The 132,803-nt window shown below is 49.5% G+C and overlaps 50 protein-coding genes across 50 annotated transcripts in view; 28 read left to right on the top strand and 22 right to left on the bottom strand.

Annotated features, from left to right (window-relative positions):
• TRIVIDRAFT_123918 (uncharacterized protein) overlaps positions 1-2,344 on the top strand; it is a gene marked incomplete at both ends in the record, with an annotated part of 2,385 nt that extends 41 nt beyond the window's left edge. The window contains 2 exons of the mRNA XM_014096924.1: positions 1-793; positions 878-2,344. The exon at positions 1-793 is cut by the window's left edge and continues 41 nt beyond it. Of these exons, the coding sequence (XP_013952399.1) occupies positions 1-793; positions 878-2,344 (2,260 nt within the window). The remainder of the gene's footprint in view (positions 794-877) is intronic.
• A 1,185-nt stretch (positions 2,345-3,529) lies between these two features.
• Positions 3,530-4,654, bottom strand: TRIVIDRAFT_187163 (uncharacterized protein; the record flags this gene model as incomplete). Its single annotated transcript, XM_014096923.1, has 1 exon — positions 3,530-4,654. One exon carries the CDS (start codon positions 4,423-4,425, stop codon positions 4,045-4,047), a length of 381 nt encoding a protein of 126 aa, XP_013952398.1.
• A 2,556-nt stretch (positions 4,655-7,210) lies between these two features.
• TRIVIDRAFT_76576 (uncharacterized protein) lies at positions 7,211-10,112 on the top strand (the record flags this gene model as incomplete). Its single annotated transcript, XM_014096922.1, has 8 exons — positions 7,211-7,652; positions 7,762-7,838; positions 7,900-7,982; positions 8,043-8,090; positions 8,155-8,520; positions 8,602-8,756; positions 8,814-9,399; positions 9,465-10,112. 8 exons carry the CDS (start codon positions 7,495-7,497, stop codon positions 9,648-9,650), a joined length of 1,659 nt encoding a protein of 552 aa, XP_013952397.1.
• Positions 10,113-12,162: 2,050 nt separating this feature from the next.
• TRIVIDRAFT_57921 (uncharacterized protein) lies at positions 12,163-18,068 on the top strand (the record flags this gene model as incomplete). Its single annotated transcript, XM_014096921.1, has 6 exons — positions 12,163-12,187; positions 12,215-12,219; positions 16,383-16,430; positions 16,503-16,547; positions 16,648-16,853; positions 16,937-18,068. 6 exons carry the CDS (start codon positions 12,163-12,165, stop codon positions 18,066-18,068), a joined length of 1,461 nt encoding a protein of 486 aa, XP_013952396.1.
• Positions 18,069-21,433: 3,365 nt separating this feature from the next.
• Positions 21,434-23,023, top strand: TRIVIDRAFT_67397 (putative G-protein coupled receptor protein; the record flags this gene model as incomplete). Its single annotated transcript, XM_014096920.1, has 4 exons — positions 21,434-21,720; positions 21,803-22,001; positions 22,063-22,251; positions 22,313-23,023. The coding sequence occupies 4 exons, from the start codon at positions 21,434-21,436 to the stop codon at positions 23,021-23,023; spliced, it is 1,386 nt and encodes a 461-aa protein (XP_013952395.1).
• Positions 23,024-24,139: 1,116 nt separating this feature from the next.
• Positions 24,140-26,019, bottom strand: TRIVIDRAFT_57920 (uncharacterized protein; the record flags this gene model as incomplete). The annotated part of the gene is made up of 3 exons (XM_014096919.1): positions 24,140-25,282; positions 25,347-25,730; positions 25,792-26,019. 3 exons carry the CDS (start codon positions 26,017-26,019, stop codon positions 24,140-24,142), a joined length of 1,755 nt encoding a protein of 584 aa, XP_013952394.1.
• A 3,714-nt stretch (positions 26,020-29,733) lies between these two features.
• TRIVIDRAFT_194594 (uncharacterized protein) lies at positions 29,734-30,812 on the bottom strand (the record flags this gene model as incomplete). The annotated part of the gene is made up of 3 exons (XM_014096918.1): positions 29,734-29,834; positions 29,914-30,532; positions 30,771-30,812. 3 exons carry the CDS (start codon positions 30,810-30,812, stop codon positions 29,734-29,736), a joined length of 762 nt encoding a protein of 253 aa, XP_013952393.1.
• Positions 30,813-32,519: 1,707 nt separating this feature from the next.
• TRIVIDRAFT_44787 (uncharacterized protein) lies at positions 32,520-33,273 on the top strand (the record flags this gene model as incomplete). Its single annotated transcript, XM_014096917.1, has 4 exons — positions 32,520-32,560; positions 32,635-32,894; positions 32,962-33,073; positions 33,129-33,273. 4 exons carry the CDS (start codon positions 32,520-32,522, stop codon positions 33,271-33,273), a joined length of 558 nt encoding a protein of 185 aa, XP_013952392.1.
• Positions 33,274-33,694: 421 nt separating this feature from the next.
• TRIVIDRAFT_226305 (uncharacterized protein) lies at positions 33,695-35,311 on the top strand (the record flags this gene model as incomplete). The annotated part of the gene is made up of 4 exons (XM_014096916.1): positions 33,695-34,449; positions 34,504-34,600; positions 34,660-34,913; positions 34,966-35,311. The coding sequence occupies 4 exons, from the start codon at positions 33,695-33,697 to the stop codon at positions 35,309-35,311; spliced, it is 1,452 nt and encodes a 483-aa protein (XP_013952391.1).
• Positions 35,312-35,391: 80 nt separating this feature from the next.
• On the bottom strand, positions 35,392-36,738 carry TRIVIDRAFT_67392 (uncharacterized protein; the record flags this gene model as incomplete). Its single annotated transcript, XM_014096915.1, has 1 exon — positions 35,392-36,738. The coding sequence occupies one exon, from the start codon at positions 36,736-36,738 to the stop codon at positions 35,392-35,394; it is 1,347 nt and encodes a 448-aa protein (XP_013952390.1).
• Positions 36,739-39,086: 2,348 nt separating this feature from the next.
• On the top strand, positions 39,087-39,521 carry TRIVIDRAFT_226303 (uncharacterized protein; the record flags this gene model as incomplete). The annotated part of the gene is made up of 2 exons (XM_014096914.1): positions 39,087-39,275; positions 39,369-39,521. 2 exons carry the CDS (start codon positions 39,087-39,089, stop codon positions 39,519-39,521), a joined length of 342 nt encoding a protein of 113 aa, XP_013952389.1.
• A 2,004-nt stretch (positions 39,522-41,525) lies between these two features.
• On the top strand, positions 41,526-42,926 carry TRIVIDRAFT_67390 (uncharacterized protein; the record flags this gene model as incomplete). Its single annotated transcript, XM_014096913.1, has 1 exon — positions 41,526-42,926. One exon carries the CDS (start codon positions 41,526-41,528, stop codon positions 42,924-42,926), a length of 1,401 nt encoding a protein of 466 aa, XP_013952388.1.
• Positions 42,927-43,216: 290 nt separating this feature from the next.
• TRIVIDRAFT_67389 (uncharacterized protein) lies at positions 43,217-44,944 on the bottom strand (the record flags this gene model as incomplete). Its single annotated transcript, XM_014096912.1, has 5 exons — positions 43,217-43,334; positions 43,655-43,742; positions 44,086-44,104; positions 44,174-44,589; positions 44,680-44,944. The coding sequence occupies 5 exons, from the start codon at positions 44,942-44,944 to the stop codon at positions 43,217-43,219; spliced, it is 906 nt and encodes a 301-aa protein (XP_013952387.1).
• A 1,147-nt stretch (positions 44,945-46,091) lies between these two features.
• TRIVIDRAFT_44674 (uncharacterized protein) lies at positions 46,092-47,204 on the bottom strand (the record flags this gene model as incomplete). Its single annotated transcript, XM_014096911.1, has 2 exons — positions 46,092-46,900; positions 46,958-47,204. 2 exons carry the CDS (start codon positions 47,202-47,204, stop codon positions 46,092-46,094), a joined length of 1,056 nt encoding a protein of 351 aa, XP_013952386.1.
• A 1,254-nt stretch (positions 47,205-48,458) lies between these two features.
• TRIVIDRAFT_57919 (uncharacterized protein) lies at positions 48,459-48,978 on the bottom strand (the record flags this gene model as incomplete). Its single annotated transcript, XM_014096910.1, has 2 exons — positions 48,459-48,831; positions 48,884-48,978. The coding sequence occupies 2 exons, from the start codon at positions 48,976-48,978 to the stop codon at positions 48,459-48,461; spliced, it is 468 nt and encodes a 155-aa protein (XP_013952385.1).
• A 328-nt stretch (positions 48,979-49,306) lies between these two features.
• Positions 49,307-50,227, bottom strand: TRIVIDRAFT_159155 (uncharacterized protein; the record flags this gene model as incomplete). Its single annotated transcript, XM_014096909.1, has 3 exons — positions 49,307-49,399; positions 49,490-49,950; positions 50,020-50,227. The coding sequence occupies 3 exons, from the start codon at positions 50,225-50,227 to the stop codon at positions 49,307-49,309; spliced, it is 762 nt and encodes a 253-aa protein (XP_013952384.1).
• Positions 50,228-51,199: 972 nt separating this feature from the next.
• On the top strand, positions 51,200-53,068 carry TRIVIDRAFT_45249 (uncharacterized protein; the record flags this gene model as incomplete). Its single annotated transcript, XM_014096908.1, has 2 exons — positions 51,200-51,923; positions 51,981-53,068. 2 exons carry the CDS (start codon positions 51,200-51,202, stop codon positions 53,066-53,068), a joined length of 1,812 nt encoding a protein of 603 aa, XP_013952383.1.
• Positions 53,069-53,514: 446 nt separating this feature from the next.
• Positions 53,515-53,932, bottom strand: TRIVIDRAFT_121953 (uncharacterized protein; the record flags this gene model as incomplete). The annotated part of the gene is made up of 4 exons (XM_014096907.1): positions 53,515-53,535; positions 53,603-53,630; positions 53,709-53,816; positions 53,880-53,932. Coding segments are annotated over 4 exons (210 nt in total), but the record flags the coding sequence as incomplete, so codon positions are not given.
• Positions 53,933-54,613: 681 nt separating this feature from the next.
• On the top strand, positions 54,614-55,539 carry TRIVIDRAFT_89233 (uncharacterized protein; the record flags this gene model as incomplete). Its single annotated transcript, XM_014096906.1, has 2 exons — positions 54,614-54,889; positions 55,008-55,539. The coding sequence occupies 2 exons, from the start codon at positions 54,691-54,693 to the stop codon at positions 55,061-55,063; spliced, it is 255 nt and encodes an 84-aa protein (XP_013952381.1).
• Positions 55,540-55,881: 342 nt separating this feature from the next.
• On the bottom strand, positions 55,882-57,928 carry TRIVIDRAFT_45119 (glycosyltransferase family 22 protein; the record flags this gene model as incomplete). The annotated part of the gene is made up of 4 exons (XM_014096905.1): positions 55,882-56,979; positions 57,035-57,454; positions 57,505-57,763; positions 57,828-57,928. The coding sequence occupies 4 exons, from the start codon at positions 57,926-57,928 to the stop codon at positions 55,882-55,884; spliced, it is 1,878 nt and encodes a 625-aa protein (XP_013952380.1).
• A 566-nt stretch (positions 57,929-58,494) lies between these two features.
• Positions 58,495-60,168, top strand: TRIVIDRAFT_67382 (uncharacterized protein; the record flags this gene model as incomplete). The annotated part of the gene is made up of 1 exon (XM_014096904.1): positions 58,495-60,168. One exon carries the CDS (start codon positions 58,495-58,497, stop codon positions 60,166-60,168), a length of 1,674 nt encoding a protein of 557 aa, XP_013952379.1.
• An 878-nt stretch (positions 60,169-61,046) lies between these two features.
• On the top strand, positions 61,047-62,574 carry TRIVIDRAFT_89230 (uncharacterized protein; the record flags this gene model as incomplete). Its single annotated transcript, XM_014096903.1, has 3 exons — positions 61,047-61,334; positions 61,402-62,142; positions 62,202-62,574. The coding sequence occupies 3 exons, from the start codon at positions 61,155-61,157 to the stop codon at positions 62,466-62,468; spliced, it is 1,188 nt and encodes a 395-aa protein (XP_013952378.1).
• Positions 62,575-63,359: 785 nt separating this feature from the next.
• Positions 63,360-63,755, top strand: TRIVIDRAFT_226291 (uncharacterized protein; the record flags this gene model as incomplete). Its single annotated transcript, XM_014096902.1, has 1 exon — positions 63,360-63,755. The coding sequence occupies one exon, from the start codon at positions 63,360-63,362 to the stop codon at positions 63,753-63,755; it is 396 nt and encodes a 131-aa protein (XP_013952377.1).
• Positions 63,756-64,330: 575 nt separating this feature from the next.
• Positions 64,331-65,141, bottom strand: TRIVIDRAFT_44614 (uncharacterized protein; the record flags this gene model as incomplete). Its single annotated transcript, XM_014096901.1, has 2 exons — positions 64,331-64,972; positions 65,028-65,141. 2 exons carry the CDS (start codon positions 65,139-65,141, stop codon positions 64,331-64,333), a joined length of 756 nt encoding a protein of 251 aa, XP_013952376.1.
• A 1,226-nt stretch (positions 65,142-66,367) lies between these two features.
• Positions 66,368-67,039, top strand: TRIVIDRAFT_216756 (uncharacterized protein; the record flags this gene model as incomplete). Its single annotated transcript, XM_014096900.1, has 1 exon — positions 66,368-67,039. The coding sequence occupies one exon, from the start codon at positions 66,411-66,413 to the stop codon at positions 66,744-66,746; it is 336 nt and encodes a 111-aa protein (XP_013952375.1).
• Positions 67,040-67,594: 555 nt separating this feature from the next.
• TRIVIDRAFT_118059 (uncharacterized protein) lies at positions 67,595-68,874 on the top strand (the record flags this gene model as incomplete). The annotated part of the gene is made up of 3 exons (XM_014096899.2): positions 67,595-67,982; positions 68,063-68,639; positions 68,706-68,874. 3 exons carry the CDS (start codon positions 67,595-67,597, stop codon positions 68,872-68,874), a joined length of 1,134 nt encoding a protein of 377 aa, XP_013952374.1.
• A 284-nt stretch (positions 68,875-69,158) lies between these two features.
• On the bottom strand, positions 69,159-71,864 carry TRIVIDRAFT_45092 (uncharacterized protein; the record flags this gene model as incomplete). The annotated part of the gene is made up of 2 exons (XM_014096898.1): positions 69,159-71,165; positions 71,223-71,864. The coding sequence occupies 2 exons, from the start codon at positions 71,862-71,864 to the stop codon at positions 69,159-69,161; spliced, it is 2,649 nt and encodes an 882-aa protein (XP_013952373.1).
• Positions 71,865-72,481: 617 nt separating this feature from the next.
• Positions 72,482-76,253, top strand: TRIVIDRAFT_80808 (uncharacterized protein; the record flags this gene model as incomplete). Its single annotated transcript, XM_014096897.1, has 3 exons — positions 72,482-72,640; positions 72,704-75,794; positions 75,857-76,253. 3 exons carry the CDS (start codon positions 72,546-72,548, stop codon positions 76,154-76,156), a joined length of 3,486 nt encoding a protein of 1,161 aa, XP_013952372.1.
• A 375-nt stretch (positions 76,254-76,628) lies between these two features.
• On the top strand, positions 76,629-77,948 carry TRIVIDRAFT_80807 (uncharacterized protein; the record flags this gene model as incomplete). The annotated part of the gene is made up of 3 exons (XM_014096896.1): positions 76,629-76,959; positions 77,141-77,229; positions 77,294-77,948. The coding sequence occupies 3 exons, from the start codon at positions 76,683-76,685 to the stop codon at positions 77,624-77,626; spliced, it is 699 nt and encodes a 232-aa protein (XP_013952371.1).
• Positions 77,949-78,045: 97 nt separating this feature from the next.
• Positions 78,046-80,120, bottom strand: TRIVIDRAFT_76557 (uncharacterized protein; the record flags this gene model as incomplete). The annotated part of the gene is made up of 3 exons (XM_014096895.1): positions 78,046-79,669; positions 79,795-79,880; positions 79,935-80,120. 3 exons carry the CDS (start codon positions 80,020-80,022, stop codon positions 78,143-78,145), a joined length of 1,701 nt encoding a protein of 566 aa, XP_013952370.1.
• An 895-nt stretch (positions 80,121-81,015) lies between these two features.
• TRIVIDRAFT_216753 (uncharacterized protein) lies at positions 81,016-82,565 on the top strand (the record flags this gene model as incomplete). The annotated part of the gene is made up of 2 exons (XM_014096894.1): positions 81,016-81,117; positions 81,181-82,565. The coding sequence occupies 2 exons, from the start codon at positions 81,035-81,037 to the stop codon at positions 82,421-82,423; spliced, it is 1,326 nt and encodes a 441-aa protein (XP_013952369.1).
• Positions 82,550-84,000, bottom strand: TRIVIDRAFT_216752 (uncharacterized protein; the record flags this gene model as incomplete). Its single annotated transcript, XM_014096893.1, has 1 exon — positions 82,550-84,000. One exon carries the CDS (start codon positions 83,791-83,793, stop codon positions 82,630-82,632), a length of 1,164 nt encoding a protein of 387 aa, XP_013952368.1.
• A 1,509-nt stretch (positions 84,001-85,509) lies between these two features.
• TRIVIDRAFT_205086 (uncharacterized protein) lies at positions 85,510-86,208 on the top strand (the record flags this gene model as incomplete). Its single annotated transcript, XM_014096892.1, has 1 exon — positions 85,510-86,208. One exon carries the CDS (start codon positions 85,510-85,512, stop codon positions 86,206-86,208), a length of 699 nt encoding a protein of 232 aa, XP_013952367.1.
• A 232-nt stretch (positions 86,209-86,440) lies between these two features.
• On the bottom strand, positions 86,441-87,532 carry TRIVIDRAFT_159901 (uncharacterized protein; the record flags this gene model as incomplete). Its single annotated transcript, XM_014096891.1, has 4 exons — positions 86,441-86,623; positions 86,705-86,882; positions 86,973-87,076; positions 87,158-87,532. The coding sequence occupies 4 exons, from the start codon at positions 87,530-87,532 to the stop codon at positions 86,441-86,443; spliced, it is 840 nt and encodes a 279-aa protein (XP_013952366.1).
• Positions 87,533-88,021: 489 nt separating this feature from the next.
• Positions 88,022-89,017, top strand: TRIVIDRAFT_226279 (uncharacterized protein; the record flags this gene model as incomplete). Its single annotated transcript, XM_014096890.1, has 1 exon — positions 88,022-89,017. The coding sequence occupies one exon, from the start codon at positions 88,022-88,024 to the stop codon at positions 89,015-89,017; it is 996 nt and encodes a 331-aa protein (XP_013952365.1).
• A 452-nt stretch (positions 89,018-89,469) lies between these two features.
• TRIVIDRAFT_226278 (uncharacterized protein) lies at positions 89,470-91,636 on the top strand (the record flags this gene model as incomplete). The annotated part of the gene is made up of 7 exons (XM_014096889.1): positions 89,470-89,492; positions 89,581-89,767; positions 89,856-90,143; positions 90,210-90,336; positions 90,395-90,903; positions 90,957-91,066; positions 91,120-91,636. 7 exons carry the CDS (start codon positions 89,470-89,472, stop codon positions 91,634-91,636), a joined length of 1,761 nt encoding a protein of 586 aa, XP_013952364.1.
• Positions 91,637-92,489: 853 nt separating this feature from the next.
• On the bottom strand, positions 92,490-93,632 carry TRIVIDRAFT_44976 (uncharacterized protein; the record flags this gene model as incomplete). Its single annotated transcript, XM_014096888.1, has 1 exon — positions 92,490-93,632. The coding sequence occupies one exon, from the start codon at positions 93,630-93,632 to the stop codon at positions 92,490-92,492; it is 1,143 nt and encodes a 380-aa protein (XP_013952363.1).
• A 1,700-nt stretch (positions 93,633-95,332) lies between these two features.
• Positions 95,333-96,349, top strand: TRIVIDRAFT_226276 (uncharacterized protein; the record flags this gene model as incomplete). The annotated part of the gene is made up of 1 exon (XM_014096887.1): positions 95,333-96,349. One exon carries the CDS (start codon positions 95,333-95,335, stop codon positions 96,347-96,349), a length of 1,017 nt encoding a protein of 338 aa, XP_013952362.1.
• Positions 96,350-98,248: 1,899 nt separating this feature from the next.
• On the bottom strand, positions 98,249-99,735 carry TRIVIDRAFT_45023 (uncharacterized protein; the record flags this gene model as incomplete). The annotated part of the gene is made up of 4 exons (XM_014096886.1): positions 98,249-98,581; positions 98,664-98,953; positions 99,033-99,078; positions 99,133-99,735. 4 exons carry the CDS (start codon positions 99,733-99,735, stop codon positions 98,249-98,251), a joined length of 1,272 nt encoding a protein of 423 aa, XP_013952361.1.
• Positions 99,736-100,091: 356 nt separating this feature from the next.
• On the top strand, positions 100,092-101,138 carry TRIVIDRAFT_76553 (uncharacterized protein; the record flags this gene model as incomplete). The annotated part of the gene is made up of 3 exons (XM_014096885.1): positions 100,092-100,567; positions 100,640-100,778; positions 100,840-101,138. 3 exons carry the CDS (start codon positions 100,430-100,432, stop codon positions 101,127-101,129), a joined length of 567 nt encoding a protein of 188 aa, XP_013952360.1.
• Positions 101,139-101,721: 583 nt separating this feature from the next.
• On the bottom strand, positions 101,722-104,278 carry TRIVIDRAFT_45054 (uncharacterized protein; the record flags this gene model as incomplete). The annotated part of the gene is made up of 2 exons (XM_014096884.1): positions 101,722-104,036; positions 104,062-104,278. Coding segments are annotated over 2 exons (2,532 nt in total), but the record flags the coding sequence as incomplete, so codon positions are not given.
• Positions 104,279-104,798: 520 nt separating this feature from the next.
• On the bottom strand, positions 104,799-105,269 carry TRIVIDRAFT_226272 (uncharacterized protein; the record flags this gene model as incomplete). Its single annotated transcript, XM_014096883.1, has 1 exon — positions 104,799-105,269. The coding sequence occupies one exon, from the start codon at positions 105,267-105,269 to the stop codon at positions 104,799-104,801; it is 471 nt and encodes a 156-aa protein (XP_013952358.1).
• Positions 105,270-106,134: 865 nt separating this feature from the next.
• Positions 106,135-111,458, bottom strand: TRIVIDRAFT_182770 (uncharacterized protein; the record flags this gene model as incomplete). Its single annotated transcript, XM_014096882.1, has 1 exon — positions 106,135-111,458. The coding sequence occupies one exon, from the start codon at positions 111,456-111,458 to the stop codon at positions 106,422-106,424; it is 5,037 nt and encodes a 1,678-aa protein (XP_013952357.1).
• A 752-nt stretch (positions 111,459-112,210) lies between these two features.
• TRIVIDRAFT_76548 (uncharacterized protein) lies at positions 112,211-113,302 on the top strand (the record flags this gene model as incomplete). Its single annotated transcript, XM_014096881.1, has 4 exons — positions 112,211-112,276; positions 112,361-112,537; positions 112,598-112,909; positions 112,975-113,302. The coding sequence occupies 3 exons, from the start codon at positions 112,361-112,363 to the stop codon at positions 113,002-113,004; spliced, it is 519 nt and encodes a 172-aa protein (XP_013952356.1).
• Positions 113,303-114,062: 760 nt separating this feature from the next.
• Positions 114,063-114,707, top strand: TRIVIDRAFT_159417 (uncharacterized protein; the record flags this gene model as incomplete). Its single annotated transcript, XM_014096880.1, has 2 exons — positions 114,063-114,159; positions 114,250-114,707. 2 exons carry the CDS (start codon positions 114,063-114,065, stop codon positions 114,705-114,707), a joined length of 555 nt encoding a protein of 184 aa, XP_013952355.1.
• Positions 114,708-117,520: 2,813 nt separating this feature from the next.
• Positions 117,521-119,253, top strand: TRIVIDRAFT_45185 (uncharacterized protein; the record flags this gene model as incomplete). Its single annotated transcript, XM_014096879.1, has 3 exons — positions 117,521-118,165; positions 118,228-118,409; positions 118,461-119,253. The coding sequence occupies 3 exons, from the start codon at positions 117,521-117,523 to the stop codon at positions 119,251-119,253; spliced, it is 1,620 nt and encodes a 539-aa protein (XP_013952354.1).
• A 603-nt stretch (positions 119,254-119,856) lies between these two features.
• On the top strand, positions 119,857-121,174 carry TRIVIDRAFT_67361 (uncharacterized protein; the record flags this gene model as incomplete). Its single annotated transcript, XM_014096878.1, has 2 exons — positions 119,857-120,928; positions 120,987-121,174. 2 exons carry the CDS (start codon positions 119,857-119,859, stop codon positions 121,172-121,174), a joined length of 1,260 nt encoding a protein of 419 aa, XP_013952353.1.
• Positions 121,173-122,516, bottom strand: TRIVIDRAFT_80802 (uncharacterized protein; the record flags this gene model as incomplete). Its single annotated transcript, XM_014096877.1, has 1 exon — positions 121,173-122,516. The coding sequence occupies one exon, from the start codon at positions 122,495-122,497 to the stop codon at positions 121,337-121,339; it is 1,161 nt and encodes a 386-aa protein (XP_013952352.1).
• A 550-nt stretch (positions 122,517-123,066) lies between these two features.
• Positions 123,067-127,820, top strand: TRIVIDRAFT_67359 (uncharacterized protein; the record flags this gene model as incomplete). The annotated part of the gene is made up of 3 exons (XM_014096876.1): positions 123,067-123,100; positions 123,173-126,012; positions 126,081-127,820. The coding sequence occupies 3 exons, from the start codon at positions 123,067-123,069 to the stop codon at positions 127,818-127,820; spliced, it is 4,614 nt and encodes a 1,537-aa protein (XP_013952351.1).
• Positions 127,821-131,490: 3,670 nt separating this feature from the next.
• On the bottom strand, positions 131,491-132,044 carry TRIVIDRAFT_44768 (uncharacterized protein; the record flags this gene model as incomplete). The annotated part of the gene is made up of 2 exons (XM_014096875.1): positions 131,491-131,659; positions 131,737-132,044. The coding sequence occupies 2 exons, from the start codon at positions 132,042-132,044 to the stop codon at positions 131,491-131,493; spliced, it is 477 nt and encodes a 158-aa protein (XP_013952350.1).
• Between the last annotated feature and the right edge of the window lie 759 nt (positions 132,045-132,803).

Genomic DNA, 132,803 nt, shown 5'->3' with positions numbered 1-132,803 from the left:
CGAAGCCCTCATGAGCACCCCTAAAGGTCGCCAGCGCTACCGAGAAATGATGAATCAGACCTCGCCCTCGCCTTCTCCATCCAAAAGCGGCAGGGCTCTGGCCTCGGTCATGGCGCGGTCCGGGGCGCTCCAGGAACAGATGGATGACGACGACGACGATGACGAGGAGACGCTCCAGCTGAAGCTGCAAGAGATTCAGGCTCGCCTCAAGTTGAAGAGGCTGCAAAAGGCCAAGGAGTCTGCCGCCCAGGGCAGAGCCACAAGGCATTCCCGCTCAAACTCCGCTGCGTCAATAATGCAACCCCAACGCGCAATTCGCGCAACAACACCAATGTCGGACAATACCAAGCCCTCATCGCAGAGCATGGTGCAAGTGCCTGCATCCCCGGTCAGAAAAGTACAGCCTCCGTCGGATCCCAAATCACCGAGTAGAGTCTTGTTAGGGATTGACAAGGGCTTGCGGGCAAAGGATATATCGCTGAAACGTGCCCCGAGCTTTCGGAAATCAGCGAGTGGCGATGGAGCGGCGGCCCAGAGAGGCTATCTTCAGAGATCCAAGGCCACCAGCCCATCAGGAACGAGGTCACCCGAGGGATTCCGGCCGCTCAGTTTTAATGAGCGGCTGGCGGCGGCGAGGTTGGAGGAGGAATCTCGCGCTGAGAGGCAAGAGAGGATATCAAAATTGAGATCCAGTGCATTTGACATTGGCAAGGAGGAAATGGAAGAGTACAAGAAGAACGCCGTCGACATCCCTGACGAGCCTTTGCAGGCCCCATCTTTTAGCAGAGACGAGGTCTTGGGCAAGCAGAAACCTGCCGCCGCAGCGTTACAGCGGACCAGCACAGTGCCTGATCTGCGTAATGCCGGGGAAGGGGAGGCATTTCCCACATTTACATCGTCGTTTCCACCGTCAATTCGCGAACGCCAAAACAGCGTGGCCACGAGTGACGTTTCCACCGAGGAACAGGGCGCCTTTGAGCCTTACTCTAGCATGCATCTGTCCAAACGGATACTACCTCATCGAGTGGTTGCTAGGCATGTATCTGGCAAGAAGGTCTTCAACGTCAAGGATCTTTTGCGAGAAGTCAAAGCTCCAGACTTTGCCCTGCCAGAGGTTGAGGAAGACATTGTCGTCTTTGCGATTGTGGCCAAGAAGTCGGAGCCTCGAGCACACAAGCCTGCCGCGGGAAAGAATGGGCAGAAGGCGGAGGACCGTGGCAAGTACATGGTACTGACTCTGGTTGATTTGGAATACGAACTAGATCTATTTCTATTCAACTCTGGGTTTACCAGGTACTGGAAGCTTACCGAAGGCACTGTTGTTGCCATCCTCAACCCCAACGTGATGCCGCCGCCACCCGGAAGACAAGACACGGGACGCTTCAGCTTGGTCATAAACTCCGACGAAGATACAATCCTTGAAATTGGATCGGCCCGCGACTTGGGTTTCTGCCAGTCAATCAAGAAGGATGGAGACATGTGTAGGTCTTGGGTGAATAAGAAGCGGACTCAATACTGCGAGTTCCACTCTAACGAAGCCATTCGAAAACAACGAGGAACCCGCATGGAAGTCAATTCTAGCGGATTCGGCGGTGGTATTCGTTTCAAGGGGAAAAACTCGGCAGAGGGATTTGTGCCGGACAAGAAGAAGCCCAACAACTATGACTGGGAAACAAAAACGCACTGGTATGTGGCAAAAGGACATACAGCCGCAGATCTGATTGACGGCAAAGACCGAGATCCTTCGGATCGAAAGGACAAGGCTGACTTTCTACGACGAACCATGGAAGCCAAAGAAAAGGAGCGCGAGATGATGAAGAAGCTTGGCCAAGTCGGTAATGCCGCTGGGAAAGAGTACATGCAACGTTCAGGATCCCGAATCGACGCAGGCGGTCCAACCCCCCCTAGCAGCATGAGCTCGAGCCAACAAATATTCAACACAGCCGATCCCTTTGCTGAGTCTGCAAGGCCAGACCCGGTCACTCTCGGCCTCCTGGACAGGGCCCGAGACATTCACCTCAGTCCAGTAAAGAGGAAACGGACCGGGAGCGCTCAGCCTGGATCCCTTACGCGGAGCAACAGCGTCAATAGCAGTAGCACGACTTACAGCAGGCCGTCTGGCCTTGGATGGGGCGGCGCGTTAAAGGACAAGCTGTCGAGCATGAAGGATGGAGAGAAGCTCAAGCCAGAACAGCCACCACTCAGGAAGAAGACACGGTTCGTGACGGAAAAGGGCATCCGGGAGGCTGGTCGAGAGAGCTTTGGCAACCTGGCCGAGAAGAATCTAGCCGACCGGCAAGTTCTTCTTCAAGACGACGACGACGATGACGAGCTGGTCATTGTGAGGTAGCTCGGAAACGGTTTATTTGAATCAACCCGCGGAATCAGTCACCATTGGGAGCATTGGGGCGGCATCAACGACGTTATGACTACTATATACAATAAAGGCATGGACAAGGGTTTTGTTTTTGTGGCATCAATAGCATTGTGTAGTTTTAGGCACATATTTCTACCGGGCACTACAGCTGCCCTGAGGTATTTTCCCTTTGTTTTACTTGTTTGTTTTTGAATGGACAGCTGGAAATGGAAGAGGGGCTTTGGGGGCGAAGATCTGGGTGAGCTGAACCTCACACGGGCTGTACAAGATATGGGGAGTATGGACAGGTCTGTACTTTTTTTTAGGCTTTAGGATGGTCATGTATTTTCCAGAATACGACCTGTTGTGCATATTCGACGCTGTGTTTTTGTCACTGGGCCGGCCAAGTGGTCACGATGGTATCACGGGCGTACTTGGCGCTTGCTCGTGTTGTTGTGTGACTGTGAGAGGAGTGGGTTAAGGTTAAGAGGGAGAAACTTGGCATTCCTTCCAGCACGACGTGCGTGTTTCTCTCCGACAGGCCAAGTTGATCCCCAAGAGTGGACAGGAGGGCAGCAATTGGGCAGCGGCTCTTGGTCCGACCTGTGCCGTGCCCCCAACTAAGGCAGTGTATCTTTGGCTAACGAGCCTTTGTTGACATCACCACGTGCGGCACATGGCTATTGTTAGATCCGTCACACCGAAACTTGCCGCTCTTTTAATACGAGTCTGCTAGCAAGCCACCTCGAAGGGCGAAGGGATAGAGTCTCTTGGTGGTTTTTCTTTCTCCCTGCCGTACGGTTTTTTTTAGCGCACGGGTTGTGTATGACGGACGATCATATCCCGATGGAAACAAGTTCCGCTAGAGTTGAATCAAAGTCTTTGACGTCAACTCTAAAAACTAGCAAGGTTGGGATTGGGGAAAAAGCATATTGGCTGTGGCATGATCGTGTCAGGCTAGTTCACGTGGAGTTGCCAGCTCAGCCGGTCCAAACAATGGGCTTTGGTATGTATTAGAGCACCAGTGTGTCTTGCTTGTAGACGCCACAAGAACGGTGAGGCACCAGAGAAAAAGAGAAGCAGGGCGAACTACCGGCGCCACGAAGCGGAGGGGATGGAGGTAATACGATGTAAGCTTAAAGGGATTGAGTATGGCCTGAGCTGAGGAAGGGAAAAAAACAGGTGCCGCGGGAGGAGGCTTTGCCACCGTGAGGGGTAGCGAGCGGAAGGGAGCTGCAGTTGTGAATTTTTTTGGGCCATTGATGTAGTTGTGCATAAGGTCAGATTTAGATTTGGGGATAGTTGGACCTGGGCGAAGCTACAATTGGGATGGGTTGTATGCATGTGTTCAGCTGAAAGGTGTTTGGATCATGGTGATAGAGTTTTTCAGCTGTGAGGATTATCGGTGGTGTCATGCGATGATTGATGCCAGATTCGGAACTGCCCGCCCAATACAATACGAAGGGGGGAAAACAGCAGCGAGATGACTGAAAGAAGGATGTGCGAATTGGTAATGGAATGAGTTTCCCCCGATGAAGCTGGGATTTCGGATTCTCATTGCCGTTGGAGCTAGCTTGGCAACTTGGGGGGGAACATCTGTTACACGCAATTTCGTCAGTTCGTATTTGTGCCCAAGCGGGTGGGGGAGAGGCATTGAGAGAGCCGTTTCGTTTATGCAGTGGTGCTGATTACCTGCTATACATGGATTGGGCTCGTGATGGGTGCTGGTATTTGGCCTTGAGCTGCTTCTTGATGATGAATCGTCTAGACCGGTGCTCACTTCGTAGGCAGCGCGCTCTCTCATGTGTATGTGTCACCACTACCTTGGGCACTTTAGGCGCTTTATTGGATTTGTATGGGGTAAAAGTGGTAATGGCCAAGAGTAAGCGAAGAGGCCCAGGAGATTTTTCCAGCGGGCTTCTAGATGATTGCGATTGACGGGCCTCTTCATGGGCAGCTGACAGGGCCCCCCGATCTGGAATATTACTCGTACGAGCAATGCCTGCTTCGTATATACTCGTACGGGTGCATGTGCTTGTACATGCTGTCTGGCCAGATTCCCGTTTCATGCCATGGGCGAAATTGCAGCCAATTGGCAGCCATTCATGCAGGCGGTGGTTGGAAGCAGCCAATCAATGGCGCTGCAGAGCTGCACTGTTCCCCTGAGAGGCGACGACCCATAGCCTAGGCTGATTTATACTGAACTGACTAGCTGTGCTGTTCATGAGTCTGCTACGGTTCAGCAGAAGAAGATGTAGTTAGAGTTAGTAAACAAGAGACATGGAAGCATTCCAACTGACATAATCTGTCCAAGAGCTACCTAAGCCGTTGAGTCTCAGATGAGCACAGGCTGCTCCAAGTTCCCGCTCACCTGACCGTCTTGCCGTCCATGAAAGAAAGACTTGCCACAAAACACTGTGGGCTTCCCGATGACAGCTTGGGTTCAGATCGTTCAGCCACTGGACCCATTGGTGTTCAGTTGATGTGGGTTCGTGTCTCAGACAAGGGCGGCAGGGGGTAAACTACACTCGATGGAGGTTGGCTGTAAGATAAAAAAGAAGAAAGTGTTTTGAATTGCTAGCGTGGCGGTGACGGATCTCAGTTGATGCGAACTGTGATGTTGACGGTAACAATGCATGATTCAGTTGAAGGTTTGGCCCCTTTGAAAAGACGAGTCTAGTGCTAGTGCTGCTACTACAGTATATTCTCGGGCGAGAACTCCTAAGTAAGTGAGTAAGGTACTCTGCCAGTGCTCGTGTAAGATAATTTACACTTACACTTAGATTCGATAAATGTTGCATTCCTCTTCCTTCGTATTGCTTTTAGCCAGGCGAGGCTTAATAAATTAAAATCGGCCTCTAGTGTCTTCCATTGGAGCTTCGATTCCGTGACTATTGCTTGATAGTCTGTGCAAAACCGGTCCCTCCGAGGGTGCCGGTTCCGAGACCAGACCAGGCACGTAGCGCCACCACCGCTGGCCCGTCTGCGTAATTTTAACTCTCAACTGTGCTTCTAAAATTATCACGCGCACGGCCAATATGCAGTGCAATCGAATTGACGATGTGCGAGTTGAAGCACTACTGTAGTACGCTATAACTACTGCTGGTGTACTATGTACAGTACTCGTCCATGCTGCAATCGCACTAATTGCAACTATCGGAGCTTCAGCCCAGAGGCCAATGCGTGCGCGGGTGCGGAAAGACGAGGGCCGAGGAGCTGGAGCTGGAGCTACAACTGGAGCTGGGCTTTCCCTGCGCTCGCCCTACCGCTTGACATCTAATATCACATGTTTGCATAGCGACAAAGCATAGCGACACAAAACAAACATATCGGATCGACAGACGGTGAGGCGGAGACGGAGACGTTGCTACTGTATCGCTTGCATTGCCGTGGCCAAGGTTCAAGGGCAGGCCTGGTTCCATCCTGCTGTCCGACACGCGGTGGCTGCTACTCTGCTGTACCGCTAGTTGGATGGCGCGCATCGAGTACGGGTACAGCACAGTACCGTTACAGTTTCGAGGGATCCATTGATCCATTGATGTGTTGTGTGTTGGTGTTGAGGGAAGAGCTCGTGAACAAGGCCTCGAGATGCTTCTGCTGCTGCTGCTGCTGCTGCTGACTTGGCACGGTGCTGCACACACACGCTCACTCGCGCTGAAGCCAAGCATAATTCAAGCTTTGGCTCCGAGATAGACTAAAAAAAAAACTTAACAGCACAGCAATTGTTCTCCCTGGGAGGCTTCTTGGCTTTTGCATCCCTGGCCTGTCATCAACTCTCGGCTCTCGGCGCTATGCCCAAGGGAGCACCCAAAACCCCCTTCGTCGACGTGAGCCGTATTCCCGAACGAGGACACCAAGAGCTGAAAAGGGAGCATCATCATCGTACTATGTAATATGTACGGCTCTCTGGCGCCTATGGATGTATGGAGGTATGGACGGGTACGAGGACTCTTTCATCTGCACAAAAGTACATACGCCGTAAGCCGCAGCAGAAAAGCTGGTCGGCGCTTCGCCGGCGACCGTGTCTCAGGCCAGCGCATCGCCCATCGCGCCCATCCCCCTCCATCCGTCACGACCGTCCGATCTTCGCGCGAAACGAACGAATCCCGACTTGGGCCCTGAGGAAACAAACAATGGAGCCTCCCCGCACACCACCTGTGCCCTGAAATCTCCTCGAGGCCTGCCAATTCCCACTTCTGGACTGGCACGTTTCGACGGCGCCTGTCCCGGACCCTGGCACTAAGCCCGAATCCAGGCTGGAGCCGACTGGCCTCGCCGCACAGCTGCGGGATTGGATCATGGGCCTCGTATCGTGTCCAGCCCTGGCCTGATGCTACCGTTCGAGGACTTTGCATTGGATTGGTTTGCATTGGGTCCCCAAGCCCGGCGTGGCGCTGCTCCCAGAGTGTCTCCACGAAGGAGGCCCCATCCCTTTCGCTTTCCCTCCCTTGACAAGGTACGTCGGACTGGCCTGGTACTTTGCCGCGTGGGAAGCGGACACGACGAGAGGGAAAAAGGACCAAAAAAAGAAAGACTATTCAAGGATGGAGGCCGGCCAGCCTCAACAACAGGGAGCCAAGGCAGAGAGATCCATGGATGGCTTGGCCAACGGCGTGGAGCACGAGGACAAGCCATCGACCTCCCTCACACACTCTCTCTCCGTTTGCCTGCTTGCTACCGAGTTCCCGGCGCCTTGTATGCTGTACCAGTCATGTAGCTGTAGTAGGATTCGACCCTGTGTGCTCGTGTGAGTGGGGTGGACGATCCGGCAACTAATCCCAAGAAGCCCAAAGCAAATAAAATAATACAAAAATGTCAAGCCTGCTGCTTTTCCCACCCCTGACCATCCTGACCATCCTGGCGAATCCCTCCCGCTCTATCCCTATTACATGGTATAACTCGCTCCGTTGGTTAGTTATATATATCAACCTCCGGTCGTTTGCACTCCTCCGTAACAGGAAGAACCGACCTGCTTTAGGGAAGGGAACTCGCTTTCATTCCGTTCAAGGGGCGCGCCTCTTTTTCTTGTCTCTCGCTTCAGATTTTCCCACCTTCTTTCCTCGCGGATTCTCCCCCTTTCACTCGTTTTACGCTCCCTAAGCCTCACGCTCGTTTTTTTCTAATTCCCAAACGCAATCATGTTATTGCAAGTTTCCGTTTCGGCGCTGGCCTTTGCCGCCGTTTCACTCGCACAGGGCACAACACACATCCCCGTCACTGGTGTTCCCGTTGCTTCTGGTGCTGCCGTACCGCTGAGACAAAATATTAATGACCTCGTCAAATCGGGACCGCAATGGTAAGAGAGCCCCTCTGCCGAAAAAAAAAAAAAAGAGCCATTGGATGTTCCAGTCGCATAGAGACGTGGGAAATGACGAATCCCGGGGGCTCACATGTGCGTGTAATAGGGATCTCTACGTTCAGGCCATGTATAACATGTCCAAGCTGGATTCCCACGACCCATACAGCTTCTTCCAGATTGCCGGTAAGTCGTCTTCCTCCTGCGAGGTGACATGACTCTCGGAGCTTTTAGTGACACGAGTTAGGCATCCACGGCGCACCGTACATTGAGTACAACAAGGCCGGAGGCAAGACTGGCGATGGCTGGTTGGGATACTGCCCTCACGGTGTATGTTCTTTTGCCTGTTGACTATACATGGCCATTGTTGTCTTCTAACACATCCTTTAGGAGGACATCTTCATCAGCTGGCACCGCCCCTACGTCCTGCTCTTCGAGGTATGGTGATCCTGTGCTTTGTACATGTGGTCGCAAAGGGTAAAAGGCTGACCTCTTCCTACAGCAAGCTTTGGTCTCCATCGCCAAGGGCATCGCCAATGGATATCCCGCTGCAGTTCGCGCCCAGTACCAGGCGGCTGCGGCCAGCCTGCGAGCCCCCTACTGGGATTGGGCTGCCGACAGCACCGTCCCTGCGTGCACCGTCCCCAACACGCTCAAGATCAACGTTCCCAACGGCAGCGGCCTCAAGTCCGTCGACTACACCAACCCTCTTCGCACTTTCTACTACCCTCACATTGCCATGAGCGGCTCTTACGGCGAGTTCAATGGCGGTGGCCAAGACCACACCATTCGCTGCCCTTCGCCCCAGCAGAACTACCCCAACACCGCCAACGCCAACCTGGCTGCTCGTCCTTACAAGTCCTGGATTGTATGTGTCTTTGATCGGATTCCATTCAGCCCATCTCTGTCTCTCTCTCTCTCTGCGAGCACTTTCTAACACGATGCGTAGTACGACGTTCTGACCAACTCTCAAAACTTTGCCGATTTCGCTTCCACCAGCGGCCCCGGCATCAACGTTGAGCAGATCCACAACGCCATCCACTGGGACGGTGCTTGCGGCAACCAGTTCCTTGCTCCTGACTACTCTGGTTTCGACCCTCTGTTGTAAGTTGGAAAGCACTCAAATCGAGGATAGTTTAAAAAGCTGACAATGCAATAAAGCTTCATGCACCACTCCAACGTTGACCGCATGTGGGCTTTCTGGGAGGCCATCATGCCCAACTCGCCCATCTTCACTGCCTCCTACAAGGGTCAATCTCGATTCAACAGCAAGACCGGTGCCACCATCACCCCCAACTCTCCTCTGCAGCCTTTCTACCAAGCCAACGGCCAGTTCCACACCTCCAACACCGTCAAGAGCATCCAGGGCATGGGTTACTCTTACAAGGGCATCGAGTACTGGTCCAAGACTCAGGCTCAGATCAAGTCCGGCGTCACCACCATCATCAACCAGCTGTACGGACCCAACTCCTCCGGAAAGCGCGAGATCCGCGCCTCGGATCTCGTCAAGACTCGTTACTTCGCCAAGATCTCCGTCAACGTCACCGAGATCCCGACTCGCCCCGCCGAAATCAACGTCTATGTTGCTGGCCAGAAGGCTGGTAGCTTGATCGTCATGATGCTCCCTGCTGAGGGCTTGGTCAACGGTGGTTTCACTGTCGACACCCCCATGGAGAGCCTCCTGCACGGTGGCGGCCGCAACGCCGTCCAGGCCTTTTCCAGCGATATCGAAGTTGAGATTCTCACTGTAAGCTCCCCCCAATTGCTTAATCTGGCTCTAGATATAGGAGTATATACTGACCCGATGTTTAGCGCTCTGGACAATCCATCCCCATCGAGAGCGTTCCCAGCCTTTCCATCGACCTCGAGACCGCCAACGTCACCCTGCCCAGCGCCGTCGACCAGCTCCCCAAGTACGGCCAGCGCTCAAGGCACCGTGCCCAGGCCGCCCAGCGCGGACGCCGCTTCCCTATCCCCCACGGCCTCCCCGGCCAGTAAATGAATAGGCGTGGCGATCACGCTCCCTGGATTTATACTGCAACGAATATTTTTTGGCTATTTAAGTGTTTTGGCGTGTGTGTGTGTGGAGGAAGTTAAAGAACAAATGGAAGCTTGAATATATACATACGACATTTTTGCCCCGAGAACTTTATTTATTTTTATTTACCAGCTGCATTCTTCCCATTTTCGCATCTGTGGACGTGGCACACCGTTTTTATACTCGATCCAGAGAGGGCTGTTAATTTTGGCTGATATGAGGTTTCTGTATATAATGCTTCCCTCTCTTCCTCTCTCTCTCTCTCTCTCATTACAGTTGTCGCGCGCATATACGCATATACGGCATGGCTTGCGCGCGCCGCTTGGTTCTGTCTGGCATGCCCTGGCCCTGCGGGGGAAATCTAGTGGCGGTTTGGATAAGGATTAGGATAACGATAATTGAGTATTGATAATTATTTCTATACATAACGGGGCATTTAGTCTAAGCTTTTGTGAGTGAGGTGAATTGATGTTGAGTTAAGATTGAGACGTGAGAACGCCACCACGTGTTGACTTGGTAAGAATGCGTGGCGCCTTTGAAGGTTTGTCGTTGTGGAAATAAACTTGAATACATGCATGATTGTGAAGATCTAAATGAGTCATAATGAGATGTAATTCGAAGAGCGATGGTTGATGTAAAAAGGCACAAAAAAGGATGATAATCGAACTCGTCAACAGAAAAAAGAAACGAGCAAAAAAAAAAGACAAAAAAAACCATGCGACCTGTGTGGATCGAACACACGACCTTCAGATATCAATTGAATGACTGAGTTGGAAACTTCAGTCTGACGCTCTCCCAGCTGAGCTAAGGTCGCAAGTTGAAATGTGCGTTCTTTTTAGTGCCTATACGTGGCGGTTGTGCGCTGAACGAGTGTGGAATTGGGGGGTGTTTAATTTGATGGATTGGCTTGGTTTACGGAATTGGATGTACTTATTGAGTGGTGAGATGGAAGACTTTTTATTTTTTTAGAACGAATTTTTTTCTTTGAGTGGATACGGTGTGTGATGGTGTTGGGATTGGATTGTTTGAGTATTTTGTGAGTTTGGAGGGTTCATAGATAAGATGCTTTGGATGGTCGATGTTGTGACCGATGTGTATTTAGATGTAACAATTATTTGGCCTCTAGATCTTGGGGCTGAGATCACTGAGAGATTATAAATGAACTTGTATTATGTGAATAAATATGAATATTGAATCACTGTTTCTATAATGCGAGTGTCTACGATGGCTAGGGGATGATTGAGCATATGCTTCGATGAAGCAATCCAGTACGCTCTCTTCTAAAGAGAATTCTTGTGCCTACAGGTTCCTCTCGTCCACATCACTCTCTCTATGCTTCATGTATGTTCTAGCTATTTAGTGGCTCTCTTCACGAGGATTGTCCCTACCCATGCTTTCAAAGTGTTGTTATTATTGAGATTGATTTCTATGCGGAGGGGCATAGATAGACCAAATCAAGTAGAGCTAATAAATCAGAAAATGAGAACTTGAACAGTATTGGCTTTATGAATGTGCGAACGAATAGGTGGCAGTTCCTCTGACGTGCCGTCGGTTCTAGACGGCTGCGTCAATACGCCAGTCGATCATGCTACATACGTATAGTAAGTCCTTTCTTGGCATGGTAGTTTACACTGTCTCTTAGACGAAGACTTACTGCATACTGTCATGATGGTTCGGCTAAGACGGAATCTTGGTACTCATCTAAGAAAGCACGAACTTGTTCCGACATCCCCCGTCATCATCACAACAGATTGCCGAAAAGGCTGCGTTTCTTACCGATCTACATACATCTTCGCGCGGGATGAAATCGAATGTATCAGGAGCCCCAGAGATTGTATCTCCATCTCGTAAGATGTTGATTAGATATTACATAATTCACCACGCACTGCGCATGTGGCCAGCCGTGATGATGCTCAACCCCCCTGAACATGGACACCAGCCAACAAGGCGCGCCCTTCAAGGTGTTTTGATGCGTTTTTAAAATACTCAACTAGTCAGACTACAATGCTGGACGCATTATGCTAGGATTTCTAGTGTCAGTGAATGCCTAGTGAGATAGATTGTTGAGTAATTTAATTATCTCTCTGCCTTGTATCCTCGCGAGATATTCTCACTGGCAACAAGGTGGCACTTCTGCCAAGAACAACCGTACTGTCCTGCTGTACCCACGTGAAGTAATCATCTTAAACCCTTGCAATTATCACAAGGAAGCGTCTTATTTTCTTCTTCTTATTGGCCTGGCTGTGTTGTGAAATGTCCACAGCATTGGCCATAACAGAAATCTCCGCTGATGGAGCGTCTATGCGTTTAATGTTGTGTAATATGAGACGCTTACATGCTTGATGTATGGATTGAGACACCGCCGCAAAATAGGTTATAAGGATTCTGGCTTTGTGCTCTGTTCTCCCTCTATTGTAATCACGCGCAGGCCCCAAAACGCGACCGACCGAAGCTCAACTCGGGATAGACGGCATGTTGAGTTACGACATTGTATTGAGTGGCTTTCAGCTTTCAGGGATGTCGTATACAGCTATTGTCTCTAAGGGTGTCTATTGGTGGACTGACCAAGTCATGCTGGAATTTGCATGTTGCTGTACTACGCTGGGTAAAAAGGGGCGAAGAACAAACTAACTCTTTCACAGCAAAAGAAGATGGACCTAGCCCCCCTCGGCTATTCTACAAACAGCTGGATAGAATTACTAAAATGTTCAGCTCGAGTCCGCGGATGAAGTGAAATGTCTAGCAGTTGATAGCAGAGCAAAAAAGATCCGTGCAACCGGAGAAGCAGCCTTGGACAAGACGGTGCGACGGTCACGGCTCTGGCGGGCCTACACGCTTGTACTCCGGGCACCACTAGTTTAGCATCATATATCATGTTGTCTTGGCACAATTAGTATCCAATCTGTGGAACAGGTATGATGTAGATTCTGTTGTCGAGCCCACTGGATTCTTGTTGGGAGCCAATGGAAGATTTGGGGAGAAGGAGAGGTAGCGTCAGCATCTCTCTGCACATGGTTAATCACGACGAGGCCTGACTCTTTGAGGTAGACGGCACACTGATACTTGCGTGATGGGGTGTTGCAGGACAAGGAAAAGGATTCAATAGTCGATGGGTTCCACGTGGCTGTATTGGATTTTTAGCGACTGCCTTTCCCAATGCCAGGAGACGCCTCGAGCAAACCTGCCAGATCCGTCCACTCGGCAAACATAGCAGGGATGGTGTATTGTTTGTCAAGGCGATATCCTGCAAGGAGGACGTGTACAGTCTTTGCGAATTTGGCCGAATTTAGACGAACAGCCGTCGATATGCGGCATCGCCGAGATGGCAGGGGAGACGAGATGGCGCTGTGTCCGCTGTGTCCGCTGTGGTTTTTGTTCTATTTTGGCGCCTTTTTTGCTTGCATGTGCGCTCCCGTAGTGGTGGCTGAACTAAAGGCCAAACGCCGTCTGATTTATCCGGATGGCGTTGCTGCTGAACTACGTGGTTACGATTAATATGGCAATATATGTCACTTTTGTCCATTCATTGGTATTTTTTAGTTGTTTTTGGTGTTGATGCTGAAAAGAGCGTAGAGACGGGCTCCAGATTTGATCCGCGTACTGGCTGCTTGGCTGCTTGGCATGAGTTGAACCGGAGAGGGCGGGCTGATTATTGCTGCGATTTGGCGACTCGGGCGAGCAGAGGCCGAGGCGTTCGAAGGGAACTTGGCGCCGGCAGATGAAGATCTCCCCCGCTTCTTGGCTGGGTGGCTAGCGGAGGAATGGATGGGAATAATGGCGACAGACATGTGGCGGGTGGAAATTCGAGAAACAAGCTTGAAGTCAGCCACCACGCGCTACTATCGATTTGCAGTTCGGAGTAAGCAAGTATCGCCGCTGGTGGGAAACTTTCTTCCGTATCTTGAACATTAGTAATCTCCGTTACTGACTGACGCACGGGCTTAGCGACCAACAGCGGAGCTTCTGTTTTGCTTCTTTTCTTTGCTTTTTTCTTCTCTCTAACTGCTTTGCTGCACCAGCCAATCATGCCCCTCCTCAGTCAGATCAAATCAAATTGAATCAGAACGCCCAACTGCTGTCAATCTCTCGAGCAGATTACAGTAGGGCATAACCAGACAATGACAGTGCTCCAACTTGCCCAACCGGCGTTCGGACATATTCCATCCTTGTGCTCCCCGGCTTCCGTCCCATGAGATTTAGCTGCAGCCATCCAACAGACAGAACGTGGCATTGAAATGGTTGCACACAAACCACAGGCCCAGCCAAGAACTCTGACGCCAGCTTCAAGAGCTGGAAGCATGGCCTCGACTTACTCGCAAGCGCAAATTAGCAATGCGCTTAAAGCCATCGCTTATCTTAGTGGCGACAGCCGCGGGCGTGGGGTAGCTCCAGCTGCTCCAGCTGCTCCAGCTCTGCCTCGAAGTCGTTGCGTGTTGCATACATATGTAGGTACTGTAGATTGTCTGTCGGTCTTGGATGCGGACAGGACAAGCATCGGCATGCATCTTCCGCGGCTCTTCTCATCTTGGTGCAACTGTGACATCAGCCAGATTCCCGTTCCCGATCGCCATTCGGGTGCTTCGGAAACGGCCTGCTGAAAGGAGCAAAGGATGAGCGTTCCATCGAGACAGCAGCAGCATGAATCGCGCAGAGGTGCCTTGCAATGGTCCAACAAACGTTGTTCGCACGCTCGCTTCGCTGATTGGGCTTGGTAGTGATCCAAGTGACTCTAGTCTGGGCTGCCTAGAGGGCCAGGGCCGAGGCTTGTCTAGAGCAGATGGAACGAAGATTCTACGGCTTCTGAACTACGGCACATTGGGCCAAACCGCGGATAACCCCTGCCTGGCTTCTCATCACAGGCCACTCTGCCTGGCGCTAGTCGAGCACTGCTGGACGATGCTATGTTGTGTGCGTGCATCAGCAATAGTACAGTGCGGTGAAAAGCACACGGGTTACATCGCGGCCTATGCTTGGGCCCATGAGCATTCCAGGTCGACACGGTTGGATGCTGGCAGCCAGGGAGCTCGGGGCCTCACACAGGACGCGACAAGAGATGGGCCCTGTTGGCTCCCTGCCAACGAAATATCGTCCCTACTCTTCGCCTCCCGTATGAGTGTGTATATACAGTGTTGGGACAGCCCAATTTCAACGCGACTCGAAGCAACTCCCCTTCCTCTCGTCCGTCGCCATCGGGGCTTTTTTGGGGGAAGAGAGTGGAGAGTTGACATCGGTTATAAGCCCCACAGACAAACTTCTCCAAGGTCACTAAAGCATTAGTCGCAAAACAAGGATGCACATCAGTTTGGGGTCAAGGCGGAGCTGATGGAGAACAGCCGGCATCAACAGCCACTTATGACGGAGGGCCATGCCTGGGTGAGGGGCGGCCGTACTCCAATCCTCCATTGCCGTCGATTGATTCGGTTGTCAGCAGCATAGGCACGCAAAGGGAGACGAATTGGGAAAGACTCATTACTCGGACTCGCTCAATCACAGAGTGTCACTATCCAGGTGGCGTTCTTACCGCCGCCCATCCTCCCGCGTGGTCAAGCTTTGTCCACTTGAGAAGCACCAACGCCAACACGATATCCCAGACGTTCGGTGACAAACCGAAGTTTGTAATTACAGCCAAGAGACCGTACCTGTACAGTGATTGTTGCTTACGCTTGGCTGCAGATACAGTACGTATGAAGCAGCGAAATGTGTACCGAATACCGTTGACCCTTATCAACCACAAGCCAGGCGAGAGTAAAAACTCCAACCGCCGGCTCTGCGTATTTCGTATCAGTTCCCTATCCTCAAGTCCACCACTGGCACAGTAGAAAGCGACGGCCTTCCGTGACGAGCCAAGCTCCCTTATCATGGCCACGACGGACCCAACTTCTCCGCATGGCCTATCATCCTGGCATTCTTCTTACTCGTACATCCTTGAGCTAAACTTCTGGGCCTCTCCCCGCATGCGATCCCTGCCTAGCTCTTCATTTTTGGATTCAATCGTCGTCGTGACACCCACCCCCCAGCCTTCCATTGCACCTCTGATCACACAGCCTTGCCTCAATTGGCTTACATACTGCATCTCATATTCATTTCGACCCTTGATTCAGGCTTTGGCTCCTGAAATTGCGGATCCCCCGTCGTGTACATCCAAGTATACGCATACCAATGCTACGAAGACGGAGTATATATGGACACATGCGACGCCATGCTAGCATATAGTACAGTAGCATACATTAACTCCCGCCCCATCCTCCGAAATTCTCCTCGTCCCTCCTCCCTTTCCCCGGGATCGGTTTACGGTATCCGCGAGGGCGCCCAGTTCCTGTCTGCCTCCCATTTTGTATAAATCGCTTAACACGCCCAGAGACCCGGTGGTTGCCGCCCGTCTGTCTAAGACTCGGATCAGCAGCACAGGACCAGAGTGTTTTCCCTCCTCCAAGGCCACCACCCCTCCCCCAATTCTACTCTTCCTTTTATTTTTTTTCTCGCTTAAAGCCTGTGAGAGGTTGCGGCTCCTTATTGTTTGTCTTTTTTGTAAATCATAATTTATTTTTCTTTTTTTTATTTCTTTCTTATTGTGGAGGCTTTCTGTTTTGTTCAAAAAAGATCTGCCCATCATGAGCGACACGGAAAAGGTGCCGGTCGCAGACACCATCTCCAATTCGGAGGGCGACCAGGTTGTAATTGACCAGGGCCAGATTGTAGACCCGGATGCGGGCTTGTCTGATGAAGAGAGGGCGGCGAATGTGAGTTGTTTTTGCTATTGAGCTTTATGACTGGCACTGTAAGGGGGACATCAACTGACTGATGCTTTACAGGAACGGCGATTACTACGGAAGCTGGACTTGACTCTCATCCCATGGGTACGTCTTTTGTGCTGTGCCCTGAAACGCAACCGATTCCCGAGATGCTAGCAATCGCTGCTACTCGATACAAGGCCAGACTGCTAACAATTGGTCCCAGCTCACGCTTCTGTATCTCATGTGCTTCCTCGATCGCACAAACATCGGCAACGCCAAGGTGGCCAACCTCACCAAGGACATTCCCATGACGACATCTCAATACAATGCGTCCCTCACAATCTTCTTCATCTCCTATGCCATCTTTGAAGCTCTGGCCAATTTCTTGCTCAAGAGATCCCGCCCCTCCATCTTCATTCCCGTCATCATGTAAGTCACTACCCCGTCGGTCACGTATCCGCCAAGTACCGTGTTCCCTTGTATTTATTCGGTATTCTAACAAAGACAAATAGCATTCTTTGGGGCGCATGCATGCTTGGAATGGGCTTTATCAAGAACTGGTCTGGCCTCATGGCTGCACGATGGTTCCTCGGTGCTGCCGAGGCCGGTCTGTTTCCCGGTGTCAACTACTACCTCTCGTGCTGGTACAAGCGTAACGAATTCGGTGTCCGGGCGTCCATCTTCTTCTCCGCCGCCGCCCTGGCCGGCTCCTTTGGAGGTCTCCTTGCGGCTGCCATTGAGAAGCTGGACGGCAAGAGAGGCATCGCTGGATGGGCCTGGATCTTCATCATCGAGGGTGCATTGACCATTCTCGTTGGCGTCATCTCCTTCTTCATGGTGCACGACTTCCCCGATGAGGCCAAATTCCTGTCCAAGGACGACCGCATGCGTGTGCTGTACCGTCTCAAGCAGGACAAGCAGAGCTCCGCTGAGCACGAATCCTTCAAGATGGAATACTTCTGGGCGGCCATCAAGGACTGGAAGACGTACGTTGGCATGCTCATCTACATGGGTCCTCTGATGCCTCTGTACTCATTCAGTCTGTTTTTGCCTTCCATCATCCAGAACATGAAGTTCACCACCAAGACTGCAGTCATCAGGAATCAGCTGCTCAGTGTGCCGCCCTATGCCGTGGCCGCCGTTGCTACCGTCGCAGCAGGACTCTGGTCCGACAAGATCCAAAGAAGAGCCATCTTCAACATTACCATCCCGCTCGTTGGCATTGCGGGCTTCATCATGCTGATGGCGTCGACCAACCCAGCCGTGCAGTATGCTGGCACATTCCTGGGAGCTGTGGGCATCTACCCATGCATCCCCATCACCATTGCCTGGGTCGCCAACAACGTCGAGGGCGTCTACAAGCGCGGTATCGTGCTGGGCTTTGTCATTGGATGGGGCAACATTAATGGTGTTGTGAGCAGCAATATCTATTTCAACGCACCGCGCTACCTGGAGGGCCACGGCACCATTATTGGCTACCTGTTTATTGGTGTGGTTGGCGGCAGCATCTTGATGGCCACGCTGCTCAGCCGAGAGAACAAGAGACGACTGAACGGAGAGCGAAACCACTGGACCGAGGGCAAAACGCAGAAGGAGATTGAGGCTATGGGCGACATGCGCCCCGACTTTATGTACACCATCTGAGAAAGTGTTGAGCAAACGAGATGCACGACTTGCTTGCACGACTTGCTTGTTGTCCTTCCATTTTAGGGAGCTTGGACATTTGGACGAGTTCGTCGCCACGCGTTGGCACGGACATTGGTTTGGTTAGGGCATTGGGACTTGGGAAATCACGTCTTTGGATACCACTACATTTTTTGGACTTGCTGTCGGATTGAATGTACGGAGTAGGCCCTAGAGCCCTGTTTTTGTCCTTTGACGACGATGTGTATACTGTATATTGCGGATGAAAGAAGGGGGGCATCATGCGTCAAAAGCTTTCTACGCGGTTGGCGGCGGCAATGACAAGCACTTTATGACAGAATGATAATATCGCTAACTACCCTGATGAACTCATATTGTGACAAGGTTCTCCCATGTTCGGGATAGATGGTAATGAGAAGAAGAAATAAAGCATGACTTGCATTACGCAAATTGAGCTGGGTCACGAGAGCAAAGGTGGATGTCCTTGGGGTATCCGTGCTCTAGTTCGGAACGTGTATGGAATGTTGGTGCCTGCAGGATTTGTTGCCAAGCAGAGCTGCGATTGGATATGCTTGAGGCTTTGAAGAGGAAGGGAATGGGATGGGATGCGTGTTGTTTAATATAATAAAATTTGCTGTTGGTTATACCGAGTATATTGTCGTGCGAGGGCAGAAGCACCGTTTTATCCAGGTGGCGTACGTCCCCTTGCATATGTAGATATTTGGGTAACCTGAGGTGAGAGGGATCAAGATTTGCAATCGAAATTCTCACGCTTTTCGGTTTGTTATTTTTGGATATTGCTTTTTCCTGTAGCCCGAAATGTCGGATCAAGATACGGGGGAGGGTGGGGTTGGCTCTGGTGTGAGCCTTGTGGAAGGTTGAGGCTGTTGTTGATGTTAGTTGAGCTAGATCCTGTGAGTCGAGAAAGCGGTGTTTTAAGCCGGAAATTTGGTAACCCAGCAGAACACAAGACCGTTGGTTCAAGGAAAAATGAACAAAGGATACCAGCAGCATGCAGTAGCTTTGTGCGTTCTTGGCAAGCAGCGAGAACCTACAGGGCAATTCTTCTTGTTCGCTTTTACGAGTTACGGAGTAGCATATATCCGGCAATTGGAGGTTTAAAGTCTCACATCTCCGAAGACTGCCACGAGCTTGCACGAGTAAGTGGTTTTCGGGAAGTTTAAATCGATTCTAGACTCCATCATAACTCCACTGAAAAAGAGTGGCGGTGGCAAAAAAGAGCGGACTCGCGTTTCTTTTATTGTAACGGCGCATCCCCACTTGCCGCATCTCTGGGGGTTTTTGGGAGGAGTGGGCGGGCGTGGCATTGAAGAATCCCGATCGATGCTTTGGGATATTTCTCGTCTTGGCTTTCGTCTTGGCTTTTGTCTTGGCTTTTGCTGTGCGATAGGGGTCTTTTTGTTCTTGGCAATGGATGAGAAATGGATGAGAAGAGAAATATGAAAAACTCAAGAAAGGATGGGGGACTCTCGTCTGCACCCGACTGGAGGACAAGGTGCGACGCTGAAAGCCGCTTCGTGGGAGAAAAAAAGGCCCTTGTACGTTGTCTTGCCTCGGCATGCAGGCTGCCTCGACCTTTGGCCCGTGTCTCTCGCTCTGGCTGTCGAGTTATCATCTCGAGAGTTACTGTTTGGAGACGAGGCTGTGTTGTGTTGTGCTGTGCTGTGTTATTTCATTGAATGGATGCCCATTGTCAGTTCGCTCTTTGTTTATGCACGTCGTCTATGGCCGCCTTGATGTTTGCGGTATCAATCAATGGCTGGTGTGAGCATCTGAATGCGGCTGATGGATAGTCACGAGAATCACCGTGGATGCATGATTCGATGCAAGATAGGTCGCTCTGTGCTTCTGATAGGTACGAAGATCAAAAATAGACCCGGGCGAAGGTTGGGCAGAAATAATAATCGAATGCGCGTTGGCGGGTTGAGGCAGGCGGCGTGGCGCTAAGAACATGGACGAGTCTGTGCTGCTATCGCGAGATGCGGAGAGGGCGGTTCTTTGAGTTGGAGATGCGTCGCTTCCTTTGTGTGTGTGTATGTGTGTGTGGCGATTTTAGTCTAGTTGGTTCGTCTGCTCGATGTTTGGGCATCAATGTGTTGGTTCTCGTGGTACCTGCGTCTGTTCTGTCTTGTAAGTGCGATGGAGGACATCGTGCCACCTTGATAGGTATCTCGATATCAGCAGCAAGGGAGAGGAAGAAAGACAGAGAGAGAGAGAGAGAAGAGAGCTAGAAAGAGAGTGGAAAAGGGTTGGTTCGTGATGTGTGTTTGCCCTCTTTGTCTCGCTTCTGTGCGATGACGCAGCCGCTTCTGGGTGAGGGGCTTCCGGCTTCTAAGCGTCTGCACACAATCAATCTCGCGCCCTCCATCCAATCCAGAGCTGACCGGCTATCTGGAGTTTAACTAACGGGCGACCTTAGTCTGACATGATGACAACCGTATTTACTAATGGACTAATTAAGTTCGTCTTGTATCCGGACATTCAGCCGTACACTGTGTTATGCTTTTACCTCGGGCGTTAAGCAATCTATTGGATGCAGGTCCGGCCGGTGATGCCATCGTCAAACTCGCATCGTCGTGGTCGAGAAGCAGAGAAAATCCCGCCACGATTCCATCTCCATTCCACCAGCACCAGCAGCGCCCAGACGAGAGAATCGCCGAGCTTCTCCAACCGCCTCGGCCGCGTGCGTCTACCGTGACACAACGCAGGTTCTCGGGCGGCCACCTGCGGCTGCTGGGCTGCTCTTCAACTCATCTGGCCCTCGAGTTAATGCCTTTTTGAACGACGAGCGCCAGCAGAGCCTGCGTCTAACTTTCGGTCTCGGGTTCGGTCTTGGGCTCAGCCTCAGGCGCTGCGAGAGACGAGATCTTCGGTGTCTCTTGTTTTGCGCCTCTCTCTTAAATTAATCTCAATTCGATTCCCCCAAATCCTTTTATTTTTAGGGCAGAATGTGACGAAACCTCCCCTTCCAAAAGCAGCCCTTTCGCCTCGTTTTCCTTCTTCTTTGTGTCTGTCTCACCGCATAGCTCTGGCCGCTGTCTGGCAGCCACCACCAGCTGGCGGCATCCGTTGATTCTCTCTGCACAGCCGTTTTCCCTCTTGGCTGGGGAACTTGGCTTCTGTTTTCCTCTTTTCTGTTCTTCTTTCAGAATCTCGTTGCATCCTTCACCTTCTTCCGTCTCTTTGCCTTTTATTTCTCTCCTCCCCCTCTTCTTCTCTTCCTCTGCAACCTCTCCCAACTTCTCTGGTGTGGTGCAACAAATCTTCCTCTTCCCTTTCAGCCACTTTTTTTACATATGCCACCGTTCCTCTCAGATCCTTTGGCATATTCAGCTTGAGTCACCATGGATTCCAATACATTCGTGGTGGATGATGAGCAGTTGAGCCGCCACCAAATCCACACGATCGCTCTCGTCGAGCGAATCGGCGGCATCATCAGCCTGGTTTCAGTCATGCTCATATTCCTCGCCTACTGGCTGGTGCGGCGAGTGCGCAACGTGCAGAACACCTTTATCGTCTTTGCCAGCGTATCAAACATCGGAGCCAGCATCGCAAGTATCATTGCCTACGATGGCATGAATGCTGGCCAAAAGTCTGCCCTGTGTCAGGCCCAGGCTTTCATGTTTCAAATGTAAGCAAACCAAGTTGAGCATGGGATAAGAAATTGCATCGAATGATGGGACTATCGACTAACCACGGCATTTCTGGAACAGGTTCATGCAGTCTGATCCCTGGTGGTCTTTGGCCATGGCTGTCAACGTCTTTCTCGTCTTCTACTTCCACACAAATCCCGACTCGTTCCGCAAGCGCTGGTGGATTTACTGCTTGATCTGTTACGGAGGGCCGTTCACCATCGCCCTGACTCTCCTCCTCCTTAGGAGCCCGCGTGGCCTTGTGTACGGCGGAGCCACAGTGAGCAGCCACGCTTTTAGTTGTACTGGGCATTCTTTGACTAATCATCGCCATTGCATAGATCTGGTGTTGGGTCGACAGGGAGTGGGACTTTATTCGAATTTATACATACTACATGCTAATTTGGATATGTATCGTTGGCTCCATTCTCTGTTACTTCTTGGTTGGATGGCATGTTTTCCGCATGAGAAATCGTCTTCGCAGCTTTTCCACATCAAAGAACAGAGAAAAAGAAAAGGATATGGATCCAGTACGTTTGTTTCATTTCTTCTCTAGGACTATTTCAAGTTGATGCTGACTGTGAATCGTAGGGAAGAGCAGAGACGGGACAGAATGGCTGCTATGGCACCGTCACCACCGAAGTTCAAGTCACGCATACTCCTGCCAACGCTCTTCCCAACCCCAACGAGCCCCAGCCCGCTTACATCCAACAAAACCCCAGGCATGTTTCTTTCGATAACTCGACTCCCGAAATCCAACCCTCTGGCGACAACCAGTATTACTCCTCTGTCACAACCTCCCCACCCCAAGAGGCTCCTCCTCGGCCTCCCCTACTACAGCGCTTCATGACCTCCATCAGAACCATTAGTGGCAAATTCCACATCAGCGATCCTATCAAGAGAGCGTATTTGAGAACGAGCTTCTTATTTGCACTAAGTGTGTTGGTTACCTGGATTCCCAGCAGCCTAAATCGCATTCACGGCTGGCTTGACGGAGGATCACCCTACGATTTCCACGTCGCAACAGCCGCAGTCTTGCCCTTGCAAGGATTGTGGAACGCAATCATCTTCTTTGTGACGAGCTGGCGGCCCATAAAGGCATGGGCTCACGAGACGCTCAAGAGCGGCGCTCCCAAAGTCGAGCGCCGCAAGACGGACGACCTTGCCATGAATGAGCGGATTACTGCTCCGTTAGGACGATGCGAATCCTTTATAGATGACGGAGATTCGGCAACCATCGGAAGCGACGTGGAACTGAGACGTGTGCCCAACTCTGGAATCAAGCCGTCGAATACCATATAAGGCGATTTTGAGATGATGCAAAACGCTGAAGTTGGCAGCGCCTTGAAACTCCCCGTCTTTTCGTTCCAACTTCTTTTTCTTTTCCCTTTCATTGCAGATAAGGTAAAAACTTGATTTAAGCGATAATGAGCAGGCAAGGCGACTAAGAGTTATTTTTTTATCACATCCATGTTTGCCATTTACACCGGAGATACAACTATCCTAGAGAGTATCGACTGGGAAGATGGTGTGGATATGTAGGTTATGTGTTCAGGAATGATGGCGGAGGTTATATCTCCATGATGCAGGCACATGGAACTGCAAGGCTTTACACGTATATACTATATATACATTATACGTACGACATTGTTATATAGCTAGTAACGCCATGTCGGCGGACTGAGTTATGATTGACTAATTGACGATGATGCTGTTCAATTCTACTTGTCTCTCATGCAGTGATATTTCACGTCAAAATGATGCATATTACAGGGCACATGGTCATCTAAGCACCGACATGGCTAAGCCAGTAATTGGAATTTGAAGACAAACATCTAGCAGCCGTCTATACACCTTATATAGCAAGAAGATCGTGAAGACATTTATAGCTTCATCAGTCAAGTCAGCCGTGATTCATTTCTTCATTCCCGTTCCCATTCCCAGCCAGGTGTCCCATATCGTATATCATATCTCCGGATATCATAATGATCCATAAAACAAAAGAGAAGAAAGACCCCATAAGAGAAGACCATAGAAAATGGCCCAAGAATGAAAAAGGAGCGTCGTAGCTCGTGCCTGTGTTAGCGTAGGTACTCTGCAATGAGCCTGCCTTTGATATTTATGGAGGCGAAGATGAATAATGGTTGAAATTATTGTTTCTTTGAACCCAATGATGTGAGTTCCTAGTTTGTATCTGAAGTTTGCGTGTTATCTGTCTCGTTCACCCTTTTTTTGTTGGCAGGAGCTGCCAGTGTCTGTTGTACATATTTCTCATATTATAATGGTTTTTTTGTAGGTTTTTGCCTTTTATTCGTGTGTGCGTTCAGCGTACCGGTCGGATATGTATTGGTCAAGAGGATCAACGTGAGTGGCGGCATTCCTACCTTGCACCAACTCTTTGAGCATCTTCAAATACCATCAATCGGTATCGAAAAAGCTCTCCTCGGGATGCGGCATTCGCAAGTTGACAAGCCCCATGACTTTGCCATCCATCCTCCAGACACTCTTTTCCCAGAAGTGCCATAATAAGAGGACAAATATTGTAATTCCAACCTGTACTGTTCCCAGGCCTATGACGAGAGCCTTGAGCCCTCCAGCTTTGGGAATAACATGAGGCACGGTGAGGACGAATGCACCGGCCAAAAGGTTTCGCAAGATGACCACCCATGAGTGCATATCGCCGATACTCCGCTGCGCTGTGGCCATACTAGACGCAGTGAAGGACGCTGATCGAGCGAGAAGGGGACGTGCAGTAGCCTCTAGTGTAGAAGCACCAGCTGCGAGCAGCCCAAGCTGCAATGACAAAAGGGGAAGATTAAGCTCTCGAGATGCTTCGGGTGTCAAAAGGGGTGCTTGGCTCTCGTTGGACGATGAAGAAGGCCAAGACATGAAACTGCCGACATTCAATCCAAAAGAAATGAGCCCCATAAGAGCCAGGAGCGCACCGGCGGCTATCATGAGGCTACTGACGCATCGGGTGAAACTCTGGCGTGCTGAGCGATAGTAGCAGATACCAGCAACAAGCAGAATTGCGAGTATCCAAGGGCCTGTCAGGAGGGTTCCGATAATGCTAGGTTGGAGGCTAAAGGGCGGTGGTGAGAGCAAAAGAGACAGAGAAGCAACTAAGCCCCATAGGAAACAATGAGGTAGTGCCGTGACAATGAAGACAAGTGTGGTGGTGGGAGCCGCAAGAGCTCGTGGCGCTTGGATCGAGGTTGAAAACGTATTCTCTCCAGTGAACGACCAAGGCTTCATCTCCTTGACGTAGTCGATAGCAGAGTCTCTGCTAAGCTCGATATGAGCCTGCTGTGGCTCCCAGGGAAATGCGAAACTGAGTACCGGAGTGGTTGCAATGGCAGCTTTAGAGCGATTAAATGCAGTTTCGGGCGCTGTCAGGGCCAGCATAGGAAGGGCAACAGCGAAAAGTGCGCTGAGTATGCGGTACTGGGCAACAAACGATCCAACGCGATAGGATATGACGCCTCCAAGAAGCGGCGATGCCCAGGTGGTTGTAATGGTAAGGATTGTGTACAGAGACACTCGAATGTTCCTTTCGTGTTCCTATCCCACGCCAGGGTCAGTATGTATCCTCACCGAACAAGGACAAGGGCGTGATGTTGCTAACATAGAATGTATCCTGAATAGTCTCCATGAGCAAGGTGTCAAAAGCACCCCAGCCAAGTCCCTGCATTACTCGAGCACCCATACATGACCCGTAGCTAGAATCTGCAGTCATGTTCCATATGCAGCCGGCGAAGATGAAGGCCGACGAGACTAGATACACTGGTCGTTTTCCTACCAATTTCGCTGCTACCGAACTGAGAAAGCCAGTAATGGCCGACACCATCAATGGCGCAGCGGTCAAGGCGGCAACCCAAGTATAGGAAACGTTATACCGAGTGGCAATAACCTGATTGACAGAAACAAGCGCCGTCTTCATTGCTCCAATCAAGCTTGCCATGAACAGTAAGGAGGCCAGATTAAATTCCTTCTTCCACTGAGGCCAGTTCTAGCATTCAGTGTGCCGTCAGCCTCTGACTCTTACTATAAGCTGAGGCGTCATAACTTACCAGAGGATCCTGTGGATCATCGCTTGGTTGCGGTACCAATTCCACATGAGAAAACTTCCCAGTCCCGTATTTGATCGGCTTATGTGGACGGAATGACATCGAGGTAAATGACGCCTTTTTGGTCGAACCTGTGGTGAGTCTGGGAGATCCTCCTGTAAATGTTGCCGTCCGTGATTTAATAGATGAAGGAGATGTCGGAAGAGGCGGTAAGGGCACAGTAGGAGGCATGGAAGGCAGCTCGAGCGTTTTGAGAGCGGATCTGAGAGAGTGGACAGATGGTGGGCGTGTTGAACTGCTCACGATCCTGATGCTGGTGGGATCCATGTCGAACGATTTCCTTTGCTTGGCGGTGTCGCTGTGATTTGTTGGTATACTGATATATATGCCTCGTCGGTTACTTTATTTGTAAGTGAGCGTGGGTGTTGAACGAGAGGCCAGCTCAGTCATTCAATGACGAATCAATGTGAGCGTAGAGGGATTGATCCCATTGGGTAATGAGCGAGCGTATATCTATTTGTGTGTGTACGACGAAGGGACTTGACGCGACGACGAGTCTTCTGACAGCTCCGAGAAGGTGGCTCGGGTGTTATACAAGATGTACATTTGAGCCAAGAGCCAGCACGACGCGGGTGGCCAGTCGGAAGCGTAGGCAGGGGGGGCAGGGCAAGAGGGGAGAGGATTGTACCAAGCCACCACCCGGTGAGGCTGCCTTGCATGGGTAGATTTTGATGGTCTGTGGACCTGGGCTTACACACATAAACAGGCGCGGCGTGGAGTTGGAAGGGCGGTATAAGACAAGAGGAGAAAACACAAGGAGAGACGAGACAGACGGTTGAAAGTGGGAGAAATTCAGACAAGGGATGGAACCCTTGAGATGCTCAGAGACAGAGCAAAGATTGGAAGCAGGAGGCTACAGAGCCATCTCGAGCAAGAAGATGGCTCAGCACCGCCAGAAACTCCGTGGATGACGGTATCTGAAAAGCTGAATATGCACCAAGACGGGGCACGGCCAAAGACCCTGGTCAGAACGGCCGCAGGAGAGGTCCGTGGACTTGTGGCCGGCCATTGAGAGGGCGCAGACGCAGATCTCATTGTGCGAGCTTTGGCTACGATTGCGACGCTCCAAGACGAGTATTTCGACGCCGATCCGAGAGAAATTGACGGCTGGAGTTGGACTGCAGTAGTAGAATCTATCACGAGCAGCGGGACAAGATTGAGTCAAGAGATGCCGTGTTTCTGCTCGTCTTCTCCTCGTGTCTCAGAGGCTATATGACGAGATGAGGACAAGACAGTCCCCCTTTTTTTCCCATACTAAGCAGTCTGCGAAGAAGATGACAGCTAGTTGGTCGTCAACAAGGCTAGCACTTGTACACGTACTTTCACAGATTGAGGGATATAGATTCGGGTACTTGCTGGAGGGATGAGAGAGGCTGAACGATGGCCAGGATTGAGCTCAAGCTTTGAGTTTAAGGCCCCTGTCGATTCCACTCATGTCCCCCTGGCTAGGGCAACCCAAGTACCGCTACCTAGACGGCTAGTGCCTGACACTACTGCCAATGCGTATTAGCTACCTGCTCTTGCTGCGTGCTCGGACGCGGGCTGAACAGTGGAGTCTCGAGTGCCGGCAGCGTCTTCCGGAGGATCTTGTAGGGGGTTTGTCATGTTTTTAGGGGAGCAATTGTTCCTGAGAGGCTGGCAGGTACTGTAGAGGGACGTAGCAGTGACTTGCTTCATGTTGGCAGATTATCTTGTTCTTGTTGTACTACCAAGTCACTGTCCGTCTTACAGCAGGTTCATATCTCCTCGTCCTTGCAGACAGTCTACAGGTACATGTTAGATATAGGTACAAACGGGCATAGCAGCATGTACAGTATTGATTGACATGGATAGCTGCATCATTTGTTTCTGATCCTTCAGCTACAACTGCAAATTCATCAAGAGAGCTGAATTGAACAGCCAGTCAACATCCACCTCAAGCCGTGATAAGCCTTAGCATGCAATACTAATCTATCCTAAACCATCACAATCCTTTAAACAAACAAACTGATGCAAGCCCTGCCTAAAAGTCGGGTACCTTCGGAGCTGCATCTCCTTTCTCTCCCCTGTGGCTCCTCCTCCGACTCGTCATGATGCATACAGGTATATGCGTGGACATGAGCTAAGCAGCGCTGCCGAAAATCCGGTTCGCTCTTCGCAGATACTGTCCTTCTCTCTCACCGGTTGCATGGTTGCGTTTGCTCTCGTTTTGTGGCTTGCATATGGTCCTGGGCTGGTGGGCAGACCCTGTTTGGACACCAATCACTTTTTCAGTCTTATTGCTGCAAGCCGATGAGTTTTGACAGCGAGAACCTTTTCCTAGGATTCTAAATATGTCATATATTTGCTGCCATTTGTTGCATTATATATGCATAGGTGCGTATGCAGTATTGTAGTTTGTCTGTATCTGAGAGACACTTTATGTTGTGAATAGCCTCAGATTGGCCTTGTGACCCTCTTGGTGACATTACCCTACAGTAGTTCTCAGCCCTGTCAAGCGGTGGCGATGATGCATGCACTTGCTTGTGAGATGTGATATCACATAACACCATTCAGGTATGCACTACGGAGTACACATTGGGAAATTTGGAATTCGCCGGCGCCTAATATTGTTACACCAGGAAAATTTGCAACCTGTGACATCACAATACAACTGTAAGCTTGCACGGATTGCTATAGTAACAGCGTAGAGAGATACTCTCAACACGCAGAACCCACCGTCTCTAATCTACAGCACGAAATTAACAAGGGAAATGTAATTATGAGCCCACACAATTCCAAGACATGGAAGAAAGCAGAGAAGCGAAAAGAACCAACAGGTACACGTCCTTCGCCTGCAGCCCGTGTCTCATGCTAATGCATCCCGACTTACACTATCACCAGGTCATCTCCAATATCACATCTCGGTCAATATGCAGTGTCACCTACAGGGGAGCAATTCCAAAAAAGAAAAGAAAGAAAATTTTCATCCATTTGCAGCCAGTTAATGACAGCCTTCAGCATCTGCTCCACTCCATCCTGCTTCCAATACCTCTCATTTGTCAAGTGGTCGCCGTATTAGAGGCTCAGCTCCGTCACCGCCAGAACGGATTTCCGTCACCCAGGATCCTACTCGTATGCGTCTATCCGTCTATCTGTCTGCTGATCATCTTTCCCTCCCCCTCTCTATTGTGGCTTTTTTTTTTATCTTGTCAGAGGCCTATTGCAGGGTAAGGATGTGTATTTCGTTTCACCTTGTGCCCAGTACCTTGCAGATAGCAGAGACAGAAATCACCCTTCCCGCTCATGTCTGGTTTCTGCTTGCCCTACCGCTGATCAATAGTCCCATGCTATGTCCAGTTTTTATTTTGTTATTGTCTTAGCTAAGAGGCGTATTCTTCAGCAATCTAGGCCTAAGATACTGCCTCGTTATTGCTTCGCGTTTTGTGAATAGCTGCTAAGCGTTCTGCAAACACAGGTGCTCATGCGTGGTTTCCTGGATGATAATGCAGTGTCAGCTCCGGTGACATATAAATGAATTGTCATTTCGTAAAGGTAATCAAGGTAGCATTGGAAATGCGCATCATCATTGTAACGATTGTATAAACGGCTAGAGTAGCGCGACGATGTCTAGGATCTGAGACTGCGAACCCCCCTTAGACACTCAGCTGTATACATCTGAGACGTCTAATAAGAAACACCCTGACGCTACTACCGTTCGAGGTTTGTTTACTTTGGTCACTATGTACCCTTTATCTTTCTTTCACCGTGTTATTTTGTCTCGCCAACAGCCTGTTGGTAAACATGCACGCGTTGGCCACCCTGAACAGGACATAATCCAGCCACACAAGTTCAAACAATTCCAACCAACACTATAACGACGCAGCATCATACACTCACCTGCTCTCAGAGTTTCAGAAGACGCGTTCAGATACTCGCGATAATGATGTCTTTTCCTGAGTGTGACACATGCTTGACAGCGGCTTCTTCAACAGCCAACAACAGTGTGCTGGTGCGTATAATCAGCTCTATTACACTCTTCAAGTTAGCACAGAGTACACGTAGCTATGGCAGAGGGTGGGAAGAGGTTGGCAAGGCGACACCGACCTTCATAAATTAGATTGTAAAACACGGGAGGCTCATCTTCAAAGATGGTCCCCCTTGTCTCTTGCCCGGGAGTCACCTTGAAACGCAAGCCAATGTCCTTTGTTCTATCTACCCACAAGATGCGGTTATCGTCTGATGAAAATGTGGTGGAGCCTGCGATTGTGGCTCCTGTCGTAGAAGAATGTGGTGATGAGGAAGCCTCAGACTGAAGAGTTGATTGCCTGGACAGCATGCTGGCTAGCCAGTCTCTAAACACACGAATGACGCCTTCGCTGATATTGACATGCCGGGTAAAAAGGCCTGGCCGAGAGCCATGGGTAACGACATTTGTCACCGTGCAAAGCTGAGAGAAGCGCTCCCCTTCATCCAGGTATACTTCTTGATGTGCCGTCTCATCAATAATATCCTCGGCTGTTATCTGGAGCTGCGTGCTGCCAGCCAAGGTTTGTACAGACCACCCATAGCGGAACCTTCTGCGTCTGTTCTCTTCCATTATCACTGGTCGGAAGCATGAATACATCTTGCGTAAATGTACAAAGCTTGGGTTCTGCTCATTGATCGAAGGCCCGTCGCATGATGCCGTGCCGAGATATCGACAAGCCAGATACGGCGTGGATATCTTTGCGCTTGGATGGTAGCATTCGAGAATGACTTCGTTGCCTGGCCTTGAGGCTGTAGAAACGAGGCGGCGATGTAGGATACGGGTTGCTAAAGAGCAGAAGCGGTGACTGACGGTGACGACTGGGAGGAGCTCTTTCGTAGTCAGTTCCGCCAGCACGCTAGAGAGAAGCTGTGGATTTGATGTAATTGTTAGAGATTGTAGAATAAACATGTCAGACGATTCATCATTTACTTACCTCGTTGGGAAGATTCTTGATGGGGGAATTTGTGGTCTCCATGCTGCTCGTTGCGTTGATAATAAGGGCACTTGGCCAATTGCATGTAATACTACCAAGCTAATACAGGTATCACAGCTTCCAATAGATGCCTGCTTGGTGATAGTAGACCAAGATATGCCGGTAATCACGAGTCAGTGTAGCTCTCGACGTAGACAGCGTACGATGCTGGCACATTGACAGTTTGACGTTATCGGCAGCTCGAGGTCCGGATAGACCGACATATCGATGGCGATATCGCTATAGCTATCTGATCGCATCATTGGTGAGATATGGGCTCTCCATAGTATGTAATCGGCGACCCGCTTCCCCAGGATGGCGCTTTTAGCCAGGCGGATCTCATTCGTTGGCATCAGTGAAGTGATCCGGTTTAGCCAATCAAGTGCAACGCCGTCTGGAGATAAGGTGATTCCTCAATCTGGGTGTCTTCTGGGCAGCGAAAGAGCAGATCAAATTAAACAGTTGAAACGATCAGTTGAAGAAACGCTCAGACAAGCAATCTACATGAGCTTAAGTACCACTCTTTTAGCGTGCGGGGAAGCAGTCCAGAAGCATGAGGCTATTCCGCGTCTCTCATCCCCCCCCACCGAATTCACTCTGCATGTTGATGCCTCAGAGGGTTAGTGACGCCAGTCGTGATTGAGTGCTTGCTTTTGGAAATATTGCAGAGACTCTAGAAGAATCTCTAAAAGATAAGCTCTGGCAAATGGGCTGTACATGCCGACATTGAGCTTGGGCAAAAACCTGATACATAATGTACCTACATATCCGCTGAGTCACCAAATCTTGTCAGTCGGGTTTATGACGTAACAAATCGGGATACTCAGCAGTTGATGTTGAGGTGCCCAGTTAAGCTTATTACATGTAATTTTCTGGACCTAGAGCGCTAATACTTGATCATTGATCCTGCCATTTACTATTGCCCCTCCCATTAGGAACCCTGTTTACTACATGTAGCTCAACCTTGACCAATTGATTGTCGAACTTGTTGTATGACATCTGCTGCTGCTGTCTTTACTGCTTTATCTGTTCCATCACCGTCTTCTCTGTATCAATGGTATGCTCTCTGGCAGTGCGAATACATGTATTGATATATAATCCCTACTGTTATGTATGAGTATGTATATGGATATGTGAGCAGAATAGAAGTAACCAGGGTACGTGTAACCAAATAGAGCTAGCTATTGCCACTCCTATCAATCCGGGCACACAATCTTTTCTTCAATATCCCAAATTTGAAATACGCTAACATACAAAAGTTACTGATGGATTTTAGTCCGCTTTGGTCCGGCCTTGCCCTCAAGCTAGTCCGCACATGCATCCACCATATTCAGTATGAACAAGTCATGCTCGATGCATATTTGTAAATGATAATGCAACCGATTAATTCGATTAGTCTTGATTCGAGCCTTGATTCGAGAAAGTGATGTCACAAACCCAAAATCACTATATCAGTCAAGTGTATAATGCTTCTGAGTTATTATTAAGCTGGGGAATCGGACGGTGCAAGTTCAGTAATCATGAAATCCTACGCGACGCCATTCACGCCACGCCTCGGACATGTTCTGCATATAAAGAGCTGTGCTTGTTACGTTCAACTCAATCGCTTTGGCATTAAAGAAAAACAAACAAATAAACAATCACCACAACTACAGCTTAAGAATAACAATTTTCTCTTTCTTTCCAACACATCAGCAAAATAATACCACAATGGCTTCAAAAGTTCTCAAGGAGCTACTCAATCGCAATGCGTAAGTATTCCCGTCGAGAGGCAAAAAATGATCACTTCTCTACACCCTCAAGAGTCATTACTCACCAATCAAAGTAAAATTGTCGAAAATTACAAGGCGCCACCTTCCCTGGTGCCAATGGTCCAGGCGACTCGCGAAAGCGGAGCAGGCACAATCATCTTGAGCTGCTCTGATCCGCGTCTCAACCCCTATCAGATATTCGGTGTCGATTCCACTATCAAAGGCGTCACCATGGTACGAAATGCTGGAGGTCGTGCCATGGATGCCATCAGGTCAATCTCTATTCTTCAAACCATCGGCAACGCGAAAACAGTTGTTGTCCTCCATCACACAGGTTAGTGGAACAAGCAGTCGGAGCACCACTGAATGACAAATTGCAATTAACACATAATTTAATCTAGACTGTGGAATGACCCATTACCATGACGCAACAATCAAGGAGGCTCTGATCGAAATTGCACCTCAGGAGAAAGACACTATCAATGCTTCCAAATACGGCGAAATCGCAGGACTGTAAGAATAGAAATCTCGCTCCTTTATCGAACATGTGACTAACCTAACTTTACAGAATCGAGGATAGTGTGAAAGAAGACGTGGATCTTCTAAGCTCTTCACCCTTCATCCTGCCTGGAACCTCAATTGTGGGACTGAAGTTGGATATTTTCACTGGCGCTATTACGAAGGTTACTGAGGCCAAGACTGAAGAGCATTGACTTGGATTTAAACTATGAGATAATACTTATATGATTGGGCAATACAATAGACATCTAATTGATTTTCTGAGATTTTTCGAGTGCTTCATTCCTCGAGTTGGAGGTTCAATAAGGGGTGGCAAACATAATCCGGAGATCCGTTGCCCCCGCCCGGCATGAAAACAGGGCTAAAATGAGCTTAATGAGAACGCACATGAATGACTAATTACATATCCGACGTTACTTATATCTGACACTTTTTTGTTCGTATTTTGATGCCACGTGTGTCCCTTCCCATGATATTCAAGATAGGAAGCCATGCAGGCCGTCAATTCTTGCGGACCATGCGGAAGGGGTAAACGGCGTTGTGACCGTGGATGGCCAAGCTGCTCTACCTGCTCTCGGTAAGTTTGCGATTTCATTGGCTGAACACCAAGGTTTCATGCTGAAAGCATATAATTCTAGGCTTGGACGGCCGTGTGTGTATGATAAAGATACCTTACGGCCGTTGGAGAGCGAAGCCGGACACAAAGTACTAGATGTTCCGACGAGGACAGACGCCAGTTCGTCGTATTCGCCACAATCATCCCGGTCTGTCACAGATATCTGGGCCAGTCCGAGCTTTACCGATGTCACGGCTGGTGTCGAGCCCTTCCTCCACGACTCTCTACGACGGCCTACAGTCGATGTCATTGTCCAGAAACAACTCTTCAAGATTATCGGGTCTCGCAGCGAGATGCACCGGATAGCAGACTCGTACTTTGCCACCATCGCCAGAAGAATATCGATTGTGTCGGCGCAGAGATTCTACGCAAGACTACCCAAGATTGAGTCTCCCAGCTGCCCTGCCGATTTTGCCGCCCTCTGTCTATCCTTGCATCTGGTATTGCAACTCCCACAGCCTCATGATAGTAGCATGCAGTCATCGCTCTATGTGACACTAAAGGGCATCATCAGTCTGCTAGAAGCCACGTCTTATCACTCCCTCGAAGTCATACAATGCCGTATCATCATGACTTTCTATGAAATGGGCCACGGCATCTATCCCGCAGCAGCCACGTCCATGGGCGGTTGTGCCAAGATGGCTCGCTTCGCCGGGTTCCATCGACATTCTATTCTGTCGAGTTATGACGATGAAAGGGAAATTGTAGCAGAAGAAAAGAAGCGAACATTCTGGATGCTGCATAATCTAGACCGGTACAGTCAACTGAATCTATTATTTTGGTGCTATCTGACACAGTGAATTTTAAGCTATTTGAATCTCTCCATGGGAGAAAGCATCTTTACCACGCCATTCGCTCAGGAAACTGATCCGCTTCCAATTGAAGAAGACCTATGGTCCAAAAATGTAAGTCTGTGTCCGTTTACATCTCAAACTGTGAATAGCGCTCTAAGCATAACCAAAAGATTGCCCCAAGCTTGGTAACGCACAATCTCAATACACCAGCTGATGTCAGCATCGGTTCATTTGCCCGTGAGTGCCAAATTTCTCACCTGGTAGGGCGAGTATTGCGAAACGTATACGAGCCCGTTTCAGACGCAGCTTTCCAGGCCAAAGAAGCCGCCCAGCTCGAGACGACCATGGCAACGTTTATCCCATTGCTGCAGAACGACGAGGAAGACTTTGGGAAATATTGCATCTCTTTTGCCATCTGCAGCAGGTACTGCAATAAACAGATGTATCTTGTGTGTCCAGTTGCTAATCGCTGGCAGCGCTTTATTTACTCTTTATGGCTGCACTATTGACAAGGGAAGATATGGTGCAAAGATCGATAACTGTCCTGCTGCGCTAGCGGAACATACAGCACTCGAAATCACCCGTTACTGTCGCAAGCTATTTGGAGATGAGGAAGCCATAAATTACGGCAGCCTCTCTCCGTTTGTGCCATATGCGCTCTATCAGTCTATTGTCATTCAGCTCCAATTACATGAACGCAATCCGCAAGCCAAATACGAAGAAAACATTGAGTTTCTAAAGCAGGTCCTGAGGAATTTCAGTAAAAGATGGTTGCTGGCAGGTAATGTTCTACCAAGGATGCGCAGGCAAAGAGAATACTAACGATTCAAAGGCAAATATTTGATCAAATTAAACGACAACTCTCCACCACTGCTATATAGCGTGGATTAAGTATTGTAACTTCAGGGGTTGCTTGCTGCATTCAACTCCGGTGAGTACTTGGCGAACATGCCTTCAACAACTCGAATGTTTTCCCGCCAATAGCCATCTCTCTCCTCATCGGGCAAGTGTTTTGGTCGCCATTCCGCTTTCATGAACATGCCAAACTTGAACCATTCTAAGAATATTTGCGTAGCCTCACTCTCATTCCACCGTTTCCACTTGGGAATGGCGTTCCAAAAGGCCTCGCGGAGTTCATCGGCGCGGTCATACTCGGGGCCAAACTGGTTGGATGCCGGCTTACGGAAAAGCATCTCAATGATCCGATATAGTGAAGCGTATGGGGCGCTTGATAGAAATTCCCAGTCGATAATCGCTTGGATGTCTGCGGGTGTCTCGTTTGACACAATGACGTTATGAGGGCCCATGTCTGCATGAATGGCGACAATGGGGATCTCTTCGACGATGGCTGGTATATCATTCAAACGAGTATCGACAAAGTCTTTTATGCGATGAAGATACTGATCCTTATACTCATCGATGCCCTGTTGTTTTTCGAGGGCGACGAGAGAGGATTTGATATACGCACGGAGATACTCGCGAACTGAACGAAATGGGCCACCAAGGCCATAGTGTCGATCAGGTCCAATTTCCAACATAATTTCACCATTGGCTTCAGATGCGATTAACTCGCCAATCGAGTGTTTCTCTGGGAGTCGGATTTCCCAACAAGCTGAGAATGCGTGGGCCATCTTTCGTACGAAAACGAGTCTTTCTTCATGCGATAGCTTAGAGTAAATTGATGAAGCCATGACGCCTGGCATAAATTGAGCTATTTGCCTGCCCACCCCAGTTGTATTCTGATGAATCATTTCTCCCGGGATTGGATATACTGGCGGTATGGGTAAGACACTCGAATCAATCGTTCTTGAAATCAGCGTCATGAATGAGTCCATAGATGCAACAGAACCGTGGTGGCGAAGCTGAACCACGTATGCTAGGTTGTCGTCTTCTTTGACTGTGATCTTGTAAGAGACACTCAGCGAGCCATCGGTGAATCTGGCCCAAGAAGACAGATGCTGGCCTGTCGCAGAAAGCACTGCATCCGCAAGCTCCTGTTCGGAGAGCACGATGGGTTTTGGAGTGCTGAATTCTTTGGTTTGCCTATCAATTTTGATCAAGTAGCGGTCCACAGGCGCGTCAGATTCATCCATATCATCTAATGCCGCCGACCAGGAGAATGAGGATGGTGTTGTTTCGAGGAGCGCGTAGCAAACGCCTTTGCCATCCGATGGCCCAATTGCGCCGGAAAACACATGGGCCACAAGGGCCGTTACGGCGTCATCTTCTGTGAGGAGATTTTCAGGCATTTTGGAAAATGGTGACAAGAGAAATTGAAATCAAGGCAGCGTAAACAACGGTTAAGGAAGAATATTGGTGCAGCCAGTTTAGGTTTGGGCGGAAAATGGAAAAAGAAAGTATGTGTACATATGTTGGTAGGTGTGAGGTAAGACCCTAATATGTATATCATCACATGTCTGTTAGAATAAGAGCAAGTATTATAAGTCAGTTAGGTATTGACTGCATGTGTTTTCTTAACTAGCGGAGACTGTGGATGGCAAACAAAGATCCGTGCATAATATCCCCTCAGTATCAAGGGTCGCCCTCGTGCCTTTATGACATTTGTGTTACTACTAGCAAAGGATTTCAATGGCTCGTTTTCTTCCTTCATTTAGTTTCTCTTATTAAACTTACACTTGGCTGTAACGACAATCATTATATTTGAGCTACTGTGCGTTTGTATGTTCACGGAAGCTAGGAACATAGCGAGGCTGTTGGGCTTTTTAGCCACAAGTGGTGGTCCGCGTCTAAATACTGTACGATGTCCACAGCAGCATTCATAGGAGCAAACAAAGTTGCTGCGCTCATTAACCTGTGATGGGATTCACCTAGGTGCCATATGTACATGCACTTGGTCAAACCTACTGAGAGCCCTGCCAGGAGCTTGCTGCGGCACAGAACTATATGTAGCTTTCTTCGCTTCCAACAACGCACAATCCACCTATCGTAGCCTGCTTAGGTCAAAATTTTTAGAAACTGGGTATGGTCCTCTTCCACCGGGATTTTCTCAACCATTATTACTGATATCGAGAGAGAATGGGTGTAACACAAAGCTGAAGTTGAACCATTTCCATGTGGGTTTTAGTAAAACTGCCACATAATTAGGCGATACTAGTGGGTTGTTGGAATATGGTAATTGAGAAGCCTAGATATCCCTTCAATTTGTGCTATCACGGATCAAATGTCAAATTGTTTTGGGCTGAGTGAAATATAGCAATTAATAACATGAAATAAATCCATGTAAACGCCTCTTGTACTCGTCCCAATTCATCAAAATGCGATTGTGGATATTATGCGAGAGAGTAGACAACCCCCCCCCCCCCCCCCCCCCTTTCCCCCGAACCTTGCTCTTTCGGAGGTCATCAATCCCTTCATTTAATGCTTCTAAGCCGCCTGTCCGTAGCTCTCTTAGATGCGGCTTTAGCATGCCCTGAGCGATAAGTTGCTCCGATAAAGCAGAGAAAACCTCAGTAAATTCACGATCTTGAGGCCTGGCCGGTCGACCATAGGCCTCATCCAGGCGTACGGGTAACCCCGAGAGTGTGCGGCCAATAACCCAGTCTGCACGAACTATTCGACGAGTGTATTGGATGTTTGTTGCCAGCGGCTTAAGACCGACATATCGACCACCCGCAGAACCGATGGCGTCGTAACGCATCTTCACGGTTCCTGCTTTGTAAATTCTGGTGCACTTGAGGATTCCACTTGCGCTTTGGCGAGTTGACCAGTTGCAGTCGCCCCGCCTGTTATCAACACATATACTAGCTTCTTCTGTTCCTTGGTTGTCATTTTGCTCTCGCTGTCCGCTGCTTGGGGCGGTAAAGCGAGTGTTTGGTATAGGGCCAATGTTGCTGTTCCAATTCCGACACCAGATGTAGCTGCTTCATGGTACTCGCAGTCGCATTTGGGTCTATGATGCCAACACTTTGCTGGCTAAGTTCATTGCAGACGCGGCTGCTGCTCAAGAAACTGATGTATTTTTCAGCACATCTTCGGAAGAAGACAGCAAGTTTGAGCCCTCTCAGGTCTTCATTCACCCATATGCCAATGAGAGAGATGTTCTTTCTCTCATTCCTGAAAATATTGAGGCCTTCGTGAACCTAGGGAAGGAAACCGGCGTTCTTAAGCATATTGTTGAGGGCTTTGAGGACCATAACACGCACTTAATAGAGTGTGCGAAGCCAATACCATACTGCTAAGTTATGGTCAGGATGATCTGCTGAAGATCGTAGCTCGCTATGCTTCGACTCGACCACCAAGGGACAACATCGATCAAGTATCTACCTCTGAGGCCGAGATCAAGAAGCTGGACGACCAAACTTCTTCAACAGTCATACTAAACTAGAAGGATGCTGAATCAGTAGATTGTAAAATTAGCCGCCTTGAACCGTCCGATCTTTTTGCGGCAGATAAGACACATCTTCTCGTTTGCTTAGCTTCTCAGCTTGGCATGTCAATCCGCGATTGGATGGTCAAGCATGGAGCGCGGAATTTGGCAGTCACCAGCCGAAACCCAGGTAGAGTTGATGCAGTGGTACTCGAAGATCTGAAGAGCCGAGGCGCCAATGTCAAGGTTCTTCACAAACTTTTTACCAACATGTCTTTGGAAGACTTCAAGGTAGCACCTAGGCCCAAAGTCCAGGGAACACAAAAGCTGGATGAGCTGTTCCACTCCACACCTTTGGATTCCTTTGGATTCCTTTATCTGCTTCTCATTGCTGACCTACGTAATGGGCAATCCGGGCCAACCCAACTTGCCGCAGCGAACATGTACATGCACTCTCATGTGCGCCAGCGAAAGTAGAGGGGTGTCGCAGCGTCAATCAGCGATATCGCTTTCCTCATCGGCGTAGGCTTTGTCGATCGTAATCTATAACAGGACGAAGAGCGTTTGAAGAAGTTTGGATACCTGAGAATGTCTGAGCCAGAGTTCCACGGTGTCTTCGCTGAAGCCATTGTTGCGGGGCAGCCTATTTCCAAGGAAGACCCAGAGACCATCACCAGCATAGGAGATGAACCCAATGCGCCGTAGTAGTATAGTAATTCATAAATTTGCAACCGACGTGTGCCATGAGGGCATTACGGAAGACTCAGATAATCAACAGGCGCAGCCATCGCAGAGCGTCAAGGGCAGAATGGTCGCGGCTAAGAATAGCGAAAATGCCCTGGCCATCTTGCAGGGTGCCTGTGCAGCAAAGCTCACTATGATTCTCCAAGTTCACGCAGATGGCATCGATCACACTACTCCATTGTTGATACCGGGAATTCATTCGCTGGTAGCTATTGAGATCAGATCATAGTTCTTGAAAGAGGTGAATGCCGACATGCCCGGTTTTTAAGATTTTGAGCGGTGCATCTTTCGCAGATATTTGTCAAGACGCTCTGGTGTTGCTTCTACCGACACTGACTTTCTCAGCTGAAACGAGCACGCCAGTAGCCGATACATCTCCCACGGTTAACAATGGCCTTTTGAGCTCAGCCAATATGCAGCAGCTGAGGGTCCCGTCCTCAGCACCTACTGAAGCATCCAGATTGAAGCTGGAAGACAATGCTAGTGCGCTTATGTCTATGGCTTGCACAGGGCCATCATCTGTACCAGAGGGGACACCACAGGAGGAATCCTCATACGAACGAGCTAGCGAGATGGCCCCAGATCAGAGCCGCCTGTCCTTCCTGAAGGTCTATCTGGAGGATAAGGCCACGTACTTTGTACAACGTCACATGTCCGGTAACCTACAGAGTCCGAGAGATAGTATCACAAAATCCGGACTCCATCGCGGTCAAAGACGGCTATGGCCAGCAACTTAGCTATTCTCAAATGATGCAGCGCGCCGGTCAGATCGCCGGCCGGCTTCCGTTCTTCCTGCTGGGTCAGATCGCCAGCCGGCCGGCTTCCGATCTTCCTGCTGGGTCAGATCTGTGCTTTCATGGCCATCTTATTCCACTTTTTGTGACTAACCGTTCGGCGATAATCCGTATCTTAAAAAGCACAGCGCTACCCGGTCGGCCTAATCAGAGAATGCCGATGCATCTCCGCACTAATAAATGTACACCCTACAAGCATCTAAAATATTATTTCGGTACATAACGCCACTTGTACAGTACCTAATTAATCACTATTTTTAATAAGATAAATAAGTTCCTATACTTCAATACATGATGTTCAACTTGTATCTCGCAAATATAGTAAAAAATACCTGATTGCACCTTTTCAACAGCAACAAAGCCCATTTTTAGTCACTACACATTCGAATAGTCTAGTATTTGGTTTTCATGACCTTTCGAATAGTATTTTCTTTTTGACTCTGAAGTAGCTTGTATGTTAAAATTGATAGAAAAGGTACTTTTGCTGATCTTTACCGGTTATGTTGCTTGTACCCAGTGAACTGCAGAACTAACAAAATAGATGCTTGTCGGGTGTACTAAGTATTCGGTACGGCACAGGACAGGCCCGGAGTTTACAAAACAGATCCAGCGATTCGCCGTTAGTGCTCACGCCGGCAATCCCTATCCATTAACGTAGGGTGTATAGGGTGTATCCATGCCAAGGACGGCATACGGCGGTGAGGGATGGATCTGATATAAGCACTGCAGAATCCAATTGCAGCATGCTACTCTATATTTGGCCTAGTCGCTCGCTCCTATGTGTCTCATATCGTACTCGTACTTCGTATATCTCTTCTTCTGAAACTGGACCAATCAAAGAGTGAGAAAGTTCACGGCACATCGGCCATAGGCGAAGACCCGTGTAAGAATAAGAATAAGTCTTGGGCATCCCTGCCTACGCATTATGCAGGGACTCCATACTTCATGCAAAGTAATACCCTGTCATTATAATCAGATTTAAGTGCTAAGCCTTTTATATGTGTTGAAGTAAGTACCGCAATGCTGACGAAGAAAATACGTTTCACAGAGAAGGGGTGGGATATCGTTTGAGTTGTTTGTGATTCCAACTCAATAAGAAGCAGTTCACACGAAGAACTCTTTCAATGCTCCTAGCTCCTGCATAATCCAGTTTCTACTGTGACAACCAACAATGTCACTCGCAGCAACTCCCGGAGAGGCTCATCTGCCCTTCCGCCGGTCGTGCGATAGATGTCACGGCCAAAAAGTCCGTTGCATTAGGACGCAAGAGTCTAGTCATCCTGACTCTGAGCCGTGTGTACGGTGCAAGAGATCTGGCTCCATATGCATCTTCAGCCCTCAACAGAAGCCTGGCCGGCCACCTCTCGGAAGTGATGCCCGCGAGACAACGTCGTCTGCCATGTATTCACGGAAGAGACGGAGACAATCACCCAGCTCTGTAGATCTGCCTCAATCTCCTCCTCCGACCTGCCCTGTGACCTCGTTGCCCGATTCGGCGTCAGTAGTGGGCTCGTTATCCTTAGATCCAACGTTATTTTCACCTTTTACGACCGGTGACGAATTGGGCGATGGCAGCTTCTCTGATCCCGACTTTTTGATGTCGATTCCAACAATGCCATCAATCGATTCCCTGTCATCATCACCAAGGCAAAAGAGGTCCGTCTCTGAAGGAAACGCTGTGCACTCCGTCGTGGATAACATCGAGAGAGATACAGAGGAGCTGGGCAACCTTACCCTCCAAGTCTATCGCGCAGCCAGGGCGCTCTCGTCGTCTTATCCTACATCGCTAGCGGTATCCTCACCATCTTTAAACGAGATATTTGCTTCCACAGAGGCCCTAATCAGCATCATTCGTCGAAATACCAGCGGCAGCTCTAATGACAATAAATATGATCCCTTTTCGACTGCCGATCCTGCTGGCTTCAGTCCTCAGGCAGACTGGGAAGAGTTTAATTGGCTTCAGAGCCCACCACACCATGAATGGGTGTTACCCCAAATGTCCTCAACAGTCAACAAGGCCCCAGATACAAGCATCGTATTGATGATCCTAGCCTGCCATCAGCGCCTTCTTACTACTCTGGGAGGTATTTTGTTCTATATTTCACGCCATCTCCGGCAGCAGCAGCAGCCCCAGAATTTGCCAATCGGGGCCTCTCATTTCATAGAATTGCCAACGACACAGGCTCTTATCATTGTGAACCTGGTCAGTCACCAACTCCAACGACTAGATCGAGCCGTTGGGCTTCTAGCCGAAGATGGTGGAACAAAGGGACAGCTGGGTTCTGCAGCACGAACGATTGCGACGCGGACTCTCTCACCTCTATCCCCAGAGCAATCTAAGTCTCCTCAGTCCGTCTCGGATACTGAAGATCAATCATCGCAAAGCAAGCTGAAAACTGCAACCAACAGTGATAGTGACGAGCTCGGCATTGCTACAAGCATCGACAGCTCGTCCAGCGGGTCTCACAAGGCCATTACTTTAGCCATAGATATGATGACGCACCGTCAAGAACAACTGCAAAAGCAAATCAAGACGGTGAAGCAGCAAATTAGCAACTTTGACTCAATCTGATTCATTAGGGTCAGCTTCAACAGCAAGGTAGAAGGAGGAGGGAGCATCACGAACTTATATCACTCTGCTTCGGGTCATATGATGAAAATCCTTACATGTTTTGCTTACTCTTGGCCACAAGAGGTTGATAAAACAAAGACCCACATCATACCGAGACATACGATGCTTTATTCAGCGGAAGAAACCACCGAAGAGGCCACAAGTGCGACTGGGGAGGAGCAAGCCGATGAGTCACGCACAGCTTTGCCCCTAATCGCCGAACAGATGCACATACCATCACATCAATGCGTTCAAGGCCGCATATTGGTGACGTTTACTTCCGGCGAAGGCCCGCGTCGGTGGGTTGGATCGGTGGGTTTGCCCCTCAGATGCGCGGAGTGCGCCACGGTAGTAAGCTCTCTATAATACCTATTCAACAAAATTGGTATTTTGAAGTTTATAGATTATCGTAGTAGTATTACATAGGTCTGATTTAGCTCCGATAGCGTATACGAAATCAAAAGCATAGTGTATGATTACAATAAGGTAGATACAAGTGCCCGAGATACGAAAGTAGTTATGCAAACAGCTGATCAGTATACATGTCGTCTCTTGATACAAAACGCTATAACGTCATGTTCCAAAAACAGACACTCTATAATGGATAGTTTATTGGTCTTCTAGTGAACAGTGTATAAAGCTCATGTTGATTCACTCTTTCTGTCAACCCTAGTCAGCTTGGCACTCACTTCTCAAAGCTTATATTCAACAGCAGTATCACGAACCCATGTTGCCACAGTTTCCAATGGGGTGGGTTCCACTCCTGGCTTTCTGATACTGCAATAGATGAGATACTCACCTCCCTTCTCCGTCATCGCCTTTCCAATCGCAGCCTTTAGGGCGTAGGTCAAGTTAGAAATGTAAAAGTGGATCCCAGAAATCTTTAATTCTTGTTTATTTGCCAATTTCAACTACCATTAGTTACCTAGTAATTAGTGTGGTTGATACTTTGTAACGGTTGACGAAAGAGTATGAGGTCGGAGAGTAGAACAAAGATCTTATATTTAATAAAGTAACAACTCAAGCAGAAACCTTGAATAAGGGATACTTCTCATGAAAGTGGTGCACTATCCATTTTCTTTATCGCCTCTTTCATCTCCCTTGCCAAAGCTTTCGTTACCTCCTGAACCCGACTTCAACTAGAATCAAACAGTAAAATACCAGATTTGTATAGCTCCGGTGGCCTCCTCTTGGACGGTTAGGCCTACCGTCTCAACGCTTGTACCCCAATTCGCCACACCACGTGCAAGGTCCTGTACTATTCCATATGCCAAGTCCGGCTCAAAGTTGAATACTCCATCCACCGGGTTGGTCCACCGTACCAACAGTTCTGGTAGCTCGAGACCCCATATTCCAAAGCCATCCGAATAAGCACCACCTGCCAGCTTGTCGCGTACCGTTGAGAACATTGCTCTAGTTAACCCTGCTCCGGTAGTTTCCAAAAAGGTACACCCTAACACAACGTATTTATAATTTTTGACCGTGTATTTCCACCCGTTAAAGTTTTCTGGAGACAGCCCGATAAGGTAACTCATCCCACGTTTCTCCAATCGGCCACTAGCAACAGCTGTATCGTTTACCGGCGCATCTACCGGCGTACTGCGCTCACCAGGCCCTGAATTAACTATTGAATAATAGTAGTAGGGATCAAGATTGACAGCGTTGTGACATGTCTGGTATTCTTCGCTACCCGGGTAGAATTCTGAGCACCAACCCTTCCCGCATCCGTCGGTGCAGTATTGGATACCATATGAACCCCACGGTGTGTCCTTAAACAACGGCTGAAACGACATAACATGTTGTGCAATCTGGAAGCACCCAGCATCCGTAGTTGCCATTACCTGTAGCGACCGATATTTGGATGAAGTATCGCAGTTGGGATTGCTGTACAATTCGATTTCGGTGGTCCCAGCAACGGCATTGATGGTTTCTATAGCCCCTAGCAGACCCAGAACCAGCAAGATATTGAACAAAATCATCCTGATAAAAGCCTGATCGCCTTCTAGGGCGTTATTGATAAAGCCGTTTAGTGTGAAGGGTGTTTGTTTGCAGGGTCAGGGTTAAGTAGTATTTATTTTCTGAATAAGGAGAAAACAGAAAGATAATTATTGGATGGGATATAGATTTATATAGTTTTAGATGCTTTGGATAAACCCCTTCAAAACCTGGACGATGGTTAAACTCCAGGGAACGAAGCTGTCCGCGGCATTGTCTCAGTCAATACCTGCGAAAGTGCTACTAGTCGTGGTCTGTAGGAGGAGTGCTAAGTACCCTGCAACTTCTTTATGCAGGATAATAAATAGGCATTATTGAGTCATTCTGTGCACCCGTTGGGCTGCCCACGAATTCTTACAGGGCCTTAAGCGACGGCGTAGGACAAATTCATAACGTTATCATGAGTCCTCCGCATGTTTACCAGTTTATGGTCCCGGATTGTACTCAGAAGCCCATCCCATGTCTAAAGACGCCTCGTACTAGAGTATCGGGCCGCGGAGAATGTAAATACGCCTGCAGCGCTGACGGGTATGTAAGAGTGGACAGTTTATCGATTACTGAATTTCCTCTAGAATAAAAGCAGATAGTCTAATAGTTGATAAACAAGCTCGCAATTCCTTCTGGGATAAGAGTGGAGAGTTTAAAATGCAATGAATAAGCCCGCAAGTAACTCTGTGATAGGAGTGGAGAGGTTTACTGGTAACACTAACTTGGGCTGCTAAAAAAAAAAAGCGTTAATATTCTTACCTCAAACCAGATGTAGGAAGAGTGAAAAGCAAGGTAGGATTTTATTAAAGAATTTTTATCAAGTAATTGATTTTGCTCACCGCTAGCTTTACTAAGCTATTGATAATAATACTTCGACTATAACAAATTTCACCTTCCTCTTGTAGGGGTTACCTACTAATAGGTATTTCAAGTAAAAAAAGGTCAGTTATAAGATAAATCTTTCAGTAAGCTAGAGCCTCAGGCTAGTCCCGCAAGAATAACTTTAGCAACTCCAGCAGTAGATACATTTTGGCTACATAGTGATCAATCTTCCAGACGTTACAGCATGTGATACCGAGGGCGCTTTCTCATGGCCGCCGCTTTCAGCCAGTAGCTTATATTTCAAGGAGAAAGGCATCCTTCTCACTCTGCCCTAAGTTGTTGCATTTCCGCCGTGATGCCTCCATCCTTAAAGCCCTTCAAAACTTGTCGCGCAGTACCATCCCACTTAGTCTCGCGGATCCAATCCTCGAGACTTTGGAGATTGGGATTGATCCGCTTCATCTCGCCCAAGTCTCGCGTGCCCTCATTCTTCAAAATGCTATTCGCGAAGCCAGGCCACCACATGCTAAAGTTCTGTCCCACCGTGATTCCATCGGGATACATGCTCGACACAGGCGCATTTGCATAGGGCAAAGTATCAACCCACTCCTTGACGGTGATGGGTTCGTAGCGCGCTTTGACCCCGGCTACACGGGACAGAGTCTCGGCGATTTCTTTGCCGTTGGAGAAGTGGCTCGTCGCGAGGAGGGTCTTGCCAGACCATTCCTCACGGTTCTGGAACATGTGGAGGGCAAAGGCACCACAATCTTGGAGAGTCATGAAGGGGATATATCCCTCGCCCAAGGGAAGTCGGAAGACGCGAGTGCCATCTGCGGCAATGTGTGGCACATAAGGTCCGCCAATGAGATCCTCATTATAAGGACCGGTAATGAGAACCGACCAAACAAGCTTAGAGTCGGGGTGCGCCGGCGAGGTCATACCATCAAGATAAGTGTGAACACGACCTTTGCCATTGGTGTGATGAGCTGCGTATTTGTGATCGAAGTTGGTCAGACGGAGATAGTAGTCGATGCTGCTATACACAAAATGGCGAAGCGTTGGGATAGTGTTTGCAATCTCAAAGATGCGAATGCCAGACCAAAGCTCGTCCGCCTCGTTGACGGTGAAGCCTTGAATATGTTAGCAATTGGCACATGACTTATATAGAGAGGATACTGATAACTCACCATCAGTGTTGACAAAGACGCCGTAGCAGTCTTGAAGGGCTCTCTCCACGGAATCAAAATCCATGAAGGAGCCTTTGACGAGCTCCACTTGGGGATAGTCCTTGAAAGTCTCCTTAACGGTCTCGGAGTCCGGGTTGCGGGACAACACGCGAACGGTGAAGGGATCCTTTGCTTCGACAAGGGCCTTGACGACTGCGAAACCCTGTGCTCCGGTTCCACCAATAACGAGGATTCGCTTCTGAGCCATGCTGAACTTTGGGAAAGTTGAAGTTTGAAAGTTTAAGAGTGAAATTTAGTATCGAAATACTGAGTGTACTGTTGTTTGAATGTGATCTTGTAATGATTTGAAGTTCTGTTGGGAACTGTAGAATGCGTATGCTTGAAATACTATGTTCTGATTTGAGTGATCCAGCATTATTTGAGGGCAGAGTTTCTGACATTTATATGCTGCATCCATACACAATCCAAGATGTTTGGTTTGTAATTGTTGAGCAGATTGGAAATCATCTTGACAGTCAAATACGTGCGTAGAAAGTCGAATTACAAAGAAAGAAGCATTTTGATAACCTTATGTATAGTTATTAAGAAGATTCTTACATCAACAACAATCAAGTCACTAAAAGGTGTTTCGGTTTAGATCCCTAAGTAGCCTTTCGCGACGGAGTAGTGGGAGAGAAGTTGACCAGATCTGGGCTAAGCGGCGGTCTAGTGTGCGGATTAGCGTGCGGAAAGTCTCCATGTCGCGGAGTAGCCAGCATATGAATCATCAAGTATGTACGAAGCCTGTGTAAGAGCCATTCCTAAGCAGCCATGAATCGTCTGCGGAGTAGACATAGATGGATATGACGATATCGAAGGCAACACCGGAGAAGGGTCTGAACAATTCATGAGTATGGGGCCATGATTTATAAGAGAATTGTGACAAATGTGATTAAGTCTTTGAGACTCAAGTCAATGGACCGGGTCAATATGGGGTAGCTACCAGTAATTACACTGAACCCGAGTTTTTGGATGCTGGCAAGTGTATGAGAATATTCTTCGAAATTTCAGTTTCTCTCGTTCGAAAAGGTAGATTTCAGAGGTAGATGCCCAAGAATTTTTGATAAGCAATTGAATCTGAGCTTGGAATGGAAATTGACAGAGGCATAGATGTTAACTAACGCCGCCTGTCGCTACCCTAGACCACATTAGCAAAAGCATGTTCCGGGCCCAACGAAAGCCAAGGCTTTCTGAATAAAGATACAGTTTAACGCTGTTTTGAGAGAATCAAGATGACCTTAGACAATAACTGCGTTATACCTGCCTCTTAGTCACTGAACCAATTCCGGTTTGTGCGGCAATACCCTCATGCCAGCTACTCCTCCTCACCGGTCGTATTGCTAAACAGTCTGTATAGTAAAATTTACGCTACCGATCACTCAAGAGATGATCTGCTAGTATTACTGTCTGTTAACTCTTGTGAAACTTATACGGAACTATGCGCTTATATGGGGGCTACAAACTACCAATGCTTTTCGGAGATATCCACCTCGTTCACATCAACGCCGTCCTTAAACCACCGCTCATCATCAGAAATCTTGACGTCGTTGCCGCTCATCTGCCGCTTTCTCATCAATCCATTTTCTGCAAACGTCCAGTCTTCAAGACCATATGTCCGCCACCATTGACCCGCCTCATCATACCACTCATACCAAAACTGCACAGCGATCTTGTTGTCCGTAAAAGCGAAAAGCTCCTTACGTAGTCGGTAGCCGTTTTCTTTCTCCCATTTTTTGGTCAGAAAATCCTTGATTGCATCTCTGCCCTGTAGGAACTGATCACGGTTGCGCCAGATTGAGTCCGGGGTGTAAGCCATCTTTACACCATCAGGATTCCTATGATTTGTCAGCTAGAACACGCCTACTTGGCCCAAATTATTTTGGCTACCTTGTATTCCATGCATCTTGAGCTGCCTTGACCTTTTTCTGTGCTGTTTCAGCCGTAAACGGGGGGTAAGGTGGTCTTCCTTCTTGAACCGACATGGTCGTGTCTTGGGGACGACTGTGACTGTGAGAGCAAATTTACTGAGGTGGAGATACAGTGATGTTGAAAGCTAAACAACCGAAGAACCATTATTGCGTTCTATAGTGTTATATATGTAAATACCCCTCAATTTATCCTAAAGTTGATACTTATTATGTCCTATAACTGCCGTCCCCACTCACCCGATGTGCAGTAAGACCTAAAGCAATCTATTGAGTTTGGACTATGTCAATTCGATTGTTCATATGCAACCAATATGCGCATTGATAAGATCAATCCCAGTAGCTTCCTTACCAACATGAAATTTATTCCTGTTGTATTAAAAAATTAGGGGATGGCTTGTCCCTCCGCTGCAGCTCGACCTGCTAAACTATGCAGTTCGTTTCGAAGAAAAGTGCCGTTGAATTCAATCATCTCACTCTTCCCCTGGGATCCGAAAGAGAAATATTAGCTTCTAACGAATGAACCCTTGGGAGAGATAAAAAATAATAAAATGAAATCTATACTTACACTCGTCGTTCGCACAACGCTTTCTCTCGTCTCCAGTGCAGCCGCCCAGTCGCTCCATCCTTGAACATCTTCACGAACAAATCGCCTGAAATCTCTGACTATGAAGTCTCGCACGGCCCAGGGAGCTAAAGCAGCATCAACGAGACTGAATTGATCGCCAAAGAAATATAGGCCTTTGGCCTTTTTAGAGATAGTTGAGAGAAGGTTTTTGAACTCTATTAGAGCGGACGATTGCTTTTCTGGCTCGTTTGGCTGAGCTTGCAATAGTCGAAAGAATGCCGGAACAACTTCTTTGTTGATGTAGTCAATCCATAGCCTAGCGATAGTTCGTTGGTATGGATCCTCTGGCAGTAGTTTACTTGATCCATATTCCTCGTTTAGGAACTCATTGATGATGATAGAGTCATGGAGCGGCTTGCCATCTACCTGAAGTCCAGGTGTTAATCCCTTGGGAGAAATTTCTGTTCAAAGAGTTAGTTCCATTAATAGATAATAAGAAGACGTGCGTAGTTTGAATCCATGTAAAATACCGAGAAATGAAGCCTCTTTGAGATATGGATTGACTTCTTTATACTGGTAAGGGATACCAAGCTCTTCGAGGACAACCCATGAGCGCTGTGTGAATGGGCAAAACCACCCTGCCCAAAGTACAGTATTGGCTGGCTTTTCGTGTTTTTTAATCGTTTCAGCTGCCGCTGATGTAGCGACGGGGTGGTATTTTGGGACTGCCTTTTGCATGATTGCTTTCTTTGCCAGTCGTGAGATGCTTGTGGCTGGCTTTGACATTCTCTCTGATTGAGCTACAAATGCAAATTCAACTCATTTGATCGAACAAATTAAGCTCTGCGCCATTTATATATGTTTGCCAAGTCTGAGATGATTCCATACCTACAGTATGGGAACAAGTTCACTGCATCCCGTTATTCCGAGTTGCGTTATCGCAGCAAGCTCATAATTCATGGCGTCACTCTACACGGTGATCTATTTATCCTCAGTTTGCGAAAAGACTATCCCTCTTGGTATAGAATCGGAATACTTGTATGCTTATTTTTGCCACTTTTGCACCGATTCATAATATCATCAGCTGTTGAAAGGTGCAATTCCACATGGGGCGGATCTGTGATAGAAAGCCATAAGGTAAATGCTGGTATGGCTTCAAAGCTTCAGCCAATCAAGAGAAAATATCCACAAATAACCCCGAATTGAATGCGGCCCTAACGCGTTATTAGTATGGGATGCACAGCTAGTGTTAATGTAAGCTCGAGATGGAATCAGCGTTCTTGATTAGTGATTGTGTTCAACGTGGCCGACAGCAGGATTATTAGCTTTTTAGCACATTACCATGTACGTCAGTCGGGAAGTTCCAATCTTTGTGCAAATGAGCTGTTTCTAAATTCCGAATTGAGTGCGGAACAGAGTGCCGGGAGGCGAAATTGCTTAGTATAAAATTATGCAGTAAATTGTTGATTAGATGAGTCCCTTGAGGTGGGAACGGACGTAATCGCCTTGGCAACTAGGTCGCTATGTATATGAAGCAGAACTGTCACCAACTATAATATGAAGCGGCTGGGCTCGTAAAGCAATTGATGCAATTACTGCTACCACTGCTACTTCTTTCCAGAGTACGGAATATATGCTATTTATAAAGTAGCTTGCGTATCTCTCAATAGGTTCCCAAGAAGTTTTTTAGCCAGTCGTTTCCTTATCAATATGCCGTTCAAGAAGTCACATACACACGGCCGCCATGAAGGCGAGGTGGCTGTATACAAAATGCTCAAACTCCCCATCAGCGGTGATCCCACGAGCTCTGGTCTTCCCATGAATCATGCCGTTCGTGCAATGGAATCACCTCTTGTGGCTCTGGGAACCCTCGACAACAAAGGTCAACCATGGACGACTGTCTGGGGCGGAGAAATCGGCTGCACAAGGCCGGTGGCAGAAGACGTGCTGAGATTTGATAGCAAAGTGGACACCCTCCACGACCCAGTCTTCAAAGCCTTATTCGGAAGTGATCAAACCAAGGCCGGTCATGCAGTGCCTCCAAATGGCGAGAAAAGAAAAATGATGGCAGCATTAACCATAGATTTAGAAGGACAGGATCGCGTCAAGCTTATGGGCAACATGCTTGCAGGCATAGAAGGCAAAGACGGGAGAGTCAGGCTCGCCATGGACATAGAAGAGAGTCTTGGAAACTGTCCCAAATACCTCAACAGAAAGGAGATTGTACCGAACGATGCCCATCCTGTATTGATGCCACAGGGATTACCGTTACCTCAAGAAGCTGTGGACTTGATCGGCAAAGCAGACACATTATTCCTGTCAAGCACTAACGGAAAGTCGATGGATACGAATAACAGAGGTGGCCCACCTGGCTTTGTGAGAATTATTCAGAATGACGAAGAGGGAGTGGTACTGATATATCCGGAATGCGAGTGTTTATCCCCTCTTTAATTTCGGTTTAGACATAGACTGACCATGTTTACAATCATAGTCTCCGGCAACAGATTGTATCAAAGCTTGGGAAATCTCAAAGTAAACCCAATGATTGGCATCGTCATTCCTGACTTTATAACCTCCGACGTCCTATACCTTACAGGCTCTGCAACCATCTTGGTAGGCAAGGACGCCTCCGATTTGCTGATTAGAACACAACTGGCCGTTAAAATTAACGTCGCGGATGTTATATTCGTGCGATCTGGTCTTCCGTTTCGCGGAATCCCGATAGAGTACTCGCCGTATAACCCTCCCCAGCGATATCTTGTCACCGAACAAAACGAGAGCGCTGCAAAAGCATCGCACAGCAACATCGACATCTCTGCTAATTTTTTGTCTCGAGAGACTATCACACCAACAATCAGCCGCTTCACATTCAAGCTCTCCTCACAGAAGCCAATTCCGAGCTGGCATGCTGGGCAGTATATAGCATTGGACTTTGCGCCACAGCTGTATCAAGGATGGTCTCACATGAGAGATCATGATCCACAGAGCTTGAACGATGACTTTATTCGAACTTTTACTGTTTCCAATACCCCGCAAGATACTGAGCTTCAAATTACCGTCAAGAAGCACGGGCCTGCTACGAGGTTTCTTTGGAGGCATAAAGCCGGCACTTCCTTGAAGCTGTCTGTATTGGGGTTCGGCGGGCAAGAGTCTTTTCGTATACCCATTCAAGGGGCCTCGAAGAAATCACCGCACTCTATCTTTATTGCAGCCGGGGTGGGCATAACACCACTGCTTGCGCAAGCCCCAGCACTCCTCAGCGCGGAATCGGATGTCGACGTGCTCTGGAGTCTTCGTGGGGAAGACCTGAACTTGGCAGTAGATTCGTTTAAAAGAATTGACGGACTGGCAGCTATCACAAAGCTTTTCATCACAGGTGATTACTTTGACAGTAAGCTGGCTCACGAGGTTCAAAGTTTAGGGTCAGATATCGCATTTTGGCGAATGGGTGAAGATGATCTCAAGGCGTTGAAGGGAGAGCAACGTAAATTCTTCCTATGTACCGGGCCAACGATGCTGCAAGGGGTGAAAGAGTGGTTAACAGGAGAACAGGTTGTTTGGGAAGATTTCGGGTATTGAGAAGTCCATAGCTGCCAGGCATCGCTAGTTGATGTTGTAACCACCGATTGAGCGCTGTAGTATTGATCACAAGGACCCATGATTTGGACATGTTGACAAAAGAGCCATGGGATTTTGCCCAAATGCGGCGTAGTTATGTATTATCGTCTTATATACACCAAGCTCCGCTTGAAGAATGAAAAGAGAGGAGTCTGTTACTGCAGCTTTGCAGCATCAATGAATAACCTGTCATTCTGTTCCACGCCAATTAGCAAACCAACAAAAATGATTACCACTATGGGCCGAATGTGCTCAGCTTACACTTTGATCTTCTCTATCTTACAAAACTCTGTTATCCGATAAAAGTCGCGTATATGTTTACACGAACTATCGACCGATGTCCTCGCTCTGGGGAACCGGTTGTATTCGTCTAATAGCGGTAGAACAGTTCACCAAAGCGTACCTCTTTCCTTCCTCCTCTTTTCCGTCTATTTAGCTCGTTAGCGCATCGTATTTTCGTATCAAAACTGATACCAGCGATTGGTCCCGACATACCCAAGCCTGTTTGCAATCGCGATACGCCCTAAACCACATCATCAGCTTCCTCCCTACACTATCGAATCAAGCTGCCATTGACACAGCTCAGGCGTTCAAAACATACTGGAAATACTCTCCGCACATCGATTTGTCGCCGTTATTCCGATACAAGCATTTGTAACTGCGCTGCGCCGCTTCCTGACAAGGATCGTAGAATTCGCTTTTGGATTTGCTGCGAAGTGGCCGATTAGCATGGCGCAGGCCTGGAGAGACGTAGATCGTGCGGCCGAGTTACCTCTCAAACTTTTGCTTTGTCTCATCGGTCCAGGGACCTTCTTTGGAGTCCTGTGACGGCGTGGCCATTTTCCCTCTTGCTTTTGGCTGCGATTTTGTATATGATGTCGCTGGGAGAGGGCGATGTTGAAGTCGGATGAACGTCGGCAGCGCTCGATATTTTAGTGATGGGTTTGGGTCTGGCCACCATCACTTTACGTCATATTCGGGTGAAACTTCGCATCTGTAGAGTTGCTATTCTTCAAGGAGCTGGACATCTCTCAGGATTTCCATTTTTGGGTAATGAATTATTTGGAACTTCAATGGAAAGCAGAACCTGAAAAAGATTTCAAATTTTGTCTCGTGGTGATGTGTGATCAACCGCTCATCTGTCTTGACCCCCATAGCGCATCCCTTTCAGCATATTGAAGCTCCAGTTTAAGCCTCGCCGTACCCAGGACAAACTGCAAATGCTATGTAGGAATACTAAATACTCTTATTCTATCTCACCAACAAATCGCGTACAAGTTGATAGTATCAGTGGAAATGAATGATTTACAGTTGATCTACATTACGCTGCAGTCACCTGACCCCAGTCGCAGACTCGCCAGCTCCGATAAGCTCCCTTATCGCACTAGCTCCCGCGAAAAGAGGCCAGCTTGGACATGACGCTGATTCGTCTCTCCGTCAGTCGCGAGACAGCTTCAACCACAAACCAACTACCAATTTCACGTCTTCTCTCCCACTCTCTCCCCCGGATTTAATACAACTAAAGGGAGAAGAATTACACACCCCAACACAGAGAAAGACAAGGAAGGGAAACACCATCCAAAATGCTCTTCCTAGGCAATCTCGTCTACGTCCTCTGCCTCCTCACAAACGCCCTCGCCATCCTCTCCGACGACCGCTTCCTCGCACGCATCGGCCTCTCCACCAGCACATTCGACCCTGCCTTTGGCGCCGGCGCAGATGCCAACAGCGTAAAGGCTAAACTTGTCGCGCTCATTGCCAGTGTCCGCATGGTTATGCGACGTACGTCTTCCCCCTTCTCCCTGCCACTCGACTTGGAGCCCCCGGCTGTTATGCGTACACCTATAATCCAGGAGCTATTGGGAGGGTAATGGAACAGTCATGCTGACACGATAAATAGCGCCCTTGATTATAGTCAACACATTGATCATCCTATACGAGCTGGTGCTTGGCTAGACGATAGGCTGAAACCCTGTACGATATTTCGATTCCGAGCACCGCATGCGCTCACAGTGGGCGGTTTCATGGTAATAGCGACATTCCTCGAATCTCGAGAGCATAAGCAGGCTTCTATGCGGGACAGCAAAACGGCGCAGCATGCAAACGAATGATATGATTATTGCGCGGGCGATCTCTTGGATTTAATAGATTTTGCATGGGTTATTCGCCAAGGGTGGTAGCTTTCAAGATTTCATAGAGCCCAACGCCATGTCTTTATGGATACCTATTGGGTATCTTTGAAAAGAAAGACTTCACGAGAAGTGGTGTGGCTACAGCTATATGATATGAGCAACTGCGGCACTACGTCCTGTCTGGGGAAACACGGGGTGATGCCTAATGCTGGGGCTCGAGCACTTTGCAATCTTGCGGCATACATTCTCTGCGTAACTCATCTCATACATTAGTTATTCTAATTATACTCCTCATACCACAATGAATGTTGAATCTGCATCAACCTGTCTAGTGTGAGAAACCAGCCAAACCAGTACCAAATGGAGAAATACAATGGCTATGAATGAACTAAATAGGTCGATAGCTCTTTTGGACTAGACATCTGTCCATGGGAAGATTGCATATTCGAAAGAATACGGCGGGGGGAAATAGAAACGTGGGTAACATGATTAATCATAAGGGGGTGGGCGGGTTGAGGAATAGACAGACACAGTAGAGCTTAACGGTTGAGCATGATCCCTGTTGATCATTTTTTCCCCTAAAAATTTAGCCTGCCTTGACTTGCCAAAGAAACCGCGTTGTATTTGGGAAGACGAGCTTCATCAGCCCATCATCATCTGGCCGGGAGACATCCACATGCTGGCGGATCTCTTCTTGCGCTGGAGAAGGCAATGTCGTCCCCACTTACGCCTGTACTTTTCGGGGACGGCGTCGATTTCAGGAATCCACAACGTCCGTGCCAAGAGGTGCGTGTTGGCGGCGTCGAGAAACTCAACGCACTTGACGACCTCCCAGTGGTTCTTGTCTGCAATGTAATCCGGTTCCCTGCGCGAAACCGACTTCTTTCTGAGGGGATATTGGGTGTCCACCAAAAACGAGCACATTCGAGGCTCGATGTACTTGCCCAAATCTTCTTGGTTACGGTCATTCAGACCCTTTGTTGGCAGCCAGGTGCCGCTCCAGAAGCCAAAGCCAGTCCCGGCTTCAGAAAACTCGCCAGGCAACAGGCCACGGAAATCGGAACGCAGGAACTTGGCATGCATATTACGCGGCAGGAAGTAGGATGTTGGGAAGCGGTACCATTCCTTTCCGAAACAGACATTGTCCTCTTCGGCTCCAAATGTATTTCCTGATCCATCTCCCCAAAGCGGAGAATAGATTTTGAGAGGGGCCGAATACGCATTGTAGATGCCGTATATGCGTGAAACGCCGATGTTGATAGAGAGGAGGAAGACGAGGCCGACAACGAGCAGCTTGAGACGGCCCGAGATCTTTCCGATCAATGTCGCAGCGTTTGAGGATCCAAGAGTATATAAGATGATGTGCACCGATATGGCGGCATTGAGGGCTAGGAAAGGGTAGGCCGGGTACATGAACCTCTCTTCCTTGTGTGGCTGTGCGGTGAAGATTCCTAGCCACATGTAAAAGGGCATGACGAAAACAACAGTACGCATCCCGCTGGAGAAATTTTGCGAAGACCTGGAGAAGATTTTCTGCAGGATGAAGAGTGGTAATACCAAAAGGGCGAGAACGAACCAAACGTTGAAATTCAACGCGAGATTCTTGAAATAGAAAGTCCATGGCTCAGTTCCATAGAGATCAGGGCCGCCGGTTTTGGAAAAGATGTTGTATTTGACAATATTCCATGAGACAACCACCGATTTCTTGTAAAAGAACAGGTTGATAGCATAGTCGAGGAACTGGTGGCGATAAGCAATTACTCAGTACATAGGCAAGGGAAATGAGACAACTCACCAAAACCAGAAGACTAGCAATGACGCCACGGCCAAATCGAATCACCGCATCGATAAGAGAGGTTCTGTCACTGAACGTGACCAGAATGAGCTCTTCAAGGATGTACGGCGCACAGAGGGCGGCGGCAAAGGGCCAGCCAAGAATACCAGCGACGGCGAACCAAGTTATGCCTTGCCAGGTCTTCAGACCACCCCGCCAGTTCATGAACGATGCAGCGCCAAGCATCCCCATGTACATGGCAAAGCTGGAGGGCAAGAAAGCCGCACTCGCGTGAAAGTTTCCTGGGCTGAGAATGGTGGCGACAAGGAAGAGGACGCCGACCCTAGCATTGACAGCCAGACTGATTCCCTGAAACAGGACAGTCTGGCAAATGGCACAAAGGAGCGCCAGGCCGTAGCGAATGAAGTAAAATTCGGACACCTGAGTAGTTAAGCCGGCAGCTCATCCAAACAGACAGGACGAAGACTCACCTTGGTGGATTGGGGCAGTATTCTGCGCACATTGCCCACAATGGCATGAAGGGCTATGTAAAGCCAGCTTCGGATAGCATAGTCTGGTGAATACTCCCAGGTCTGCAGGCCGTAGCCATGTGAGAGATAATGCGCCGGCTCCCAGTAATTGAACGTCTCGTCACAATCCTGGATGGGCGCAAACAGGGCCGCAATCATGCTGGCGCTGAAAAAGAGGTAAAAGGCCGATATGGGCTTAATGCCATATGCGCTCGGCCGCCTGTTGATTCACGGACACGAATTAGCCGCGGCGCTCTGCTCTAGGGCGTCTGTGTGAAACATACTTCTTCTTTGCATGGCTGGCATCGGGATGCTCGTAAGGCGCGGGAGTGGCCTTCTTGCGCTCGGGCTTTGAAGCCACCTTGGAAGTGGTTTTGGGCGCCATAGTCGCTGAAGCAACAGTTGGATGGCTCTGGCGAGATGTTTTGTGTTGTTGGGGTCAAGATCCACCCGCAGCGAAAGAGGATGGCGGTGAGTTGTTGAGCCTCGGTGGCTTTCGGTGAGGTGAGCCCACCTGTTCCTCTTGCTCTTTCACCTGATAATTCTGCTGTTCGCGCTGGAGGCTGGTAGAGGCTGGTGGTGGGCTGAAATGCAGCGAACCATTCCGACACCAGCCTGGCTCGCCCCACATACCGTGCCGAGACGCCATGCTATGGCCTGTGCTATTCATTTTTTTTTTCTTATCTGATAATGATCCAAGCATTTCTTCGTCTTTGCATTGCCGCAGCACTCAATCAACCACGTCGAATTCGTATACTCGACTCTCTACGATCGACTTGGGTCAGTATCTTTTTTTTTTAATATTATTTTTATATCACGAGTCTATTTTGTTTAGAGCGGCGACTCTATCATATCGTTACGTCACCTTCAGACTCTCGAGAAATCGCAGAGCCGTTCTCTCTGCTCGGCGCAAAACTCCATCTTCATTCCACACACATTCTCGCCGTCACCATGTCGGGCTTTCAGATTCCCGGACTGGGCCAAGCAAAGGCAAATGAAGTGCTGCCGCCTCTTCCAGCCGATCTCGCAATTGCCGCCGCAAGCGCTGCAGAAGAAGACAGCGAGATGCTTGGCGCAAACCCATCCACACTCGAACCAGCATCGTCAGCTACAGAACACCACAGCGAAGCTACCAAAGCCACCAGCTCTGACCCAGATGCCATGACAATTGACAAACCCGAAAGCCCGCCTTCCTTGACACACGCCCTCGAAGCAGCCCTTGGCGGCCTAGACAGTGCCGACGCACATCGACCGGCGCCCGCACCTGAAGAAGAGCCTGTTCCTTTGCAACCCGACCAAAGCGAACACCCCGAATGGGAGATCGATTCCTCTCCCTACGAGTCGTCAGACTCCAGCAGTTCTGACTCGTCGTCCGATGATGACGACTCTGACAATGAGGGCTATGAACCTCTGGGCATTGAAGAAACAGCACGGCTTCTGATGGAGACAGAGGGAGGCTCTGATGATGAGGGAGACAGAGGCAAGGCTTCTGGGTCCGGATACGTGCGTACAAAAAATGAGCTTCCCGACGAAATCATTCCCAAGCCGGACGTTACAATCACTCCCGAGATGGCAATCGAAGAGCTCGGTGTCATAGAGCACATCGTCGAGAATATCATGCTGATTAAAGCATTTACCCCCGGAGAATACCAAGTCTTGGACAGCGGATCTGTCTTGTGCAATGCAGAGAGGGTTGTCATCGGGGCTATCGCGGAGACCATCGGCAAGGTGTTGCAGCCGATGTACACGGTAATGTTCAACTCAGCAGAAGAGGTGAAAGAGTTTGGACTGGAGGTTGGAACCAAAATATACTATCCTGTCGATCATGCATCATACGTTTTCACAGAGCCTCTGAAAAATCTCAAGGGCTCAGACGCCAGCAACCTTCACGATGAGGAGATTGCCGATGAAGAAGTCGAGTTTTCGGACGATGAGAAAGAGGCAGAATACAAGCGATCACTGAAGCAGAAGAAGAAGGACAAGTGGAAGAGCTCTGGCGGGAAGGAAGGCAAACAGCCTCACCCGTTGCGCCAGGAGATGTCGGCAGATGGCAGCTTGAACTACGATGACGAGGATGATGGTCCGTATAAGCCGCTGGCCCGGCCTGTTGGATATGGCGCGGGTCCCTCGTCGATTGAGAACCATGACCCTTCTGCAAGATCAGGTTTCCCTAGAGGAGGCCGGAGAGGAGATTCACGGGGTAGAGGTGGTCGCGGAAGAGGATCCGGTCGTGGTGGGAGAGGAGGTTTCAGCCATCCTAGGGATGGATACTCACTCCCTCCTCAAGGCAGTCAGAACCCTCAATCAGCTGCACCTGCGGGCAGCTCATGGAACTTCAACCCAGTTCTTCCCACCAACTCCGCGCCAGTTCCATCTCTTCCTCAATTTGGCTTCCCCCTTCCTGGCTGGCAACCACCAGCACATGGTCAGCCAGCACCTTCTGCGGTACCGCCACCACCACCAGGCTGGCCAGGGTCAGCCCAAGGACAGGGCCAGGCGCCTAATGGCGGAGCATTCGTCAATCCCGCATTCTTTGCGGCCTTGATGAGCCAGATTCAGGCGCAAACTGGGCAGGCGGGGTGGAACGGCCAGGTCCCACCGCCTCCTCCGCCACCTCAGCAATAGCGGATGCAGAAGGCGGCACATAGCATATAAGATTGGGAGTTCTTCGTGTGAGATAGAATTTGGGTTGGGAGATTTAGGCGTTTAGGTATGGCTTCATGAAGTGTGGGCTTGCTGCTCACCCAATTGGATTGACGTTTAGACTTTTTCCATCGCGATGTCGCATAGGAAGGTGCTTGTACTTGTAGATGTGTTAGCTAGACCAGACACACTGTGAAATATGCAGCATGCCTGGTAATATAACATGGAAGTCAGTACCAGGTCTTGTACCATTATGTGTTTGCTCGTATTTTATGGGAAGGGCTATCCAGCACACCAGCGATTAAGAAGAGTCCTAAATGTCGTAGCAGGACACACAGGAAGATATTTTATAAACGGTTCCTTAAGTATCTGCTACTATCGCTACTTTCTGATACTATCGCTGTTTTCTGATACTATCGCTGTTTTCTGATACTATCGCTGTTTTCTGATACTATCGCTGTTTTCTGATACTATCGCTGTTTTCTGATACTATCGCTGTTTTCTGATACTATCGCTGTTTTCTGATACTATCGCTGTTTTCTGCTACTATCCATACACTCCTCTAATACATGTCATCATTGCTATCCAGACAGCTTGAAATTTAAGAAACGGAATGCTGAATATCCAACTTTGGGCAGTAAATAGCCACTCCGTATTTTATACTGGTCGAAGCTCTCCTCCGATAGCATCACGACGCATTACCGATTACGGCAAGGGGGGGCCCTACCCCAATAGTCCCCTTGCAACTAGCCCAGCCCCCCTGTAAGACGGTGGGGATCTGTGACCTACTTCGTGCCTAGGCAGGAACCTTTGATCGCATCACCTCGCGCTCTCTTCCCGTCTCCCCGTTCTGGTTATCTCCATCTCTCCCTCTTCCTCCATCTCGAGAGCCTGCGCAGTCTTCGAGAAATACCGCTATTAATCACCATCATCACCATCATCGTATTATTACACCATATCAAATCACAATGAAGTTCTTACAGACCTCTCTTATCGCGGCCTTGCCAGCCGCCCTCGTCAGCGGTCGCTTCGTAGTGGAGAACGAAGGTGACAATGTTGTGCTCGATGAGCCGGCCAAGTATCTCATCGAACTGAGCCCTGGAAAGACGCAGTGGGTGACTGAAGAGGACAAGTGGGATCTTAGACGTGTATGTCCATCTGTCCGAGCTTGTCTGCAGTATTGACATCCTCAACTAACTGCTTAATTCGGGGTAGAACGGCCAAAACTTCATGGATATCACCGAGACACAAGAGCTGGGCACTCTCCGAGCCAAGGCCCAGGCTTCCGTCGAATTTCCCCAGAAGTGTGTGAAGCAGAAGGAGGTTGGCAAGCTGGCTAGTCATCTGACCAAGGACGAGATGCGCAAGAATCTCGAGAAGCTGACGAGCTTCCACACCCGATACTACAAGTCCGATTACGGCCGACAGTCATCTGAATGGGTCTTGGAGAGGGTCAACCAGATCATCAAGGATGCTGGCGCTGATGATACTGTTACTGCCAAGCACTTCGCCCACTCATGGCCGCAGAGTTCGGTCATTGCGAGAATCCCTGGCAAGACCAACACCACTGTCGTCATTGGTGCACACCAGGATTCCATCAACCTGTGGCTGCCCTCAATTCTGGGTGCTCCTGGTGCCGACGATGATGGCAGCGGCACGGTTACCATCATGGAAGTCTTCCGTACGTTGCTTGGAGCCAAGGACGTTGTCGGTGGCTCTGCACAAAACACTGTGGAATTCCACTGGTACAGTGCTGAGGAGGGCGGTCTGCTGGGCAGCCAAGCCATTTTCCAGTCGTACGAGAAGGAGGGCCGCGACGTCAAGGCCATGCTCCAGCAGGATATGACTGGCTTCGTCCAGGGAACTGAGGATGCTGGCAAGCCGGAGAGCGTTGGTGTCATCACCGATTTTGTTCACCCAGGCCTCACTGCCTTCATCAAGAAGGTTATCGAGGAGGTAAGCTAATTATCATGCTTGGAATTTCTGTACATTGCATTGCTAACGTTCGTCTACAGTACTGCAGCATTCCCTGGGTGGAGACCAAGTGCGGCTATGCTTGCTCTGACCACGCCTCTGCGTCAAAGGCTGGTTACCCTTCGGCCTTTGTTATCGAGTCAGCATTTGAGAACTCGGACCAGCACATCCACAGCACCGATGATCTCATCAAGTATCTGTCATTCGACCACATGCTTGAGCACGCCAAGATGACTCTGGGCTTGGTATACGAGCTCGCATACCACGACTTTTCTTCAACAGCGGCTGAGGAGCCTTCAGAATTGTAAATAGTGTGATACTACATAACCAATTGTCGATGCCAGAATGGTGGAGATTACTGCCTACTGAGCATTGCTAAGAATAATAATTATTATACAAAACAATTCGCCTTGTACTTATAGCTTGATGAGTCACGCGCCGAACCTTTTGAGTTGAGCCTAGAGGTTGAGTCTAGAGATTTCCTTTGATGTTGTAACGGCATTTCTCTTGTATCAAGAATCTTGCTTTCATCTGAATATTCATTTGCATTGCTCTGCGGCACATGCCATCGCATGGCTTGCCTCTCTTAGAATGGATTCTAATTATCCACATCACCAAATGTTAGGTACCCATATCAAAGCCTAGGTATTGAGCCGCCGTTTGATTGGGAAATAACAACTTCCAAGCCACCAACAACCCGCCATGTAATTGTAAAAGGATCATGAAGAAGAAAGTGCTTTTAGTCCCCATAGAGGATGAGACTGAAAGGAAAAGATGGGACAAAGATGGGAGACAAAACTCATTAAAGAAAGTGGCGAAGAAGAGAGTATGCAACATTCCCATAACAAAGAGCACGTGAGAAAAATAGACTAAGGATTATGTCTTTAAGAAAATGGAATCGATTCCTTTGGTCGACAAATGGCAAACGAACGCTGCAGCTGACGAGCCCCGTTGGCAGTGGCACTTGCAGCCGGCTGTTTGAAAGTAAAAGGCAAGGTTATAGCCTCGCACATGGAAGCTTCCGAAGAAAAAATAACTTTTTCCAACAAAGAAAGAGCAAGTCCTTTCTAGATAAATTCCGGCTCTGGTTGAGAACCCAAGGTAACACAAGTTAAATATTTCTCTTCGTCCAGCAGTTACTCTAAACAGAGCACTTTTAATTTACCCCGAGCTGATATCGAAGCCTGCAGTTTAGCAATATGCGTCCACAGAGTATTCACAACGCCACCGAAGCCGCTGCGCCAAGTTCCTGCAGGAAGAGAGCTCTTCGGGTAGAGGACGAGATGCTCGATAATGACGACTCCAAGAGGCGCCGGTATGAGCACCACAACGAGCCTGTAGCTGGACCCTGCGGCAGCAGCATGCATTTCACAACCACTCAGCCTGCCTTGGAGGTATCGGATCACCGTGGATGCCCCCATTTTTCGGAACAGCTAGTGCGAGGTCGCACACGGTGGCGAGAAGGGAGCGAGCCGCCGAACTGGGACTGTCGGGAGTTCCACACGCGTCGTACCATGATGGCGAGCTATGATGATAGCGTTGGAACAGAGAGGAACCCTCATCATAACTCTGCTGAGACGGATGCGTCTTCATGAGAGGAGCCCGAATGGGCACGACTGGGAAGGCGGAGGTAATATCTTCGGAGGAACGAGTTTGATATGCGTATCTCAGAGCAAGATCGGAGGCTGCTTTTGTTTTTTTATGTGCGTTGAATTACCACGAGCAATGATTACTGTCGTCGCGCAGACGGGGGACAGCTGAGAAAGAAATCGATGGGAACGGGAGGAACGCCTCATACAGCACCATCAATCTTGCGAGCAATTAGCATCCAGGAGCCAACCACCTTGGTGCACTACAGTTGAGAGATTTCGGAGACACTGTAATGGGGGATGTTGATCGGTATGCGGCCTGCATAGCATGTGATCTCGGCGTCGATACAGGGCTCGGTGGGGGGTTCATCGCTTTGGTTTGAGTTTCGCTATTGGCGTTTAGGATAGAGGACGAGCCGCGCATCAAAGCCTGATAGAAATTCACACAATTTTCGATTTCGATTTGCATTGGGCTCCGGGTTCATCGCAGCTTTGACGTGAGAGAAGATATTCGGCCTCGCCTATGTAGGCCTCTTCTTCTTGCTTGTCGGTGATTGCTGTTGTCGAGTAGGTTATTCGTCTTAAAGACCCATGTCATCATCGCTGAGATCGTCATCCATGTCTTGACCATGTTCTTCCTCCTCTTCACGCCGCATGGTTTCAGCACTTGCACCAATCTTGCGAATGCCTTCAGCTACACTGGCAACGAAGCCTCTGCTCTCAGCAAGCTCCATGGCCCCGACGCCTCGAAGGCTCGTGACGCCTTCGCCGTGGCTTTCAGGCTGTGTGATTTTGGCTCTCATCTTGGCGGATCGGGCTTCTTGCAGGTCTCTCAAGAGGGAGCGCACTTCCGAGGCAGACGGGACATCATCGCTGGCGTGTGCGAGGATCATCTCGGCGAATTCGAACCAATGGTACGGCAGGGCTCCTGCTGGCGCTGCAGACGTGCAGGACGGCAGAAACGGAGGCGACAGAACGATATCGGTATCTGCAGTATTGATTCTTCTCGAATTGCCTCTACTGTCGGCTCTGACGGGCGGCGGAGGGGGGGGCGCCCAATCCTTGACATCGATGGCGGTTTCGTAGGTGACGATTTCGCGAAGGGAGTCGGGATGGAGCCATGCCGGGGGCACAATGTTGGCGCGTCGCTGCTTCTTGAGGAGGATGGCGAGCCAAAGAGGCAGATCGGCTCGGTGTGGCGGGCGAAGCTTGGGAGTCGAGCCCTGTTGTTCATGAGGTCAGAAGACGGAACGAAGCTCTCTATCCGGAATGGCTGACCGAGAGAAGCTCAATGCTCTCGAGGCGCTGGCGGGGAACTACAGTGACGAGCTCCATTTCGCACAGAAAGGCCGCCTCTGAAGGCACCAGGCCTAGGGGGAGAGGCAAAGCCATGGCTTGTGTCGTGTCGAGGTGGATGTTAATGGCAATGGCACAGGGTGATGCTGTGCTCCTAAGCTTCGTGTCAGTGGTGTTGAAAATGTCGTGCCCCTCCATACAGGAATGCGTGCGACCCACCCGCCACATTTGGTACCTGGATTATTAGTTTGATGGGTAGATCTCCCAAGATCTCGCCACCTACCCGAACTGACCTTCATAATCCCACCTCTATTTGTTCAATTGCCACTTCTATAGATGTCTTACTTTACATCGAGCTCTCACTAATTACCATCGTGAGTATGACATATTTTACAGCTTGGAAATATTCATCTGTAAACTTGAGCTCAAGACTGAAGCAGGAATTGCCATCATCATTTAGATGACTTATTAGTCCGCTGTCACATCCTGATACCGACCAAGAATCTGGTTTCAACTGGTGACCTTGATAAGTAAAATTAAGAAGCCCCGGAGCCAATCTCAAGAGGACTAGCCATAGTAATATAGTGGTAGTATATCAGTTTGTGGACTAAGCGAAGCACTGACGGCCGAGGTTCGATTCCTCGCTATGGCATTCTTTTTGCTGTTTTTGCCATTGTTCATGGCGACGACAATGCGTGGGTAGAGGGTATATGATAGAAATTTAACAAATCGAAAATATGATACTAAATCGAAGCACTTCCGCACCCCTCTAGTACGATTCGTGACTCCATAGAAAGATGTGAAATGTATCTTTGTTGGCTGATGTGGAGTTTTCAACAAGCTTCTTTAAAAATCGGGCATGCTAACGATTGCCAAATATTCTGTACTTCAGCTTACCTGCTATAATTAAAATCCGATGCATACTTTGGGTAATTGTAAAAAGTTGGTCACCATTGTGCGTATGTCGTCAGTTTGAAACTGGTGACGAGTTGCAATAGTGTGCTGAGTGTTGAGTGCTGAGTGTTGAGGGCTGTATTAATCTTATAGAGAAGTATCGTCAAGGCCTGCAGGCATTGTAGCAAGCTCTCGCAATTAGTAGTTGAAACTTTGACATTATTTGAAATAAATCTCTGCTATAATTAGATCTCTTCCGCCTTAATCTAGCTTCGCTAGCTTGTGTTGCTGCTCAACTAAGCTTACCTATCCCTGGATAACAAGAGCTCGATGCTACCACGCATGCAGTAGGTAGGTATTTAATGGAGCGGAACTGGACACTCAAAACATAATGCAAATGACCACTACTTCACCTCTTACGCCATATTTGAGATTTCACTTAATATTGTATCCTCATCAAGACTCTTCATCATGCCGTCCTCCATCCCTCGCGCCACAATCCTGGCCTTTGGCATAACCTCGTTTGCGTCGGGAATGGCTTCACTCATCTCGCCGAGTTTGATGATTGAATCCCTCAACTTGCCTGCAGGCGCTATACCAGCCGTCAAGGGCAACGCTCTGGCGGCCATTGCCATGGGCATTTATTACACGCTGGCCTCGTACCAAAACAACACTGCCTTCTTTATGGCTACCGTTCCGATGAGGCTGCTTACAGCGACGGTGTTCTGGGCGCAAGATTGGAAGGCCGCGTCGATTTGGGAGGGCGCAGGTGCTGTTTTAACTGCAGCTGCGTTGTTCTTGTCATAGGATGATGCTTGAGGAGCTGAAATCGAGATTGTCACATCTCAAGCCCACATTCGCCTAATGGAGCAATGATTCTATACTACTATTTTTGCTTTACAATGCCCGAGATCATCCGGTCTGACTGCATTTGATTTTGTCTTTTTATTTTCTCTTCCCTCATGGAAATGAGTCCTTCAACGTGAGTCATAAGAGACTATTCTGGATAAGGAGGACGGAAATTCCCAGGTGGAGTTGGATACATCCAATTGGAAGGTGGAACAGTGCGGTTATGATGCAGAAATACGAATGTTCAACTCATCTCATGGTAAATGGCAGTGAGATGATAGGAGAGTCGTGAGGCCATGTGATGGACAGCTTCGCGCAAGAAGACAAAGCCAAAAAAACAAGTAATATGTTCATCAAACAGAGCATGTGAGGCCCTAACCACCTGCTAGCAACAAAGAAAGAAACGGGCTTCAGCCTCACACAGTGCCAAAACATGGCTCCTCCGTCACAAGACGGCCACTTTACGCGCGAATTGTGTGCGCGAAGCCCTCGGCACAGGCCAGTAAATCTCTCCTCATGGCTTGCGCCCGAGTCGTGATTGGCTGGAGATAGCTGAATGAATCACACTGTGTCAGGAGGGTCGCGAATGGGCACCTTGGCGATGCAGATATAGGGAGCAACGTCAGCCAGATAGGCAAGCAATCCATGCTGCTGCCCCATCGCCGCATCTGGCCTTCCCCTGATCAAGCCGTCGACCGATATAGGATTGATATCCCGTCGCAAAGGCCCGTCCAAATAGAACAACTCGACGTTCCATCGACTTCACTTCTCGATTCGTCTCTGTGAATCACAAAGGCATCGTCACCATGGCCATGTACAGCGCTGTCCCGCCCCCTTCGGAGACCCCCCCTCCCAGCCAGCTCACGGCAAGCATCATCTTCCCAGCTGCTCCGGCATCCGGCACCGCCATCGACATCGAGGCCTGGACCATCTCGGCGCTTCAATCGCTGAGCGTTTCGCCCATTGCCCGCGGCACCGGAACCCCTCTATCGATCCCTCTCGATGCCCTCCCAACGCCCTCCAAGCGTTCCGCCAGCCGACAGCAGGTCAAGATCACAGGCGCTTCGGAGGAAATTCAGGTAACTGTCGTTACTCCTCCCCGCAGACCGCCGTCTGCTCGGGATAGCCAGAAGCACAGAGAGGCCCTCCTCAAGGGAAAGGAAGGTAGCCGGCAGCGTCGGCGATGGGAGAATGGTATTGAATACTGCCTTATCAGACAAGTTATGAGCACCTTAGACACAGGTCGCTGATGATGAGGGGTTCCCCCCCTACAGATCGTCTTATGCATGTCCCCAACGTCCAGCCGCCCGAGCCCGTCGACTGGGAAGTCCACCCGACACATCCCATCCATCGAGTCCCTTATCAGCTCGCCCAGTTCTGGGACCACGGCGTGCGCCAGCGCATTCAAGACAAGACGGCCAAGCTCCAGGCCGCACGCAAGAAGCAGCAGCTCAAGGCCGGCAGCGCAACAGGTCTCGGCGTGGGCGAAGTGCCGCGCGACCTGCGAGAAGCGACCAAGCGCAGCCCGGTGATCCGTACCTGGGTCAAGGCCCTCGAGGAACCTGTGAGGCAGTACATGGTCGACGAGCGTCGGAGGCGAAAGGCTGAGGACCAAGCCAACGATGACAATGATGACGATAGGGACAGCGCCGCGGAGGAGATGGACTCTGATGATGAGGAGATTGTCTTCGTCGGCCGCAACGGCAGAATGAGGGACTTGCAACAGAAGAGAGCTGCTGCAGCTGCGGCTGCAGCGAGATACAGGACCGCCCACCGAGAAGTGTCACAGGAGACGGTTGATTCAGGGCTGGTGTTTGATTCCTTTGGCGATGATGAGAGCGCTGCGTTCAAGTGCGTTGCCCCCTTTTCTTATGGTACACTGTATGTGTTGAAAGCTAACCTGATATCCATCTCCAGGCGGTGGCTTACGCATGCCATCTCGGACTACTACGGCCTGACATCAAGGTCGGTCACCTTGGCCAATGCGCAGAGGGTAGTGTATATTGGGTTGAAGCAAATGCCACAGCTGAAGAAGTCTGCTCCCCCCATTAACCAGCTACCACGACCGTTGTGGGAGATCTGCTGAGTCTAACCAAAGATCGACGATGATTGTCTTTACAGAGTAAAGATTGTGGAGACTTGGGTTACACAGGACCTCATACCTTCACATGCGGGTAACTTCTTAAGTATATTGTTTTACTTGACATATAGTTCCGTTCATTTAATACATCTAGACGAATAGACGTGGTGTTGGGAGACAATATGCGTACATTTTACTTCCTCGTAGAAGCCACATATTCTTTCGCCAAAGATCCTCAGGTCATCGTCTCTATCCCCCAGGACTGATATCCGAAAGATATGTTGAAGAGATTAATTTCCCCATCTTCGATCTAATGCTTTTGCTGTCAGGAGCAACAACTTTTCTCCACCTAGCAATGGTCCAAATCTAACAAGCCGTTCTGACACTTGCATGTTGAGAAACAGGGCCAGTCCCGATACTCCAGCCTGTTCGAAAAGCGTCTTGGAAAGTACCTTGGCAGCAGTAACATTCATACCCGCTTGTCTGAGGAACATTTCCCACGGAGTGTCTTCAGAAGATAGAAATCTCGATATTGCTCGAGATTTAGCAGAATGTTGGCACATAAAAGTCAGAACCCACGAAGCCATTGTGTCTGTAGCTCCGGGGATAAAATGTACATTAATATCCCCATCTAGCGCAACCGCGAAACTCAAGAAATCGGCATAAGCTGCTAGATCTGATGGAGCCAGTGTCCCCATATATTCTCCCCTGGATTGCGACTCCGACACCAGGACGATCAGATTTTCATACCTCTGGCTCACATTCTTCACGCGTTCTCGTAATTGGGCTTGAGACTGCGAGCCTGGAAGAGGCCGCTGCCTGACCTTGAGAATATTCGTGATGATGATTCCCGTACCAGGTGAGAGGGATATATCAGCTTCAAAACTCAAAGGCGAGGGAGACCCTTTGGGCTGAGCAGCCCCTGGTAGCCAGACTGCTGTGCCGTGACGCGAAAAGTCCATATCAATCAATTTCTCGGGAGTCCACATATTCTCCAATCGTCTCAATATAGGCCTAGCAAGATCAACCGAAATGATAAAAGACGCCTTCTCGGATGGTATCTCAAAGTTAGGAATCGGCGCCAGAGGCATCTCTTCAGCCATCGATGGAGGTGCCGCTCCGGAATTGCTGGTTGCTGATGCTTCGTTCCCAGTTATAGTTGGTGAAGTACCTGTGCGTTGACGCATTAAAGAAGTATCTGTATTGAGACGCGGTCTTTTGATGCCTCTGAGCTCCATAAAGTTATGGAGAAGGATGCTCGTCGCACTCGTGTCGTGGGAATTCGGTAAGAGCCTTGCGGCCTCATCGTCGAATTTCCTACGAATTGGATGACTCGGATCTGTGAAATCCTTGTTTTCTGAGATATTCGTTTGGTTTGGTTGCTCTGAGTTGATCCTATCTAGGCTCCCAAACTGCTGAATGCTAGCCGGGGGCGATGCGTCCGCTTCACAGTCTAATAAGAAAGATGATTCGATTTCTTCGTCGTCTCGAAGGCATAGGACATCCAAGTCTGGATTTATCAAAACGAAGTCAATGCTACTTAAAAGAGAGGTAGGTTCATAGGAAAGATATTTTGTAATTATGTCATCCGGTACTGCAACTTCATCCACCATTATGGGCTGCCGTTTCTCCAGCGGAAAAACTGCCCATCTTAGAGAAGTTTCTGATATTGGATCCCGTGGGACTGGCAGGAGATCAAAACAACGAGACTTGATTTTCCTCAAAAATGTAAAATGTGTCTTCGCAGTGAAATGGTGAATAGCCCATTCGGGGGGCCGGATTTCGAAATCAAGCAGAGGGACGGAAATACGAGATATGGAATCATCTTGATGGACACGTTCTTGGTTCACCAATTGGTCAGCATAATAACGTCGGTCCTCAAGCAGTGTCATGAAAGCATCATCAAAATGTCCCATTTGCTCGAGTGAGTTGGAAACTTCCTCGCCATTATCACCAATCAGAGGCAGGCAGATATCCGTGAAAACATTGCCTTCATTTGAGGCATCAGAGCTCATATGGACGACAGGAGCTTCAACTTTGGCCTCTTGGATCACAGTGTGGCACGTTTGAATGAGTTGAGGTAACTCTCCACCGGATGGTGATGTCATGAAAGTGGACGAAATAATAGGATCTGAGTCCATGCCGTGTTGAATAGCTTCGATGGTAGCTCGGCCAGGGCTACTTGGTTCAGACACAAGATCAATAACTGCCACGTCTCCATCAGGAATGAACGGTGCGTCGTCGTCGGATACTGGAGACAAGGGGGGCGAGAGAGGATCCAGGCAGCTGTATTGATACTAAAAGTCCGTCAGCTACAGTAGACAACGGCGATCCGAGTAGCAAAGTTGACTCACAGGCTTGATTTTTGCTTGTTCCAGAAGTAAATCCTTATATTCTGAAGCTGTCAGGGATTTGCTCTGTTCTCGCACAAGATTGGTGGCGGTATCTGATAAAATCGGTTCATCTATGTCCAGTTCTCGACGTAGAAGCTCCCATAACTGGCTGAGCGAGGGAGGGAAGCTTAAACCTTCATCCATATCTGTTCTTATGCTAGCCAGTGGAAGCCATTGCTTGCAAGGATTGCCGTATCTCTTGGTATGAACCTGGTGTAGGTACTCTTGGAGATCGCTCTCAGAACATGGTCCCAGGTCGAGTTCGCTTACAGGGATAAAAAGTTCTTTTATAAACGTGTTGGTAGCTGATAGGAAAATTTTTGATGGTGAATCGTGTAGAAGCTTCTCGAGACTCTCCCGGTATCGCTGATGCTCGTCAAATACATCTCCCGTCAGCTGCGGTTTTGGGAGAGGCACCATCTTCAATCCCAGCTGGGTTATAAATCCATCGTTTCCGGTAGTCTCTTTCGTGCCCTGGATATCTGTCACATGAGATTGAAAGGTAAACGGGTGCCGTCTATGGTTTCTGAAGCAACCCTCGCGTCGGCCATATTCGTCTGCGGTTTCCGTCCTCTCTATAGGCTCACCTGGTGCTGGTGTCATGCTGGTATAGATGTTTATTTATGCCGTAGTACCTATGTCTGTGGGGCATAAAAGAGGCTTTTGTTGGTATAAGAATTGTGATGTTAAAGCGAGGCTGGATGATTATTTTGAATGCTGCAAAGTTATTGTAGCCGTAAAAATATTTGCGTATCTGATAGAAGAAAGAGCGAATGTGAGGTTAATGGAAAGCAATGGATATCGATAACGCCTCTCCGGTATGCCTGATACCTAACGACAAGATAATTTTAATAATTCGATAGAGCACGGAATATCTAAGCTAGAGAGCTCTTAATGAAATATATACAGAAACATGTATGCCTCTATTATTGAAGAGTTGGATGTCATCAGCATAGACCAGCATACCCTGCAGAATGACAAACGAGGCTCGCTGCATGGATATTATAGGCAGCGCTGGTTACGGGATACAGGGGACCACCCCGCTAAAAGTGGCTTTGTGCCCCGCCAAATCAACGCCAATACAAGGTGCTAGAAGCCGCTTACATATGACGGACTACCTATCTCCGATAACTGATAGCCATCCCGCCCATCGCGATCCTTGCTTGACGCAATAGCTCTCCAGCTTCATCCTTGGGCTATTCGGACCGTCAGAGGTTTTCCATGTAGCCTGTGCAATAACGCTTGAAATATCGTTCTCTCTGGCAATTGATCCGCTCCTCCGCCATGGCGTATGTCGCACCAGTCCACAAGCCGACCAGCATCAGGCACGCCCTGCGCATCCGGTTTCTGTCGCCAGATATCGAGGATCTGGTTGTTGCGTAAGTGCTTCCTACGATTTCCGACTGCCTGCGTGCCATTTGCTCACTCATATCATCGCATAGGAAGGCGAACCGACTGGAGATATGGCGAGTCACCGAGGAGGGCATGACATGCCTTCACACCAAAGTTATCCATGGCACCATAGACATGCTCCAGCGGCTACAGCCTAAGGATTCCGCTACAGACCTTTTGTTCATCGGCACGGATAGGCTGCAGTACTTCAACATAGCTTGGAACCCCGAAACAAACCAGCTGGATGCTGTCGAGCAGACAATACATGATTCAGCGGAACCTTATATGCGGCAATCGCAGAGCCAAAACAGATGTCTGGTGGACCCCACAGGCAAGTTTATGGCCATGCACCTTTGGGAGGGAGTGCTGAACGTCTTTCGCTTGCGGATACGCAAGGGCTTGACTACGAGACTTGAAGTACTGGACCAGGTCCGGTTGACAGAGCTGTGGATGAAGTCGAGCGTATTCTTGCATAGTCGAACCGGCCATCCGAGAATCGCGTTTCTTTACAAGAACCAGCTAGACCGCGAGGAAGCTAGGGTTGCTGTTTATCGACTGACGGAAGACGATAAGGGCGGCGTTTCGTCCAAGTTTGACCCTCTAAAGGACAGAGAGCTGGACCAAGTCATTCCCGATCCTTATGCATCTATGCTCATACCTGTCCCAGTGTATGAGGAGAAGCGATATCATGTGCGCAACAACGAGGGAGCCAGGGCACACTTGGGAGGCCTTCTTGTGGTTGGCGAGACGCTTCTCACATATTTCGACAGCCTCACATATTCCAGCGTGTGCTCTAGTATTGAGGACCCTAAAATATACGTTGCTTGGGCCGAGTATGACGGGACGCATTATTTCTTGGCTGATGACTACGGTCGTCTTGATCTGCTGGAAATCAAGACTACCAATGAATCAACTGGTGTAGTAGTCACAGGCATGGAAGTCCATCCGATAACTTTTCAAGACTCGAGCCGATATACATCAAGAGCATCTAGCTTGGTTTATATGGGGAACAATCTCCTATTCATTGGTTCACATCATGGCGACTCTCAACTTTTACACATCGATATTGAAACCCAGCAAATGAGTCTTGTCAAAGTTTTATCCAACAACGCGCCCATCATGGACTTCACAATCATGGATCTGGGAAATAGAGAAGGAGACGCACAGTCTGGAAACACCTTTTCATCAGGTCAGGCGAGAATTGTGGCTGGCTGTGGTGCTTACCAGGATGGAAGCCTACGAAGCATTCGTAGCGGTGTTGGCCTTGAAGACCGTGGTCTCTTGGACGAATTTCAAGGCACTAGAGGGCTGTTTACCTTACGATCCGTGGAGTCGGAAAAGGTCGATACCGTCATCATCTCCACACTTACTGGAACTCGAGTTCTTCGATTTGAGCCTGATAACATCGAGGAGCTTTACTCATTTCAGGGAATAGATCTCGAATCGGAAACGCTCTTGGCTGCAAACCTGCCAAACGGCCAGCTGTTGCAAATTACACCTCGAGTCGTCAATGTCCTGGACCCCGATAGTGGGACCTCCTTGTGCTCATGGCAATCACCCGAAGGCAAAGTGATTACAGCAGCGTCTGCCAATACAAAATGGGCTTTGCTGTCCATAGATGGATCAATATTGGTCTCCTTAAACCTCCTCGACGGCTTAAAGGCAGTTGTCAAAAATGCTTCACAAGATTCGGTATCTGGGCAACCAGATCAAATATCCTGCTTACATGCGGCGCGCGACCCTCAAGACTTTGGTGTGATCGGCTGGTGGACATCGGGAACGATTTCAGTCGTGGATCTGGCCACTTTGACACCAATCCATGGCGAGCCACTGAGGCAGACAGATGACAGTTCTTCAGTCCCACGAGATGTAGCGCTCGTTCAGCTGCACCCACCTGACATCTCGGGCCCAACGATGCTGGTGGCCTTGGAGGACGGAAATGTTATTAGCTTTAATGTTTCTGTCAAAGGCTTCTCGATATCTGGTAGGAAGACGGTCACACTGGGAAGCGGTCCGGCACGACTTCACGTTCTACCCCAAGCGGATGGAATCTGCAACGTGTTTGCGACTACAGAGCATGCCAGTTTAATCTACAGTTCAGAGGGGCGTGTCGTCTACTCAGCGACTACTGCTGATGATGCCACATTCGTGGCCCCGTTCGACTCAGAGGCATTCCCAGACTCCATTGTATTATCGACAGAAGAACATATCAGGATCTGTCATGTTGATAACGAGAGGCTTACCCACGTTAAAGCACTTCCTATGAGCGAGACCGTCCGCCGCGTGGCTTATTCACCGGGGTTGAAGGCCTTTGGACTGGGCTGTATAAGGAAAGAGTTGATTGAAAATGAAGAGGTCATTACGAGCACCATCAGATTAGTTGACGAGATCATCTTCCAGGAGCTGGGAAAGCCGTTTGAGCTCAATGGCTCTGCGTCATTAGAACTAGTCGAGTGCATAATTCGGGCCGAGTTACCTGACAGTAACGGTGTCCCGGCCGAGAGATTCTTGGTCGGCACGAGTTTTGTCGCTGACCCTGGCACAGAGGAGGCAGGAGAGACGAGAGGCAGAATACTGGTCCTTGGTGTCGACGAGTCGCGGCAACTGTACCAAATCGCCTCCCATAACTTGAAAGGAGTATGCCGTTGTCTGGCCATCATGGATGATTACATCGTCGCCGGGTTGACTAAAACGGTGGTTGTTTACGGCTATACCCAAGAGACATCGACTGCAGCCAGTTTGAACAAGCTGGCATCGTTCCGCCCGGCGTCATTCCCTATCGACCTGGATGTTTCTGGGAACATCATAGGCATTGGTGATCTCATGCAGTCCCTTACTCTTGTTGAATTCACACCGGGCCAAGATGGTAAGAAGCCAACGCTGGAGGAGAAGGCAAGACATTATCAACAAGCCTGGACTACATCGGTTAGCGCCCTAGATGAATCTAGGTGGCTAGAGGCAGATGCTCAGGGCAACATTATTGTGCTCAGGCAAAACCAGGAAGCGCCCACAGAACAAGATCGCAGTCAGCTGGAGATTACAAGCGAACTCAATATTGGGGAGCAGATCAACCGGATTCGGAAGATTCAAGTTGCACCTGCTGAAAATGCCATTGTGATACCAAAAGCATTTTTGGGCTCGGTAAGCTTTATATGTAACCCCCAACGAAATGGCGAGTGGAAACTGACCAACTGGACAAATAGATTGAGGGCACTCTTTACCTCTACGGCGACATTGCCCCCAAGTACCAGGATCTGCTGATGACGTTCCAATCAAGGCTACAGGAGTACATCCAAACACCCGGAAACCTGTCGTTTGACACTTGGCGGGCGTTCAGAAACCAGGCCAGAGACGGCGAGGCTCCTTTCCGATTTGTAGACGGTGAGATGATAGAAAGGTTCCTGGACCTGGACGAGAAGCAGCAGGAGCTGGTTTGCGAAGGGCTGGGACCAAGCGTGGAGGACATGCGGAACATGATAGAAGAGCTCAGGAGGATGCATTAAAGCGGCTGGATTGATTTGTGTATAAATGAGCCTGGAAGATGGCGATGGCTGTGTGTTTGCGGTTTATCACTGGCATTGAGTTTCATAGACATGGAGTCGGTTCACTTATGAGTCGCGCTCCGATACCATCCTTTGAGTTACTTGAGTTACTGCTGTAAGTACATGCATGATGGAATCTCAAAAATAAAATATAATCGATTAGACTTATTTTTCTCTGATTGTTTCATTTTTCATATATCATTTTTATATCATTTTTATACAAGTGCCCTGCCAGATTAGCTCAGGTCCCTGTCGCATCAGTCGATTCCATGCCAAAGGCGGAACAGACCGGGACGCCGAAGCTCCCGGCGAATCAGCGCGCCGCAATTTCCACCGCAGCTGACCATGGCAGCCTCAGGCCACGACCAAAAAAACCGGATCCCAAAACTTTCGGCAATCATCACCTGTTAGCCCGAGAGAGCCAAAGCAACGGCGAAAAGACCTCAACTCACCACTTCGACCTTCGCCCTCGCCCTCGACCTCTACCATGGCGCCTCTCGCAACTGCTTCCCGCCTGTGCCTGCGCTCGGCCGTGGCCAAGCCTGCCGTGCGCGCGCTGAGCTCGTCGGCCGTGCGCCAGGCTGATGCTCCCGGTGCGGCTTCTTACACCAGCCCCTTCAAGGGCGAGTCCAAGGGCAGCAAGATCCCCGACTTCAGCAAATACATGTCCAAGGGCGGCGAGACCTCCAACAAGCTCTTCTCGTACTTCGCCGTCGGCACCATGGGCGCCATTACCGCTGCCGGAGCCAAGAGCACTGTTCAAGGTGGGTTGGCAGCAGGGCTTTGCTTGTTTTGTGTGGGGGAGGGGGGAAACGGGTTGAAAATGGGAATTGGTGCTTTGGATGAGCTGGAATTGGCTGATGCGAGGCCATTGGAGCTTGGGGGAGTTGGAATTGAGCAATTGGGTCGTTTCCATGCACGAAGCTAACACGTGGGGTGCTGCAGAATTCCTCGTCAACATGTCCGCCTCCGCCGACGTTTTGGCCATGGCCAAGGTCGAGGTTGATCTCAACACCATCCCCGAGGGCAAGAATGTGAGCACGCCCGACGACTTTTGAGCACAAAGAGAGCTTCATTTGACTAACTCCCTGCCCCCAGGTCATCATCAAGTGGCGAGGCAAGCCCGTCTTCATCCGCCACCGAACCCAGGACGAGATCGACCAGGCCAACAAAGTCAACATCGCCTCTCTCCGAGACCCTCAGTCCGATGAGGACCGTGTCAAGCGCCCCGAGTGGCTGGTCATGCTGGGTGTCTGCACCCACTTGGGTTGTGTCCCCATTGGCGAGGCCGGTGACTTTGGTGGCTGGTTCTGCCCTTGCCACGGCTCCCACTACGATATCTCTGGCCGGATACGAAAGGGCCCCGCACCGCTCAACCTGGAGATTCCCGAGTACGACTTCCCCGAGGATGACAAGCTCATCATTGGTTAAAACGCGAATGCATGTATAAAGAATCGGGAAAAAAGAGAGGGGGGAGACTGTCCTGTCACAAACGATGTAACAGTATCGGGGGGAGTCTTGGGGAACCAAAATGGGCGAAGATGAGACAGCTCTCGAACCAAAAATACATAATTCGTCTCGGAATTACAAAAAAAACATAGATTCTCTCTGGGCGGTCAAGTCTATTGGTGGGATGGGAGGTGGAATGAAGAAATGGAAGATGGTGTCTCATGATGCTGGGAATGGGACACACAAACTCCTGGTTTCTTAGACGTGAGCCATGTGCAGCATTGTATAAATAAAACGTTTTACGAAAAAAATCATGAAAAGTCTCTCGGATATTAGTGAAGACATCTCCACGATTCCGTCATAGAATGAGACGGGACAAAACAGAGAAGTGAACAAAAAAAGAAGAGAATTCGGCTTGTAGCCAAAAAATATTATAGACTGAGTATTTTAAATTTCTTTTGTCTATTCTTCATACCCGTTTTTCTCTCCCACCCGAGATTAGTGTCCGTGGCCATCATCCTCCGCGCTCATCTCCGGATCCAGCTTGATCAGCGTGTCAATCCGCATGATGCTGATACAAGCCTCGACCGCACTCTTCAGCTGCCGAACCTTGCTTATGCTGGGCTCCAGCACGCCGAGCTTAATCTCATCCACGACCTTGCCCTTGGTGAGGTCCAGGCCGTAGTTCTTGTAGCTCTTCTTCTTGGCAATAGACTTCTCATCCTCGTTGGCATCGCCCTCCTGGACGCGTTGTGACAGGGCGTGTCTGGAACGCAGCTGGGCGACAAGTTCTGCGGCGTCCTTGGCAGCGTTGACGGCGAGCGTCTTAGGGATGACGAGCAGGGACTGAGCAAACTCGCCAATGGCCAGCTGCTCGCGGGATCCGACAGTGCCGGCGAACTCCTCGAGGTAGATGTGCAGGGCAGTCTCAACGGCACCGCCACCGGGGACGATGCTACCGCTTTCTAGCGTCCTCTTGACGGCGCAAAGAGAGTCGTGGACTGATCGCTCAATCTCGTCGAGAGAGTATTCGTTGGGTCCTCGCAGAATGACGGAGGCGGAGGAGTGGGCCTTGGTGCCCTTGATCAGGATGCACTCGTCGTCCGAGATGCGCTCCTGGAAAACCTCCTCGGCGTGTCCCAGGTATGAAGGATCGAACTTCTCGTCACCGTTCAGGTCAGAGAGTGTGCTCAGGAGAGTACCGCCGGTGGCCTTGGCGATTCGTCTAAGATCCTCCTTCTTGCATCTTCTAACACCCATGGCGCCCTTCTCAACCATCATCTTCAAAACCATGTCATCGATACCCTTGGTGGTAAGGATGACGTTGGCACCAGCCTTGAGGATCATTTCTACCCTCTCGATGATCATGCCGGATTCCCGAGCACGGATAGCCTCCAGCTGCTGAGGGTCATCAACCGTGATCTGGACGCCGAGCTTCATCCTCTCCTTTTGCAGGTTCATGTCCAGGATGGCAATCTTGGCATCCTGAATACGGGTAGGCATAGCCTGAGAAGCAACTGTGCAGTTCAAGGCGTAGCCCTTGACCAGGACCGACTCGAGAGCGCTCTTGCCGTGGGCCTTGAGCAGGTTAACGGCCTTGACGGGATATTTGGACTCGTTCTTGTTGTTGGTTGTCTTGACCGCCTGGATGGCGTCGACGACTAGGTCGGCGAAGAAGTCGGAATCAGCACTAATGATCTTGCTGGACATGGATGTCTTGGCAATGTTGAGGAGAGATTCCCGGCCGAGGTTGTCGACCTTGATGCTGACGTTCTCGTTTAGGTACTTAATGGCCTCTCGCAGGGCAAGTCTGTAGCCGGTGATGATGGTGGTGGGGTGGATGCGGTTCTTCATCAACTCGTTGCCTCGTCGGAGCAGCTCGGCGGCGATCAGAACAACTGATGTCGTGCCATCGCCAACCTCCTTATCCTGCTGCTGGGCCAGGTCCACCAGGATCTTTCCGGCGGGATCTTCGACGTCGAGGAGGGTAAGGATTGTGGCACCGTCGTTTGTCACTGTAACATCCTGTTTGAAGCAGATATAATAGTAAGCAAGCTGTCGTGGTTTATGTTCGAGTTGCTTCGCTGGGTAGAATAGGGGCAAAAGGGTGGAGGAGTCTCAATCGAGGGGCAGTCGGTGTATGTACTCACGCCAATGTCGTCAACCATCATCTTGTCAAGACCACTGGGGCCAAAAGAGCTCTTCACCACATTGGCGATGGCCTGTGTTGCCAGAACTGCGCTCGTCAGTCAACAGCCTCGTCCAAGTCATGGGCAGCAGCCCAACGCACCATTTTGGTCTCGAATATCAGATCCTGAAATCTTCTGGCCACCGAGGAAAAGGGTCCCGTTCCGGGGCTGCTCGAATAGTGCTGCCATGGCTGAAAAGCAGTGGTGCAAGTACAAGCCGCCTAACAGTGAATGGAAGTAGAAGACAAGGGAAAGGAGTGGAGGCTCGAGGTTTCGACAAGTTTCTGCCTTGAGGACCGTCTACCCTGGCTTACCTAGCCAAAGCTGCGAAGCTCAGTAATGGCGGCACTTGTCCCGCTGCCCCTCGACTTTTTTGTCGGAAGCACAGATTGTTCCAGCTCCGGCGCCGCCAAATACTAGCCTATGCACTGATAGGTAGTGCATGGCGACGCCTCCAACAGCGCTGGCAGCCCCTCCAAGCCCCCGAATTCCCAGCGCGGCACGCCCTGATTGGGTGGCGCTCAGGGGACGTGAAATTTACCCTGCGCTGCCCCTCCTTTGTGAAGAGGGACAACTGATAGCGGGGCAGAGCAAAGGCCTGGCATTGAACCTCTCGTGACTCTTTTTTCGGCCGACTGACTCCCTCTCGTCTCGTTGCGCATTCAATTTCAGCACAGTGACTCAGGATTGCTACGTGTCGTTGTATCAAAGGCAAGCTCTGTGTATTTCGAGAAAAGGTATGTATATATTGGCATCTTCAATTTCCAACAGACTGAAGTGTCACAACAATCTATCTATTCCATTTCAACCGCTCCTGATATTAACATTTATCAGAAACAACAGCTACACCATGGAGAACGCCGCCGACCAGCCCAAGGAGCCCTCCAAGAGCGCCCTCAAGAAGGCCGAGAAGCAGGCCAAGATGGCTGCCGACAAGGCTGCAAAGGCCGCCAAGCAGGCTGCTCTCCCCGTCGTGGGCGGAAAGAAGACCGACGATATCATTGGTATCACCGTCACCAAGGCAGAGAACTTCCCAGCATGGTACCAGGAGGTCGTGCTCAAGGGCGAGATGGTTGAATACTACCAGGAAATTTCCGGCTTCTTTGTTCTGCGCCCTCTGTCAATGCACATCTGGGCCACCATCCGAAAGTGGTTCCAGGACCGCATTGAGCTGATGGGTGTCGAGGAGACCAGCTTCCCCATGTTCCTTTCCTCCAAGTCCCTGGAGAAGGAGAAGGACCACGTCGAGGGCTTTGCTCCTGAATTGGCTTGGGTGACCAAGGCGTACGTATTTTGTCATCTATACATTCGTTCCTGAGGAAACATCATGAACTAACCCCTATCTAGCGGTGACAAGGATCTCGAAGTTCCCGTCGCGATTCGTCCCACGTCTGAGGCCGTCATGTACCCTTACTACGCCAAGTGGATTCGAAGCCACCGAGATCTCCCCCTCCGACTGAACCAGTGGAACTCCGTCGTTCGATGGGAGGCTAAGCAGACCACTCCTTTCCTCCGAACAAGAGAATTCCTCTGGCAGGAGGGCCACACTGCTCACCTGACCGAGGAGCTTGCTGGAAAGGAGGTTTTGGAGATTCTGGAGCTGTATGCTGGTGTTTATGAGCAGCTTCTGGCTGTTCCCGTTGTCCGAGGACGCAAGACCGAGAACGAGAAGTTCGCCGGTGGTTACTACACAACTACCGTCGAAGGCTACATTCCTTCCAACGGCCGTGGTATTCAGGGTGCCACATCCCACTGCCTGGGACAGAACTTTAGCAAAATGTTCGACATTACTGTTGAAGATCCTGCCAACAAGGGCTCCCACATTCACGTCTGGCAGAACTCCTGGGGTCTGTCCACCCGTGTCATTGGTGTCATGATTATGGTGCACGGTGATGACAAGGGTCTTGTCCTTCCTCCCCGAATTGCCAAGACTCAGACCATCTTGATTCCCGTCGGCATCAACAAGAGCACTACCCCCGAGGACAGGAAGAAGCACGAGGAGCAGCTGGATGGCATCCGGGATACCCTGAAGAAGGCTGGTGTCCGTGCTGAGTCTGACTGGAGAGAGGGCTACACTCCTGCCTGGAAGTTCAACGACTGGGAGCTCAAGGGTGTTCCTCTGCGAATTGAGTTTGGCCCCAAGGATGCTGCCAAGGAGGTTGTCAGCTGGGCGAGACGTGACACTGGTGAGAAGGGCACCATCCCCATTGCCGAGGTCGCCACCAAGGTTCCCGAGCTCCTGGAGACTATCCAGGCGGATATGTACGCCAAGGCCGAGAAGTCGTTCCGTGAGCACCGCCTGCAGATTACCAAGTGGGAGGATGTGCTCCCCGCTCTGGATGACAAGAACGTTGTCCTGATTCCCTTCTGTGGTGATGGCAAGTGCGAGGACCGCATCAAGGAGCTGACCACTCGCGAAGACACCCAGCCCGACGTCCCCGAGAGCCAGAAGCTCCCCTCCATGGGCATGAAGAGTTTGTGTATTCCTTTCGAACAGCCTGAGGGCGTGGTTGCCGGCGAGACGGACTGTCTTAGCCCCGAATGCCAGCGCAAGGCACAGTTCTGGACCATGTTTGGTAGAAGCTACTAAATCGTGGGAAAAGATGGTGCATAGAAGGAGTTATTTGTGTAAAAAGTGGTTTATTGTATCCCACTTGTGATTTGCTATACGGTTTGATACTCACAAGGGGAATGCAGAGGGATAAATTTATTAAATGACGTTAATGATCTCGATTTCTTGTTCGCTTGTTCTTTTTCTGTGACGGTATATCTACATCTATGTTTAGTTCTATCGTACTAGCACCACTCGAATCTCTCGTTGACGACCCAGTCTACGTCTTCGGTAGCTCCCTCGCCGAACCAATTCAGACTGGCCAAGTTCTTATCTTGCCTAACGACGAACGTAGTCTCAAACTCGGTAGCAGCCTCAGCAGCCTTCCTTACTCTCTCGAGGGGATTCCAGATCTCGACCTTTGAGCAGCTCCAGTCCTTGGCCTCCTTCTCAGCAGCGCGGAAGATGCCCACGACAGCTGTGGATAGCTCATCATCGGAGATGCTTTCGTCTTCAACGACGAATCTGAGGAAGCTTATAAGGTTCTTCTCTGGTTGCTCTGGTCCGCCATAGTGGTTACGCTCGAAGAGGCCCCATACTCGGGAGCCGGTTGAGGGGGACGTGTAGAGGGCGCCGTGGACAGTGGGCTTGCGGCCAAATGCGGCGTTGCAGATGAATGCCTCGCGGTAAAAGTGCCACTGAAGGGCGTCGAGGTCAGGGATGACGGCAACGCGGGTCTTGGACGCATCGACAGCGTTGGGCTTGGCCATCTCCTTGCGCACGAGAAGCTCGTCTCGCTCCGCCAGTTCGGCCAGATGTTCCTCGTGAATAAGCGTAACAGAGGACGTATCCAGCTCAGCATCTGATCTGACGCGGAACTCGATCTGGGTGTTTTCCAGGGGCAGCCATCCGTGCTTAGCATAGAAGAGTCTCCCGATATCAGAGAAGAGCACGGAAAACGCCGGCTCGCCAGTCTCCCGCTGCTGGGCCGCCATGTATCCACGCAGCAGCTCCATCATCTTGCCGGCATAGCCTCGTCCCCGGAACTCCTTGAGAGTGAAGACACTGGCGACGCCATAGGCCCAAACGTCGTGGACGCTGCCATCCTGATTCCTCACGAGGGCACGCTTGCGCAGGGTTTCACAGGCGGCCAGGACGGGACGCTCACCGTTTTGCGGGGTGGCGGCGTCGTCTGTGAGGATCCAGTTGGTGATGCCGCCGTTGCGGGCGAGGGGGATGGACAGGAGATACTCTTCACGCTCGAGATAGTCCGCGACGGTGAGGCTGTTGCCCCATTCGGTCTGGTTGTATAGCCAGGTGCGGGTGCGTTCTAGAGGCGTGGGATTGGTGAGGATGATGGAGGGGGAGGAGGACGAGGGGAGGGATGAGGCTGAGGCTGAGGCTGACATGATGGCTGCTGAGTCTCTATGAATACTAAGGCTTGTCTTGCTTGTGTAATCCTGCAATGCAATACTGTAAGATTGGCTGTAAGATTGCAAGTAATATCGACAGAGGATAGTTTCGTTGCCGTATGCAGCAAAGTGTCTAGAGTCTTCGAAGAGCTACTATACTAGTCTCTCTTTGCCCCATCTCGTCTGGGTTCATGTAAGCAGCACCTCCTCTTCACCACCAAGTATTAGTCCTACTGAACACAGTTCAAAAGAGTGAAAGAAGAAGATTAATAAGATGCTATGATATTCATAAATAAACGTCTAGTAGAGTGTCATTGCCCTCAATTTATATCTATTTTGAGATGCCAAAGCGCCTACTAAAACTGCTGAAGATACCCCGCCTTCCTAGGTCCGAACCGGCGAGACGAAATCGGCAACAGAGCGGAAGAGGATTTGAGTCACAGGCATCGACTCATGTGATTTTTACGTACGACATTTTCAATGGAGAGTAGAATGTATTGAGGTAGGTTTTCGTTTTCTCTTTCCTTTCTTTCTTTTCCTTTTTTGTTCTCTTTTGTTCTCTCTTGAGAAACTGCGGTGAGCTGTGTAACGCAGGTCTCACACGGCAAACGGCGGCTTCCGCTCTGATGAATTGAATTAGAAGACTACAGCACAAATATGCATTCCCGTGTCTTATAGCTCTCAAATATATGCTTGCAATTTAGTTCGATTTATTTACTCAACCGCTTCTTTTGTGTAGTCTTTTTTAACCTTTCAAAGGCGCTGACATCTTTGCAAAGATTTTCTCTGAGATGATAGTCAAAATCGCAACTAGTTGCCTATGCTCGTCTACATGATTCATACATAACATGCCACCACCTGAACTCAGACAAGCACAGACAGTAACATATAAAGCTCACATATTGCTTTCGTTTCCTCCCCTATGCAACTTACAGTTCCTCTCAGAAATCGCCACCCAGAGGCTATCCGAAACATGTACTTACCTCATACGTGTGCCCCCACGCTTGTATTACCCCAGAACAGTCATAAATTTGTGTATTAGTAGCTGCCATTTGACTGTGCCGTAGTAATAGAGGCACCAAGATCATCCATATTTTGGGCCATGAAGAAACTTGCAAGGTTTAAAAGAACGTTTAATGATAGAAATATGATGTAGGATTCGCTAGCATGCATACTAAAGGTGTGTGGTCAATTCGCAGTTCAAGAGGATCACATGCGCTCGCCATACTAATATGGTGGGCAGCCGTCAACACGTAACATGCAGGAAATTACTACATAGCACAGCTCTGACGATGCATCAGCAGCAGCCCTATTCAGACCTCGGCAGTGGCGTTAGGCTATTTTCTTAAGATTAACTCTGCCTTGGAGAGTAACATTTGAAACGCCAAGTTTGAGACATTCCACGTGCAGATCAATCACCGCTTATCTCGGATCTGCTCTTCTTCTTTCTTGTCTTCTTCTTCCTCTTTTCCTTCCCAGCGCCGATTGACCGGAGTAGACATGACGCAAGACTACGCATAGTTTGAATCAAGAAAGCTGATATACATTCATTACGCTGTATAGTGGGCATTGATGACGATTCCCCTTCTATTAAGAGCTCGCCTTCTTCTTCAACACCGAAACCTCCATTGCAATACGCGTTGTATCAAAAAGCCATTGAATACGACGAGAGAAGCCAATAAGATGGAAGGAAATTCATCTTCCCATCCTACCATGAATGCAAACGATCTGAATCGCCCATCACATCCAGGGTTGGGAATCATCTTTTCCGACGCCAGCCGCCCAGAGAGAGATGAAGATCAACACACAAATCTCAGCCAACCTAAGCTGTATCCATGCCTCCCAGACAGCACAGTTTTTGATGCACGATTTTGGCAAGAACACGTTCCAATGCTAGTACAAAGCAACGTCGCCGTCCAATCCGCCAACCTAGCTGTTCTCATCCTCATGTTCGCCCAGTCAGCAGTCGGCGTTGGAAGCAATCACTACGGAAAGGCCCTTTGGCATTACGGCCGAGCTCTTCGGCTCGTTAGAGAGACAAGCACCTCCAGAGAGGGCCTTCGACCAGCCATTCTGTGTTCCATGTTCTTCGTCATATTTGAGATTATGAACGGGGATACAAGAGCCGCGGAATCGCACTTGTGGAACGGAGAAAAGATGCTTTTAGAGCTTCAGCGACTAGAATCGAGACCCGGAGGCATTGAAGTGGACGGGGAAGGGAGTTTACGGCGGGAATTGCCGTACGCGCTCCAGTTTCTGATGTTGCAGAGCGATGCCCCGAACCTCAACTTTGAGAAAGCAGGCTATTTGGAAGCGTTTATTCGGATGGCTACAAGTCCGGATCGGATACCAAACATGGTTCCAAGAGCGTATCCGGATCAAATGACGGAGCGGGTTGAAGGTTTACTATAGGTGACTTCATTACGACAGACAGTACATGTATCTATTACCATCAATTTTGGTTCGAGGCGTTGAATGCTTTATCCTCGCAGACCAGATCTTTTCAGCATACATTTCTCCATTTCTCTCATTTCCCACTCAACGCATCTGGATTCATTCTTGTAACTTGATTTTCTTCTAAATATCCATTCCAATCCTTCAGTGCCATGACTCGACGTGAACCTTTTGAGCCGGTCATATATACCTAAACAGCCTTTCTAAATCTGACCGACATAATAGCTGGCAGCTGCGGAAAGTTGGATGTCGCCTCCACCCTCCCCGGAATAGCATCCTCTTCAGTAAAGCTTGGCTCTTCAAGCGCATCCAAGATCAAGTTCCTCTTGAAAAAGATGGTGAGGAGTTCATGGAGAGGACGATGGAAGTAATACTGCCGCTTTCTGTCAGACGCTTACTCTCCCTGTCAAGATATTCGATGCCATGTAGTTATTTAGCACAAGCTCCAACTTACCTGGGCCGTCTCTTGTCCAACGATGAAAACACCTTTAAATGGCTTGACATGGAGGTATTCCTTGATATTTTTGCTACGGATGATTTGCTGTTCGCCGGTTAAGGGATCGAACGTGACTTCGATCTGGCGGGAATAGGTTGAGGTGAAGAAGACTGGATGGAGGGTAGTGGCTATGAAGCTGAATTGTAGAGGAAATTTTCAGCATAATTTTTTGTTGTGTCAAGGTGGATTGAGTCTGGGTAAAAGATGTGAGCATAGCATCACTTACACGCCGTCCTTCTTGAGCAGCTTCGGAAGCGCGTCCGCAAGGGGATCAAGAGTGGCCACGTCCATGATTGCCATGTTCATGAGGACAATGTCGAAGCCGCCAATCTTGAACCATAATTATGGCGGTTAGCCAATGCAACAATTTTGCCAGAACGAGAAACAAGACAAATGACTTCAGAGTATCACCTCGGCAGCTTTTTCCACGAGGGGCTCAAAGTCGTTCGCATCGGTCACGTCCAGCTTTCTAAAAGATATCTTGCCGCCTCTATCGGCATTGGGGTACTTTTTGACCTGCTCCAGCATGCCAAAAGTGCCGTCTGTGGCGATGATGCTGGCAGCGCCGTTGTCTGCGAGCCAACGAGCACAGAGGCCATTGCCCGTGGCCAGTTCCAGAGCTGAACAGCCTGGTTTACTGAGGCTCGGTCCTAAGAGGCGCTCGAGAGATGGCATTTGAAGCTGCTTCCAGTATTTGTTGCCATGCTCGCCGACGCCAGAGTTCCAGATTTCGGCGTTGGTTTCCCAAGTGGCGAGGGCCTCTTTACTGAGATGGAGCGCCGACATTGTTACTCGAAAATTTTTATATACTTTGCTAAATTGTGAAGATCCCCAAGTGAACAATGAATCGAAATAAATCAAGCAAGGAGGCGAAAACAGCACAAAATTTCATCGTTCCATCGTTAGCTTAAGATCTCATATTTAGACGTTATAGTAGTTAGCTCTGACTCTGAAGCATTTGCATTTCGCCGGATGAGTCAGTCGGCGATGCTTAGATTTAGGCTTCACGCATGTACGCCAATGAAACGAAAGTCGACGCCTGGATTGGGATTGGATTGCAGCGCTAATACCGTGATTCATAGAATCTGATTAACCATGATTTCTATTTAGACAGTGACTTGTTGATACTAGTAAAATAGGTGAAGGCTCTTGTACCGATTTAATCCTGGTCAGAACGCTACCAAGACGCGTTACCGCCTTCTAGCCGCATATTCAGCTTCATCTGGCGTTTCCATGAGTTTTCCATGTCAACACAAAAACTAAGCGCCTGAAAAGATGTCACAGAGCAGCTCACTAGCGTCGGCGATAACTTCAAATCGGTGGTCGGCCGATGAAACGTTATTTTTTATAGGCCTTTTGTTTGAGTTACGGGTTGAAAAGGGGCCGAATTCAGATAACTCGATATACACACGGGAAGCTTTCCAGGACATCCTCGTCAAGCTGAATGCGCAGTATCCTGAATTCACCTATGAACTCGAAACCCTTGAAAGAAAGTATCAATATTTCAGAAAGTTATGGGCGGTGTTTACAGATGCAAAAAAACTGAAAGGGACGACCTGGGATAGTTGTACCGGGAGGGTGGCGATGAATCGTGAAAATGAGGCCAAGATAATTGAACGGCATGGGCAGTACGGTCGCAGAGTTGTCATCTGCGGCCTCATCGTCGGTCATGGAGTGACGATTGAGACTTGGAAAGAGATATTCCAGCCTTCTGGTGTTCCTCTTGGTCGGTATATCAGAGAAGCAGGTGACGCTGTAGGCTTTGCCCAGGCTCGTGTGGAGGCACGGGCGACGAGGGCGGCGGCGAGGAAGAGGAAGAGGACGCCGGAAAACAACGAAGCAACGGATAGCTTACCTGCTTTTTCTGGTCTTGTGGGTAAGGGGGAAAGAGAGCAGCCGCCTTCACAATCACGAAGGTCATCAAGAATGTCGGGCAGCTCATCTAGCGGCACTGCTGCAAAAAGGCCAAGAAACGAGGAAGAACCAACGCCATTGCAAAGAGTAATTTGTGAAATCACGACTAAATTATTATCCAACGACAAACCCAGGACCTACGTGCATATTATTCCGTCACGAATTGAAGGCCCAGTAGATACCGAAAAGGCATTACATAGTTGTTTCGCTCTTACGGAAGAACGGGGAACGGCCTTTGTGAACAAATTAGCCGATTGGATTCGTCAGGATCCGATGAACGTTTTGACGTGGAACGCCTTGCCATCAAAAGAGGCGCGGGATGCGTGGCTTGCACACATTATCAAGGAGGATTTGTGATCTCTTTGGACTTTTGGAGTTGAAGTTGGCTTGAGAAAGGGGGGCCACTGGCATGCATTTTACATATATTTTCCAGGTAGTTTCATTTAAGTATTAGGTGAACGTTCATGTATTTGCCTTAAGTACTATAATTAGCCACCCGTTAGCCCACCTATCTACACCAGTAATATTATACCGCTGAGTCCGGAGTAGACACCAAGTTTCGCTGCCCCGGTGCCGGTCTGCATTTTAATCTCCGTGTTCCGGTTGTTCTCCCTCAATACGCCCGGAGCCGTAAAGCTTGGCAGCTCGACGTAATAGACATAAAATAAAGCCATTTCAGGTAATAACCATGATCCGATCAATATTAATTCTTCATCAAAACGGCTCATATCTTGTGGGATTGTTTTTGAAAGGACTTCAACTTTTGTCTATTTCACATACAAAGTGCGAAGCATTGAGTTCCAGCTGAAATGGCAATGGAGAAATCTAAAGAGTAAGAAAGGCATCTATGCTTTATCTAATACTAGCTTACATAGCTCTCCTGGATATTCGACATTTACGACTAACTATACCGTCCACAGAGATCCCGAAATTGACTCCTCTCAAGCAAGCCCACAAATCGACAGCGAGCCAAAACGCACTCCTATCCAAGATGTCGAAAAGCCCCCTGATACCACTCCAAAGCCTCCTGCCATTGACTATCCTAGTGGCATTAACCTGATCATTCTCTTTGTGGGCCTCTTTCTTGCTGCTCTCTGCGTTGGCCTCGTACGTCTCCCCCAACCTCTATGATGCCAATTCGCCGCGGTTCATTACCTGAATCGTGTATTTTACTTATAACAACTTATCTCTCCAGGATCGCACCATTGTTGCCACTGCCATTCCAAAAATTACCAGCCACTTTAACTCCCTTGATGATGTGGGATGGTACGGCTCCGCATACCTCCTGACCAATTGCTGCTTCCAACTCCTCTTCGGTAAACTCTACGCCGAGTTCCATGTCAAATGGGTCTTTCTCACTTCACTGCTCATATTCGAGGTCGGGTCGATTGTGTGCGCAACGGCACCAAGCTCAGTCGCTTTGATCGTTGGAAGAGCTGTGGCGGGAATAGGAGGTGCTGGAATCGTTTCTGGAACGCTTATTGTGAGTCGCAAGTAGCATTCATGCGTTTCATTTTAGCAGTTCTTTGACAAATAGCCATGCTTGTAGATTCTCTCGAGATGTCTACCACTCCACAAACGTCCCAAATACACCGGCGCCATGGGAGGTTCTGTAGGCATCGCGCAAATCACTTCGCCCACTCTCGGAGGTGTATTCACTGACAAAGTCACTTGGAGTATGTCGTATCATCATTTCATATCCATTGAGCCTCAATCTGACTTCTCATCACTTAGGATGGTGCTTTTGGATTAACCTCCCGCTGGGCGCCGTCACTCTTCTCACGGTACTCTTCCTCGTCAAGATCCCCGCTGATCCCAACCGGAAGACGAAAGGCACTTTCAAGGGGTTTCTCGACCGTTTCGACCTCATTGGCACGTTGGTGCTTATTCCCTGGGTCATATGTCTTCTTTTGGCCTTGCAGTGGGGTGGTAGCCAATATGCTTGGAATTCCTGGAGAATCATCCTTCTTCTCGTCCTGTTTGCCATTCTCTTCACCTCGTGGGTATTTATCCAGTACAAGGAAGGCAACAAGGCCACGCTTCCACTGCGCATCATCAAACAACGATCTATGGCTTCGGGGATGATGTTCATGTTCTGCTTGTTCTCGACCTTTTTCGTCATCAACTATTACGTCCCCATCTGGTTCCAATCCGTAAAGGGTGTGTCGGCGTATAAGTCGGGCATCTACTTTCTCACAATGAGTGCCGGTCTATCCTTGGCAGTTATAGCATCAGGTTTCCTGGTAAGCAGAATAATAGATGTCTTCCGAGTGGTATCACACTAACATGGGAATAGACAACCCGGATCAGCTATTTTGTCCCCAACATGATCATGTCAACGATACTCTCCGCCGTGGGAGCTGGCCTCATCTACTCGTTTGACCCCCATACAAGTACAGGTCTTTGGTTAATCACTCCGCATCAACTTTTTACGCTCATCTTGCTAACCATCATCCCAGGGTTCCATCGCTCATCATTATGGGTGTCGGCATCGGCATCGGCGCTCAACAGCCTCTCATGGTCGCCCAAACCGTCTTCAAAGGCCCTGACATTGCTCTATCTACCTCTGCCCTCATTTTCACTCAGACTCTTGCAGGTACAATCTTTCTTTCTGTCGCCGAGAACATCTTCCAGAATCAGCTCATCTCTCAACTACACAAGCTGGTCCCAAAAATCGACCCACGGGACATCATTGAGACCGGCGCCTCAAGTCTCCGACAATTTCTCGAGGCCAAGTTTCCTCAATATTTAACTGCTGTCTTGACGGCTTACAACAACGCCATTCGTCATGTTTTTCTCTTGTCGGTTATATTTGCATGTCTCAACGCCATTCCCGACGCATTTATGGAGTGGGTTAGTCCAGTGAAGAGAGGGAAGCTAGCAGCAAAGACGGATGCAACAAATGCGAAGACGGCAGGAAAGGTTAAAGACGCTTCCCAGAACGCGGAAGACAAAGTAGATAAACATTCTTCTTAGTGTTTTGTCTTATAGAGACTTTCCTGCTGTACGAAGGCGACTAAGAGGATCAGCATCAAGCGCAATGCGAAGCAACGGATCAAAAGTTAATTAAATGCTAATTTGTGACTATACGTCAATATATGTAGGTACTCTTTACAAAGTGTACATGTATGTAGCTCGCTTGTGATGTTTTCGGGACTTATCATAGCCACGAAATGCCAGTCAATTCTATTGGTCGGCGTAGTCCTAGCCATTGGTATTTTTGAAACAAATGCATCCATCGTTGGAATACTAAATGTATGATCGAGCCGTGTTAATAAAAACACCGAGAACATTATTTCCTGATTCCAAAATCGTAGTGGTGACCTGGATCGTTGGGCACCAGCTTTATGATGCCAAGTCAATCTACAAACATACTAGAGAGACTGTATCAGAGTAATTTTCTATTTATTTTTTTTATTTTTTATTTTTTTATTTTTCAGAAAATAGATGTAATTTCCACCGTATATGCAAACCCAATCATAGATTCGGAGCACCCAGTGGTCTTCTACACTGAATCTATTTCTTTTTTTTTTTACGATAAATCGAGACATCACTGAGCTTTGTGCCAGTGATGTCAAGCGACCTCGTGATGCAAGCACAGCTACTATTGTTCATCTTAGAAGTCACTTCTCATTGCTTTTAGGCCTGTTAATATACTCGTAGTTTAAAATGTAAAGTAGATATAGTAAAGACAGTAGAGACAGTAGAGACAGTAGAGACAGTAGAGACAGTAGAGACAGTAGAGACAGTAGAGACAGTAGAGACAGTAGAGACAGTAGAGACAGTAGAGACAGTAGAGACAGTAGAGACAGTAGAGAGCTCTAAATTCCTAAGACCGCCCTTGAGCATTTCTATACCATTCACTAAATTCCGTAGTTGTGATGGGATACACCTTGATTTCCGCTTTCTCCAACAACTCCTCCCCTTCTTCGTTGCGGAACACATATTGGACTGCATTTTGTCCGAATCCTTCGTTCTCTCCTGTATTCTTGAAGAGAAATTCCTCAGTTATGTCGACGTGACTGCTCATGTTCACATAGCACGTATTCGGCTTTCCTGCAATCGTACCAATGATTAGAGCCGCTCGCTTGAACTTTCGGAGATCGGTAGGGAGCCTTTGAGCCTTTCGGGATAAAAATATCAGACTTTGCCATTCCTCGCTTGGCCAATATACTCGCTGTATCTCGACTTCTGAAAGACATTCAATTGCCGAATTTTGAAATGCAGCATGAACTACAACAGGCGAACTTGCATCGCTGCGGCGTTTCGCGAAGAAGGCATATTGTATCGCAATATCGCGATCAGCTACAAAGTAATAAGCTGCCTCTCTGCCACAAAAGTCGGTTGGTGGCTGTGATATCAGCCTCTGAATATTATCCAAGTTGCCATTTCGGTCGAATAGCTTCTTCAAGCGACTTTTATCCATGCCCCGATATAGAGTAAATGTGCCTGGTGCATTGGTAGAGCACAAGGCGACTTCTGACATTGCTGTGTCTTGAGAAACTTCTAAAGCCGAACGGTAACCAGCCTCTCCCCCTGACATGTCATGAGATGTCGACGCTCTCTCGATATCCTGATCTTTTTCTCGTACTTCTTTGAGTGCTTCGTATCTTAGTTCAATTGTATCTCGGATCCAATATTGGCATGTCTCGGTCAACCGAACCTGTCTGAATGCAGGATCCATGAGTGCGCGTTGGGTGTCTTCATTGATTCCATACCGGTCCATGACTTCATGCCATTTCGTATCGTCGCCGCTATCAGCATCCAAGTCGTCATGACATGAATGGGAGTAATCGATAATAAAATCAACAAATTTGAGTTCAAAGGGGGGGACAGAAACCAACTCCGGGACTGGATCACCGGGTGCTTGGGCAGTCCATTTGTTCCAGATTTCTGAAGCTTTGTCATCATCATATCCGAGATATATTATGGTGTTCAGAGAAACCAACTGGTCAGGAAGAGTAGAACTCATGCTTGACTCTGATTGTGATATTGTAAAATAAGTCAGTTCGAATAATATGTGTAGACTGCTAGAGATAAAAGGAGGATAATGCAAAAGGGTGTTACGGTGCTTCATAAATACACCTATAATTCCACATACAAAAAGTGAAGAGGATTAAGCTTTCTGACTCACCCATGATCGTGCTGGCATTTGCCGCCATGCAAACCTTAGTACCCAGATAAGGAGTAACGTAAATCTGCAGAGAACAAGGTAAACTCAGTCCAAACTACTATACTAGAGCTGATAGTAACACAACAATATTGACACGAACGATACAGCATACTTTCTATCTAGACGACACTTTTCGGGGCTGAGCTGCGGAAAGTAACGCTTCCTAAGATTTATTAGTAGGCATTGACGCTATTCGGAATTATATGCAGTCTCCTTTCGGAATCACTAGAGTTTTAAAGATGGGTAGAGTAGACAAAGTAGACAGAGTAGATAGAGTGGATAGAATATATTCCTATATGGCATATGTAGACAGAAAGGCAGCAGATATCTTCTAGTGAGGCCTAAGCTCCTTAGACTCTTCTCTGTACTACTCGCTATACTCTATATTGGTGAAGAAAATTATGGGCCTTTAATTCAACTTTATTCAGTAGAGTCTTTACCTTTTAGCCACAGAAAACATGTGGGACAGCATTTCTCCCTTCTTTGGTCTTGAGTACCATCTCATCCGTAAACAGGTGATGATTTGACACTTGGATGTAGAAGCTGTCTAGCTTGATGCCAAAGTTCCAATGATCAATGGATTTATTCTCATGTTGCGTATACGAGAGGCAGAAATCCAACTTATTGAACAACAGGAGGTAAGTCGTTCCCATTCTCTACTGGGCCAGTATGCCTGTAGCTGCAGAGCATTGACATGCAGTAATAGGGCAAACATGGCTTTTCGCGGTTAGAGTCTATTATTCTTGGTCACTTGCTTGGAATTCCTTTGGCAATCTCAAAGAGAAGAGAACACTCGTATTAGCGACCTGTAAGATTAACTGGCCAATTTGATAAGGCTACATAGGTAGGTACCCATTTGTCATGTTCACTAGGGAGACCCTTTCACAAAATTGGACGTATCTCCAATCATCGATACATGAAATTAGAACAAAGTATCCCAATATACGCCCATGTCTTTTTTTGACATTCAGACGAAGGTAAAATTACGGACAAAGCCAGGGGAAATGCGTATTCACGAGGGTGTGGGTGTTTGGCTTACGTTATGTACCTCACGATTAACAATAGCCCGCAGAAGTGATTCACTGCACTGAGCATCGTTGATGTACGTGTTTGTTTGTCCCGTCTTGAATATGCATGGTTGCCTTGCAGCCTTAAGCCATCCAGAGACGCCTGGAGAAAGGCAGGAGAACGAGCTTCTGGCCGGTACATGAGAAGTGGTGGCCAATGCCATATCATGGAGTGTAACGATGAGAACACGAATCTCTTGAAACACTCCCTCATAGAATAACAGCTTCGGAAAGCCCCATTTATTTTATCGCTTTAGGGATTAAGCACAAAGCTTCTTTCTTTCTTCACAATTTCTCTTCTGTTACCTCTCGTCTCCTACATTCCGTTCCCAAAGCCGCAACATTCATCTTCTTCCTCCATTTGGACTTGTTCACATCCCTTCAAAACTCCTTCTTCTCTTTTATTCCCAAGAGGGCTTCTTTATCCTTATGATGGCCTCTCGTACTGTTTCTGTGAAAGAAGACTCGCCCGATTCTTCGGAGACACCCTCTTCGGCGACCTCTTCGGAGACCCGATCTTTGGGACAACCTGAGGAGTCCTCATTTATCCATCATGAATCCCATACCAACATTCCGGAACAAACCAACATCTGGTCTCCTCTCGACAACTTCAAGACTTCATTCTTGAATCAGCTGGGATATCGCTTCCTTCAACTCCTTGAAAAAGGAACCCTTAAACTCGATCCTAATGCCATAATATGGATCGATGACAACGGACTCCCAACAACGGAGGGATTGCCGACTTTAGGCCCCGAAGACATGAAGAGACCAAGACCATTTTATTTCGCAGGCCAAGACGCCGATTTGACGGTCTACGATGACGGGATTAGCTTGGAACGTACCAGTTGGCGCCAACCTGCTATGGAAGAAAAGACACCTACGCCAACTTCTCTCTTCGATTTGGTCTTTACTGAGTTGAAATCGATGCGTCAAATAACTCATTTGGTCTGGAGAAATCTACTTCGTCGCTTCGAGTTACCTGCAGCATCAGGCGAGCCTTGGACAGACCTCATGACGGCCAATCGAGTGAAAGAAGCTATTATTCAAGAGAGAAAAGACTTCAGGAATCTCGAACGCTTGCAGAATGCATTTACAAATGCAGAATGTATGAGGGGGATGCTCCTATGGATATCTTACGATGCCATTCACTCCCTCGCGGGGGTAGATCCCAAGAGCTCAGACAGGGACGCTGCCCTGGAATGCCTTGACAGCGAGCTAGGAGGCAACGTTTCCGAGGTCATGAGGCTGGCTGATATGCTTCAACTGGGCCAAGTGCCTTCTGATAGATTCGTTACCGGGGCTGAGAAACTGGCCAAAGTCGCAAGTGTGCTCCGCGCTGGAGAGATGGGGCCGTCGATGGGTGAGCATCTCGCTGCGAGGGGCCACTTCCTCGACAATGGCCATGAGCTACGGCCGTTTCGTGGGCGTAAGCGTCGTCGTCTGGAATAAACCTATTTGGGAGGGGCCAAAAGCTTTTCTCTTCGTTTTCTTTTTCGCAGGTTTCGAGTTTCACCAAGCTCTGTGATGAGGACTTGGGGGTTTTCTTCTTTTCAGTTGCCTCGGAGGCAGCAGGGCATCTTTTTGTCGAGTCATGGTTTCGGCAACGGGGGTTTTATGTATACCAAGAGTGACCATGCTTCAATAGGAGGCATACTGTGTTCTCGAAGGAACTGGGCCATTCTGCATAAGACACTAGGTGATTTAGTAAAATAAAGGCGCTGGTATAATATCAAGACACCCTAGTAGATAACAAACTCCATTCGTCTTCATATTTTCCTCTTATAAACGGCTTCAATATGATCATATCATCCACCCTAGATGGAATTTGGTCAAGAGAGGCTAAAATCGCATCGTTCTTTTTTTCCAAAGTCATATCGGAATCCGGGGGGGGGGGGGGGGGGGGGGGGGGGTTTCACTTTATTCTTCTTACTCTTACTTTCACAGTTGCTATCTACATTCAACAAATTAGTATTTTCTTTATTCCGTGAGATTATTCTAAAGGAATGGCTATTTAGCACTTTATGCTAGCTATTAAACACCCCCAGAGACTAAAAAGAAGCTTTAAATAAAATAATAATATAATAAAAATCTTTTATTACTATTACTTAATAAAATATTATATAGTTTTTAAATTATCTACTACTATTATTAATTCCCGCTATTATTATTATTATCTGCTACTATTTGCTATTATTTACTACTATCTGCTACTATTGCTACATGGAAATATTATATACTTGGCCTTTCTTCTCTGATTTATAAATATGAGAACGACAGCACGGGAAAGAAAGCTAAGGTATTTACTCTCTTCGACGTTATCTATGCGGAGTTAAATTCATTGCCTCCCGTTACCCATGTGGCGTGGAAAACGTTTACTTCTTGAGTTCGAAGATGCTGAAGGAGTAACCCCACCACCAGCAGATAAGCGGGTCATCCAAGTTGTGGAAGAAGCGATACGCCAAGAGCAACAAGATTTCAAGGGTCTACAAACATTTGAGAGATGCTACCGAAGCATAGACCTTTTGATGAAGCTCAACTTAGATGTCTTCTATACCAGTATTTGCTCGCTTGCGGGGGCAAAACATGTCAACGACAATGAAGACTGTTCTACATACCTGGAATGCATCGATGACAGCTTCGGAACAAACTTGACCATTGCCCTTTGGTTAGCCAAAAGGAGTTATAGATAAAATAATAATATATAATAAAAATCTTTTATTACTATTACTCAATTAAATATTCAATAGTTTTTAAAGTATCTACTACTATCGCTAGTTTCTGCTACTATCGCTACTCCTTGCTACTCTCTGCCACCATCTCTACTCTGCTATTATCTATACTTCCTCCAATATCTACTACCATTACCACGTAGGCTGCGTTAAATTTAAAAATTGGATGCTGAATAGCGAACGTGGGGTTGGGTTCAGTTACTATTGGGATTTGGGAATCATGGGTTATCTTTTCTTACCAGGCCATGCATGATTCAGACGAGAGGTTTTTTTTTACCAGAAGTGATAATGCTTGCGTGGGCAACATAACGCTACCAGTTTTTTTCCTCTTTGTCTGATCATGGGTCTTATTTCGGTACTAGGTCATTACTATAAAATTTCAAAATTTCTTTGTCGAGGGATGTTTCACTTACGAAATCGTTATACTTCTTGACCAAGTTAAAACCTTTTAGTTTCTCAAGCCTTACTTTTGATGGGATCTCTCTTTGACCATATAACGTCGCCCTGCTGATCGAATCAGCCTATACGGAGACGTCACAACCTTGACCCTTCTTCTCCCATTTGTAAATGGCTTCAATATGATAATATCATCCACTCTATATACACACCAAGTGAAAGCCTACTTCACCTTAACCACCTCCGCAGCCTTCCCCCAGAACTCATCAGCCTCCCATCCCCCCCGCTGTTCGCTCTGCTTCTTCAAAGACTCCAGCAGCCCATCTCTAGCCACTTCAATCTTACGAGCCCCTTCTTTACTGCAGCAGAACCCTGCGTCAACCTCCTTGAGATCAGATCCACCCAACAAAGCCACGGTAGTCAGTCCAAGGTAAGAATGGTAGATATCCGGAGGGTCGCCGACGGACTTGCCAAACCCGCCGATTCGGTGCTGAGTAATGCCTAGTAGATAATTGCAAGATGGCTCTGGGTTGTAAAAGCTGTCGCAATCGAGGAGCTAGAAATGGGACATTCATCCCTTCTCGTCAGCATAGCTCTCATAAAACAAAACCACGACATCAAGACGCCATAAGACTCACCCTCAAAGTGCCACAAGCCCACCAAGTATAGCAGGTATCGGCCTTCTTGTTCCATCTGCCGTTAAATCCAGTGTACGGAAATCCTCCATCAAGGTCCAGTTCTCCCAGCTTAGCCTCGAGATAGTTTACTACTGTTTCGTCTTCCTTCTGCTCCTTCGCCGCCAAGTACGGAAACTGCCTGGCTGCGAGAAATCTCAACAGACTTGGGCGATCTGCGATGCCGCGGTCCAGGGCCCGCTTCGTTTCTCCCGGCGTGAATGCTTCAGAATGACGATCAAGTAAAGCCAGGGCTGCGATCGCGCAGTAGGCATATCCAGCTAAACAGGATTAGTAAATTGGTCAAGTCAGTCGAGATAAGAGCATGCTCACAGTGAGATTCCTCCGTTGAGGACTCGGCAATGCCGCCATCATAAGTCTGTTTGCCTCAGAGTCAATACCATCATCATCACCTAATGGGGAGCAAAATTACCTGAACGCTCTTGATATATTCAATCATCCTCTCAGTATCAATATCCTCCACCCAATTCTCATCCCCTTCCTGGACCGGCCCTCGCAGCATAAATCGTATACTGCTCGCCAGATAGCTATGCCGCATGTCTCTCCCCCCCATCGGCTCCCCATCCCACAGCACCTGTCCAAAGCTCCCGTCGCTTCTCTGCAACTTCCTTAGCCAGAGCAACAGCGCCTTGCGATCCACCCCCGCAAAGGCCGAGCGCTGCTCCTCTTCCGACTCCGCCACTAGGCCCAACAGTATCAGGGCGAAGAAGGTCGCCGCTATGTTTGCTGATCCCTTGGACGCGTTGTCGCCTTCAATGGCGTGGGTTGGGCTTCCGCAGAAACCGCCATCGGGATGTTGGAGACTCAAGACCCAAGCTCGCGCCGCAGCTCGTTCTTGAGCTGTGAGGGGCACGGACAGGAGATCAAGGGCGGAGATGATGAAGAAGGCAAAGATGAGTCTGGTGGAATCATTGGATGTGTAGGGAGTCGGGAGGAAGGTGTTGTGGCATCGCTGCCAGTACTTGACGTGGCGAGCCTTGTCCAGCTTGGGCTCCTCAGCGTCTGGATTGCTCATGTTGATTGACTGACGATGCTGCTGTTTCTTGAGATGAGATGAGATGATTAACGATTCAGTCAGCTGATGCAGCCACCAATCCTCTATCCTGATATCTCAGAAATCAGTGAAGCTGTAACCAAGTTAGAATCAGCACGGCCCCATACTTCAGCTGGCGGCTCTACTCCAGAATAGCTCGCTCTCCAGCTTCCCTCCTGTCCATGAAACGACATACAACTTAAAACCCCACATCATCGCCCAATGCGCCACACCCGCAGCGCCACAGCCACCCAATCCCCAATCCAAGCTCCAATCGATAAGCACTTCAAAGCTTCCCTTACGAGTACCTTCACCCTTAAAGGCACTCGAGCATGTGACGCCCAACACAAACCACATGGTCTCCTTTGCTTCGATTCAACAAAAGCGTTTCCCTCCATTCCCCCCGCTCCGATATCTCTGCCTGCTCTCTATGAAGAAGAGCATGCTTTTCCCTAGCATTCTCCCGCTATAAGCCGAAACCTCCGCGAAATAGCAACCGCAGCAAAGACAAAACTTGTGCCACGTATACGGAGTACGGAGTCTCGGAAACAAAAACTCCCCCCAAAAGCTTCGACGTCTCGCATGCTCAACAACAGGCTCTTATAACAAACAAGCACCAAAGCGCATCTTCTCAATCTTTCGCAGCAGACCCCATAGGTCGCATAAATCGCCCACAATGGCTCTCATATCCTCCACCACAATCATCACCTCCATCTCCCTCTTCCACCTCACCCTGGCTTATTTCTTCCTCTTCCGGCCCAAGACGATAGAGGACCAGGCACTCGTCTTTGTTCTGGGAGAAAGCATGGACATTGTAAATTCCTCCCTTATCATTCCTACCCCAGCTCTCGTCAGTCCATGTATCTAACATTGCAACTTGTACCAGCCCGCCGTTCGTGGCTTCGATGTCCCCAGCCCAGCGCTGGCTCTCCTGGCCGTCATCCTCGCCTTCTCCGGAATCAGCGACCTCGTCTCATTATCCATGCCGGAGGAATTCAGCTCTCTATACTACTGGGGCACTCAAGGTCCGCCCATTCCCCTATCCCCCTTTCCCTTAACAATTTACTAACAGTATCAATCACTTAGCTCCCCTCCGCTTCTTCCTCTCCATGCTCCTCGTCGCCTACTCCTACGCTTTCGGTCCCTCGTCACCGCTCTTCTCCTCCTCTTCTTCATCCTCATCAACGAGACGCCCAACCCACTCCTACAAAGCCTCTGGGTCAGGCGCCGACCACCTGCACAACAGACTCCTCTTCTCGTTCATGTTTGTCGAAATGATGGCCTGGTTCTGGACATGGATCACCCTGAGAGAAGAGCGATCGGCCATCGTCGAAAAGATGAGAAAGCAGCACGAGCGAGAAGCACACAGCCATTAAATCAGCCAGTGAAAAAAAAAAAAAAAAAAAGGCTTAAACAATTTTTTTCCTACCACCCACTATTTGAGTATTAAGTATCACTATTAGAGCGACCTGTCTTGGAGCAATCATCATATAATTAAATGGAACCACAAAAAAAAAAAATACATTTTGTAAGAAAAAAGAGGCAAGGAAATTTGTCTATCGACTTTCGAAATTCTAGCTTTGCTCAGTCTAAGTCGTAAGAGAATACAACGTAGATATCCATGACCACGGTGGGTATAGTACATATAAAAGGAGCTTTTTTGTTACAAACTGACAATCGATCCGCAGCAGCAAACACAAGAGAAATTTTTTGCAATATACAGTAGCGATTTGATCCATCCTCGCCAACGTGGCTCACTAAAACAATAATAGAAGAAGAAAAATTAAAAATAAAGATAAATCAGGGGTTAGGGGGGGATCTCGTTGGATCTCGTTGGGAGCACATGTGTGTTGGATGTGTTCCATGTTTAATGCTGTATTACATATCTGCCGTCCGTCTCAAGCAGTCCATTTCGATTCCAAGTTGTAAACGGAGCTCATTCGTCTCTGTTTCGTTCGACAAGCGACATTACGCGAGTATTGAAGTGTTTCTGGGAGAAATTCTCGAAGAAGGGCTGTGTACGTCCGCCGTCGGAGTCGTCGCTTCATCTTCGAAGATCTGTTCCTCAATAATCTCCCCCGGGCCTCCAATCACTGGGCCAAACGCATCCACCTCCTCAATTTCTTCTTCCTCGTCAACACCGCCCATGTGGTCTTCATCCTCTTCCTGAATTGTAATCTCTCCAGAACGGCGTCCCAATCCCGAGGCGCTACCACTACGAGAATGAGAATGGGGACCGGTTGCCGCATTTCGTACTGGTCCATGAGAAGCTCCGAAATTGAGATTTGGACCCTTGAAGAGATTCTTCTTTCGCTTCGCAAACATGACACCCGACGCAAAAGGATTGGGTGACCCAGGAGCCTGGCCCGGCATGCCTTCATTGTATGAGCTCACCGGTGGGGCAGGCGGCATGCGAACAAGACGAATGTTGGAAGGGAAAGATGTGCCTGTGGGCGTCGCAGGGAGAACTTTGACCGAGTGATGAGGCGAGTGTCCACGGCCTAGCGGTGTTTTAGACGTTGACACGGAGCCCGTGGAGCTGGTGGAAGACGCCTTGGAGTGGGTATGATGGTGGTGGTGCATCGACCGGACGGAGGATACGGAAGATGATGTCGATTTTCTCCCTCGCAAGCCTGCCGATGAACGACGGGCAGCAGTGCCTCGGGGTGTCAGCGGTGATGGCGATAGTGACTGACGCTTATAAGCCTGGGAGGTGGCGATCCGAGGTCTCAAAGGATGCTGGGAGGGTGTCGTTACAGGCCCGCTTACACTTCCTCGAAGAGAGCCATAGCTAGATGATCCGTTTGCCTTAGCCAGGTGTCCATTTGCCACGACGCCCTTGGGAAGAGGAGCGGTAGCATTTGCCCCTAAGGAATTCGTGTTTGGGTATTTGCTAGTTTGTGGTCGAGGGCTGGCATCATTGCTGCTTTTGGTGCTGCCTTCTTTCTTATGCAAGTCTGGCACACTTCGACTCGCGCGCCTTTCATGCCCACGTCGCCTTCTTGTCGTGTTCTCAATGAACCAGTGAGTCCAGTTTTTCCAATGAGCGATGATGGCCTGGCTAGGCCTCTTCTTCGCCTTCTGTAAGCTATTGTCATCCTGCTGTTGGGAGCTTGTTGGAGCGCTGTGATCGCCCAAGCCCAGCGATTCGGTTGTGGTGACGAGATGCAGAGTCGATCCCCGAGATCTAGCGCTGCGCAAAATGCCTTCTTTGGGCGGCGGGATCGGCCGGTAGTTGCGTGTCGTCGAGACTGAGCGGATCGAGTGACTGTCGATAGAGCGATGACGGCCATTTTCGTCCGGAGTTTGCGGACCATTTGAACGGCTACCCTCGGTAAAGTAGGACATATCAGCAATGGCCAGGTCATAGTAGTGAGCGCTTCTCCGATCTGGTCTTCCCCGAGCTCTGGGCATTGCTGGTTCTCCTAATTTGATAAACTGCTTTGTTAGACCGCCGTCCTCGTCAACATCCTGTAGCATCTTTTCGAAACGACTTGACGCCACTGATATCCTATGGAGGCTCTTATCGTTCTCTCTTTCTTTCCTCTTTCTTTCCCTCCGGCGCATCTTTCGTTCCTCTTTTTCGAGCAGCAACGTCCACCATCCGGCCAAGGCATCGCATTTTTGCGCAAGGACGCTTTCAATAACTGAGTCAGTGTCCACGCCAGCGCTACGCATGCGGTGTAGACAATCTTTCTCCAAGAGAGTAGAAAAGGGGGGCAGGGCCTTTTGTTCGAGAATAGCCTGCTGCGCCGGTGCGTGCTCTGCGAGGAAAGGGTGAGCTAGGATTTCTGGAAGTGATGGTCGGAGAAGAGGCCGCTTCGAAAGGAGAGATTTGATAAGAGGAATTGCCTCGGTAGGAAAGTGGTCCGGGTAGTTTGGCTCTTCCGTGAGAATCTTGCTTCGGGTTACGTTGTCGTCGTCGTCGTCAAAAGGGAGCTCTCCGCAGAGCAAGGCGTATAGAATAATGCCCAAGCTCCAGACATCCACCTTTTCGCCAGCATACTTTTCCCCCTTTAGCATTTCCGGCGCCGAGTAGCATATTGTTCCGCAAAAGGTCTGCAAATGGTTCGTCCGGCCTTCGTATTCTCTGGTAAAGCCAAAGTCGACAAGTTTCACGTTTTCATGTGTATCGAAGAGGATGTTTTCGAGTTTGAGATCGCGGTGAACACAAGACTGCATGTGGACGTAGCTAACGGCGCCGACTAGTTGGGCAAAAATCTTTTGCACCTTTGGCACAGGGAGCGGGCCATGATCGAGGAGGTAGTTGTACAGCTCATCGCCTACAGAGTGCGCATGTTAGTTCACTCCTTCGAGAGGACCGAGTAGGAGGAGTGAATGGAGAATGTAGATGTCGTAGTTCATCGGAGACTTTACCTGCACAGTACTCGAGGACCATCCACACCAAGTTCTCCGTCACAATCACCTCATACAATCTTGCAATATGGGGGTGGACGAATTGCCTGTGATGGTGGATCTCGCGGGCCAGGTTCGAGTCGGTTCGATTCGCCGACTTCAAGACGACCTAAACAAGCAGCGCCGTTAGCCAAAGTCAACTCTATGGGGGTCCGCCAACGCAAAGAAGCACTGACCTTGGAGCCATTTGTGAGTTTGTGGGAGGCTAGGTAGACCTTGCCAAAGGAGCCTTTGCCAATCAGGCGGCCCAGGGTATAGTTGCCGACGGACTTGAGGTCGCTGCTCGAGAATTCGCTGCAGAAAGTGGCATGTCAGCTGGGAGAACGCTGAGAGATGCAAGTTCTGGAGATGTGGAAAACTTACTCCAAGAGCTCCTGGTAGGAAGTGGCAAGCTACACGAGAAAACACCAGCTTCTGTTAGCCCCCCATGTCTCGATCTCTCTCATCCGCCTCTTTGTTGCAGTGCAGTCGAATCACCCACCTTGGCCTTCCGTCCCTGCGCCTCGGCCTTCCCCTTTGCCGTCTGCATGCCTCGTCGTCGTGCGCAAGCAGCGCGAGCTCTGTCGACGCCAGGAATGGAGATGCACAAGGCCCTTAGAATCCGGCTTCGGTGTCCGTCAACGTCAACGTCAACCCCTTTGCGTGTCTGCAGCGTCGGGCTCGGGGTCAGGCTCCGGCTCAGCCTCTGGCGGCGTCAATGCATTCGACGATGGCTCCGAGGGCGAGATCGCGGTGGCAAGAGGCCGAATTGGCGCGTCGGATGGCGAGATGGAGGGCAAGACGCTTCCCCGCTGGGCATCGGTCGCATTAATCTGAAGCGAAATTGTCTGCAAAGGCGAAGATGGATTGGGAAATTTCGACATGGGGTCCGTGACGGTGACTTGACCTGGGCCTGGGGGGGCTGACTGATGGCCGTTTCTGCAGCAGCAGCAGCAGTGCAGCGTCTCTAGTGCTGGTAGCGCAGAGCAGAGCAGAGCGTGTTCTGGCCCTAAGCCAAAGAGCCTGTAGCGCCCCATAAGCTCCCGCTGAACAAAGGCCTCGGACTGCCTTACGCGTGGCGCCACTGATGTCCATCCTTGAAGGTGGCGGTACTGGGCCATCCATGTACTTGTACCTCCACTGCTAGGCACTGCCTGTACAATACAGGTAGGTGCTGTACCCTGCCAACTGCACTCCGTGTTCCGTACCTTGCAGTGCATTCCCCCTGCTATTCTCAGCATCTCCGATGTACATGTACCAAACTCGTATTCCCCCGTGCAAGTGAGAAATCATGCTGAACAGTTCCAATATACGTATACAATCCCCTAAAAACGAGCATCTCGTCAACCCCGTGCTTCCATCCAACAGTCTGCAAAACTCCAGTCTCCAGCAGGTACCGGTACTTGCACCTCTCCGTCCACTCAAAGCAGAGCTCGTTCTGCTGGCCAGATATACGAAGTGGGGCTCAGATGCGCTGTGACATCTTCTGCAGCAGCAGCATGTGCGCGTGTCATTGTACTCTCCTAGCTTTTGCACTAAGACGCCAGGGATGCGAATGAGCCTCGGTGAAGACATCAGGCAAATACGAGCACCAAGCATTCGATACTTGATTTCGAGAAGGGCCATCTACCGTAAATAACAAAGCCATGTGTGGTTAAGATCAAACATGTTGAGCTTCCATTCTTTGGTACATTTCAGTCTGGGATCAAGGTGCTGGCTGTTTCAAATAGAGTAGAGTACAGGATGTTGATAACATCCTCCTGCTGATCACGATTAACGAGTCAACAACCAGGACAATCCTGAACACAACCAACCACGACATCAGCCGAACCAAGCCCAGAAGAGACAAGCCTACAATATGTACAATCATACTATAAATCCCAAAATAGAAAGCCAGCAAGTGCTCTTCAGCTTTCCACTCAAGCTCCATCCTTATATAGGGTAGCAGTGCTCCAGACAAGCAAGTTACAGAAGAGAAGATAGACTCAGGGGAGATTATTCGATTTATGCGCATTTCCAATGGCAGTGCCCATGCCCTCCAGATCTAAACGAACCTAGTAATCAACCTGCTATCGCCTTTTGAAAGTCCCAAACTCCCCTCATCATGATATGACCCTTTTTTTAAACGCACACAATCAAGTCTCCCTCAAACACTATAGTAACTTACAGCAAAAACCATAGTACCGTACTATACACAATCATGAGATTACACCCAATGGTAGAGAGTCCTACCGCAAAACTCGCTGGGAACAAAAGCCGGATTGCGCCCGCCATCATCGTTTTCTCGTGTCTTTGCCCTTCTTCTTGCCCTTCTTCTTATCCTTTGGCAACTCCAGTTTCGTATGCTTCAGCTCCTCCGTCATTATAGAAAGCATGTAGTCATCAACATTGCCCATTCTTCCGCCCCAAGCGTTGTACTCCTCAATAACGTCGATGCCGGGTTCGTCCGGTCCGTCTAGGATTCCGATGCCCCCGTCAAAGATGGACTTGCCTGCCGGCGTCCCTTGACGAGCTGTCGAAGTACCCGAGGCAGCTCCGCCGGCCTTTTCCGTAAAATCAGCATCGTCGGCCAGAATCTCTTTCTCTGCCACGCGTGCGGCGGCCACATCCTCCTTGTCCTCAGCCTGTTCAAAGACGCGACCGACACGGCGCTGATCATTACTGCTTTCTGATCCGCCAAGGACTAGATCAAGGGCGGCATCTGCCGCAGCAACGCCCTCGCTCATGAAATCCACCTTTTCGCCGAGGATGTCTCTGACCGAGGGGCGATTGAAAGAATCCGTGTTGAACTCGCCTTCCTGAATAACTACGTCGTCAAGCATCTGCTTTTGTGATGCTTTGCGGAGAATGTTCGCCTCGATAGTGTGCTCGCTCACGAGGCGGTAGATGTGCACATCACGCGTTTGGCCGATACGATGGCATCGGTCCTGGCACTGTTTGTCCATGGCCGGGTTCCAGTCCTGGTCGTAAAAGATGACTGTGTCTGCGCCCGTAAGATTGATGCCCAGACCTCCTGATCGAGTGGATAGGATGAAACAGAGAATGCGTGAATCATGGTTGAACCGATCCGTCAAGATTTGACGCTGCTCAACTTTTGTGGCGCCATCCAGTCGAAGGTACTTGTGCCCGTGAATGTTCAAAAACTGCTCTAGGATGTCGAGGACTTTTGTCATCTGGGTAAAGATGAGCGCACGGTGGCCGCCAGCTTGTAGTTTGCGCAGCAGCTTGTCTAGTGCTTGAAGTTTGCCGCAGTCGTACTGAAGAAGACGCTTGTCGGGAAACTGGATGGTGAGACGCATTCGGGCCTCATGCCAAGGGTCTGCAGGGGGCTGCTTGGGCATGAAAGGGGCCCATCGCACCGGTGCTGATAGCTTCAGATCTTCGTCAGTAAACGCCTCGACACCCTTTCGACCCAGAATGAACTGGTCAAGGTCCCGAGTCACCACCGCCGGCGTGACGCAGGAGAACTTTTCAATGGCAGTCTTGAGGCTATCCGCCCTCTGTTCGAGGGACGGAGTTAGCGCCTGGACAAAGGCCGAATCGGAGTCGAACCATTCCATGATTTTTCGAGGAACTCGAGGCCGAGGCTTGCGCAGACGGTCATGGGCGTTGATGTTTAACATGCTTATGACGTTGCTCCCATATATCGGCCTTTGCTGCCGACGAAGCGCATTGAGATAAACACAGTGTTGCAGTTCTTCGAAGCGGCCCCACCTGGCAGCACTCTCGACGTAGGCAATATTTGATTCCACCGTGGCAGGGTCAAGGTTTGTGTAGGCGTTCTGAGCTCGGCACTTCTGGGCTTCTCGGAGATCCATGAGGATGCGATGCGAGCTCAGTTGGGCAACACTATCTGCCTTCATAGTAGATAGATGCTCATGCTGAGTTGGCACTAGGTTCAGAAAGCCCAAGTTGACAGTGCTCATGGGACTCTCTGCAACCAAAGACCGCTGCACAACTCTCACCGTATCCTGATACTCTGCCGCTACAGATTTTCTCATGCGAAACGATGTCATGATGGGGCGGTCGATGAACAGGTCGGGATGGTTGCAGACTTTGCGCAGCTGCATCAAACAATTGATGATGGAGAGATAATTACCGGATGCCAGCGTATCTCTTGTATCGCTGCGTGCTAGGAAGCCATCATACAGTTCACGCTGGCGCTTCGAAAGTCGGCAGAATTCGACATGTTCGTACTTGGCTGGCATCTGCTTCTCCACGTCGGCTTTGAGACGTCTGAGAAGGTACGGCCGTAGAACCTTATGAAGCTTTGCAATGATTGCCTTGGCTTCGTCATCCATTTGGTCCCTCCCGTTTTCCAAGATTTGTGACTCTGGTTTGCGAAACCAATCGTGAAACTCTTGTAAATCTGCAAATCCCCCGACGCCGTTCTCCGCAGGCATAAGGAAAAACAATAGTGACCAGAGCTCTGTCAGGTTATTTTGAAGCGGGGTTCCTGTAAGGAGAAGACGCGAGTGTGTGTTAAACCCTAGCAGCGTTTGCCATCTCTGTGATTTGAAGTTCTTGATATTATGCGCTTCATCAAGAATCATATAGTGCCATCGGCGTCGCCTAAACACCTGTTGATCTTGAAGCACCAATTGATATGAAGTCACGCAGACGTTCCAAACGTCGTCATTGTTCCAGCCTTGACGTTTCCTCTTCCGCTCCTCTTGAGAGCCGTAGTAGGCGAGTATCTTGAAGCCAGGACACCACTTTTTGAATTCCATTTCCCAGTTCAGCATTACACTGGTGGGCACGATGACCAGATGTGGACCCCAGACTTCGTGACGACAGGCAAGATGTGCTAACAGCGCAATGGTCTGGATCGTTTTGCCCAGACCCATCTCATCTGCCAGGATACCATTGGTGTTGTTTGCATAAAGGCCTGCCAGCCAGTCGAGGCCTTGTCTTTGGTACTCGCGCAGTGTCCCCCGGAGGAGGAATGGAACTTCTATTTTATGGGCCGCAGATTGAGGTGTTGAGACTCGAGCAACGGCGGTGGATGGTTCTGCCGGCAGAGACTCTTTTGGCGGCGATATCTCGCCATCAGGTTGCTGCGATTCCAATTTGGTGTCCGTGGTTGTTGGCAATGATGTGCCTGGTGAGGTATCAGAATGGGCATTCGTTGCTGCTATCTTAGGATGAGCACATTTCTCTGAAGCTGCCGTGCTTGCAAGCTCTTCGGATTTTGACATGTCGCTGGCCGCAGTCTCCGGAGCATCTGCCATCAATACGTCTTGATCAATGTTTCCTGAATCAACGTCGACATGGTCTGCAGAGATTGTAGGTATTTCAGTTTCATCCTCGTGCTGGTTTCCGCTCTCCAGGCCATTCGGCTTGGTTTCTAAAGCAGATGCCACATCGTTAGCACCATCTCCATTATCATCTGCGTCGTCACCGTAGATGGAATCAGGGTGGCGGATGAGCGACATTTCATCATCGTCATCGTCTTCCATCTCCAAATCTGGCTGTGCGATTTCCGGCTCGGACGCATCGACCTGAGCGCTCGCCTCGTCGTTTTCGGGATTTTCAGCTTTGGCCTCTATTTTCTTCATTTCTTTCAGCTCTGATTTTCCAAAAAAGAGTCCCAGCAGACCACTGGCCTCCTCCTCAGACCCCGATTCATCCGTTGATGCCTCGTCTCCAGACTCGTCGCTCCCATCAAAATCACTTGATCCTAGGTCGTCATCCATATCCACTGATTCATCGCTAGTCTCGGCGTCTGACTCTCCTGCATTCCCAGGGCTCTGGCTCGTGTTCTCAACAACTGACTCTGTTTTCTCGGGAGCTTCTAGATTGGGTATATTGGCGTATTTCGCTCGTAGCTGTTCCTGTGTGAGGCCCTCGTCTGCCACATCTTTCTGATCTTCGTCATCTTCATCTTCGGACGAAGACATCATGTCGCTATCATCGCCGTCACCGCTGCTTCCATCAGTCTCTGCTGAAGAGAGACGAGACTCGTCTTCGTCTCCATTATCGTCGCTAGCGCTGTCGCTCAGATCATCAAAGCCATCGTCCTCATCAAACAGAGATTCTGAATCCATGCCTCCGGCGCGACGAGCCTGCAATTTCTGTTCTGATAGACTGACGGCCTGGTTAAGCGCAGCTTTGACTCTTTTTTGCTCTTCTGCCTCCCATTGCGCCAATCGCCGCCTGTTGACCTCTGTGCGAACATTTTCCCAAGTGCCAGAGAGGGATTTGAGAACAATCCGATAGCGTACCAACCAGAACGCCCTTGCTTCTGATTCTATCTCTTCGGCAGATTTGGGCTGGCGTCGTAACCATTCTTCGCGACAGGCTTCAGCAAGCTTTTTGGCTGTTGATCGATGCCGCTGTTGTTCCACTACCATCAGTTTTCGAAAGTTGGCTGCGGCTCTTGTCATATGATCTTGTCGAGCCCATTGCCTTGGCGGCTCTTCTTCTCCCTCAGGCACGAATAGGGAGCAGTGTTGCATCGAAAGTATTCCTCCTGGCTCGACCTCCTCCTCTATACGGAGAATTATGCGTGCATCATGTTGCGCCATTTCATCTGTATATGGTGGCCCATCCTCAGAAGCCATGAGGCCGCCATCTTCTACCGGAATGCTTCCAGCCCGACTCCAAAAATCGTCAAAGTCAGTCCCGATGCGTGGTCGTTTGCGTACCTGGTCCGGATGGACCAACGGAATCACACCGAGCCGAGATCCAACCCTCAACTTGACTCGAGGCGACTTGCCTGAGCTTTCAAACGTATTATGTTTGGTGAAGCTGCCCACAGCATCTTGTTCGGCTGCAGCAGACACATCGCTGAGTCGTGTTCTTCGCGTGCGCGTGGAATGTCTGAGGGACTGTGCCGGGGGCGAGGGAGTTCGTCGACGTGTGATTCGTGAGGATGACCTAGGCTCTGGAGCAGCACCTCGTCTGGAACCATATCTCGAGTTCGATTCGGACGCTGTGGTGCTGGCTGGCGTAGCCTTGCCCGAGGGCTTCTGCTTGGATGCGTTGCCTCCTGCCATCTTGCTTGATTTGCCATTAGTCATCGAGCTCTCCTTGGGCGTGCTCCCAGTCGATCCATTCATGGAATGTCGAGTATTGCGCTTCGGATTCGGATTGGGCGGATCGGCTGGGATGGGCAATGAATTGATACGACCGGATTTGCGCCGCCCGTTCTCAGTGTATGATGTTGGGCCATCCGCCTCGATCTTCTTCCACGGTGGCGAGATGGGCTTCAGCTTGCGAGCAGCCAGCGGCGGCGGCGGCGGCGTCGCATTTCGAGTCCTCTGTCTCTTCGCAGGCCGCTCGTTGTCGTCGAGACGAACGTCGTCCATGGCTTCCGCTGGCTGCAGCACGTGGCCATTTGCCTGAGCCGGCGTCGCGTCCTGCAGGACATGGCCATTCGCATGGGATTCGACGGCGGCTTCCTGATCTTCGGATTCGACGGGCGGCGCGTCACTGGCGTGCGGGTTTAGGGTTCCGTCTGCTGGTGAGGCAGCCAGAGAGTCCGCGTCGGGAAGAACATGGTCTGGCGACGCGGTCTCGGGCATAATAGCAACGTGGAGCTAGGGGACGTCGCAGGCGTAATCTCTGTGAGGCTATCATTTGGCGGGGAGAAATTGACATCTACGGATTCGTGGCGATTTACCGAACATTCGGACAAAGTTTGCACATGATCAGAGGCCTGGGCGGAGCGCTGCGGCGGGTTTTGCGAGCAATTCCAGTCTCCTCAGCAAAAACTTTTGAGCAGGAAGAATCTCGACGGCGCCATGGTACCTAAGGTGGTGCGGAAATGGGAGCAAAGGGCACTGGAGGGGCTGCAGTACATGGCCGATACTTGCTGTGCCCATGGTGCGGCAGCTAGTTTGGCGGGCTGACTGCGCATTTTTGCGTTGGTGGGGCGACTAGCTCTTGTATCCCCAAGTACCACAGTTCTGTTAGGCGGTCCGACACAAATCCCGTGTCGTAATTCCCTCCAGCTGCTATGGGCTGCACAGAATCTTGGGTTGGATGCCTGAGGCAGCAACCGTGCAGGTCGATTGTCGTTACAACCTCAAATCTAACCAATCTGGTAGACTGTTGAGGTCATTATACGGAGAGCAATCCCGTTACGCAGCAATTGGGCGCTGAAACAACAGTCAATCCGCCCAAGGTGAGCGCTGAGCCGATTCTACAATCGCAGGACAATTGATTTAAAGCGAACCACCCGACCGACTGACCTCTCCGCTCTCTGCAGATGCTCCCGCAACGACTTGTGCGAGCTTCGGCTCTGCGCAACACCATGGCCGCCAGTCGAAGGCTCCCTACGATTCAGCGACGAGGCTTTTTGCCATCTCAATTTTCCGACAAGAAAGTGATTGACGAAAAGTACCCCGATTTCCCGCGACTCAGCGAAGCTCAGGATCCTGGAATGGTTCGTAATGCTCCGGCGTTGATTGGACAGGGCGCTTTGGAATCTAACTGCTGGCTGTAGAACGGAGGCTACATCAACCCGCCTAGAATCAAGCGACAGTTTCGCGACCCATATGCCACTTGGTGGGATCCCCAGGAGCGACGAAACTTTGGTGAGCCAGTTCACGAGGATAACGACATGATGGGTATCTTCTCTCCTTGGGAGTATACGTGGACTACTACGGGACCTGGTCTGATTATGGTTGGAACATTCATTGCCGTTTTCCTCGGAGTTTCAGGAGTTGTCTATCTCAACTATCCCGACAGGGTTGCCTACCCCCGGGAGTTTGAGAATGGCCTGGAGCGGGAATTGGGTGGCCCTGGAGCCGTAAGAGTAAGTAATATGTCAATGTAACGAACAGATTTGGAACGCGAATTATGCTGATCCATCAATCACAGGCGCGGATGGCTGGCGACGAGGACCCCTGAGGCAAATTGTTAGTTTGTACATAATCAAGAATAAAAATCTTTTCCTATCTGATGCTTCTTTCTCGGGACAAACACTGGTACGGCATACTTGTTTGGACGGTCAATTCCTGCATATTGAGTACTCCAACTCCGTTCAGCATATGCATTACTGCTCTTGGGCCTGCGCTACGGACTTGTCCATGGAACCACGGGCTCGCTCGTGAATATCTAGGTATTGCTCGTATTAGCTCTGATTGCACCGAACCATGCACTCAAGGAGATGGAAAGGGTTCTCTGCATAATGCCTTGTTTTACTCTGACAGCATATGCTGATCAAGATTATACGTCAAGTGCCTTGTTTTAGTACGTGACCTGGGGTACCCTATGTTTAGGCTGATATCCGATCCGATGAACCCTTGGAAGACTTGCCAACCTGATTATGAGACAATTTATGACATCTTCATCAAAGCAAGGCCATTTACTCTGAAGAGCATCACCAGCTTCTCCATCAAGGGCTGGATTGTCCTATAAATGCCGTTGCCGTAGGTGCATGCTCTACCCGATCCTTTTACTGACACGCCATATTAGGGAGGCGGTCTCCTTATCACGAGGTCTCCCTATAACTACGGCGCTCTTTTCTGCTTAAATTTGCTATTCCTCTACACTTTGTCTTTCTGACTATACTCTGCTCTCTTCTGGCTCCCCTGGCAACCAGGACAGCGCAGGAAACAGCGAAGAAGCGAGTTTTCAGGAGAATAAGCGAGCCCAAAGGCTATTAATTCAGAATATCGCATGTGCTGTTGCCTATTCTGAAGTCGCTCGCTTTTTGTCGAAAAAAAAAAAGACGGACCTACGAATGGACCGATAGCGTTGCCCCGTCACTCGATATTCGCCTATCTCCAGGCATGATTGTGGTTGCAACTCCAACTCTCCCCAGCCCCAAGCCAACCTTGGAATAGCAAAGGGCATATTTGGACTCCCCGTGACGGTTCTTTGAAGCGTCTTGTTTGCATTCGATTGCGTTTTTTCTATACTTCTTCTTGACCTTCTAGTTGTGCGTTCCTGAAACCGTAATCACAATGCGGTTCGAAGATTGGGATATTTTGCTCTTCCCTCGGGACTGCAAGGTTCCCGTCAAAGAGTTCAAGGTAGCCTGCCATGTTATTCACGATACAGGTATGCATCGTTTTTTTGGTGCTTGTGTGCGCTTGGGCTTGGCAAATTGACGAGTCCATACTATTTGAGTCTCGTGGCTAACGATCGTAGAATTCACCAGCCCTCACGGCTCTCTCGGGCTGCCCACGGTCTGTTGCTTCATACCGAGTTTGGCTTCCGGAACCCCATTCCAAGTTTCGATCCATTCATGGTCCTCTCCGACTGTCAGCCAGTTTACCAGATGCTACAGCAAATATGGCGACAGTGCCAACTTTGAGGCACGCGTATTCATCGACGGGCAGTTGGTTGCGTATGTCTTGATTCCGCTCCTGATACCACTCTTGAACAAGCATGTTGCTACCGAAAATTGCTTTGGCTGGTTAACGCTATCTTTTACAGGTCTGCAACTCTGGATAGGGAGAGTGATTGGCCGCATGTTGTCATCCACAGTTTCGGTAAGAAGCGCAACCGTGGCAATTGTGGCCTCGATGCATTTACTAACCCGCAACCACCACAGGGGTTTCAAAGAACGGAGAGCTCGAGCCTCTGAGGTTTCCAAGCTTCCGTGAGGAGCTTCTTCGGCAAAATCACTGGAATCCCGCCGATAACTTCGGCCGTATCAAAATCGTCATCAGCGAAGGTTTCCCACGCGATTCTCTTTCGATGCCCATTGAGCGGGTCAAGAATGTCGTCGCATTCTCCTTCCAACATGCGCCTCTTGGTATATTGACTGGCCTTTTCCATAACTAAGTGTGTATTACAAAACTAACAGACTTGATTTTTCCAGAAATACTCGAGGCTTCCTGCATCGCCTGGCCAAATCCTTCCATGTGGCGACGAGTTCCAGTCGCTACATCAATGGCGGTTCAAGCATATCCTTCCGACGATACCGACTCGCATGCCCATTCGCCTAGACGAAAGTATAACCGCATTAATGCAAATCTGCCGTCATCATCGACTGGAAACCTTCAAAGTATCATGGCCAATCGACCTGTACGGCTCGGGCGTAGGAAATCTGGTTACCAGAGCGGCAGCAGCCGCTCTACCTCCGGAAGTACCAGTACAGGGACTCTGGAGAGCATCAGTGATTCAAATGCGTATTTTGAGTGGCTTAATGGCATGGGAACTGGAATGACTGATATTTATCGATTTGGCGAGCAGCAGCTGTTCCCACCTATGGGTCAGAATGGGAAAAAGCCTACCAATGTTGATTTGCAGCCTATTATGCCAATGGGCAACGGCATGGGACCCTACTTGGACCAAACATTTGGGTTGCAGAATTTTCGACATGAAGCTGACCGTGACCATTTTGGGTATTTGAAACCGCCTGCTGAAGTTTCAGATGTCGAAACTAGCTGTTGTCAGGAACCACAAGGTATGGACGGAGAGGAGGCAGTTATTTGTTCTCTTATTAGCAATGACTCTAACCATCGAGATTTAGATCTGTTTTTGCCTCGATTTGCAGAAGATAACGTGTTCTCGATCGATGTGCCAAATTCATTGGCCCACTCGTTGCTTAATCAACCAACGCCTGCCCACCTCCTAGCAAACAATCTTCATGCTACCACCCCTAACCCTGAATTGAAGCCAAACAGAGAAGATTGCCATCAAGGACCAGGCTCATCTCCTTCAAGTGCATCCTCGACATCCAATTCTCTCAAGGACCACGGTGAAGTGGGAAAGCCTGCTCGCCGGCCGTACAAAGCACGCGGCATTAACTTACAAGCTGAATCAAGCCGCTCCAGAGGATATAGATCGACTCGCCCAGATATCAACCAGCAATTATCATCTGTCGAGGACTATTTATCTGCTTTGGAGGGCAGTTCGATGGGGGAAGCGGCAATGGCAAACGCAACGGCACAATCGGTCGAGAAGGGAACTAAGAGAAATCGTGACTCTGCTTCTGCTCCTGTCAGTGCCGTTAAGAGTGACGATAACCAAAGGCGACCAAGTCCTAGAGCTCACCTTACAGCTCTGCTCTCGCATAGCCCAGTTCTCAGCGATCATTGAGCTGCCTTTAGCAGTTGGTGGTCTTGCCTTTATTTCCACGACTACCTTGTGGAACGGCCTTGAAGTGTAGGAGAAAGCATGTCTATCAACAAGGTACTTGCCGGAGAGGGTATGACAATTTCTGGGCATTCAAATGGTATAAGTTCAGGGGCGTTTCTTTTTGCTCTGTATTTGGCGTGTGCGTAATGCTTATCAAAAGAATAATGAAAATGTGCTACGAAAACCATTTGATTTGCCACCCGGGTCTCTCAGTCTTGAATCGACAATACCTACGTTTTACTATATTGCATTGAATGAGGCAAATAGCATGCCTCTTTGATCCAAACAAACTGAGTTATGAATTCAACGGCTGGGATTATAAATCAGGTTCGTTGCCCACCTCGACCATTCTAATCATAGCTTGATATGTATGCCCCTGACCGCCGATTCTTCATGAGAGAACGAAGCACCCAATAACGTCTTGGGTAACGCAGCTTATAGGTCTTTGCTCAAAATAGGATGGATACTACCATCTACGTCCAAACAACCAGGGCACGCGTATATTATTAGGCGACAAGCGTCTATATGACGGTAGCATTTGACATTGATCGCTAACCCATTAGTAGTAACGCCTCTTCCGAGGTTGGGTATACTAGTAGGCTATGATGGATCCTTGCAGCTTCCATTTCCAAAAAGATTTGAGTTGTTGTACATGCTCGTATGCTACTAGCTCCCAGAGGCCATAGTAAGCAATTCCGGATTGGTGAGCGTTTCTTAGTAAGACAATCCGAACGCCATCGGGGCTTTATTAGACTAGATGCTAGCATCGCTTCTTACACCCTAGCAAACTGACTAGGTTTGCCGTGCACACGACCCGATGGGCGGTCCGAGACCTCATAGTTGTTTGCATTTATACAGAGTTTGTCATCAGGGGAATGTTCCATTTGCATGGCTTGCCCCATCACCATTGTCGGAGGAGCTAGAAGGAACAAAGGGGGAAAACACCGAGGCAGCGGTTTTGAATGCTGGCGGCACATGGGGACGGCAGTTTCCTGGTGTTTTTGGTGAAGCGGACGATGCACTGCTGGTTGGGGCCGGAGATGGCTGAGCCTGGTGGCGCAGGATCAGGGATTTCCGGAGGTGAGCTGGGGTTAGTCGGTCCGGAGCCGAGATGGTATGTGTACGGCGTTTTAAGCGCCTGGTGGAAAGTATATAGGAAGAGGACATGCGTTTGGGTGTGAGAGGATTACGAAGCCATCAGCACTCTTATTACACCTTAACTGCACAATCTTGACTAGATATATAAGACGAGGAACTTGACACTATTGGGTTATCGAACCGATCAAAGCGGGCCATCAGCCTGAACAACACCTCTCATAATTTTATCATCACAATGGGTTCTCACTCAAGGCCGGGTCGCTCTGTTGACCTATCCAAATATGACAAGCTCAATGCCACTCAAGCCGGACACTTGCGTCACTTTCATAATCTTGCCAGCCAGATAGACGGCGAATGGCATCACATGGGGACTCAGGAACCGATGCAAGAGTTCCTTGATGCCTATCGCTATCAGCTCGCCACCATGGCATATGGTGCTGGAGTCACGCATTATCATCGCATGCCTGCTCTGAGAAGTCCACTCAAGACTCTCATGCGTCGTCTAATCCACAAGATGCTGCGGCGAGAGGTGTGGGCTTACTGGTTCAACACGAGCCTCTCGGGAAACCGAACCGACCCTGATCGAACGGAGTTGAGGAAGCCGTGGGCGGACCCAGTGGTCAAGGAGAATATCATGTACAGCGGCCATCTTTTGCTGATGACGAGTCTCTACGGCATGCTCTTTGACGATGATGAGTTTGAGAAGCCGGAGTCCTTGACGTTCACCTGGGATCCCCTGTTCTTCGGATTTGGAACGGAGGTTTTCCATTATGATAACCGTAGCTTGCAGGAGGCTATTATTCGCGAGATGGAGAGGAATGGTTGGGTTGGCGTCTGTTGTGAGCCTAATCTGGTCTTTGTCGTCTGCAATCAGTTTCCCGTATGTCCCACCCTCCATAGAAACCTGATGAGAGTCAGATCTGACAGAAATTATGAACACAGATGATTGCGATGAAATACAACGATGCCAGAGATGGCACCAACGTGGCTGGCGAGGTCTTGGACAAGTACAAGGCGGCCTGGGATAAGAAGGGCATGGTATCCGACAGCGGCCTATACGTCGACTGGTATTTTGTGCGACAAGACAAGACGTTGCCGCCGAAATCTGTTGGCTGGACTGCGTGGTAAGTCCTGGATGATGAAGCATGACAAATTCTCCACTGACATGTCCATAGGGCAAATGCTTATATGAATACCTGGAACTCGGACAAGGTGAAGTCGCTGTACGACCAACAAGCATACGGCTTCATCACGAATATCGATGGCGAGGTGCAGCTCCACGAGGATCGCATCGCCGAAGAATACCGAAAGCTTGTTGAAACCGAAAATGCAGACAAGAATGACGCTGCCGTTCTTGCCCGCGCCCGAGAGAGTGCCGCTGCCCTCCCGCCATCAACGTTCCTCTACTCCAGGCCGACCTTTGGCTATGTTATTCAGTGGTTGTCGGAGCTAGGCAAGAAGGAAGAGTTGGACGGTCTGCTCAAGTACGCTGACGAGCGTCTGCAGCCGACATGGGAGAATGGCGGATTATTTTACCCCAGGCACGATGCCAAGACGAATGAGGCTGGAGAATGGACGCACATGGATCCGTTTTCTGGGAATGCGTCGATTGGATATGCGCGACTGAATGTGCCTGATGGACAGAAGCAGATGTGGGAGAAGCCTCGACGACGGGGCCATGCAGCAACGCAGCCGTGGATTGACGGCATTGATCTTGACCAGGGCATTGATTGTCTCCGTGGGGTTTGGGATGGCGAAGAGAGTGTCTTGGTGCTGACGATGAAGACGTGGGATGGACGACGGGTTGATGCAGTTCCAGTGGCGAGCAACTTGCCGGCGGGAACTTGGGCTGTTTTTGTCAATGAGGAGCTGGTCCAGCAGGCTGCTGTGGAGGAGGGCGGAGACTTGAGTGTCAAGGTGGATGTTGGTGGTGAAGAGGTGAATGTTGTGTTTCAGAGAGTCGAGTAAGCCAGCAATGTTAGGGATACCATCTTAGATTGTAGCAAGTAATGTCGTAATTTGTCATCCATGTTCAGTGCTCTCTAATATCACGTTAGCGATTTTGTACTGCTGTGCTTGTAGCTACCTGGTAATATAGCGGCCCAGCACTAGAATCAGCAGAAAATGCATACAAGTATGCGGCTGATGTGATATTTGACATCTACAGTAATAAACCCAATGCATTTTGGTAGGGTGTCATCACAGCTCTGCCGGGTACGTCATTCTCACACACCCAGAGCTACCACTAAGGTAGGTCCCTCATTAGCTCTGGTGCATTGCATAGCTTCTCGGTTGCTCCTCCGTAACGAGCCGCGGCAGAGCTCCAATATGCCGCTATGAAGGGGTAAAAAAAATTAAAAGTTTGGCCATTGATGCATCTAAGATGTCGCATAAAGCATAAAGCATCTCAAATACGAAAATCCCAACTCTGGGTCACGTGGATCTGAAGCCTGTCAAGCGGCAGCTCCTATAAGCCGCTTGAAGCCTAGTTCGGCTTCCATTGTTTACATCACCGCCCAGCACCGCTGAACTGACCGCAGCAGATTCAATCAAGCATTGAACATTCTCAAGATGCATTGGGCTTCAGCTTCCGCCGTCGTGTTTCCGGCACTGTTGGCGCTCTGTGCAGGCCAGCAGCAGCAACCGCTATCCGAGGTCGGCCACTCAGGCTCATCGGCTTCGACGTCGCAGCATGCCGGTGCAGTGGACGCTCCATCTTACCGGGACAAGCTGCTTGAGCTGCTTGAGGCACTGGTTTCCACCCCGTCGTCCAACGGTGAGGAAAACGAAGTTGGCCAGTATCTCGTCGACTATTTGGAGCAAGAGGGATACCAAGTGGACATCCAATTCGTCCCTCCACCCAAGGACCATCCAAACGTGAAGGACAGATTCAACGTCTTGGCCTGGAACGGAGCGAGAAAGTCCAACTACAAGACGTTGGTAACGAGCCACATTGACGTGGTCCCTCCTCACATCCCATGGGAGATTGAAGGCGGCGAAATTTCAAAGCACACAATCATCAGGGGCCGTGGCACAACAGACGCCAAAGGCAGTGTTGCCACTCAGATCTTGGCGGTGAACCAGTTGCTCTCCACAAACAAGCATGTCAACCCTGAGGACATCATCCTGCTCTTCGTTGTTGGAGAGGAAACAACCGGTGATGGAATGAAGTCCTTTAGCGACTCGCTCAAGAACATGAGCCCGCCTCTTACTTTCGAATCTGCCATCTTCGGCGAGCCTACTGAGAACAAGCTGGCATGTGGCCACAAGGGCGCTCTCTTCTGCTCTGTCGTGGCCAAGGGCAAGGATGCTCACAGTGGCTATCCCGAGCTGGGCAAGTCCGCCAACGAGCTGATGATTCGAGCTATGAACAAGATCTATGATGCAGATCTAGGCTCCAGCCCTCTCTTTGGCAACACGACGTTCAACGTTGGCCGATTTGATGGCGGCGTTGCTGCCAATGTGATTCCTGCTAGGGCTTTTGTGGACGTGGCAGCCCGTGTGGCCGTTGGCTCCGAGAAAGACGGCCAAAAGGTTGTGCAGAAAAAGATTTCAGACATTTTGAACGAAGTCGACGACAAGGCCTTTACTCTTGACTGTACCCACGGATACGGACCTTACGAATGCAACTGCGATGTCCCAGGTAAGTCTATAGCAGCCACACCCTGTTGGATACGGGTTTGATCTGACTTGCAACGCAGGGTTTGAGCCGATTGTTGTCAATTACGGCACTGACATTCCTAACTTGGACGCTGACTACGTGCGATATTTGTATGGGCCTGGCAGTATTCTTGTTGCTCACGGTGATCACGAGTACATCACCGTTGGCGACTTGGAGAAGGCAGTTGAAGACTACCAGAAGCTAATTCTCTATGCTCTGAACCAATGAGGAGGTTGTGAAAATTTAATTGACTTGGATAATAGATGATGTATGTTAAAAGATAATCTAATGACGCTGTGCACTAACGCTGGTCTTTTTTTAACCCTGTGCTATCCCTTCCGAGGGCATGTGGAATGCCTGCTCTTGTTTCTTTCTTCTTTTGTTCTAACATTAACCAACAACCTTTGCCCATCGCTCAGGCAAAATCTTGCTAAAGTCAAAGGTGCCATCAGGTCCCTTCTCGACGGCACCCTTCTCCGTCACCACGACGTCGATAAATTCTGCGGGAGTGACATCAAAGGCGGGATTCCAGACAGCGATCCGCTGGTCAGCCGTCGCAACGCGAACCTTGTTGTTTCCATCTACACGACCGTCTGAACCAACAACTGCACCAGAGATTTGTGTCAACTCCTCCCTCTTACGCTCCTCAATCTTGATACCGTCACCAGTCTTGGTCTCCAGATCGATGCTCGTGGTTGGGGCAGCAACGATAAACTTGATGCCGTGGTGCTTGGCTAGTACAGCTAATTGGTAGGTGCCAATCTTGTTTGCAGTGTCGCCGTTGCGGACGACACGATCAGCGCCAACAATGACGGCTGCGATGTTGTTTTCCGCCTTCTTGGTTCGGAAAAGAGCAGCCGCCATGGAGTCGGTGATGAGCGTGCTAGGGATGCCCTCATGGACCAGCTCGAATGCTGTCAGTCGGCTGCCCTGGTTATAAGGTCGAGTTTCGGTGCAGAAGGCGTGCTTTAGGTATCCCTTAGACTGGAGCGTGCGGATGATGCCAAGTGCTGTTCCATGGCCTGAGGTGGCGAGAGCGCCAGTGTTGCAGTGCGTCAACACGGAAATCTTCTGGTCAGGCGAGGCGCCGACCTGAGACTGGAGCCATTGTGCGCCAAAGTCTCCGATAGAGAGGTTACTCTGAAGGTCCTTTTCGAATATTCTTTCTGCCTCTTCGATGAATGCCTGCACAATGGCCTCCTTGCCCTTTCCATCAGCGGTTCGGATTATCGTCTTGAGCTGGGTGATGGCGTTGGTCAGATCGACGGCTGTTGGCCTGCTCTCCTTGAGGTAATCCAATGCCTCGTCAATCTGGGCAATGACTTCTCCGTCTGAAGAAGCTGAAATAGAGTTGTTGTGGAGTTCAACAGCGAGCCCCAAGCTGGCTACGATGGCAATAGCAGGGGCGCCTCGCACTCGCATCGTAGCGATGCTGTCAAACGCCTCTTGTCGCGTTGAAACGGTGTCATAGTGGAACTCGTGAGGCAAAAGAAGCTGGTCGAGGACCTCCAGCTTTCCTCGCTGGTACTTGACAGCTTGTAGGAGCGACATTGTAATATCAAGTCTGGATGATTGGGGTATTCGTGAGGGAGAATGGGCGTCTTGGACCTTTTTTTTTCACATGAAAGTCTTGGTCCAGATGCGTCATGCCCCTCCTTTAGAATTCTGCCGCACCCCTCCTCTGCCAATAACGTGCTTTGGAGCCACCACGATGGTACCTGGAATGCGCTTATATGATTGACTTTCTCTAACAGAATGGCCAATATCTGGATTTTATAAGGGTGAAATATGGAAATTAGGCATTTTATAGAAATCTACACAACCCAAATAATATACCATCTCACATAAAGATAGAGAAACAACATATACTCGCTCCTCACAGTGGCTGCAATTGCATCACTGCGCTGCAGAATAGCTGTCTCACCGCCCAAATCCCGGAGTAACGTAAATCCCGGCCAGATGAAGCTGCGAAGCTGCTATTGGCAGCAGACAGACCTCAAGTCAGGGGTCACCCTTGTCGGCGATGCACCTCGACTATTGCGGCCAGCTCTTCTGTCGCATCGACATCCCACACGTCTCAGGCGGTCGACAATGCGAAAGACCGAGACGACCTGGTTGCCATGGAACAGCAAACGTCGACGTCAACGGTAACAGGTAAGAACTCACACGCCGCGGCTCTGAGGCTTTGCTCGGTCAGCTAATTCGAATCGCAATGCGACTGCGCAGTCGAGTATTTCGATCCCCACGATGTTTACAAGCTCCTGGCCCCAGGGCTAGTCCCCCGGCTTCCTCTCCACAACCTCAACTGGCAGTCTCACTCCGGGCCGCTTCGATCAATCGATACGCTGCATGTCGAGCTGATTCGGGGGAGTCTTGAGATCCCAGAGTCCACCTTGTCACCGACATCTCGGCGTTCGGGCAGTGTCTCGCGAGCGGACGACGGCTTGCGGTCACGCAGTGTGAGCGTCTCTACGGATTCGGGGAGAGCTCCGCCATCGCTTCGCTCGAAAGCTAGTGGGAACCTACGGCGACATCAGATCCCAGGGCTCCGCCGAACGCCGTACCTCAAGCTGCTGCTTGTTCGATGCGATGACAACGACTCATACAAGAACTCGGTGCGAGCCGAGGTTCGCGAGTGGGTCAAGAACCATACGTCGCCCGTGAGCACCTCGAAGAAGGGGACTGGTCAAGAGAACCATGATGCATTTGAGTGGCTGATTGTTCATGTTGTCATCCCCAACACTGCCGCTTCAACTCAGCCGAGAAGCAGCGGCAAGTCGGACTCGGCGGAGAAGAGTACGGCGTCGCGATGGCGCCCAGGGACAACCCCTTTACTGGAGAAGCTTCGATCGGACTTTAATGCCACAGCCAAAGGATCTCAAGACCATGTCTCTCAGATCAGGATTGGTATCAACGACGTACCATACGACCTTTTGCCCAGAGTTGTCCCAGCAGTGCCGTCGGGCTACACAGAAACGGAAACAGATGCTGAAAATGCTTGGAATGATTTAATAGCCAAAATTAAGAGCCTCATACTCGCCTCATTTGATATGCGAGTTACTCAATACGAAGAAGATATTCGGGAAAAAGATGCGCAGCGAACTCTGCCCGGATGGAACTTTTGCACCTTCTTCATTCTGAAGGAAGGGTTGGCGAGGGGATTCGAGAGCGTTGGCCTTGTGGAGGATGCGTTAGTTGGGTACGACGAGCTCAGTGTCGGACTGGATACGGTTCTTCACGAGCAGCTTGAAACGGGATCGCCGGAGAGACATGGTGGTGAAATGCTGGCTTTTACCGAGGAGCTCAGAGACATTGCTGAGAAAGCACTGGACATTGCTGCCGGAGATAGTAGCGACGATGGCAGTGACACCGACTCGAAAGCAACAGGGGAGGTCAAGGGCCCAAACTTTGACGAGATTGCCATCAGCTCGACAACAAAGGCATACCGGGACATGATTCTAGCAAACAAGGTGTCCGTATTCGACTTTAGATGTTACATCTTCTCCCGTCAAATTGCCCTGTTGCTAAGGCTAGGCAATGCGCTTTCTTCCAAAGAAGAGCTCATTGCAATGCTTAAAAGCCAACAGGAGTCTATCCTTTACGGCGAGGCTCCTATGGCGCTGCCGCCGCCCAACAACAAGGACGAGCCGGAAAATCTCATCACTTTTGCAGAGATATGCCAGCGGACGCTGCAGTTTATCCCCTCGGTCTCGCAGATATTGCGACGAGACGTCATCCTTGGGTTAACAGCGAGCAAAACACCGAGCCGCAAGGCACCCAAACTGAGCCCTTTGGCAGAAGAAACGGTAGACAACATGGTGTCTTCATTTGCTTTTTCTGTTGCCCAGCAAATTCTTGCCCAGACCTCAACAAAAGCGCTTCCAATCCCGCCGTCTTCGCTATCGTATGGAGATGGGCTTGAACCAAAATCTTCTATCCCTGAACCCAAGACCATGATACACCCAGCCCGAAACTCATCGCTACTTCCAAGATCAGGGGGAGGAAGCATTCCACCACCTCCACTCAGCCCGGGTTTCTTCCCTGGTCCCGGCAGACAGTTTCCAAACATCGGTGATGCGCAAGGCACGAATAACTTCCTTAAAAATGGCTTAGAGGATTTGGCAGCTCGCCGAGCTGAACTTTATATGCTTTCCAGAAGTATCCTCTCAAGCCTTGGAAAGAAGCGCAGTTGGAGCAACGGCTGGGACGAGGCCCCCTTGGTGAGGGGAATCGACGTTGATGAAATGGAAGACGTCGATTTAAACGATGAAAATGACAAGGAAAATGAATCTGACACTCCTTCCTCGCCCAAAAAGGCATACTCTCCGTTGATGGCCGGTATTGTCAACCCCGTCCTACGGACTGCAATCGACAACAAGGACGATTTCTACCGCCTATTTGAGATTCTCACGGATAAAGCCATGCGGCATTACACGGTGGCCAATCATGATCATGCGGTTCACTCCAGCATGGCAGATTTGGCCGTGCTGAAAGTTCACTTGAAGGACTACAAGGCTGCTTCATCCTACTTTTCTCTCACCACACCCTTTTTCGGAGAGAGCGGCTGGAGCTTGCTCGAGCTATCCATGCTCATCATGTATTGCCAATGTTTGGATGAGATGAACCCAAAAGGCGAGCACGTTGGGGTTGCGTTGAAGCTATTGACCAAATACTGTGCCGCGGAAAAAGAACGTCTGCAAAAGAAATCGGGTTTTACCCGTTTCTCACAGGGCAAGACTTATCCGGATGCCTGGCCAGTGACTGGCATAGTCGAAAAGCTCACGCGACTAGCCAAGTCATTGTCAAAGGAAGTCAAGATACCTCTGGAAAATTTCTTCACAGGTGTGGAACTGGACGGGTTTCCAGAGTACGAGGAGAATCAAGACGGCTGCACTCTCAACATAAGCATCAGGAGCCTGCTGCCTGAAGACATCTCGTTTGATGCTGCAAAAGTACGAATCACATCTGTTGACGAAGGGGCTAGCAGAGAACGAATGTTTGAGGCGGTAGCAGGTGTACCCATCACTTTGGTACCTGGTAAGAATAAGATACGAGTGAGCTGTAAAGTAAGTGATTCCTTCAAATCGCCCATTGATTATACTTTTTGAAAAGGACTAACAATATTTTCCTACAGTCTGTGGCCTCGGGACGTTACAAAATAGACCGACTTGTCCTTTCAGCGGAAAATCTCGTTTTACACTTTGAGCGGGATGTCAGCGTTGCTACATCCAGCACAACGGACATATTCAAGCATGCCGATGTTATGCTTTTTCAGCGCACTGGCACATTCGACGTTACCTTGACTGCTACGAAGCAAACGTCTTTGGATAAGAACAATTCGCTTGACCTCGTAATACGTACCGGATGGAATTCTATCAAGAAGTGCGAGGTCCGGGTGAAGCCAGCTACTGGAGGTCTGCGTTTTCTTACTACGGAAGCAGCATTTGTGGGCTCCTCAATGGAGTTTGCGAAACCGCCTGAGGCTGGCGTGTTTTATTTCGATGTCATTGCCGCCGAAACGGTGGTAACGATACGATTCCCATACTCTGTGGAGCAAGACGTTGCAGATGTCTTTGCGAAGATTGAAGCTACATATGTCACGGAGGCGGACGAGACTTTTCACCTGGCCAAATCTCTGGCAGTCCATATAGCTTTGGCACTCGGTGTTAATGTGCAGGACGTGTTTAAGCACGAAGCACTCTTCTCTCGGTTCAATGTGTCAACAGCATCAAACAGCCCGCTACGGCTCCACAAGAGCGAGCTTCTACGTTCGGATCTCTTTGATTCGGTATTTGGAGTTCCCCCGGCCAATCCTGTCTTTATCTTTCCGAAGCAGCCAGCGAGTTTGATGTTCAAGGTGAAGAGGATACCGGGGGCAAAGCCGATGCCCAATGGCGGCAGGACCTTGTATCTGAAGCTTGACTACACCTTACTGGAAGTTGAGATGGAAGAACTGATAAAGCGGTCTCTAATAGAAGCTTTGGAGACGACGCCCCTGAAGCAATACTCCAAGTATGTTGTGGCAACGGCTTGGCGTGAATTCAAGGCCAAGATGCAGCCGCGAGACCTCGAGCAAGCTACTCTACTAGGAGAGATGGCAATCACTAGTTTGAAGGATGTAGCGTGGGAGAAGCATTTTGCAGGAATTGGAGGAGCACCCGGAGTTGGCGAGCAAGCGGCCGAAGGGCTGTCGGCGTTCCTTCGAACTTGGCAAAAAGCCAACAGCCGTCTCGCCATACCAAGAGACGGCACAATCGACCCGTCGTCGATCCTCATCCCCGTGGAAATACCCGCGCTACCAGTCCTCCACACGGCGGATATCCGCCTGCAGAGCCTCATCCCAAGTCCCGTTGTGGGCAGCACAAGTGGAGGTCTCCCAACCGTCTGCACGAACCAGATGCTCCCGGCGACGCTGCACCTCAAGTGGACGCGGATCTGGGACACGGACTCGTCAGTGCGCAGCGATCAAGAGTTTAGCTATGAGGTCACGGCACCCGCAGATACGTGGCTTCTGGGTGGGCGTCGAAAGGGCCACTTTGTTATCCCGGGGCCATCGGCTTCGTCGCCAGCGCAGACCATGACGTCGACGCCAGAGACCGAGGCTGAGATTCCGCTCATCCTGATTCCTCTGCGGGAAGGCTGGCTGCCGTATCCGCTGGTCGAGATCAGAGAGGTTGTCAATGCCGAGGGGGATGGTGGTCAGGCCTCGGCGCAGGGGTGCGAGGTGGACTTGAGGAACCTGGGGGAGACGGTGCGGGTTGTGGGAGACAGGAGCGGCATGACGGTGAGCCTGGACGCGAGCGGCCCTGGAGGAGGGCCGTTGGTGTTTGAGAGCGAGCGGCTGGCTGGGTTCAAGGGCAAGATCGTTGAGTGATGGCATCATTCGGCGCGTTGATCTTGCAGGTTGCAGGGGCATTGGCATGTTTTTTGGCCACTGGATGACTTTACGTATGTAATGCATAGCATAGATGATGTACTGTATGGCGGTATTTTTTTGATCAGCTTGTCTGTGTGTGTTTTTTGTTTTTGTTTTTGTCCTTTGCTATCCACAACAGACCCAGTCCGGTCTATTCGTTTCCGTTAATGATCTTCACAGCAAGGTTTTCTCTCTGCAGTAACTCGAAACTTGACGCAACACGAACAAGGGTGTTGGAAGGACAGAGTTTCCAATTAGCATCTCTGAGCGGATAGAGAAAAAAGCTAAAGACCAACAAAACCCAGTTCGCAAACAAGGACTGGGATTTGCTTCCTAGACCGAAACGCTCACCATGGGATGATCGGCGCTCCCTGCGTTTTATTACAGAATAACGCCATGCACACGCCCCCCCTTCCTCTCTCTCTCTCTCTCTCCTTTTTCTTGCCGGCTGGCTGTTGAAAGGCAAAAGGGGATTTTGATGTGTGGGGAAAAAAAGGACTGATCAGAAATGCAGAAATGACAGATTCCTGTATGGATTTTTGATCTCATCCTTGTAGACTTGCATATGTAAGGAGTGTCTGTGTTGCATGAAAAACTCGGGAGGGATTGCAGCAGCAGCATCTTGCTCTCTTTTCGCTTTGCAAGCACAGGCTATTTCTGCCTGGAGCGATGCTGCATATGCGTGGCGTACATGCGTCATGTGCGCAAGAGGACATGCATCGTCCCCGAAATCATTGGTCGTCGGTGTATCGATGGGTGTAAATGCGATCAATTCTATTCTCGGAAGGGTAGGGGGAGGGATCCCTTGTTGCGATACCAAGTTACAGCACGCAACTCCGTAATACTGTACAAGATACAGGCTGTATATCCCGGAAGCCCTTCTTGTGTTTTTTGCCTCAACGGATCAGATCATTGCTGGAACAGGAAATCATGTCTGCATGGCTTACATAGGCCCGAGTTCCGGCGCAGGTGCAATGGCTTGCGTCAAGATCATCGGGCCAGACGGAAAATGGACTGGACGGGGGAACCCACAGCTTCCACAGCCCCCTAACAAGACCCCCGAATTTAACATGGAGCACCTACGGAGTACAGTACATTTCAGCTTCAGTGCGTTACTGTACGCACATGCTGTCATATTTTGCAGCGAACTTGTTCTCAAAGTACCCAACACAGTGCAATTGTTTCTCGATACAACCCTCTTTTTTGTTTCTGCCCTTTCTGGCGTACTCCGTGCTCAGACACTGTGCATTACGTCGTTGGCAGGGATTTGGCCCAACTCTCAGACATGCAGGTTGGTTTGTCTCTCTTGTTCTCTCTCTCTGCGCTCGGTTTGTTCATTTGCCGTGCAGGTCGAGTGCAGCATCGGGACACACGCGAGAAGTGCTGGAGCTGCAAAAAAAGGGAGCTAGAAATCCGATGGGCGGGGCCATCCCGTTTTCTTTTGCTGTGAAGAAATGCAGTAGCATCTTGGAGAGGATACAGTGAGTGGTACATGCAATGCAATGCAACGTGCAATGGGGATGAAATGCCCTCAGTTTCACCAAGAATGCAACACACCAAAGCACAAAAGAAACTCCAATTACTTCATCCCTCCCATAGGAACAAGCCTTTTCAATACTACAATCCTACAGCAGCCTTGTATAACCCAAGATTAGAAAACAACAACAAAAAATCACCGTGCATATTCTCTTCTTAGCTGCACCCCCCCCTCGTCACAGCCCGGCAAAGCACAGTGAGGTACATACTTACAGTAGCTCAAAACGTGCAGCAAAGGGCCCCAACTTACTCCTTACAGCACAGCTCTCTTCCCGGGCCCGCGTGGCGTTTTTCTTGCCTGCTTTGCGTTTTTGCCTTGTTCCAATTGCCGACCCAACAGTGTGTTTCGAAAAGACGAAAAGAGCAAGGCGAGAAAAAAAAAAAAGACGTCATATGTCTCTGCGCCTCTGCCGCTCGTCATGTGAGTGAATAACATCCATTTGCCTTCTTTTTTCTTCCATGATTGGCAAACAGGATGGCGGAAATGGGAAATGGGAATAAAACGCCACTGTGTACATGTCCTACGACCGCGGAATTGTCAATCACGACTGCTATTTCAAATAAGCAACATCCAAGCAAATTACAGCATAATGCCTCTTAAAAAGAACAAATTTAACAAAAACACAAATCATCTTCCCACTCTCTCGGAAACTGGTTCGATAGGTAGCTTGCATATCATGACTAATGCCAACAACTGCAACACCATCTTGGCTGTGATAAATCAAATCAAATCAACAAATCAAACAAACTCCCCCCCTCTCGTCCTCTCTCAGCCCTGCCCTGCCCCCTTCCGGCTCGAGCCCCCCAAATGCCGGCAGTCTGGTCTGCCCTCACTCCATCGAGCTATGCGTTCTTGGCAACAAGAGAAAACTGACAGGTCACGCAAACAGCCGGTGGAACCGTGCCAACCCTGGCCAGGGCTCTCCCCCCTTCTCGTATATGATACGGCATTGCTACTATCCAACGCTGAGCTCGACGCAATGGCGAAACCACAAGACCCAACCCCCCTGCTTCGTCTATTTTGGAGTTTTGGCCTCCTCGGTGGCAACATGACATCAGTTTCCCAGGCTTTGCCGCTTCATCGTATCATCTTGTGTACTGGTATTGTACGGTTACTCACTCACTCACTGGCTCACTCCCCGGAAACCCTACAGTAGATGCGCAAAACATGCAATGTGAAAAAACTCCCTGTTCTTGACTCTCGACATATGGTCGCGTTAAAGCCTAAAAACACTATTGCTTTGTAGCTTTGTACATCTGTTCCGCATTTGTTTTCATTTTGGTTTTTGTTTTTTGTTCCCCCTCCCTTCCCTGATCCTGCCATACCCGTCTACGCTGCTTCATGCAAAATAAAATCCCAGACCCCTGAGCAGAACCTGCCCCTTTGAACGCCTGATAGATATGCTCACTATGGTCCCCGATCCAGGTACGGTGAGCGCCTGTAAATTGTAAAAAAAAAAATTGCAAAAAAAGAAAAAAGAAAAACAAAATAGGAGGCCAAGAATTGTAAAAACAATGAAAGAATTTGCAAACAAGACGCCCCATGCAATGACGATGCTGCCACGAAGCTGTTGGCGCTCATAAACGTTGCTCGAAATCCCAAGGGTTGAAGGATAATGTACAGAGAATGTCGCACTTGCACGAACGTCGTCTGTTCGTAACAAGGAAAAATAAGAGTAAAAGGGAAAAAAAAATTGCATGTGGATCGTGGCGGAAAGTGCAAAATGTGTTCCAAAGTTTGGGTATCATGAGCCCCCCTTCCCATCTCCTCAAGGGGGACTCGGAGCGGCGCCGATAAAAGTCCAATGCTCCTTTTGTAAAAGTAAAAGAAAAAAATATGGCCGAATCGCAGCCATCCTTGTGGCGCGATGAATTGAACCGGCCCGCGTGTTGTAGGATAGAGCGTTGAAATCTAATTTGTCGATATAAGAGGATGCTGCTTGCATCGAGAATGTGGTTCAAGCAGTGATTAATCCAAGTTCATCATGGGTCAACTGGACCCGCATGGAAGAGGATGTTTTGTTGAAAAAGAAAGTCGAAAAAAGAGGAGAGGGAGCGTTCGTCCGCCCGCCTCCCTCCCATCAAAGCCGGTTTATTTCTTGCCTCGGCTTCCTGTCGCTGTGATCTTGCTGGTGCTCATCAAGTCGCCAATGTATTTCTGAAGGAACTTGTTGTTGTTGTCGAGTTTGTCGTGCTCCTCCCGCACAGCCTCGATGCGGTTGAAGATGGTGAGGAGAGACTCCTGCAAAGCCTTGGCATGCCTATATGCCGGCGGTTAGCGTCGTATTCTTCAAGGTGAAGGAAGCTCTTCAAGCTCTTCAAGGCGTCGTGCACTCACTTTCTCAGCTCCTCGCGCGCCTCCTTGCCCAGGTTCTCAATGTCTTCGTTTGTCCTCCGAGGGCTCATGGCCCGAACATCGTCCGGTCCAAAGTGCGAATCTACGGGGCCGACGGCGGAGCTGTCGCGAGGGACAACCAAGGGGCCACTGCTCTGTCGACTCGGCAGACGGGGGCGGGTGGGAATGGGCTGGTGGATAATAGGCTCATTCTGGTCAGAGGGGGTTGTGGAAACGGACGAGTCGGACCGCTCGATGGGGTGAACATGGCTGGCAGAGCCAATCGAATGACTATCGTGGTCGTCGGACATGGTGTTTGATTTGAAAAGAAACGGAATATTAAGGATGCCTTGACGAGTGTCGCCAATGGGGAATTTGGCTGCAAGAGTCGGTCGGCAACTGGCCAAGTCTGCTCAGGTGAAGACGAGTGTGTCGTGCGCTGCGGACGTCGTTTATCGTCTGGTTTAGTCTAGTGTGTTTTGTAGTCTGGCGGCAGTCTGGTCTGTCGTCTAAAAATCTGTCGCTACCCAGGAATGAGTCTTTTTTTGCCCTCTGGGGTCAACCTCGCAATGCCCAACACGCAACTGCAAACAGGAACAAGAACGTGGCCAAGATGAATAGCAGCAACCGCTACAGCCTTTGCGACAAGACAAGAAGAAAAGCAAAGCAACCGCAGACGGTGAAAAGAAGGTGGGATAATAAAAGGTTGAAGAAGCAAAGCGGGCGAAACAAAGTTGGAAAACAATGAAGAAGTAATCGGCCAAGTGACGACCAAACTCTGGTAAGAGGGTTTTAAAAAGAAGAAGGAGAAAGGGCAGACTGGGTTGTCGAGATGGTCTGGGGTGGTGGTGATTTGTGCGAACTCCTCGTGACAAGTGGAATGGGCCCTCGTTTACTCGGCGGCTCAGTCAGCGTGGAGTTGCGTCGATGCGCTGGCGAGATTGTGCGAAATGTGAAAAGTGAAATGCGAAATGCGAAATGCGAAATGCAAAATGCAGAAGCGTCGGTTTGTATTGGCGGTGGTGGAGAGAGGACGGTGGATAAAAGGGTCTTGAGGGTACAGATAGAGG

Source organism: Trichoderma virens (genome assembly GCF_000170995.1).
Source record: "Trichoderma virens Gv29-8 chromosome Unknown TRIVIscaffold_87, whole genome shotgun sequence".
In the NCBI taxonomy this organism is placed as follows: Eukaryota; Fungi; Ascomycota; class Sordariomycetes; order Hypocreales; family Hypocreaceae; genus Trichoderma; species Trichoderma virens.
The sequence above is the reverse complement of the archived record's forward strand: the minus strand, read 5'-3'. Positions and strand labels throughout refer to the sequence as shown.